This window comes from Capra hircus, chromosome 15 (genome assembly GCF_001704415.2).
Source record: "Capra hircus breed San Clemente chromosome 15, ASM170441v1, whole genome shotgun sequence".
NCBI lineage: Eukaryota > Metazoa > Chordata > Mammalia > Artiodactyla > Bovidae > Capra > Capra hircus.
Genome location: NC_030822.1, coordinates 65,157,355 through 65,279,250, shown reverse-complemented (window position 1 = coordinate 65,279,250; position 121,896 = coordinate 65,157,355). Strand labels below are relative to the sequence as shown.

Genomic DNA, 121,896 nt, shown 5'->3' with positions numbered 1-121,896 from the left:
GTAACCCGAGAGGATTGACGCGACCTCAATTACAAACCGAACTAAAGAACTGGCTGTTTAACTTGACCGGACTGGTCTAGTAATCGGGAAAGGAGGGTACTGCTGAGGCATCCCTGCAGGTGAAGACCCCAGGCTCGGAAAGCAGGTGAGGTGTGAATGTCTGGACTGGAGAGATCTCACTTGGTAAAATAAGCTGAGCTAAAAAACAAACTTGGCGCTCTGAACAATTCTCTGAGAAGGGAGCGAGGAATACACCTTGCCTTCTGATTCCAGGATTCTTTAGGAACCCCATAGACAAGCCTCCTGAGGTTCACCATCTTCCAGCCTGTACTCCTTGCTTTCTGCCCAAGCAGCCAGGTCTGCAGATTTAACCCTTCCGCTCCAGACGCCCGCGCTCCCTCCCCCGCGACTGGGCATGCTCAGTGGCCTCCCGGGTTGTGCTTCCAGGGAAACCTCCGCACGCCCTACCCGGGGCTGCTCTCGGTTGCCTGCTCGCCGCCCGCCGCCCGGGGCCCATTCCAGCTTGCTTAGCTCCTAGCGACCCAAATTCCGGCCCTGCCCCCGCTCCGCCCGCGTCCGCAGCTAGTGCGGCAGCCGCGGCCGCCCTGGTCCAGGCTCCGCGCTGGGACCGACCTCGTCCAGCGCCGGGCGGAGCGCGCAGCCGGAGCGCTTGGGAGAACAGAGATGGAGACCCGACTGCCGCTCGCCGGGACCTGCTGAGCTTCTGCGGCTGCCGAGTTCACGTGAGTAGCGGCGTCCTGGGGCTACCCACCGCGAGCGGAGAGGAGAGGCGCGAATGCCCTTGAAGAGGAACGAGGCGGCGGCGAGGACGCGAGGCATCGCGCGAGCTGTGCAGCGTGTGGGGCACAGCAGGAATGCTGCGGGTGTGGGCAGAGGGTGTTGGAATGAAAAGTGCATAGTACCTCGGTGCAGGGGCTTCGTGTTCATTGAGGACCATCATCTGTCCCCACATCTTGCCACCCCAAATTAGCACCCGGGGGATGCAGGTAGGCAGGAGAGGCTGTTTACATCTTGGCCGGGGCGCTAATCACCTATTGACGGAACGCCGAAGGCTTTTGAGGAGACATGGTCTGCAGAGACCAAAATAGGAGCGGAGACAAGCGCGGCCGGGCCGGGCGAGTGGCCCGTCGGGATCTCGGGGCCCCTTGCCCCACTGCCTGAGGCCCCAGGGGCAGTGCAGGACTTCGGGTTGGCAAGCCGCAGAGCTGGAGGGTCACCAGCGCCCGGAACCCGGGGACCTGTCTTAGGAGCTGACGCGCGGTGCCTCCTACTACCAGGAAACCCCTCACTTATGAGAACATCTCTTTCCTAGGCAGGTAGAATTGAACAGGCGACTGGGGAGCGACGGCTGACAGAGCTATTAAAAGCAAAACAGTTAAGTGTGGTGGTGAGCTGTGCCATTGTGAGTGCCTTTCGCCCCCGTCCCCGCCCCCCAAGTGTGGGTGCTCCTATTCACCGTGTTTCCTCCCGACCTCCAAGTGGCGAGTCTGGTAACACACCTTATAAATATTTCAGGAACGACCTCGTAGGCTCGGTTGCCTCAGATCAAGTTTAATGAATATGTTTGTCAGCCTTTATGCTCTGCACAGGCAGGTAGAAGCCCCGTGCCTCAGTTTGCCAGATCTCATCCCTTTCCTATACCAACTAGGAAAAAGATACTGCCAACCCCCCGGTGAGCTTTAGATTGGTACCGTAAATTTGAGTCTGTCGTTCGGAGAGACCAGTCTTGGGCAGATATCCAAGCGTTGTTCTGCATCTCTGCAGTGTGCGTGTTGAGCCTGGAGCTTGACAAACCGGAGCTTCCAATATGGTGGAAAGCAGGTAATATGCTTATGTTGGAATAAACGTCTTAATTCATTATCATCTTAAAACACCAAGTAGTTATACAGAATTAGTCATTCTCTCCCTAGAAGTTGAATCTGAGATCTAGTTGAAATTTTGAGGAAGGCAAAATTTGTATCCTTCTACAACTGGGAGGCGTTTATCTCTCCTAAATTCTTCCATGGGAATAAGAAATGAAGGTCTTTTTCATAATCACTGTCAAGAATAATGAAAGAACACAGTAATGTAGGAAACTTTCAGGATTGGAACAAGCTGTAGGGCATCTTTCCTTACACTTTGGGTTATAACTTCCACTATAACACACACACCATTAATGCTCTACAGTGGTACTCCTTTGCTGAAGAAACCTGCTTTTTCCTCCCTTAGTGAGACTCTTGGTATATCTCTAAACAACTTGTGAGGAATTCCTCTGTTGACCAAGATTTCAAGCCTCTAAGATTTACATTATGCTGAAAGAGACAAGTCTCTTCTCTTGTAAGACCATGCACATTGAAGCTGAACAATTCGGTGTACAGATATTTTTCATTTAGAGAAGACTTTTCTAGCAAAGACCCACTGCAGTTACATCACAGGCTCCACCTCCGCCTCCCAGGCTGCTTCTCCCCAGCCTGTTAGTGAGGACAGTATGTCTCACTGTGCTTGATGAAGAAAAGGAATCCCCGAATGAAAGACATATATTTCTCATACTGTGTTTTCAAAATTAAAATTTCAAAAAAATTTTTGTTACTAATACATAAATGTAAGGACTTAATTCAGAAATATTGATAATGACTCAATATCAGCTTTCAAAGAAATCTGGGGCAACATTACAATATTCTCTGTCCTGAAATTATTGATAGATGGTATTAGAAGGGAATTCAATGAAATTAATAAAATAAGTAAAAATATTGTATAAGAAACAGCATTTCCTAAAGTATGTTACTGACTTGCTCAGAAAGTAACCCAGTATCATTAACAGACATAAAATATGGCCAGTTGAGAAGTTTGCAGAGCTCAGATACAAGCCTCCAGGTGCTCTAAAGAAGCATTCTTTGAGTCCTGTGAGAATTTTTAAAGAGTCACTGGTAAAGCTTTCAGATTTAGCAAATAAAAATATAAGCTGCTCATGAGTTAAATTTGAATTTCAGATAAACAATGAATAATTGTTTTTAGTACAAGTATATCCCGTCCACAATTTGAGGTATGCTTATACTAAAAATTGTTTTATTTGTTGTTCATTTGAAATTCAGTTTTGACTGAGCTGCCTGTATTTTATCTGGCAACTCTATACTCACTGGAAATGTTTCGGTCCTCTTTTTGGGGTCATGTGTTTTGAAAAATGAAAGTGGAGCAGAAATCATACGCTTTTGTACAGACAATCTGGGACAAGTCCAGTTATGGTTCAGGGCTGTTGAAAATAACTCATGCTTCAAAGTGAGATGCATACACATTCTGATTCACCTTGTTGTACAGCAGAAACTAACACAACATTGTAAAGCAATTATATTCCAATTAAAAAATTTTTTTAATACTTTTAAAAAGTGAACGATTGAATACTTTTAAATCGTTCAACACATCTCTGCTTGCTAGATTTAGTGAGAGGTGCCAAAAGATAACAAAGATGAGAAAGGGAAGTGGAGGTAGAGAAAGAGCTCTGTATCATAAGATATGAGACTTCCAGGGTCCACTCAAGGAGCCTAGGAAAGCCACTGAATTCTGCTTAGCAGCTCTAGTCAAAAATGATGAGCAGTTTGACAGGTCTGACCTTGAATGAGAGAGATCTTACCCTGGGAGGCAAGGAATAAAGAAATTCATGCCTTTATACCTAATGGAGTGGAGCTAGAGGTTGACGCCTCAGTCAGAGGACAAAGAAGCCTGCTGAGAACGAGGAAAATGAAAAGAGAACGCTAAATGACATTACATAGTCGGTGATGGGAATGGAAAAGGGAGCTGAAAAGGGACAAGTCCAAGGATTGGTAAACGGTACTTGGGTGATTGCATCTCACTGCATTAAAAAAAATAGTTCATTTGCCTTTTGACTAATACTTAAAGGGCTTCTTCACAGTTCTGCTAACTTCCTGGTTTCCTCAGGTTAAAAAAAAATCATCATCAAACAAATCTGGTGTATAGCATTTTAAAGTTTTGTTATTTTTATGTAAAAGATGATATTTAAATTTGATATTTGTGATACTGATCAATATTTGGTTGCTTTCGTGCAAATTCCTGAAATAAGCAGATGTTTTGGCTTTCGCAAGTCTATTGCTTCAAATAGGAAAAGATACTAAATTGCAATCATTTTCTGATTTAGTCCAGCTATCTTTTAAGGAAGCAGATTCTGATAATGGAAAAAAATGTAGATTTTACAGAAATAGAACTATATGAAAATGTCTATATGCTTATAGTACTAGAGAATACCTACTCAGAATATTTCAAGTGTAATTAATTCCAAAAACACACTGCTTATATTTGTGTCTTTGAAGACCCAGTGGGTACCTTTCACTATTGATCATTATAGGAATTTTCCAGGGAAGTTGAAATCAAACCACTATGGTCCAAGTAGAGAACAGAAAATCTCCTTTTTCTGAAGGTTCCTGTTTGCCAGTCTCAAGCAAATGATGATAGAGTGCCATTCTAGATTGCACGTCTGTCAACAGATATAGTTATCTCTAGGGACCATCTTCAGAAAAGCTTCATATGATTGAATATCCATGCAGTGCTGTGCTGTGCTTGGTAGCTCAGTCGTGTCCAACAATTTGGGACCCCATGGACTGCAGCCTGCCAGACTCCTCTGTCCATGGGGATTCTCCAGGTAAGAATGCTGGAGTGGGTTGCCATGCCCTCCTCCAGGGGATCTTCCCAGGCCAGGGATCAAACCCAGGTCTCCTGCATTGCAAGCAGATTCTTTACCATCTGAGCCACCAGACCCAGGAATGCTAGAGTGGATAGTCTGCCCCTTCTTCAGGGGATCTTCCTGACCCAGGAATCTAACCGGGGTCTCCTGCATTGCAGGCGGATGCTTTACTAGCTGAGCTACCAGGGAAGCCCTGAGTATCCATAGGTATGGTTAAATTTCTACTTTATATTACAGTAAATCAGCATATAAAATATAAACTTTAAATTACAGTAAGTTTTTTAAATCACAAAATTACTCTATGCTAAAATGCATAGTGAAGCAGTTAATTCAGGTTTTTCTTATCAAATGATTATTCCTTAAAAATAGAACAGAAAACACTCTATTTCAAGTATTTATATTGTTCCTCTTTGTAGTGTCTGGCAAACATATCCTGCCTTATAATTCTGATAGTACATGAGAAAAAGAATGATCAAAGACATATTGAAGTTGCCAAAATCTCAAAGCAATTAGACTACAGTTTCTATTTTCAGCAGGGTTTCACTTATTAAAGTGATATGACTTATTAAAGATAGCCTTACTTCAGTGATCTCTAAAGACAGCTTATGAGAACTGTCACCCAGAAAGAGCTTTAACTGAAATTGTGTGCTCAGTTCACATTCTAAGTCTTCAGTAAATAGTCTGAATTTAGAGAATCTGAAGACAGTATATTTTTGCATCCCAGGAACTTTTAGCCCTCCAGTTCATTTATGCTGACCATGAGCAAGTCTTATTTAACTTCAGTTTCTGTGCTGAAAAATGAAAAATATACACATTTCAAAAGAGAATATTGTGTCAACTCCAATCATCTTTGTCTATAAAATAAACATTAACTGTGTTCTAAGGGATAAATAACTTCAATCTCAATGTAATTAAATAATTTCTATATTGTCTGTGTACAATCTGTAATGTTTTTGATGCCATCAGAATAATTCGGAATTTGCTATGTTTGATCTTTTGCTTTTTTTTGATATAAATCGAGATGATTGTGGTAAATGTTTAAGGAGAGCTCATTAAGCCCCCTTAAAATCTGCTTCAAATAAGCTAATGACTACATATTCAAAATCTTTACATAACTTTTAAATGCAGTTTCCATTTTAATTATTGGGATTGGGACTTTGTTAATTAGAATGTGTGGTATAAGGTCTTATTTCAGCTGATATAACTCTCAGTCCTTTTTTCCCTCGTATACGTAAAGCTGCCATATGTTTAGAAGCTTTCATTCATGATAAAACTCATAACTTATTTGTACCATGGCTGCTTTTTGGTTTAGGAAATGTCATCAATGATAACATAAACTCTGTTCCCTATTTTTACATTACATTATAAATATTTTAACTGTAAATCAGTCTCTGGCATGAATTAACTATACAAGTATATTTCTTCCTTTTGCTTCAGAAGAAGAATCAAGATGCTGTACCCTTCAGTATTTGAAAGCCAGATTTTCTGAAGATTCTGTATTCTAGTAGAGCAGTTACATTTTAATTTCAGATTTTCTGTGGTCTTAGAATCCATTTAGATTAGCAAAAATCTTAAAACAGTTGTTTTTAATTGAGAAGGTTTATCACATATTCTTTAAAATGGTAAACATTTATCAAAGCTATTTTAATTAATACATATTATGCACATCATTAATCATAACAGTTGTAAATATATATTCACCCAACATAGGACCACCTAAATACATAACTTAAAACTTTGAAAGCTTACATTAATATATCTGGCATAGAAATTTGATTTCATATTCTGTCTCATGGATGATCTGTATGTAGCCCAATATGTGAACTAGTACATGAAAATCAAGATATAAAACAGAAAGATTGGATTATAGTTTTTGATGTTTTGTATCAAGTATTTCTTCTATTATGCCTTTAAATTGTAGATAACCTAGAATATTTAAAATAGAGCCAGACTCATCAAATTTTTACATCTGCACCAACCTTCTGGAATACATCTGTCAACTAGACTCTTGAGTAATCTTTGTAGATGAAATGAAAAAATGAGATCTGGGATGAGATCTAATAGCTGGATTCATCAGCTGTAACCAAAGAATGTTTTGAAGTGTGAAAGCCACATAGAAGCTTGTTTCTTTTGGCCTGCTTCAGATCTCTTCCCTTGACCTTGATATTTCTACAATTTTATCAAAGACTCAGATATACTTGGGCTTCCCAGGTGGCTCAATGGTGAAGAACTCCCCTGCCAATGCAGGAGATGCTGGAAAGATGTCTGCTAAATCCCTGGGTCAGGAAGATCCTCTGAAGGAGGAAATGGCAAGCCACTCCAGTATTCTTGCTGGGAAAATCCCATGGACAGAGGAGCCTGGCAGGCTACAGTCCATGGGTTTGCAAAGAGTCAGACGCAACTGAGTGACTGAGCACATACACACAGAGATAGACTATAACATATATCAGGTGTGTTGATAATGCAAACCTCCCAGAACTAGTGAATTTGAATGACAATCAGGGTTACACTTAATATCCCTTAGCTCAGAGCAAGAGCTGAAACAAAATTATGTGCAGAAAGAGTTGGTTTCATTTAGTTGCTAAAATTAGTTGCCTAAGGTCAGGGAGTGGAAGTCCTTCTTTAACAACAGTTTGAGTTGTAAAAGTTAGTTCACTTGAGTATTAACCAACAGTACCGAAGAAATTAATACTTTGTTTGGTTGCATTCATAGAGTCCATATGGAAAAGATAAAAAACAGACACTATGAATGCACTGTACTGAAAGTGATGCATTTTGGGCCATCTATCAGGAAATGAAGGAAGGGAATGCCTGACTCTTGTGAGCCTGGGTAGGATGTTGGCTCATATGACCTTAAAAGCACCTCCTAAATCTGATTATGCATTTTACATTGAGTTCTTAGGCACTTATATATGAATCTGCCAATATAATGGAAGTAAAGGTGTCTGTATTAGACTGGGCTCTATGTTGTCATTTTAAGCATTATTTTTGTCTACGTAACCTCTAAACCCAGTTCTCCAGCCCTTCTGGAGATTCTGCAGATTACCTTCAAATTCCTTTTCTGCTTAAGGCAGAGCTAGTTTCCATTCCTTGTGATAATAAAAAACCCTAACTGGTACAAGGCAAACAAGTCCATACTTACATTGGCATCTTAGTCAGTCACTGGGACCTACTGAGTACAAAGTACTCTGAAAGGCTCAAAAGGAAATATTGATTCATTTTCTGAGTATTTCTGTAACAAGGCATCTTGCTTGGCATTTTGTAGGAGAGGCAAGCAAAACTGGTATTAGTGCTATGAGGACAAGTAGGAGAAGGTAGGGATGCCACTGTCAGACTTTGATAAAGGCAGATATTCTTTGAATTTCTGACTCTCAAGATTGATTTAGTGTAGGGATGAAAGGTTGGGGTGAGAAAGCATGCTTTGGGGGGAAAATACATGTTTCATCAATTCTAAGAGTCAAATTGTTTTCTTCATCTTAACATTTATGAAATTAGAAAAATTAGAAAACAAGTGTGTCATGTTTTAATTGCCACCTTTTTCTCCTCAACCCATCTAACATATTTCACCAAATCTAAGATGTCATTGAATATATACTGCTACATTTTTACTATTAAGAAAAAAGGCTCTGTAAGTAATTACTAAAAAATGATGATACGTAACAGCATACTGGGGGCTCTAGAGTAGATTTAAAGAGAACTTAAGATAATTAGGTCATTACCATCTTTCTAAACTGAGACGACCCAGAGGAATGGTACAGGGAGGGAGGAGGGAGGGGGGTTCAGGATGGGGACATGTGTATACCTGTGGTGGATTCATGTTGATGTATGGCAAAACCAATACAATATTGTAAAGTAATTAACCTCCAATTAAAATAAATAAATTTATATTAAAAAAATAAAAAGTAAATAAAAAGCATTCATTTTTAAATACAAAACAAAAAGATAATTAGGCCAATCATGGAAATGTTATGAGTTAAACACCAAATTCCATTTTATTGTTCTAGTAGTCTCCCAAAGCTGTTAAAGAACAGTAGATTTATGTTATAAACAAATTCAGGCGCTAATCATTTTAGCTTTGTTTGACTATAAAATATGCCTGATTCGCAGTTTGTGATTGCACATTTATTTTTGATGACTTTTCTATTTGTACAGAAGTCAACAAAATAACATAATGGATCCTAGTATTCAACAATTATCAATTCATGATCGATGCTGTTCGATTTTTAGCCCCTACTGTCTATCCACCCAATTTTATTTTGGAGCAAATATAAGACATCATACCATACCATTTGTAAATATTTCAGTGTATATCTCTAAAACACATACTCAAAATATTGTTTCTACTTTCCTCAAAATAAAATTTATAGTTTGTAGCACCTTTTAAAATAAATTGTATGTTTATTTTAATTAGGTTTTAAGCTACCTTTTGGGGGAGGTTTTTAAAAAGGAAACCATATGAAGAATACTTCAGTGTCCACTGATTTCTTTTTAAGACATTTATATGATGCTAGTAGGTCATATCATAATCCTGCAGTAATATCTATCTTGATTTTCCACTTTGTAACTTTCTTTTGAATATGTTCTCTAGTTGAAGATTTGTTTAAAGAATATACTGCTGTTCTTGCCATTTCCAAAGCAACCTTCAGAAATGTCATATCTATTCTGTTATTATTTTTGGCCCCAAGAGGAGGATTCCTAGTTATTATATCAAATGACTTGAACTGTGTCAACATTTGTCAGCTCAAACTCTTCTACTTTCCCATTAAATATTTTCAATACATTTTAATTTGTGTCAGATTCAACAAACAACCTACAGTGTGTGATCTGGTGGCGTACTATTCTAAAGTAACTTGGTCTTTTTTAATCCATCTACTTGATGTAAGCAACTGACTAGTTCCTTGAGTCTTAGTTTCCTCTTTTTTGTTTTTTTAAAGTGTGGGTTCACAGGGTTTAAGGCCATTGGACCTCAGGAGGCTGGAAATACCACCCTATGTATGTCACATTTTTAAAAAAAAAGCTTTTGTCTTTAATCAAAGTAATACATATCATTTAAAACATCACATAATTATACAGTATTATAATGTAAAATAGACCTATTGCCCAGTCCTTCTTCATTCCACAGGTGTTTCTCAAGTATACTCACTTTAATTCTTTTAGCTTATTCTTCTGTTGTATTCCACCTTACTTTTAAATAATATGCTAATATTGCTATTTCTCAATATTTAAAAATATCATATCTACTGATTTTCTACTATGGAAGTGAAGATTTAACTTTAATACCTAACATCTTTCCCTGATATACATTCTTTTCTCTTTCCTCAGTTCTCCCATTATCTCTGTTTTTCCCTAAGAGAGTTTCACATGTATCTTGGTTTGGATGGTTTTCTGAAGGGTAAATCTGAGGACTAGTAATCTGCCTGCCACTGTTCTGGGAGCTGAATGGGAGAAGAAGGCTGGATAAATCTCACCTTTATCATGTAGACTTTCATTTAACTTCCTAATATTCAGTATAGAGCTCAGCCTCATTTCTTGTTTCTAGAAGCTCAGAACCTATTTAGCTCATCCCCTTCAAGAGTTAATCTCTTCTGATGGAATGGAGAAGGGTTATGCCTATTCTCTTTAGGTGGGGAGGAGATCTAGACCCTAACTTATCCTCATGAAAACTTTCAATCAAATTGTGTTGATTCATTCTGCATTCCCATTTTTAGATGAGTTTGGCACCCCTAACTCCTGAACATGACTGAGATTCTGTACTCTGAATTATATTGCCTTTGGGTTACTTCCCTCACTGTAGATTTAGTCAGGTAGGTGAAGTAAATTACCATTTGCTTATCTTTCAGCTTCCAGATTCTGCTGACATCTCATGTGTACTCCTATTGCCCTTAGCCTTGTGGATTTATGCTTTTTGGTTTCTTTATGTTAGTTGGATTCAGTTCAGTCTCTCAGTCGTGTCTGACTCCTTGTGACCCCGTGGACTGCAGCACGCCAGGCTTCCCTGTCCATCACTAACTTGGGAAGCTTACTCAAACTCATGTCCGTTGAGTCGGTGATCCAACCATCTCATCCTCTGTCATTCCCTTCTCCTGCCTTCAATCTTTCCCAGCATCAGGGTCTTTTCAGATAAGTCAGCTCTTCACATCAGGTGGCCACAGTATTAGAGTTTCAGCTTCAGCATCAGTCCTTCCAATGAATATTCAGGACTGATTTCCTTTAGGGCTGACTGGTTTGACCTCCTTGCAGTCCAGGGGACTCTCAAGAGTCTTCTCCAGCACCACAGTTCAAAAACATCAATTCTTCAGTGCTCAGCTTGCTTTATAGTCCAACTCGCACATCAATACATGACTACTGGAAAAACCATAGCTTTGACTACATGAACCTTTGTCGGCAGAGTAATGTCTCTGCTTTTTAATATGCTGTCTAGGTTGGTATTAGTTGGATTATGTGTTGGATTACATGTGTTTTATTTGTCATGTTTAGATGGAAGTCTATAAACATGTTTAGATGGCAAGAATACACAGAACTATACAAAAATGATCTTAATGACCCAGATAACCACAATGGTGTTATCACTCACCTGAAGCCAGACATCCTGAAATGTGAAGTCAAATGGGCCTTAGGAAGCATCACTACAGACAAAACTAGTAGAGGTGATGGATTTCCAGCTGAGCTATTTCAAATCCTAAAAGATGATGCTGTGAAAGTGCTGCACTCAATATGCCAGCAAATTTGGAAAACTCAGCAGTGACCACAGGACTGGAAAAGGTCAGTTTTCATTCCGATCCCAAAGAAAGGCAATGCCAAAGAATGTTCAAACTACCACACAATTGCACACATCTCACACACTAGCAAAGTAATGCTCAAAATTCTCCAAGCCAGGATTCAACAGTATGTGAACCGTGAACTTCCACATGTTCAAGCTGGATTTAGAAAATGCAGAGGAACCAGAGATCTAATTGCCAGCATCCGTTGGGTGATAGAGAAAGCAAGAAAATTCCAGAAAAGCATCTACTTCTGCTTTATTGATTATGCCAAAGCCTTTGACTGTGTGGATCACAACAAACTGGAAAATTCTTGAAGAGATGGGACTACCATATGACCTTACCTGCCTCCTGCGAAATCTGTATGTAGGTCAAGAAGCAACAGTGAGAACTGGACATGGAACAACAGACTGGTTCCAGATTGGCAAAGGAGTACGTCAGGGCTATATATTGTCACTCTGCTTATTTAACTTTTATGCAAAGTACATCATGCAAAATGCCAGGCTGGGTGAAGCTCAAGCTGGAGTCAAGATTGCTGGGAGAAATATCAATAACTTAGGACATGCAATTGATACCACCCTAGTGGCAGAAAGCAAAGAGGAACTAGAATCTCTTGACAAAAGTGAAAGAGGAGAGTGAAAAAGCTCAGAGATTCTATATTGACATCAGAAAGGGCAGTAAATCCCTTATGTGAGATCTGCTAGATTTTGCATTGCTTCTGGGCAGACTGTTTTACTTATTTTGAGTCTCTAGTGAACATAATAAGTGCACAGTGATGTTTATTGACTAGAATTAAGAACTGAGGTCTCTTTCTACCAATTGGCTGTCTGTCCTTGGATAAATCATTTATTGAATTTGTTTGAGGCCACACAAGGTCACTTAGGAAAGGTATAGCAGAAGAATAGGAACATTGGGGAACACCTGTACTTAAAGGGCAGGCAGAGGAAGAGTGTGAGATAGACAGAAAATCAGGAGAACATGGAAACATGGAAGCCAAAAGCAGACCTTTCAAGCAGTAGCATCACATGAAATCATACCAAATGAAGATAAGAAAATAGAGCTTGGATTAGACCATGCTCTGCCTTCAACCAAACATTTCTATACTCACTCAGTCTATGTATAGATAAATGTTTATCATTCCTGAGATGTTTATGGTCAGAGTGATCTTTGTAGTATAAGGAAGTAGTCTTGAACCCTGTGTATAGGTGAGAATGTGAATGGAATGACTGTGATAACTATGACAGGGGAAGGGAGTCAGAGCTCAGAGAGACTATGCAGTATAGAGTTGAGAGGCTGTTTTTGAGGCTAAGAAGGACATGAGTTAATCATATGTGATCACCCTATAACATATTATAGACTTAATTAACCTGATTTACCTGGAGAAGGAAATGGCAACCCGCTTCAGTATTCTTGCCTAGAGAATCCCATGGACAGAGGAGCCTGGTGGGCTACAGTCCATGGGGTCACAAAGAGTTAGACATGACTTAGTGACTATACAACAACCTGGTTTAACCTGAATAAAAATATTTGTGTCAGAGAATATGTTTTATGTTTCATCATACTGCAGATGGTGATTGTAGCCATGAAATTAAAAGATGCTTACTCCTTGTAAGGAAAGTTATGACCAACCTAGACAGCATATTAAAAAGCAGAGACATTACTTTGGCAACAAAGGTCCGTCTCGTCAAGGCTATGGTTTTTCCAGTGGTCATGTATGGATGTGAGAGTTGGACTATAAAGAAAGCTGAGCACCAAAGAATTGATGTTTTTGAACTGTGGTGTTGGAAAAGACTCTTGAGAGTCCCTTGGACTGCAAGGAGATCCAACCAGTCCATCCTAAAGGAGATCAGTCCTGGGTGTTCATTGGAAGGACTGATGTTGAAGCTGAAACTCCAGCACTTTGGCCACCTCATGCGAAGAGCTGACTCATTTGAAAAGACTCTGATGCTGGGAAAGATTGAGGGCAGGAGGAGAAGGGGACGACACAGGATGAGATGGTTGGATGGCATCACCGACTCAATGGACATGGGTTTGGGTGGACTCTGGGAGCTGGTGATGGACAGGGAGGCCTGGCATGCTGCAGTTCATGGGGTCGCAAAGAGTCGGACACGACTGAGCAACTGAACTGAACTGAAGCTTCATCAAGTTAAAGTCAGCAGGCTGGCATGTAAAATACTTGAGAAGTCTATCAAGGCTACTATTTTGCTAGAGTGCTGTGCAAACAAAAAGTAAATTCAAATTTTCTCTGCACTTAGGCCATGCCCAGCCACTTCAGAAATGCTGTTTTGGCTACAAAGGAGTAGATTAACTCAGTGCCACTTATGGAAAAACAATCCAAAGGGCTTTTCTCACCAGCAGTGTCTCAGAGTATGGTACATTGCATACCAATTATGATTTGTTCCTGTCTTTTATATAGATTTTCTAGTTAACAGTAATTAGTATATTAACAGGTATGCCTCCTTTAAAACAAAGCTAGATTTAAAAAACAAAGTAATTCTTTTTGCTTTCTATAGGAAAGATTTAGAGAAGTTATTTAATAAGCACCCAGTGAGCAGGGACTTAAATACCATTTGCAAAATGCTTTCGTCTACCACCCAAAGCCATTTTTGGTGTTTCCTCGTTAGGGGCAGATAATTAGAACTAATTGCTATTTTTGTTTCCTGTTTGGAGAACAAATAATTAAGACTAATTACTATCTTCCTTCCCATCACTTGTCCTACACAACCAGCAAGTCAGTTTGATTCTACCTTTGAATTATTTTTTACTTCTTTTTAAAACATTTTATTATTATTATTATTTTTACTTTACAATATTGTATTGGTTTTGCCATACATCAACATGAATCCACCATGGATGTACACGTGTTCCCCATCCTGGACCCCCCCTCCCACCTCCCTCCCTGTACCATCCCTCTGGGTCATCCCAGTGCACCAGCCCCAAGCATCCTGTATCCTTCATTGAACCTGGACTGGTGATTCATTTCTTATATGATATTATACATGTTTCAGTGCTATTCTCCCGAATCATCCCACCCTCTCTTTCTCCCACTGTTTGCTTCTCTTTATCACCATCTTTGGTGTGCCAGTTCAGGTCACAACCTGCCAGAATTTATCTAAACAGTCTCCTAAGTGATTCTTGACAAAATGAGCTTTTACTACAGGGGAGGATATAATAAGAATGACACAACATTAATAATAATACTAGAAATGAGTAGCAACTCATTGATTACATATTACATTTAACAATGCTATGCTTCAGTTGATTCACTTCTTAGAGCAACCCTTCTAAAGGTAGTTGTGATTTCTCTCCCCATTTAACTGAACCCCAGAGTGATTAAGCAACTTGTCTAAAGCCGTTTGGCTATTGGTGAAACTCAGACATGAATTCTGTCTCCAAAACTTGTGCTCTTAACCACCATGCATATTCTTTGCCATATTTGACAAATTTCCCTTAAATAGTAAGGATCCTTTGTAATATAAAGCTAAGTTGCCTTACCCAGAAAGGGCTTCCCCTGTGGCTCAGTGGTAAAGAATCCACCTGCAGTTCAGCAGCTGCAGGAGATTCAGGTTCAATCCTTGGAGGAGGGCATGGCAACCCACTCCAGTATTCTTGCCCGGGAAGGTCATTGGACAGAGGAACTTGGTGGATTACAGTCCATTGTGTTACATTGGACACAACTGAAGCAACACAATTTAGCACACATGCACATGTTACCCAGAATAGTACTGGCACACAAATATTCAAGAAGTTTTTGTTTTGTTTTAATAGAAAGACTCAGGAACCACTATGTACAGGTCATGAAGCTGAAGTATTATGATACTTCATTTATCCTGCATCGTTATGAATGAGTTTTTTTTTTTTTAGGTAACCCAGTTTTCTAGCTAACTGAAATTAAACCATTAAGTATAATTTTTAATTTAAATTTATTTATTTTAATTGGAGGCTAATTACTTTACAATATTGTATTGGTTTTGCCATACATCAACATGAATCCGCCATGGGTGTACACGTGTTGCCCATCCTGAACCCCAAATTTTTATAAAAATCTTTCTGAAATGTACTCCATTACTTTATTGCCTTAGTCCTATGACAATCCTAGTTTAATATTATCCTGATAACAAAAAGTATTGTTAGGAACACAAATGTTGCATATGCTATTTATTTATCATTTCCTTTGGGCTGTAGTTTTAATTACCATTTACATGCTGAGGAAACCCAAATCTTTGTATACAACTAAGATTTCTCTCCTGACCTTTCTCTCCTGACATGTATATCTACAATCCTTCTTGAGCCTGAAAATTCAAAATGAACCTAATATCCCCAGATACACCCAGACATCCAAATCTTCTTTTCCAAAATTCAGTGTCTTACTGGAAAATTCCACTGTCTACCTAGTTGCTAGCCATAAACATGGGCATAATGTTTGACTCCTCCTTTTCCTTCACTGCTGCTGCTAAGTCCCTTCAGTCATGTCTGACTCTGTGCAACCCCATAGACGGCAGCCCACCAGGCTCCACCGTCCCTGGGATTCTCCAGGCAAGAACACTCAATCAGTCAGTTAACAAAAGTTCTATTGATTTTACCTTCTAAATATCTCTCAGATCCATCACAATTTGTCTCTGTCTTTTGCCTTATCCTACCATTATTATGTTTGCCTAGATGATTGTAACAACCTTAAAAATGATGCACCTACTTATATTTCACCACAATCTATTCTCCATACTACAGTGAGTTTACATCTTTAAGACTACAACTCTGATCATGACACATTCCAGTCTATAACTTTCAGTAGTTCTTCACTGCTCATAGGATAAGTTTCAGAGGTCTTTAATATTACATAAAGTTTTCAATGACCTGATCCTTTCTTGACCATCCATATTTTGCCATCTCAGTTTTTACCTGTTCTCATTGAGCACTGCTGCTGCTGCTAAGTCGCTTCAGTCGTGTCCGACTCTGTGCAACCCCATAGATGGCAGCCCACCAGGCTTCGCCTTCCCTGGAATTCTCCAGGCAAGAACACTGGAGTGGCTTGCCATTTCCTTCCCCAATGCATGGAAGTGAAAAGTGAAAGTGAAGTTGCTCAGTCGTGTCTGACTCTCTGCGACCTCATAGACTGCAGCCTACCAGGCTCTTCTGTCCATGGGACTCTCCAGGCAAGAGTCCTGGAGTGGGTTGCCATTGCCTTTTCTGCTCATTGAGCACTACACTAGGTCATATTGAATGTTTTCCCCTCCATACATTGTGTATAATATATTCTTGCTTCTAGGATTTTGCATGTGCTATTTGGGGGAACCCCCGAACCCTATATCTAAGGTAAGCAGCTCTTACATTCACTGTCACAGCACCCATTTTTACTTATAATATTGTGGTTAAGTACCAATTTGTTTTTGTATTGATACACCATCTTCTCTCTTCCTTAAGACTGTTGGGTCTGGAAGATGGAATTCATACCTCTTGTTCACCCTGTATCCTTAGTGCCTAACTCTGTGTTTAGAGCATAGTAGGCACTAACATAGAGAAGGCAATGGCACCCCACTCTAGTACTCATGCCTAAAAAATCCCATGGACAGAGGAGCCTGGTAGGCTGCAGTCCATGTGGTCGCTAAGAGTCGGACACGACTGAGCGACTTCACTTTGACTTTTCACTTTCATGCATTGGAGAAGGAAATGGCAACCCACTCCAGTGTTCTTGCCTGGAGAATCCCAGGGGCGGCAAAGCCTGGTGGGCTGCTGTCTATGGGGTAGCACAGAGTCGGACATGACTGAAGTGACTTAGCAGCAGCAGGCAGTAACATATTGTAATAATTTTTTAAAATAGCTTTAGATTCAGAGAAGCATTACAAAGATACTATAGAGTTTCCTTGTACTTGTGCCCAGTTTCCTCTGTTGTTAATTGTGTGTGTGTGTGTGTGTGTGTGTGCATATGTGCTCAATTGTGTCCAACTCTTTGTGACCCCATGGACTGTAGGCTGCCATGCTCCTTTGCCCATGGAATTTTTCAGGCAAGAATTCCAGAGCAGGTTGCCATTTCCTTCTCCAGAGGATCTTCCTGACCCAGGGATCTAACCCACATCTCTTGCATCTTCTTCATTGGCAGGCAGATTCTTTCCCAGCTGAGCCATTACTCAGCCACAAAAAGGAACAAATCTGGGCCATTTTTAGTGAGGTGAATGGATCTAGAGTCTGTCATACAGACTAAAGTAAGTCAGAAAAAGATAAATATCATATAATATCATATGTTAACATATATGTGTGAAATCTAGGAAAAAGGGTAGAGATGAACCTATTTGCAAGGCAGGAATAGAGACGCAGATGTAGAGAATGGAGGTGTGGAAACGGGAGGGTGGAACAAATTGGGAGGAGTAGCACTGACAGACATACACTCCCTGTGTAAACAGATAGCGGGGGAGGCTGCTGTAGAGCACAGGGAGCTCAGTTTGGTGCACTCTGATGACCTAGAGGGGTGAGATGGGGGCAGTACAAGGGGGAGGGGATGTATGTGTGCACATAGCTGATTCACTTTGTTGTATAAAACAAAGAAACTAAAACAACATTGTGAAGCAATCATACTCTAATTTTTTAAAATCTTATATTAATATGTTACATTTGTCACAACTAATGGACAGATTCTGATCCCTGTTCACTAAAATCTCTGCTTATTCAGATTTCCCTAGTTTTAACTTAATGTCCTTTTTCTGTCCTAGGATCTGATCCTTGATACCACATTGTATTTAATAATCATAACTCCATAGGCATCTCTTGACTGAGACAGCTCCTCAGACTTTCCTTGTTTTTGATCTTGAGAGTTTTGAGCAATACTGGTTATTTCCTGGTATATCCCTCATTAAGTATTTGTCTGATGTTTTTATCATGATTAATCTGGGTTTAAAGGAGGAAAACCACAGAGGTAAATTGCTGTTATTTTTCTTTTTTTAAAGGATTTAATTTTTGTCCCTCCAAATCTGAAATATACTGATGCTCCAAGAAAGTGCAAAGTTTTATCAGTTTTGTCAAAGATAAACATCACTGGTTAACAACTTTCATATATTCACAGACCTCATCTTCAATACTATGACATACTTTCTGACAATCACACTGCCTCGATTTTATATCTTTGTAGTTTCCTATTCACCCAGCATCCCAAACACTGAGTCTCACATTCAGAGACATCAAGGCCTTCCTAAGCCCAACCCTATTCCAAACACATATTTTAAGTACCTAGCCGAAGCTTTGTACATAGCTCACAGATCTCAGCTGTTCAACCCCCACAACTTCTGCATCCTAACTCCACAGGGTATTGACCACAAGTCACAAGTCCATGGAGAAAGTCCTACGTCATGTATCCTTTTGTCTGAATCTGGACATCTAGAAGCTGGACCAAAACTCTTAGGATTCCTTGAAGGTAGCCAGACAAGGTCAGTATGTCACTCTGGACTGAGCAGACCAGCACCTGAGAGAAGGGATGACCATCTCCCTTGTGGGTCCAGCAAATTTGTGGTTTTGGGCTGCATTTCTTAAAGTACGATTTCATTACATTATATCAAGGGTATATACTGTCAACATGAATTATCACTGTAATATTAATCTTTATCATCCACCCAAGTTAATATTTGTCTGCTTTCTCAATTGTAAACTTACTTACTTCTCCTCTTTCCATAGTGTACTCAGGAAGTCACTACAGGCATACCTCAGAGATTTTGCGGGCCTGTTTCTAAACCAATGCAATTAAGTGAATTGTAAGAATTTTTTGGTTTGCCAGTACATATACACATTATGTTTAAACTATACTGTAGTCTATTAAGTGTACAATGGCATTATGTCTAAAAAATGTACATGCCTAATCATTAATATATTTATTGCTAAAAATGCTGGCTATCATCTGAGCCTTCTGTAAGTCATAATCTTTTTTCTGGTGGACTGTCTTACCTTGATGTTGATGGCTGCCAACTGATCACGGTGGTGGTTACTAAAGATGACGGTATCAATTTCTTAAGACAACAGCAAAGTTTGGTGAATCAATTGACTCTCTCATGAACAATTTCTCGGTAGTGTTTGATGGCATTTTACCCACAGAAGAACTTCTTTCAAAATTGAAGTCAATCTCTCCAACCCTGCTTCTTCTTTATCAACTAAGTTTATGTAATAATCTAAATCCATTGTTGTCATTTCAATAATCTTCGCAGCATCTTCACCAGGAGTTGATTCCTTCCCAAGAAACCACTTTCTTTGCAACTTCTCACCTGGTCAAGTTTTATGAGATTGCAGCAATTCAGTCATAGCCTCAGACTCCACTTCTAATTCTAGTTCTCTTACTGTTCCCACCATATTTGCAGTTACTTCTTCCACTGGAATCTTCAGCCCCTCAAAGTCATCCATGAAAGTTGGAATCAAATTCTTCCAAAACCCTGTTCATCGTGAATGTTCTTAGTAACATCTGGAATGGTGAATCCTTTCCAAAAAATTTTCAATTGACTTTGCCCAGATCCATTAGAGGAATCAGCATCTATGGCGGCTATAGTGTTACTAACATATTTCTTAGATATTAAGACTTAAAAGTTGGAGTGCCTCCTTGACCCATGGGCTACAGGATGGATGTTGTGTTAGCAAGCATGAGAACAGTATAGATCTCATTGTATATCTCCATCAGTGCTCGTGGGTGACCAGGTGTATTGAGTAGTAATATATTTAAAGGAATCCTTTTTTCTAGCAAAAGTTCCCAACAGTGGACTTAAAAGAGTCAGTAAACCGTGTTGTAAGGAGATGTGCTATCATCCAGGCTTTGTTGTCCCACTTGTAGAGCACAGGAATAGTAGATCTAGCCGAATTCATAAGGACCCTAGGATTTTCTGAATGATACATGAGCATTAACTTTAAGGTCACCAGCTGCATTGGCCCTTAACAAGAGAGTCAGCCTGTCTTTTGAAATTTTGAAGTCAGGCAATAACTTCTCCTCTTCATTTCTGAAAGTCCTAGATGGCATCTTCCAATAGAAGACTGTTCTGTCTACATTGAAAAACTGCTTCATGAAGCCACATTCATGAGTTACCTTAAGCTCCATACTTTTAAAAGACACAAAAGTACAAAGAACAGTATACAGTCCCACCACTCAAAATGAACACATTTACCATTTATTTTGCTTTTTAACAAATAAAATATTTAAAAGATTGGAGGCCATTATCTCACTCCCCAATCCTAAAACCCTCCCTCTTCTCAGAAGCAACCGCAATCTTAAGTTGACACATAACATTTTTTTTCATGCATAAAATATTTACAGAAATTGCTGTGTATTAAAATACTGGCAAAACTCCCAACAAACAAAAGTGTAGCCACCAGATGGCTTCAAAAGTTCTACCAGACATTTAGAGAAGACTTAATATCTATCCTTCTTAAACTGCTCCAAAAAATTGCAGAGGAAGAAATTCTTCTGATTCATTTGATTAACTCACCATGATACCAAAACCAGACAAAGATATCACACAAAAAGAAAATTAAAGCCAGTATCACTGATGAACATAGTTTCAAAAAGCTTAAGAAATTAGCAGATTGAATCCAACAATACACTAAAAGGATCATTTACCATACTCAAGTGGGATTTATCTCAGGGATGCAAGTAGCCATAAATCAATCAATGTGATATACCATATTAACAAATTAAAGAATAAAAATTGTACTATTGAGAGGGGCAAGAGACAAGATGGTGGAATCTTAAGAGAGAAAAATGGATTCAGACTATACTACAAAGCTACAGTCATCAAAACAGTGTGGTGCTGTCAGAAAAAACAAATCAGTGGAGCAGGATGGAAAGCCCAGAAATAAATGCACACACCTATGGTCAATTAATCTCTGACTAAGAAGACGTTGAAGGCAGGGAAGAGAAGGGGACAACAGAGGATGGGATGGTTGGATAGCATCACTGACTCAATGGAGATGAGTTTGGGTAAACTCTGGGAGTTGGTGATGTACAGGGAGGCCTGGCATGCTGCAGTAGTTCATGGGGTTGCGGGGAGTCAGACACAACTGAGTGACTGAACTGAACTAAACTGAAAGAGGTGAAAATATATGCTGGAGATAATATTGTCTCTTTAATAAGTGGTGCTGGGAAAACTGGACAACTGCATGCAAAAGAATGCAAGTAGAACATTCTCTAACACCGTATATGAAAATAAACTCTAAATGGATTAAAATCCTAAGTTAAGGCCAGATACTATAAAACTCTTAGACGAAAACATAGGCAAAGCATCCCTTGGCATAAATTGCAGCAAGGTCTTTTTTATCCACCACGTAGAATACTGAAAATAAAAACTAAGCAAATGGGACCTAATTAAATTCAAAAACATTTGGACAACAAAGGTAACCATAAATGAATTGAAGACAGCCCACCAAATGGGAGAAAATATTTGCAAATGAAGTGACAACAAGGGATTAATCTCCAAAATCTACAAACAGCTCATGCAGCTCAATAAAAAAACAAACAAATAGCCCAATCAAAAATGGGCAGATGAGCTAAATAAACATTTCTCCAGAGAAGACATACAGATGGCCAAAAAACACATGAAAAGATGTTCAACATTGCTAGTTATTCATGAAATATAAATCAAAAATACAATGAGGTATCACCTCAAACTGGTCAGAATGGCCATTATCAAAAAGTTTACAAACAGTAAATGCTGGCATGAGTGTGGAGAAAAGGTAAATCTTGTCTACAGTTGATGGAAAAATAAATTGCTATAGCCACTGTGGAAAACAATATGTAGCATTCTTTAAAAACTAAAAATATTACTACCATATGACCCAGCAATTCCACTCCAGAGTATGTTCCCAAAAGATATGAAAGCAATAATTTGTAAAGATATATGCACTCAATATCATAGCAGATTATTTACAGTTGCCAATATATGGAAGCAACCAAAGTGTCCATCAACAGATGAGTGGGTAAAAAAGGATGTGGTGTATATACACAATGGAATACTACTCAGCCATAAAAATGAACAGAATTTTGCTATTTGCAACTTGGAGGGTGTTACGCTAACTGAAATAAGTGAATACCATACTGCATGATATCTCTTATATATGGAACATTAAAAAATAAAACCAACTAGTAAGTAGAACATAAGAGAAACATATTCAGATATAGAGAACATACTAGTAGTTACCTGTAGGGAGAGGGATGAGGGAAGAGCAAGAGAGAAGTAGGGGATTGAGAGAGATTAATATAAACTACTATGTATATAACAAGCTATGAGGATATATTGTATAGAACAGGGAATATATTGAATATTTTACAATAAGTATAAATGGAATATAACTTTTAAAAATTACGAATCACTATGTTGTACATCTGAAACTTATGTAATATTGTAAGTCATCTATACTTCAACTTGAGAAGAGACTGGCTTTTGTTTAGGCTGTTTCCACATTCCTAGGCTGTTGTAGTTGGTAATTGTGTCTCTACTGAAAGCCACTTGTCCACACATTTAGTTTCTTGCCTTGTCTTTGTTGCAAATAATGTTGTTTTTCTCTTTTTCATTGAGGTAACTTCATTCTGCTGTTGCTCTCAGCCCCTCTCTCTTCTCTATATGTTTCTTCATATCTCATCCCAATTTACTGCTTTGTAGGCAGCTGCTAGTGTCCTTCCTTGTTGGAAGAAGACCATTACCTTGATATTGTGGATTTTGTGAAAGTGTGTTGTAAACTGACATGTATGAAAGAAATATATAATTTCACCATTTTATTTAGAGTGCCCTCCAGAGATGGGGTTAGGGACGTATTATTCATTTGTTTGGAGTACTTGCTTTTTATCAGCTTTTTTTTTTTTTTTAGCTTAAAAAAACATCACCAGTTGCTTCTAGTTATTTTTTGAGTTATACTTCTGAAAGGTTGAGGCTACCAGATTTAAGACCATCAGATATCTGGAAATCAGAATAGTTAATTTATTGGTTTTCGTTTTATCTTTCGTATAAATACTGTTCTTCAAGATATAGGAACAGTATCCAAAATAGATGAAAAGTTTACTATTGAAGAGATTGCTCATGAAACTAACAATTTCTCCAGCAAGTGACTTGAAAGACATTGTATAATTATAAAGTGAAAGGCTTTAGCTTTAATCTCCACCCATTGAATTGCATTGCTGTGTGGTCAGTTTGGTTGTTAAAGTTTTGGGTACATAGCACCTTATCTGCTTACTAAGATTAGCAGAAGTTTGGGGTTTGATTTTTCTAGCCCCATTAACAATATATCTAATTTCTTCCCACAGTTTACATTTACTTTGACAAAGGCAAATTTGGAGACAATTACTTAAGAACAGTTTGTATAACATCTGGATAATCAAAATAGTCACAATGAAGCACTTCCTGAGGTGAGTATTTATGGTTTCCTGGATGAGCCCTGTGAAATGGAGAGATTTCCTTAACAATTAGTATAGTATTTCTGTTCAGCATTTGTGATCCTATAAGCAGGTCTCTTTGGATTGCATGAAATAGCATTCTATTTTGGCTAAGAATAATTTGGCCATAGAGTTCCTTCTGCTAACTTTATATGCATACTGATGCTAAGATAGAACACTTGCAAATAGAAAATTACAAGAGATTACAAGAGCACTTGCAAATAGGAGATTACAAGAGAATATAGGCACAAAAGCATGGGGCAGGTATAGTTGGATGCTTTGTGTTTATAAAGCCCAAAGGTTTAGGTTTGAGGAATTAGTAGTCAAGGAATCAGTATAATTTGTATAGAATCATTTTCTTTGAAAAAAGTAATTTTGAATATAGATTTTGGTTGGCCGGCCAATCCATACAAGCATTTTCAAATCTTCATTTTTGGAGAAAAATATATATTCTAAGCTTTTGCTTTTCCTGCTTCAGTGATGCCTCTGAAATCTGCATTAATTTTTGGTTCCCTGAATATTTTGTCGAATAGGGTGCCATATATGTTTGTGTATTTTAGAATGATCTTGTTTTGTTTTGAAAGCCATTTAGTTGGACATATGGTCATAATTATTTTTAAGAGTATTGACTGTCATTCACAGTTCTATAAATAAAATGCTCAGAGAAATTTTACTTTAAATTAAAATATGACAAAGTTAATTTGATCCTGAATGTTACAAAATAAAACACACCTTCTACAATATTGAGTTTCTTTCCTGCAAGATGGTGACCTACCTATATTTCATATTCTCATCCCTTGTTCTGGCTATTTTCTCTAAGAAAATAATTAGTTGGCTTATTTCTTTTAGGAAATGATTTAATTCTTTCAGTAGATGCAATTTAAGATTTTCTTTTTCCCACTGGTTTTCATTGCATTGTTATTTCTGGAGCACCTAAATCATTTGTGTGGAATTCACTATGTTTTGGTGTGGCTACTGGTGTTTATCCAATCTTAGAATTGTGAAAACCTCTCAGAAGGTTAGAATTAAATTATTTACATATATTAGCATTTATTTTGTTGTACAGAATGTTCCTCAACCTGTTTATATTAGATGTGTAAAAAGATAGTATTTGAAAAATCATCGGGACATTTACCATCAAAGGATTTAACTCATACATTTTTGGTTGCCATGGCAATTAACTGATCCGTTTACACATTCATGAAAAATTAGTAACTGTAAATCTCCCTTGAATGTAAATGTGGTATTTTTTAGTTGTAGAATCATATTAACAGAGAGCTTTAGTATTGGTTGAAGATTAGGAGTTCCTTTTGTAGATGGGGGACGGGGGGGGGGAGAGTAGTGGTGAAGCATGTACCAAGCCTTGAACTACTGAATTTCTTCTTCAGTGTTTTATTTGTTTTAAAAAACTTAAGTGGCCTCACAACCAGCCATTTAAAGAGAAATAGCATTTGTTTCTATTAGTTTATGTTAAATTGCATAGGTATAGAGATTATATTTTTAATATTAATTTGTATTTGATGATTTAAAACCGATACAGTGGAAAATCTACCACTCTAATTTCACACAGAGCAGCACCAAGGGTGATGGAACTGGCATATCCCAATCAGTGATGTGTTCTGATACAAATTGTTCTCTTTTAACTTGGCACACTTGTTTTATAAACATGACTTAACATTGAAACTGAAGCTAGGATAATAAGCTACACATCAAGAAAGAAATGAGGATTTTCTCATTAATCCTTGGTTTTGAAATAACAAAAGGAAACTCAATCATTATTTCCTCCTAGTTGATTATTGCTTTTGACTTTAATTTTTGTTTTTAATTCTTTTTATTAAGTTATAACTTGTGTGTATTCATTATATGTTAATGTTTGTGGGATTTGGAGGAATAAGAGGGCAAGAAGCAAGAATCCTACATCACAGGCTCTATCAGATCATTTAGATTCCCTTCTGTTCCCTGTGGTCCGTTCCTACAGATGCTGGACAATTTGGCAATCTTTTCATTGGAACCAAAGAGAAAGTTACATAAATATAACTTGAACAAATCATGTGTTAATTCCTGAGCTCAGCAAATATATTATGCAGAATAAGGTGCTGACTTTCACTGAGGAGAATCAGCGTCATTTAAAAGCCCACAGAGTGATTCATCGACTTCTGAGTTACTCTAGAATGAGCAGTTTCTGAGGTCATGTACAGCCTCAGAAGAAATGAAGTTAATCTTAAAGAAACCAAGTGTGGGGAAAAAATGAATTTTAATCCATATTTAAGGTACATGGAACCCACACTCTTCTCTGTGACTACCTGCTACCATCACGTATGTTAATGGTGTAACTACTCAAAGCTTAAGGGAATAGAAAAACATTACATGAGATATTAGAAATAAATGCTATAGGATTAATACACCCAGCTGAAGGGTGTGTTTTAAATTGACATTAGATATGGGATATTGGATAAGTACCCCATAGTCACTCAATATTACTTTAGCCATGATCTACATTAAAAAACACAGGGAATAAAAGTGAGAAGAAAGTGTGTCTATGTGTGATCAGAAAGAGGGGACACTTGAGTCTGAAATAGAACTGAAGTTTAGAGTTTAGTTTATTTAATATATTTCATTAATTTCAATTCAATTGATGTTTATAATAGAGAGGACCTAACACTTATATTAAGATCTTTTCCTTTACTAGAATTTAGTTATTGAGATTATATATATTTAAGATCACTGGAACATTACTAATTTTGAATTTTTCTAATAAAGGGGATGTTAGAAGTCACCCCATATAGATAATTGCTTCCAACTATTTCAGCCTCAAGATCTCAGTTTCTTGGCATGGACCTTACTGCTTACTTTTCCTTCCTTAGGCAGAAGAGAGGAAAATGAAAACATCTGCCAACCTCAAACCTCCATGGGAGAAACTGAGATATAGAGCAGACTTGTACCCAAATCCTGGCTGTGAAACAGCAGAGGGAAAAACAATATTTCAGTAGTATGATTAGTAGATATAGGCTTCCAGTTCACAAAAATATCTGTAAATGGGGTTTTAGAAGTCATTCACACTTGGTTAATATCTTCATCCACTGATTGAATTAGTAAGCAAGCGTTTAGTACTACTAAAAATTCCAGTACTGTGCCACATTTTAACTTTTATTTTCTCTTCATAACAATTGTAATAAAATAGGGATTAATACTTCATTTTATAGCACAGGGCAAAAAGTTTAGCAGAGTTAAAAACAAACTCGTGCAAAGCACACAGGTATTGAATGCACGCCTATCTGACTTCAAAGTTCTTTTTCTCTTAATTTTTGTATCATGTTACTCCCTTAACTGTATACCTGTTGTGAGGCATTCTGGGTGATACAAAAGTGAATATGAGGTGGCCCCTTCCCTAAACTAACATACCACTTGGTAACGAGATAAAGCCACACTTACAAAATTAAGGTGTAAGAAGGAATGTGATTGGTGACATGCTGCAGCTATTTTGTGACAGGAATATTCAGGGAAGGCTTCACTGAGTTGATGTTGAAGGAAAGAGATAGAGGATGTAATAGATGGAGAGGGTGCTATGAGCAAAGCCTAAGGAAGTCTGACCAGCTGCCACAAGCATCATGTGGTCAAGGTTTATTGGAGGTAAATCCTGTTTAGTGTCAGTACAAGATAAGGTGCAAAGATAAATTTGGGGGCAGTTCTTGGACACCTTTGGAAGTATGGCATAAAACAGCCCAGAAGCATGGTAATACTTTTACCAAGAAATAATATGGACCTTAAAGGAAAAAATGAACCTGAAAGTGAAAGTTAGTCACTCAGTCACGTCCGACTCTTTTGTGACGCCATGGACTGTAGCCCACCAGGCTCCTCTGTCCATGGAATTCTCCAGGCAAGAATGCTAGAGTGAGTTGGTTGCCATTTCCTTCTTCAGGGGATCTTCCCAACCCTAGGATTGAACCTGGGTCTCCTGCATTGCAGGTGGATTCTTTACTGTTTGAGCCACTAGGGAAGCCCTTATAGAAAAATATGTCAGACCAAAAAAAAAATCTTTTTCCCTTGTAACATATGTCTAACTTTATCTTAGAGCCAGATATCTAGTCCATTCCTTCCATTATGAGTAGCTTGTGCACAGTCACACAGCTCATAGTTTTATTGAGGCTGGATTTGAAGTCAGACTTCAGACACTCCTATTTAATTGGGTAGCATTTCCACTGCTTTTGAAGGGCTGAAGGTGCAGGGTCATGTAGTTCTTCCAGAATCTGACTAGCCTCGCTTGAGACTTTAACTGAGCTTATTTTTTGGATGTTTAAGCAAAGTCCTGAAAAAATGGTAGATTTATGGTGCATCTGAATACCTTTCTCATTGTAGACTGGCATTTTTAGCCATAGTTCTCTTTTTTTTAAGGATGCATACATACATACCACATATGTATATACATACATAAATATACATATGTATAATATATATACATCTGTATGTATGTATATATATTATATATAGACCCATACAGAGGTATACATGTTTACACATATATATTTCAAATTATTTTGTTTCCTGTATTAAAACAAAGTATCCATACCCTTGTTGAAATATGTTAACCTGAATAGTTTTCTAGGCAGTTTCCTATAGGTGATCTCACCAGAGCTTGCCATGACATATTTTTTGAACCTGCAATATTTGTTCTCCTGCCCTGTCTGTTTCCTTTCCCAGGTTAGGGAAGTTTTCAACTCTTACGTCTTCAGATATATTCTCTGTCCCTTTCTCTTTTCTCTTCCTGGGACCCATATAATGTGAATGTTAGTATACTTGATGTGGTTGCAGAGATCTCTTAAACTGGCCTCATTTGTTTTTCTTCTCTGTTTAGCTTCAGTGATATCCACTACTGTGTTTCCAGCTCACTGATCTGTTCCTGTGTCTCATCTAAGCTGCTGCTGCTAAGGGTTCTCAGTCGTGTCTGACTCTGTGTGACCCCAGAGACGGCAGCCCACCAGGCTCCCGTCCTGGGATTCTCCAGGCAAGAATACTGGCGTGGGTTGCCATTTCCTTCTCCAGTACATGAAAGTGAAAAGTGAAAGTGAAGTCACTCAGTCGTGTCCAACTCTTTGCGACCCCATGGACTGTAGCCTACCAGGCTCCTCTGTCCATGGGATTTTCCAGGCAAGAGTACTGGAGTGGGTTGCCATTGCCTTCTCCCTCATCTAAGCTGCTGTTGATTCTTTCTAGAGCATTTCTTATTTCAGTTATTGTATTCTTCACCTCTGTCTGCTTCTTCTTAATATTTTCTAAATCTTATTAAAAAATTCTAATTTCTTACTCTGTTCATCCAATCTTCTGCCAAGTTCTTTGAACATCTTTAAAGTCATGAACTTTACCTCTTTATCAGGTAGAATGTCTATCTCTACTTCACCTAGTTCTTCTTCTGGGGTTTTATCTTGTTCCTTGGGAAGATATTTCTCTGTCATCTCGTTTTGCCTGATTTGCTGTTTTAATTTTAATTTTAATTTTTTTAGTATACATTTGTTTTAATTGAAGGCTAATTACTTTACAATATTGTATTGGTTTTGCCATACGTTGACATGAATCCATCACAGGTGTACACATGTTCCCCATCCTGAACCCCCCTCCCAACTCCCTCCCCATCTCATCCCTCTGGGTCATCCCAGTGCACCAGCCCCGAGTACTCTGTCTCATGCATTGAACCTGGACTGGCGATCTGTTTCACATATGATAATATACATGTTTCAATACCATTCTCCCAAATCATCCCTCCCTCACCCTCTCCCACAGAGTCCAAAAGACTGTTCTATACATCTGTGTCTCTTTTGCTGTTTCGCATACAGGGATCGTTACCATCCCTCTAAATTCCATATATATGCGTTAGTATACTGTATTGGTGTTTTTCTTTCTGGCTTACTTCACTCTGTATAATAGGCTCCAGTTTCTGCTGTTTTTATTTGTATGTATTTGGTAGGTTAGTTTTGTTTTCTGACCTTGGAGAAGTGGTCTTTCATAGGCGATGTCTTATGTATCCCAGCAGTACACTCACCTCTTATCACCAGAGCTCTGTGCTCTTGGGGTGGCCCCTATGTGGACTACATGCATCCTTCTACTGTGTGTGTGTTAGTTGCTTAGTCGTGTCTGACTCTTTGCAACGCCATAGACTGTAGCCCACCAGGCCCCTCCGTCCATAGGATTCTCCAGGCAAGAACATCAGAGTGGGCTGCCATTTCCTTCCCCAAAAGGAACTATAGAAAGAAAGAAAGTGAAGTCGCTCAGTCGTGTCCAACTCTTTGTGACCCCATGGACTGCAGCCTACCAGGCTCCTCCATCCATGGAATTTTCCAGGCAAGAGTACTGGAGTGGGTTGCCATTTCCTTCTCCACCTTCTACAGTAGTGGGCTGAATACTGTAGATGGTCTGGTTGGCATGGCTGTTCTTACCCCTCACCCCCACCCCTGCCTTGCTCAGTTGGTTGCAAAGCCTGCTTTGTGCAGAAGCTGCTGGCAGCTGGGGGCAGGGATGGGTCACAAGACAGCTCAGTATAGCACTTTGGGGATTCCAGAGGCTAGTGTTGGCCCTCTTGTGGGTTGACCTGGGATCTAGGACAAGTGTCTGTGGGGCTGGGGGTCTTTGATCAAATGTTGGCCTGTTGATGGGCAGAGCCTGTTCATTACATGGCCCACTGCATGGCCTGGAGTGTCCCCAAATAGTTTCAGCTCATTGGTGATTGGGGCTGGATCCCACAATGACTGGCTGAGGGGTCCAAAATGTCTTAGAACTGGTATCCTATCAGCTTTGGGTAGGCAGAGCCAGGTTCTGGGTGTTCCAGCTGCACAGCCCTGGGCGTCCTGGAGCCGATGTAGGGTGGTGTCTGTGTGTTGCTGGGTGAGGCCAACTCCTGACACAGCTGGCTGCAGGGTCTGGGGTGTCCCAAAGCTTATGTAAGCCCACTAGTGATCTAGGGGCTGAATCCTAGGATGCCTGGCTGAGAGGTCTTAGAACTGGTGTTGGCCTGCTGTTGGGTAGGCTGGGTTGTGACATGTTAGGCTGTGGGGGTACTGCTGTGGTCCTGGAAGTGATATCTGTCTCCTGGTGGGTGAGCCCTGGTCCTAGGGTCTCAGGCTGTAGGACATGGGGTCCTGGAACTGGTTTCAGTGTGCTGGTAGGTAGGGCTGAGGCCCTGGGGTCCTAGGGCTAGTCCCGTTGCCCTGGTGTGTGAGGCCAGGTCCTGGGCCCTCTGGTGGGCAGGGGGTCTTAAGGCAGGAGTCCTGTTGGTAGATGGGACTGTGTTCCTACCCAGCTGGTTGCTTGGCTTAAGGTATCCCAGTACTGGTGCTGACAGGCCGGTGGGTAGGGCCAGGTCCCAGAGCTAATAGGTCCCAGGGAGGATTCTAAAATGGCGCTTGGCGGCACACCTGTCCCTGTGGTAGCACACACTGCTCACAGTGGCTGCTGCCAGTGTCTGTGTCCCCAGGGTGAGCTCCAGTTGCCTCCTGCCTCTCCAAAAGGCTCTCCAAGATCAGCAGGTAGGTCTGACCCAGGCTCCTTTCAAATGACTGCTTCTGCCCTCTAGTTACCAGAGCATGTGAGATTTTGTGTTGTTGTTGAGTCACTGAGTCATGTCTGACTCTTTGGGATTCCATGGACTGTAGCCTACCAGGCTCCTCTGTCCATGGGAATTTCCAGGCAAGAATACTGGACTGATTGCCATTTTCTTCTCAGAGATCTTCCTGACCTAGAAATCAAACTGGCATCTCCTGCATTAGCAGGCAGATTCTTTACCACCGAGCCACCAGGGAAGCCCCGTGAGATTTTGTGTGCACCATTTAACAGTGACATCTTTTTTCCTACAGCTCTCCAGGTCCCCTGACTGGCCTTCAGACCTTAACCTTTTGGTGACTCATCTTCCTGGTGCAGGATCCCCAGACTGGGGAGTCTAATGTTGGGCTTGAACTCTGTTCCTGTGGACACCCTCTGCAGTTGTGATTGTTCTCTCATTTGTGGCTCACCTACCCAGGAGTCTGACTGTGCTTCATCTCCACCCCTCCTACCTGTCTTGTTGTAGTTCCTTCTTTATATCTTTAGTTGTAGAAGATCTTTTCTGAAGATCTTTTCTGCTAGTCTTCTGGTCTTTCTTATCAACTATTGCTCTGTAAATAGTTACAAGTTTGGTGTGCCATGAAGGAGGTGAGCAAACAGTCTTCCTACTCTGCCATCTTGGTCAGTCCCCTTGTCTAAATGCTTCCTAAATGCCAAAGTATAATGTGTTTGCTGATTCCCTTATAAATAGACTAGTAAATATGTTGTCCAAGTAGGAAAAAAAACCTGAATTTTAAAAATAAATCTTATAAAATGTGTGGATTTAACATTGTTTTTAATTGAATAGTGATCTCATTAGTAATTTAAGAGAAGTTAATGTCTCTTTTCTTAGAAAGGAAAAGAATAAACCATTAATTTATTATTTCAGTTGTACCACAGTCAGCTATTGCTCTTTAATCCCTCATATAAAATGTCCCTGGAATTAAAAAATAGTGCTCTTTAATATAGCAATAGCATTTGGAATAATGTCTATTCGTGATAGATTTATACCCACTACTTTTAGAAGGCAGCATGTCTCTTCAGATAAAGAATGATGGAAAAGAGCGGGGGATGGACTTCCTTGCTGGTCCTGTGGCTGGGACGCTGTGCTTCTACTGCAGGGCATGCAGGTTCCATCCCTGGTCAGGGAACTAAGATCCCACATGCCACAAGGCCAAAAAAAAAAAAAACCAAGAATGATGGAATTCCATCCAAGTGGCTGCACACTGCCTCACTGCTGCTCAGTGTAGGGGAAATAATCTTGTTTCTCTCAGTTCAGTTCAGTTCAGTCGCTCAGTCATGTCTGACTCTTTGCGACCCCATGAATCGCAGTACGCCAGGCCCCCCCTGTCCATCACCAACTCCCAGAGTTCACTCAGACTCATGTCTATCAAGTTGGTGATGTCATCCAGCCATCTCATCCTTTGTCGTCCCCTTCTCCTCCTGCCCCCAATCCCTCCCAGCATCAGAGTCTTTTCCAATGAGTCAACTCTTTGCATGAGGTGGCCAAAGTATTGGAGTTTCAGCTTCAACATCAGTCCTTCCAATGAACACCCAGGACTGATCTCCTTTAGGATGGACTGGTTGGACCTCCTTGCAGTCCAAGGGGCTCTCAAGAGTCTTCTCCAACACCACAGTTCAAAAGCATCAATTCTTTGGCGCTCAGCTTTCTTCACAGTCCAAGTCTCACATCCATACATGACCACTGGAAAAACCACAGCCTTGACTAGACGGACCTTTGTTGGCAACGTAATGTCTCTGCTTTTGAATATGCTATCTAGGTTGGTCATAACTTTCCTTCCAAGGAGTAAGCGTCTTTTAATTTCATGGCTGCAGTCACCATCTGCAGTGATTTTGGAGCCCAAAAAAATTAAGTCTGACACTGTTTCCACTGTTTCCCCATCTATTTCCCATGAAGTGATGGGACCAGATGCCATGATCTTCGTTTCTGAATGTTGAGCTTTAAGCCAACTTTTTCACACTCCTCTTTCACTTTCATCAAGAGGCTTTTGAGTTCCTCTTCACTTTCTGCCATAGGGTGGTATCATCTGGATATCTGAGGTTATTGATAGAGGCCCACAAATGGTTTATTTGTATGATTTCACATTTCTAATTCATGTATCAAGTCCTCCAGAGCATCTTTTCCTATAGATTATCATTATTTAGAAGGGCCCATTTACTATGCCAAAAACCTGTTGACAAGTTAATTTCCAGCTGACTGCCAGTGCTCCTTGGGGAAGGAAATGGCAACCCACTCCAGTATTCTTGCCTGGAGAATCCCAGGGATGGGGGAGCCTGGTGGGCTGCCATCTATGGAGTCGCACAGAGTCGGACACGACTGAAGTGACTTAGCAGCAGCAGCAGCAGCCAGTGCTCCTAATTGGGAACTTCAATAGAGCAACTAAAAATGTTTTAAATGTCATTTCAGAAAGTAAATATGATGTTGGAAACATTTAGTAGTCTGCTGTTCTTTATGGCCATTCAGATGAAAAGTATTTTGTTTAATAAAGTTGTTTTGATCCAAGAATTGTGATTATTTTGTATGTGTCTTTCCTCACCAGTAGTGTACTTCTTGTTTATTATAGGACTCCTTCAAGCAAGAATTAACTTTCAGTAGCAAATTCATTGAAACTATTCAAAATAAGCTACTTTTCTCTTCCTGTTTCAAAAGAAGATATCAGAATCACAAATTTAAGATGACAGAGTAGCGTACAGGTACCCACAGCCCCACCCCACAAGCAGACTACCTGGTCCTAGGTACATGTCCTATTTTCAGGCCTTATCACTGCTGAATGGATTCCTCTAACAAAGATGCACAAGACAGGAGCTCACTTTTATTTGGTAGAGATATGATTCATTTTGAATAATTTACATTGGGTGGCTATTCTTGTGCAAACTAGAGGATCAATGTTAAATGATAAAAGTGATCATTTTTGCCTTATGGAAGGACATTGCTGTGAATTCCACCATATACTTCACTCTGCAGTGTATTAGTAAACAACAGTAACAGAAAATGTTGGAAACAGAACATGCGTAAGTAGCTCTTGTTTATGTATTCATTTTTCTCTCCTGGACAGGGACATGAACCCTGGGCCCTGTATAAGTAGCTGTATAAGACTGTATAAGTAGCTCTTATGTTAAATCAGGTTCTTCCAGTGCTTAAGCAAGGCATTCATCTTTGAAACTGCAGTAGCTCCTTTTGGAACATGATCAAAAAGCTGTGATTGAAAAAAGAGAAACAAACACAAAAAACCTGCTATCTGTACATATAGTTGTTAAAAATAGGAGATGGTGGGAATTCCCTGACAGTCCAGTGGTTAGGACTCTGTGCTTTCAGTGTGGGCCTTGGTTCAATCCCTGGGCAGAGAACTATGATCCAGCAAGCTATGCAGCGTGGCAAACAAACAAACACACAGAAAAGCACACACATATAAAAGAACAGGAGATGTGACAGTATTTTCTTTTTTTAGTCTTGAGAATTTGATTGTTAAGTTCCTATAAAATATAGCAGATCTTTACAGTAGTGATTTGAGAATCTTCCATAAGAACTAAGAAAACCTAGGATAGTGTTAAGAAAAATAAAAGCAAACTATTTTCCTAAATAAAACTAAGACTGTTGGTTTGATGATTCAAGTTAGGAGATAACAACACAAGCTGTGCTTTAAACCCTCTGAACATAGGGTTCAGGTGGTAGAGTATATGGCAGTAATTCTTCTAAGAATAGGAACAGAAGGATAGGATTAAAGAAAGCAAATGGGATCTGCCACACAGGTATATATATATATTTTTTAATTTTTATTTTTACTTTATTTTACAATACTGTATTGGTTTTGCCATACATTGACATGAATCCACCACGGGTGTACATGCGTTCCCAAACATGAATCCCCCTCTCTCCTCCCTCCCCATAACATCTCTCTGGGTCATCACCATGCACCAGCCCCAAGCATGCTGTATCCTGCATCGGACATAGACTGGTGATTCGATTCTTACATGATAGTATACATGTTTCAATGCCATTCTCCCAAATCATCCCACCCTCTCCGTCTCCCTCAGAGTCCAAAAGTCCGTTATACACTTGTGTCTTTTTTGCTGTCTTGCTTACGGGGTCATCATTGCCATCTTTCTAAATTCCATATATATGTGTTAGTATACTGTATTGGTGTTTTTCTTTCTGGCTTACTTCACTCTGTATAATCGGCTCCAGTTTCATCCATCTCATCAGAACTGATTCAAATGTATTCTTTTTAACAGTTGAGTAATACTCCATTGTGTCTATGTACCACAGCTTTCTTATCCATTCATCTGCTGATGGACATCTAGGTTGTTTCCATGTCCTGGCTATTATAAACAGTGCTGCGATGAACATTGGGGTACATGTGTCTCTTTCAATTCTGGTTTCCTCGGTGTGTATGCCCAGCAGTGGGACTGCTGGGTCATAAGGTAGTTCTATTTGCAATTTTTTAAGGAATCTCCACACTGTTCTCCATAGTGGCTGTCCCACCAACAGTGTAGGAGGGTTCCCTTTTCTCCACACCCTCTCCAGCATTTCTTGCTTGCAGATTTTTGGATCGCAGCCATTCTGACTGGTGTGAAGTGGTACCTCATTGTGGTTTTGATTTGCATTTCTCTAATAATGAGTGATGTTGAGCATCTTTTCATGTGTTTGTTAGCCATCCGTATGTCTTCTTTGGAGAAATGTCTATTTAGTTCTTTGACCCATTTTTTGATTGGGTCGTTTATTTTTCTGAAATTGAGCTGCAGGAGTTGCTTGTATATTTTTGAGATTAGTTGTTTGTCAGTTGCTTCATTTGCTATTATTTTCTCCCATTCAGAAGGCTGTCTTTTCACCTTGCTTATATTTTCCTTTGTTGTGCAGAAGCTTTTAAGTTTAATTAGATCCCATTTGTTTATTTTTGCTTTTATTTCCAGAATTCTGGGAGGTGGATCATAGAGGATCCTGCTGTGATTTATGTTGGAGAGTGTTTCGCCTATGTTCTCCTCTAGGAGTTTTATAGTTTCTGATCTTACATTTAGATCTTTAATCCATTTTGAGTTTATTTTTGTGTGCGGTGTTAGAAAGTGATCTAGTTTCATTCTTTTACAAGTGGTTGACCAGTTTTCCCAGCACCACTTGTTAAAGAGATTGCCTTTACTCCATTGTATATTCTTGCCTCCTTTGTCAAAGATAAGGTGTGTGGATTTATCTCGGCTTTCTATTTTGTTCCGTTGATCTTGAGATGCCTTCACTCCAAGCAGGCGGTCAGAAAGGAGATAAAAGAAGGAAAAGCACTATAAATCCAAAAGTTCCTATTCCTACACACAGAATGGAAAGGGACACACCTTTCTCCCTTTTTCCTTCCTCCCTTTCTTTCTTTTTTCCTAAACCAACTACTGATTAGCTTAAGAGCATTTAAAGATCCACTTCTTAAATTGCTTCCTTTTCAGGATAAACATGACAAACCACTTTAACATTCTTCCCAAATATTTAATTATTTTTGTTTTTTCTCTGGACCTTAAGCAGTTTTTTCACAAACTTTACAATTAATGCACTTAAATAGATTCAGACATTTAAGGAATGACCTACTGGTAGGTGGCATTTGATGATGAAGAACAGCCATCCTGAGGTGCTCATATGGAGGTTTTGCTGATCTGGTCCTTTCATGAGGAAACAACTTGGGTACTTGTTCTTATCAAAATAAGGCTTCCAAATTAAGAGGTAGCACTGATGTTTCCTTCTCTGACCATGCCTTATGATCTAAATGCAAAATAAATAGTACCTGGCAAAACATAGTTTGATCTGATGATTGACTGGAAAATACCTCGCATAGAAAGAAAGTACAGTGCCTACCATAACAAGCTGGTTGCTTAATGAAATATTTGTAGGCATGTTGGCCAATTAGAAAAACAAGGGGGAAAAATCAAAATATATCCTGAATAGTATTGATAAATAGCATAATTGCACTATCAGCCCAGAAATTATGAAAGGGTAAGGAAGCAGTGTATAAAAGTCAGTGCCTGTAATGCAGCAGACCCAGGTTCAATCTCTGGATCTGGAAGATCCCCTGGAGAAGGGAATGGATACCTACTCCAATACTGTTGCCTGGAGAATTAATGAACAGAGAAGTCTGACTGACTACAGCCCGTGTAGTCACAGAGTCAGACACAACTGAGTGACTAACACTTTCACAACTGAAAGGAGCATTTCTCTTTCATGATTTGTGATATTCTTCCTGTGACTGTGATATACTTTACAGAGCAGTGAGCCCTAAGAAATGAGGGATCAAAAAAAAAAAAAGAAATGAGGGATCATCTTTAACCCCTTATTGTGGGTTTCCACCAGATTTTGTCATCTTTGACAGTGTGAATATCCTCAGGGGAACTGAAAGAAAGAAATGCATAGAACATGATATCTTTTCTCTCCTTTTGTGTAATACTATCTGATGCAAAATAATTCCCCAAGCATTTTCTTCTCATGTGCAAGGAGGCCAGTGAGAGAAATTATAGATGGGCTATAAGTCACTCTACATCTGACTGCTTCCTACCACCTAGAAGGACACCTCTAGGTCTCAAGCCACATCTTTGTATAGATCTGAGTTGGTGGTGGACAGGGAGGCCTGGCGTGCTCTGATTCAAGGGGTCGCAAAGAGTCGGACATGACTGAGCGACTGAACTGAACTGATGAAGAATTTGCATGGGAAAAATTTTCTGCAGTTTAATTTAATTGGCTTGTACTGTACCTAAACAGTAATTAGAACCTTTTCTCTAGGAAGATTTAGTACTACAAGAACCTGATTATTATGCATTCCTAATGTATAGACTTAAAGAGGTTTCATCTGAGTAGCCAGCCCACATGCTAGACAAACTTTACAGGAAGTTGCACATGGGTACCATAAGGGCAGATATCATGGAAAGCTTTATTTTTAACTTAGTAATAGGATTAATACTGTTCATGGGGTTCTCAAGGCAAGAATACTGAAGTGGCTTGCCATTCCCTTCTCCAGTGGACCACATTCTGTCAGGCCTCTCCACCATGACCCGCCCATCTTGGGTTGCACCGTAGGCATGGCTTGGTTTCACTGAGTTAGACAAGGCTGTGGTCCTAGTGTGATAAAATTGACTAGCTTTCTGTGAGTATGGTTTCAGTGTGTCTGCCCTCTGATGCCCTCTTGCAACACTTACCAGCTTACTTGGGTTTCTCTTACCTTGGCGTGGGGTATCTCTTCACGGCTGCTCCAGCAAAGCGCAGACGCTGCTCCTTACCTTGCATGAGGGGTATCTCCTTACCGCCACTGTTCCTAACCTTCAATGTGGGATAGCTCGTCTAGGCCCTCCTGTGCTCTGCAGCCACCACTCCTAGGGTGGCTCCTCCCAGCTGCCACCCCTGGCCTCGGTCTCGGGGTGGCTCCTCAAGGTCACCGCCCCTGGCCTCGGGCGCGAGATGTCTCCTCCCGGCCCCTGCCCCTGACCTCGGACGCAGGGTAGCTCCTCTTGGCCGTTCCTGCGCCGTTGCAGCCTGGCACTCTAGGCTGCTGCCCCTGACCTCGAACATAGGGTAGCTCCTCTGGGCCGTGCTTAGTGAGCCAGCTCGCAGCCTCCTGTGCTTGCCAACATCCGCTGGAGCATGGAAAAAGCAAGAGAGTTTCAGAAAAACATCTATTTCTGCTTTATTGATTATGCCAAAGCCTTTGACTGTGTGGATCACAATAAACTGGAAAATTCTGAAAGAGATGGGAATACCAGACCACCTAACCTGCCTCTTGAGAAATCTATATGCAGGTCAGGAAGCAACAGTTAGAACTGGACATGGAACAACAGACTGGTTCCAAAATAGAAAAAGGAGTACGTCAAGGCTGTATATTGTCACCCTGCTTATTTAACTTCTATGCAGAGTACATCATGAGAAATGCTGGACTAGAAGAAACACAAGCTGGAATCAAGATTACTGGGAGAAATATCAATAACCTCAGATATGCAGATGACACCACCCTTATGGCAGAAAGTCAAGAGGAGCTAAAAAGCCTCTTGATGAAAGTGAAAGAGGAGAGTGAAAAAGTTGGCTTAAAGCTCAACATTCAGAAAACAAAGATCATGGCATCCGGTCTCATCACTTCGTGGGATATAGATGGGGAAACAGTAGAAACAGTGTCAGACTTTACACTGCAGATGGTGACTGCAGCCATGAAATTAAAAGACGCTTACTCCTTAGAAGAAAAGTTATGACCAACCTAGATAGCATATTCAAAAGCAGAGACATTACTTTGCCGACTAAGGTCCGTCTAGTCAAGGCTATGGTTTTTCCTGTGGTCATGTATGGATGTGAGAGTTGGACTGTGAAGAAGGCTGAACGCCGAAGAATTGATGCTTTTGAACTGTGGTGTTGGAGAAGACTCTTGAGAGTCCCTTGGACTGCAAGGAGATCCAACCAGTCCATTCTGAAGGAGATCAACCCTGGGATTTCTTTGGAAGGAATGATGCTAAAGCTGAAGCTCCAGTACTTTGGACACCTCATGCGAAGAGTTGACTCATTGGAAAAGACTCTGATGCTGGGAGGGATTGGGGGCAGGAGGAGAAGGGGACGACCAAGGATGAGATGGCTGGATGGCATCATGGACTCAATGGACATGAGTCTGAGTGAACTCCGGGAGATGGTGGTGGACAGGGAGGCCTGGCGTGCTGCGATTCATGGCGTCGCAAAGAGTCGGACACGACTGAGCGACTGAACTGAACTGAACTGAATAGGATTAATGCCAGCCAGTCATTAATATCATTACCATTTGGCTGATAACCAGTTAATAAGGATATTGCTCAATCTTTTCTTCTGTCATAGCTATCCAATAGTTGGAAAAATAGAAAATTTTTTCAAGAGAGCAAGTTGAAGTTTTGTATAATTTCTCACTCGTAATTAAAATGTTCTGTTAATTATTTTCAGGGTTACGTTTTTTAGAAGCTGGTAATCTAAATATTAACAGATCTTAGAACATATTTAACTAAAACAGTTGAATTGCAGACTTCACAACACAGTAAATCCATTTGTTTTGTCTTCCAGTGGAATCTGATGTCATATAGAAATTTCATATGTACTTGTTTGTAATCATTTTGGTGATCACTGTTATAACTTTCTTTTTTCTTAAAATAATGTGTATTATTTCTTAAAATAATGTATATTAAAAAAGAAAATTACTTAACCAGAAAAGCAAGTAAAAATTACTCATAATTCCATTACCCAGAAAAACCTCTGTTAACCTTTTTGTTGTATATCCTGACAATCTTTTTCTCCTTGTTTGTATATCATCATTAAATTGTTTTTGTTTTATTTATAATAAGAAAAGATATATTATTCCATATATGTTCTTTGGATATTTTATGTTATTAGGTACTCTAGAATCCAATTTTATTATCTACAAGGATTCTCTCATATTTTAGTACAGCAGTTTTGGTTACTTATATGTTTCCTCTGTTCCCTTTGCATATATGATATTAACTGCATGCTTTTGTACAAGTTAGTTTGTTGGAATTGTTGTTTTTAACAGGCTGTTCAGATTATTGGAGCCAGAGCAACTGAACAAAGGAACACAATTAAGGTGTTTGTTCAAATCAGGGATTCATCACATCATTGAGGCTTAACTACACTAATTAATTAATTAGTTAACTACACTAATTCATCTGAATGACCCTGGATCACCTTATGTTAGAATTGGAGAAAATTAGTGAACATGTGAGAAAAATATCTTTTAGAAATGACACCAATAAGAAGTATTATAAATAATTCTGCCTTCTAGGAAAATAACTCTACCTTCTAGGGAAACTCTAGTATTCAGAGAAGATGAGTTGAATACAAGTTCCTGGATAATAAATCTTTACCTCTATAGCCTGAGTCATTTGAGACTCCGAACAGTATCATGAAGTAGTAGACATATTAAAAACTAAATATGTGGACTTACATATTAAGTATGTAGACTCATGTATTAAATATATAGACTCATATTAAAAACTAAAAGTTGGCATAAAACTCAAATTCACATGTGCCAGAGACATTGTGGATAAGTACATGATTGGTGACAATATACTTTATAGTTTGTCCAGTAAAGTATAGTTCCGGTACTTTATTGAAGTGAGATAGGGTGTACAATGAAGAAAACTTTGTTTAGCAGGAGCCAGGAACAAACTTGTCAAGAGGGGGAGATTTTGGAAAGTTTAAATCAGAATGCTGGAGAACCAAAGGTCAACATGCTTGTTCAGTGAGCTGATGAGGAGGCATTCTGGCACATCCGAGAAGTATTCATGTTGATGTATGGCAAAACCAATACAGTATCATAAAGTAAAATTTCAAAAAAAAGAAAGAAGTATTGGATTGGTCAGCAGAAAAGACAGGTGGCCACACGATCAAGCATCAGAGGACAGTAGTACCAAAACAAAAGCAGAGGAAAGGAGAAAAATGGGAGCAAGGGAAGAAATAAACAGCAGCCAAAAAAGGCACCAAGGAAAAGCTGGAAATTTACTAGGGTGAGCTGAGAGGCTGTTCATGGAGGCAGAAGATGAGAGTTGATATAGCATGTTCTTCCCCATGTCTATAGGAGAGACAGCTTCTAAAACAGAAGGATTCTGTATTTGAGGTACTGATTTGTTTTAAAAATATTTTTAGGCAAAGGTAGGAAAAGAAAGGATTCCCATGCTTCACTCTCTGTTGGTGTATAAAATTTACTAGAGTAGGCATTCTGGAGCTTGCTGTCATAGTAGGTATGTCCTTACAGGACACTAAGGCTTCACTCCTGATGATGGATTTTGTAGCTACCTCAAATAAAGTAACAAGGGATTGAAATAATGAAATATGCTTGTGAACCCAAGAAGTCTAATGGTTGATTTTCTTCTGGGCTTGTTGCTTGCTGGTGGTGGCTGCTTTCTATTCTCTTCCAGAGTTCTGTTGGAAGAGTGCTATCTTTTATTTTTGACAGAATGCTGATCCAGGTGTGCCTGTATTTTTATTGTAAATTTTTGTGGCGTTGCCTGAAATTTGTAATGAGAAAACTGACTGGAAGATGTGAACTGCAACGAATCTGTTATAATACCAAGCCTGGAGCTTCTAGAACCATGAAAATTGGTAAGCATGAAACAAAGAAGTAAGCAAAATGTAGGCTTTCTGTAATTGAGGATACAGTGTTATATTTCAGTACAATAATTGTAAACCACTTGTAAAAGATGATATTTGAATAGCTTTTAAAATTATCTCTTTTCCAGAAACATCACTGAGAGATTCAAAAAGTAAGGTAAGTAAAATTGTTTCTGTATTTTTCAGCAACTTCTCACTTGGAAGCTTACCTCCAATCATCCAAAAGTAAAAATTTTAAGAAACAAAATATACCTTTGGCTATGGGCTTCCCATCCAATGATGGCTCAGATGGTAGAGTCTGCCTGCAATGCAGGAGACTCAGGTTCAATCCCTGGGTCAGGAATATTCCCTGGGGAAAGAAATGGCAACCCCCTCCAGTATTCTTGCCTGGGAAATCCCATGGACAGAGAGCCTGGCAGGCTACAGTCCATGCGGTCACAAAGAGTTGGACACAGCTGAGAAGAAAGAATTTTTTCCCATCACAAACCACTGTGCTTTTTATCTAAAAGCAGGCACTCATGAATTTCCAGACAGATTTATGCTGCACATATTACTTCATTGTTGAATTCATCCCTTTTATATCTCATTCCAAATCATAAATATTCTGTGGAAATAAGAGAAGTGTTATCTCTCTGCTAGTTCCTCAATATCCAAATCATTTAACTTTATACTCAAGATTTTCCAAGCCACTATGCTAGATTTATGGCATATAGTTAAGCATCCACATAAGAAAGAAAAATTTGTTTCTTAAGATTCTTGAATATTTAACTTTGACATTCTTAAGACTGTATCTCCCATGTACTTCACACAGTCACAGACATATACTCATTAACAATGGAAACCATGTGTGTTCAGTGAGAAAAAGAAAATATAATATTTCTATGTGAGTAACCTGAAACAGATGAAAGTAGTAAAAAAAACAAGCTTATGTATTTTTGTTTTATGTTTATTACCTTAATCAGAAAAATACCAAATTTACTAGAATTTAAAGACTACATCAGTTTTGGTTTTAAGCTTTAAACAAATATTTGAAGCCCCAATTTAATTAGACCCCACTTAAGATACTAGTGTTCATGACAAGGGAACTAATTTAAACTTGTTTTCTAGCTATTACAGACTTCAGTGAGTGTTCACCCTGATGCTATTGAAAAAACTATAGACGACATCATGGAACTGAAAAAAATTAACCCTGACATAAATCCACAGTAAGAATATGTTCATTATGTTATAAATATAAAACAAGTCATATGCCACATACTTAGTATTTCTAAATATTCTGTTTCTAAATACTTTCTCACACACACTTTCTCTCTCTCTCTCCTTTCTCTGCCCCAGATAATTATCTGCATGTTTTGACTTTCAGGTGAAAAATAAAGAAAAAAGATGCATTTTTCATGTTTGTAAATAGCAGCAACTTTGTAATTCTGTTGTAATTTATGTTTATGCTTTTGAGATGCAATGAATGTAAGAAATTTGATGGACACCCTTGATATCAGAAGATGAAATAAAGGGAGCCCATTCATCAACAGTCACTCCATATGATGCCTATGTTTTACATTAACAGTAAATGTACGAATTGTAAATGTGCCTGAGCTGACTGCTCTATGAAGAATATTTTTTCAGTTCATGACAGGCTGTTAATCTTGGAGACAGTTATTACCTGCTTGTGAAGAAGATAGACATTTGTGGAAGGAGAGATGACTTTTATATGAAGACTTTAGAATTTTGTAATTAGTTGTCTTATCTTGGAAGTATTAAAATGCATTTGGCGATGTACGTGACATTTAAAATTAGCTTTATATTTTCCATTGGGTACAGGAATTTTTCTGTAAAATTTCAGTCTAAGGATATTGGGTAGAATAAATTCTGTATGCAGATACATTCAGATACAGTTTAGGTAGGTAACAGTCAAACTGTCTTTTAGATGTGCATTCTTAAGAACTTCAGATGTTACATTCAGAGTGCACTTAGCATAGGTCTCTATGTTGGAGGGATTCTAGGTACTAGCTAATTGCTCATCACAAAACTCCATTTCCACATGGTATCCATAGCATTCTTCTGCAGATGCTTCAGCTAATTAGCTGCTTTCCCTTCATTCAGCTTTATTAAATGTGATTTAATTATATAGTAAATGTCTTTTTGAAACCTACTGACTTATTTCTCTGAAATTGTGGTAAGAATGCAATTCATTTAAAATTTAAGATTACAATTAGGCATGAGAGATATATTAGACCTATAATCATACTTAGAGATTGGGTTAGATTTAATAGCAAATCTTTTCTGTCTCTTTTATGAAAGTTATAGATTTCATTCAGAAGTGTTTCCTTGTCATCTATTCTTTTGATTTCCTTTAGGAAGAAAAAACTTTTATAGGTAGTATTTAATTGCAGTTTTGGAGCATGAATTTTAAATCATTATAACTGGGCTCAAACACATCTTCATTAATCAAAATAGAAACCATTACAATCAACACATTTTTGTCAATGAAAAATGTTTGTTTATTCCTGTAGCATAAAAACCCATGCTTTGGGATTTGACAAACCCTTGGAAAGCATTTTCTGCCTCCTGCTGATTGTAGAAGCATTTTCCTTGCAAAAAGTGGTTGAGTTGCTTGAAAAAGTAGTAGTTGGATTTTGAGAGGTCAGGTGAACATAGTGGATAAGCAAAACTTCGTAGCCCAGTTTGTTCAACTTTTGAAGTCTTGCTTGTGCAACATGTGGTTGGGCATAGTCATGGAGAATTGGGCCCTTTCTGTTGGACAGTGCTGGTTGCAGGCATTGCAGTTTTCGGTGCAGATCTTCAATTTGCTGAGCATACTTCTCAGGTGTAATGGTTTCGCCAGGATTCAGAAAGCTGTAGTGCATCAGATCAGCAGCGACCACCAAACAGTGATCATGACCTTTTTTTCATGCAAGTTTGCCTGTGAGAAGTACTTTGTAGCTTCTTCTTGGTCCAGCCCCTGAGCTGGTTGTTGCCAGTTGTCATATAAAATCCACTTTCATCACACATCACAATCCAATCAAGAAAAGCTTTGTTGTTGTTACATAGAATAAAACACTTCAAAATGACAATTTTTGATTTTCGGTCAGTTCATGAGATACCCACTTATTGAGCTTATTCACCTTTCCAATTTGCTTCAAATGCTGAATGACCATAAAATGGTTGATGTTGAGTTCTTCGCCAACTTCTTGTGTTAAAAGGATCAGCTTCAACAATTGCTCTCAGTTGGTCATTGTCAGCTTCCAGTGGACTCACCATTGCGCTCCTCACTTCTGAGGCTCTCATCTTCTTTGCAAAACTTATTGAACCACCACTGCACTGTATGTTCATTAGCAGTTCCTGGGCCAAATGCATTGTTGATATTGTGAGTTGTCTCCATTGCTTTACAATCCATTTAAACTCGGATGAGAAAATTGTTCAAATTTGCTTTTTGCCTAAAACATCATTTCCATAGTCTCAAATAAATATAAACAGCATCTAATAAGTCATTAGCAAAAAACATAATGCAAGAAATGTGCATTAAAATAATGTATAGCATGGCCACATTTATGTAAGACTGTATTCCAATATCAAATGGCAAATTTCAATAATGCAGAAATTAGGGTTAGCGTTAGGGTTTAGGGTTAGGGTTAGACCCTGACTCAATAGATTTTATTTTACAGCCGAATATGAATTTCAGTGTTGTTTTTTTTTTCCAGTTTGACATTAACAAGATGTGATCTTTAAAAAATTAAATAATTTTCTGGGAAAAAAATCAAGAAATAGAGCTGGGGGAAAAACCATGTAATCTATCAAGTCATCACTACTATTAACCTTACTTTGTTTTATACATTTTTTCAGGTGCCACTTATGGTGGTGGTAAGAATTACTACTGTAAAATTGAATTGACTCCCTTGTTTTCTTTTTTATTTTTCCCACTCTCCTCTTTCCTCCAAATTAACTTTCTTCTCTGTCCTCTGTTGATTTTCTGGGTGATGAGTACCACTGTGCCTTTTTCCTAAGTTTAAATATCAGATTCAGTTTTTTTTTTTAATTGAACATTCAGTTTTATATAAATTTAGTGTTCTGGGTTATCTGACACTGCCCTCTGTGTTTGAAATAAACATACAGTCCTAAAATAAGATTTTCTGTTGCCCTCAAATTTGAGTTAAACTCTATACATCTCTTCCCTCTCAAAAAGATGGTTATGACACTGTCATTGTGATTATGATGACCCCCCCATTCCAACAAAAAATGTTTAAATTTAGTGAGTGAATTAGAAGTCAGAGTATATTGAACAGTAATTATTGGCTTGAATCATATGAAATTGCTATTGTTGAATCACAAAGTTGAATGACTATAAGGAAACTAGCAGCCATCAAATGAGTACAGGAGGGTAATTTATATAACAGTAATTTATAGAAAAACAGGATCTTGGTGATTATTTAGTCACCTGAACTCGTAATGAACTCATAATGTCATTTGACTGCTTAAGGAGACTCTATTTTACATTTTGTGTTATAGGAGAGAAAAGCAGCATTCAGATCACAGGAAATAATAATCATCTCTATGTCATGCTTGCCAGATTGATTTTTGTTCCAGTGATATGTTTTAAGGGAACTGATAATCAAACAAACTGTACATTCAGAGAAGACTGAGCAAGATCGTAAAACATCTGAAAACCATGTCCCATGAGAAGGAACTGCAGAAAGTGGGGATTTGAGATAAGACCCCTGGAGATGAGACTGGAAGAAAGAATTTGTCTTAAAATTAATAGACGTGGCAGGGAAATGTGAAAATAAATTTTCTCTGAGAACAGCATTTGAACCATTTTGTAATAAAGCACATTTGGTTTCAGCATAAGGAAAAGCATTCAGACAAGTAGAGTGGTTCGAATGGAATGGGAAATGTAGTGAGTTCTTTCTCTTGGCATTGCCTTATCTGTCAGGGGTGCTTGCAAGCAGAAGTGTTTTAATTTTTGTTGTTTTCATTTGTTTTGAAATTTCTCTTACCCCTAAGCCCCTGGGACAATTTCTTTCTCTCACACTAAATAGCTGCCCACACACACCCTTCTAAAGAGTTTCTGATATATCTACCTAAGGGAGTATAATGATCCCTAAGAAACTATGACTACCTGTATTTTCTACATCTTTCAAGTCACCTGCATAAAGAGCTCCCATGTTTTTAAGCCATATTATTGCAATTTGACTTAAGACTGGGATGAGAGGTAAATTTTAACTGACTTCCACAATTGTCCATGTGGAGTTTCAGTTAAAAATTGTGCTTCTATTAGATCCTATTTGAGCAATTTCCTAAATATTATATAAATATGAAAAGCCCTATTGTACGTACATCAAGTGAACAAATGCCAAAGAATATGTTTTGTTTTTCCTCATATGTGTTTCTTCTATTTTTTAACACCTTAGATTGGGAATCTCTCTTCAGGCTTGCCTTCTGCAAATTGTTGGCTACAGAAACCTTATTGCAGATGTGGAAAAACTGCGCAGAGAATCCTACGATTCTGATAATCCCCAACATGAAGAAATGCTTTTGAAGGTTAGTCCTTGAACACATTTCAGTTCTTCACTTAGGTCAGCTGTTTGCCAAGCCCCTGCTGTGTGCTAGGCACTGGTCTGGATGTGAGGGAAACAAAGGTGAATATGACATGAACACTGAAATAATAGGTAAAGCCTACCTTTTCTTGCTAGTTCAGATGTTGAAGGTAAATTTTTCAATAGAAAATTCATGTGAGAAGTTAAAAATAAAGCCAGTTTTCATGTGCAATCTAAAAAGGCATCAGAGGTGATTTATACCTCTCACATTTGGCTCGAGTTTAGATTATTTAGAGCTTCCCTGGTGGCTCAGATGGTAAAGAATATGCCTGCAATGCGCGAGGCCTGGGTTCGATCCCTGGGTTGGGAAGATCCCCTGGAGAAGGGAATGACAACCCCTCCAGTGGGTTCTCGCCTGGAAAATTCCATGGACAGAGGAGCCTGGTAGGCTACAGTCCATGAGGTCGCAAAGAGTCAGACACAGCTGAGCAACTATACTTTCACATTCACTTAGATTGTTTAACTGTGTTGAAAACCAATAGAAATAGCATTTGTCAAAGAGTGACCTAGGATTTCCACTTATGGCTTTTAGTAGATGTCAAAGAAGATGAAGTTGGCTTCTGCTTCCACAATAGCTCCCTGGGGAAATTACCCAAGATCTTAATACTGATTATTTATTCATGTAACTTGGAGGGTATTAAAGAGTAGGTAAAATTTATATATGGTGTATTAAAGCTGTTTGAAGAATAGTATGCAGTTTTAAACACTCCTTCTTGGCTGTCAAAGCAAAATCTTAAAAATCTTATCTGATCTGATACTGTATTATGACACATCAATAAAACTTTAAAAATGAAGACAAATCTTTAGAACTACTCATCTGAAATGTTTTATAAATTCATCTGGAAATAGATGCTCTTTAAGTTGGAGTGCTTCTTTGTCCTTTCCTAGAATTCAAAATGGCAGTAATGAAATTGGAAGAAGAAAACATTTGTTTAGCCACTTTAACTTATTTTATTAAAAAATGTAAATAGAAACTATAATTTAAAAAATGTATCCTTCTGTAATTTTGTGTGTAGTTTTTATTTTTGCGTATGTAAATGCTTAAGCAGATGACTCATTTACTACTGATTAGTGGTAGGTCTGATGTCAGTCATTAAAAGTAACAATAGTTTTATTCTTCACAATCTTTCTTCTTTTTCTCCTCTGCTTACTTTTAGCTACTTAGTGGCTGATCTCCATCTCTTTGGTTATTTTTTTCGTGTGTTCTGCTAGGGATAGTCACCTTTAATTAAATGAACTCAAAGGTGGGAAATAAGAGGTGATGAAAGAGAAAAGAAGTGTTGTAGTTAACGCACTGGCCATATGCTCCTGAACAGTTCACTAAAATGACTAAGATGCCCTCTGAATCAATGACATTTGGGTACCTGATATACATCATCTTAGTTGATCTGTTGTATGTGTCCTGGCACATAGGTTTTCAGCAAATATGAGTGAATGAATGAATTACTGAAGTCATAGATACAGATCAAGAACTTTTATGATACGACCTTTATCTGTGGTCACAATTTGAGTATGTCAGTGTTATTTTTATAGTCACAGCTATAAGAGATAGGCAGGGGGACGATTTTTGTTGTCATTTAGTAGCTAAGGTGTGTCTGACTCTTTTGTGACCATGTGTATTGTAGCCTGCTAGGCTTCTCTATCCATGGGGTTTCCCAGACAAGAATACTGGAGTGGGTTGCCATTTCCTTCTCCAGGGGATCTTCCGAACCCAGGGATCAAAGCTGTGTCTCCTGCATTGGCAGGTGGATTCTTGATGATTGTTATCTTATTTTTTTTCATCATTAACTTTATTTAAAAAAAATTTTTTATAGAGGTACTGTTGATGTACGATATTATGTTTCAGGTTATACACAATGAAAGTGAAAGTGAAAGTGGCTCAGTTGTGTCCAACTCTTTGAGACCCCGTGAACTATACAGTCCATGGAATTCTCCAGGCCAGAATGCTAGAGTGGGTAGCCTTTCCCTTCTCCAGGGGATCTTCCCAACCCAGGGACTGAACCCAAGTCTCCTGCATTACAGGAGGATTCTTTACCAACTGAACTATCAGAGAAGCCCTAAATAATAATTCATAATTTTCAAAGGTTATACTCCATTTACTTATAAAATATTGGATATATTTCCTGTGCTATACAAAATATCCTTATAGCTTATTTCATACATACTAGTTTGTATCTCTTAATCCCCTACCTTTATCTTGCCCGTCCATGCTTCCCTCTCCCAACCTGTAACCACTAGTTCTCTATATCTGTGATACTTGTTTAACGTTTTATTTACTAGTTTATTTTTTTAGGTTCCATATGTAAGTGATATCGTGTAGTATTTTTCTTTCTCTGTTTGATTTATTTCACTTAGCATAATATCATCCAAGTCCACAGGGCTGAATTCCATTGTATGTATAATATATATACCATGTCTTTATCCGTTTATCTGTTGCTGGGCACTTAGTTTGCTTCCATAGCCTGGCAACTGTAAATAATGCTGCTTTGAACGTTGCAGTACCTGTATCTTTTCAAATTAGTGTTTTCAGTTTTTTTGAACATATATCCAGGAGTGGAATTGCAGAGTCATATAGTAGTTCTACTTTTAGTTTTCTGAGAGACTGCCATACTGTTCTCAGTGGATGCACCAATTTATATTACCACCAACAGTATACAAAGGTTATCTTTCCTCTACATCCTCACCAGCACTTTTTCCTTGTGTTTTTTTTGATGATTGCCATTTTGACAGGAATGAGTAGTGAGGAATGAGGTGATATCTCATTGTGGTTTTGATTTGCATTTCTCTGAGGATTAATGATGTTGAGCATCTTTTAATGTATCTGTTGGTGAAATATATGCCTTCTTAGAAAAAAATGTTTATTCAAATCTTCTGCCTCTTTTTTAATCATATATTTTTTAAAAAATTTTATTGCAGTACAGTTGATTTACAATGTTGTGTTAGTTTCTGGGGGCTTCCTAGGTGGCTCAAGTGGTAAAGAATCCCCCTGCCAGTTCAGGATACACAAGAGATGATAGCTTCTGGTGTACAGCAAAGTGATTCAGTTTCACACACACACATATACATATTTTTTTGTATTCCTTTTCATTATGGTTTATTACAGAATACTGAACATAGTTCCCTGTGCTATACAGTAGGAATTGTTGTTTGTCCATTCTATATTTAATAGTTTGCATGTGCTAATCCCAAATTCCCAATCAATCCCTCCTTACCTACCGTCTTGGCAACCACATATCTGTTTTCTATGTTCTCAGTCTGTTTCTGTTTCATAAATAAGTTCATTTGCATCACACTTTAGATTTCACATATAAGTGATCAACAGTTCAGTTCAGTTCAGTCACTCAGTTGTGTCCGACTCTTTGCGACCCCATGAATCAGAGCACACCAGGCCTCCCTGTCCATCATCAACTCCCGGAGGTCACTCAGACTCACATCCATCGAGTCGGTGATGCCATCCAGCCATCTCATCCTCTGTCGTCCCCTTCTCCTCCTGCCCCCAATCCCTCCCAGCATCAGAGTCTTTTCCAGTGAGTCAGCTGTTCACATGAGGTGGCCAAAGTACTGGAGTTTCAGCATCACTCTTGAGTGATACCATATGATATTTGTCTTTCTCACTTACTTCCCTTAGTATGATTATCTCTTTGTTGTTGTTCAGTCAGTCAGTCATCTCTGATTCTCTGTGACCCCACGGACTGCAACATGCGAGGCTTCCCTGTCCTTCACCATCTCCCAGAATTTGCTGAAACTCATGTCCATTGAGTTGGTGATGCCATCCAATCATTTCCTCTGTCTTCCCGTTCTCCTCCGGCCTTCAATCTTTCCCAGAATCAGGGTCTTTTCCAGTGAGTCATTTCTTCCCATCAGGTGGCCAAAGTATTGGAGCTTCAGCTTCAGCATCAGTCCTTCCAATGGATATTCAGGACTGATTTCCTTTAAGATTGACTGGTTTGATCTCCTTGCTGTCCAAGGGACTCTCAACAGTCTTCTCCAACACCACAGTTTCTGCAAATGGTATTATTTCATTCTTTTTTATGGCTGAGTTGTGTTCTAGGTTTTATCCATTCATCTGTCAATGGACAGTTATGTTGCTTCTATATCTGGGCTGTTATAAATATTGCTGCTATGAACATTGAGGTACAGGTATCTTTTCAGATTATGCTTTTGTGCAGATATATGCCCAGGAATGGGATTGCTGGATCAGATGACAGGTCTATTTTTAGTCTGTGAGGAGACGCCACACTGTTTTCCACAGTAGCTATACCAGTTTACATTCCCACCAACTGTGTAGGAGGAGTCCCTTTCCCCCACACCTCTCCAGTATTTGCTATTTGTAGACGTTTTAATGATGGGCCATTCTGACCAGAGTGAAGTGATATCTCATTGTGGATTTAATTGGAACTTCTCTAATAATTAATGATGTTGAGCATTTTTTTCATATGCCTATTGGCCATCTGTATGTTTTCGTTGGAGAAATGTCTGTTTAGATCTTCTGCCCATTTTTTGGCTGGGTCGTTTGTTGTTTTGTTATTGAGTTGCATGAGCCATTTGTATATTTTAGAAACTGAGCCCTTGTTGGTTGCATTGTTTGCAGACATATTCTCCCAGTCCATAGACTGTCTTTTCATTCTGTTTATGGTTTCCTTTGCTAGGCAAAAGCTTGTAAGTTTGGTTATTCCCTGTTTATTTATTTTTGCTTGTATTTCCATTGCCTGAGGAGGTTACTGGTGCTGGACTTTGTTTATTGAGAGGTGGTTTTTTTTTTTTTTTTTTTTTGTATTACTGATTCACTTTCATTACTGGCAATAAAACTGTTTATACTTTCTATTTCTTCCCCAGTCAGCCCTAGGCGATTGCACTTTCTAGGAATTTGTCCATTTCTTCTAGGTTGTTCATTTCATTGGCATACAGTTGTTTATAGTAGTTTCCTACAATCCTTTATGGGCTTTCCTGGTGGCTCAAATGGTAAAGAGTCTGCCTGCAGTGCAGGAGACCTGGGTTTGATCCCTGAGTCAGGAAGTCCCTTGGAGAAAGAAATGGCAACCCACTCCAGTATTCTTGCCTGGGAAATCCCATGGACGGAGGAGCCTGGCTGGCTATAGTCCATGGGGTCACAAAGAGTTGGACACGACTGAGTGACTTCACTTTCTTCACTATCCTTTATATTCTGTGATGTCAGTTGTAATTACTTGTTTTTTTCCTTCTTGAGTCTAGCTAGAGGTTTATCCATTTTATCTTTTCAAAGAACTAGCTTTTAATTTCATTGATCTTTATATTGTTTTGTCTCTATTTCATTTATTTCTGCTCTGATCTTTATAATTTCTTTACTTCTACTAACTTAGGTTTTTGTTTGTTCTTGTCTTAGTTGCTTTAGATGTAAGATTAGGTCTTTATTTGAGATTTTTCTTGTTTCCTGAGGTAAGGTTGTATTAATATAAACTTCCCTCTTGAAACTACTTTTGCTGCATTCCTGGGTTTCAGATCATTGTGCTTTCATTTTGTCTCTAGGCATTTTTTGATTTTCTCTGATTTCTTCAGTGATCCATTGGTTGTTTACTTTTATATTACTTGGCCTCCTGTGTTTGTGTTTATTATAGTTTTTTCTTGTAGTTTATTGCTAATCTCATAGCATTCTGATTAGAAAATATGCTGGATATGACTTCAATTTTCTTAAATCTTTTAAGGCTGACCTTGTGGCCTAGCATGTGGTTAATCCTGAGATTAACGCTCATGAGAGTAATGTATATTTGGCTGCTTTTGAATGGAATGCTCTATAAATATCAATTAAGTTCATCTACTCTAATATGTCATTTAAGGCCTATTTCCTTATGATTTTCTGTCTGGATGATCTGTTTGTTGATGAAAGCAGAGTGTTAAGTCCCCCACTATGATTGTGCTACTGTCAATTTCTCCCTTTATGGTTGTTAGTATTTGCCTTACATATTGAAGTGCCTCCTATATTGGATGCATACATATTTACAATTGTTATATCTCCTTTTTGTATTGATCCCTTGATTATCAGAGAAGCCATTGGCAACCCACTCCAGTATTCTTGCCTGGAGAATCCCAGGGACGGGGGGGCCTGGTGGGCTGCTGTTTATGGGGTCGGACAGAGTCGGACACGACTGAAGTGACTTAGCAGCAGCAGCAGCAGCTTGATCATTATGTAGCATCCTTCTTTGTCTCTTATAACAGTCTTTGTTTTAAAGTCTATTTTGTCTGATAAGAGTGTTGCTACTCTAACTTTCCTTTGATTTTCTTTTGCGTGGAATACCTTCTTCCAACGCATCACTTTCAGTCTGTATATATCCCTACATCTGAGGTGGGTCTCTTTTAGACAGCATTTATAGGGGTCTTGCTTTAGTATCCACCCAGCCAGTCTATGTCTTTTTATTGGCACACTTAACCCATTTACACTTAAGGTAATTATTGATATGTGTATTCCTATATCAGTTTTCTTACTTGTTTTGGGTTTGTTTTTGTAGGTCTCTTTTCTTCCCTTCCTCTTTCATTTTCTTCTCTTCTGAGGACCATCTTTGGTGTAGTGTTTGGGTCACTTTTACTTTTCTGTGTGTATCTATTGTAGTTTGGAGGTTTGCTGTTCCCATAAAGTTGTGATATAAGAGTTCATCTATTTACATGGTTTTTTGTCTGTTTTGTTTTGTAAATTGCTAGTCTCTTTCCCACCTAGAGAAGTTCCTTTTGTTGCATAGCTGATCGGGTGATTCTCTTAGCTTTGCTTGTCTGTAAACCTTTTGATTTCTCTATCATATCTGAATGAGAGCCTTCTGGGTAGAGTATTCTTGGTTGTCGGTTCTTCCCTTTCATCCCTTTAAATATTTTGTGCCACTCCATTCTGTCTTGCAGAGTTTTTCCTGAGAAATCAGCTGATAACTTTATGAGAGTCCCCTTGTATGTTATGTGTAGTTTTTCCCTTTTTGCCTTTAAGATTTTATCTTTGTCTTTAATTTTTGTCAGTTTGATTACTCTGTGTCTCAGTGTGTTTCTCCTTGAGTTTGTCCTGCCTTGGACTCTATTCTATATCCTTGTTAACCATTTCTTACATCTTCTAAATCTTTGCCTCCATTTTCCCCCGACATCCTGTATCATCTTCACTAGCATTATTCTGAATTCTTTTTCTGGAAGCTTGCCTATCTCCACTTCATTTAGTTGTTTTTCTGGGATTTCATCTTTTTCTTTCCTCTGGAACAAATCTTCTACCTTTTCATTTGGTTTAACTTTCTGTGATTGTAGTTTTCTTTCTGGATGCTACAGGATTTCAGTTCTTTATGCTTCTGTCTGCCCTCTGGTTGACAAGGCAATCTAAGAGGCTTGTGCAAGCTTATTGATGGGAAGGACTGGTGGTTAGTAGAACTGTATCTTTCTCTGGTGGGCAGGACTGTGCTAAGTAAAACTATAATCTGCTGATGAGTGGGCCTGGACTCCTTTTCTGTCAGTTGTTTGGACGGAGGCAACCCAGCCCAGGAGCCAGAGGCTCTACGGTGGAGCAAATGGTGGCCTCTAGGAGGCCACTTACACCAATGAGTACTTCCTAGAACTTCGGCTACCAGTGCCCTTGTATTTGCAGTAAACCACAGCCACCCCCACACCTCTGCAGAAGACCCTCCAGCACTAGCAGATAGATCTGGTTCTGTCTCCTTTGTTCACTGCTCCTTTTCCCTGGACTCTGATGCACACAGGACTTTATGTGTGCACTCCAAGAGAAGAGTCTCTGTTTCCCCTCAGTTCAGTTCAGTTCAGTCACTCAGTCGTGTCCGACTGTTTGCGACCCCATGAATCGCAGCACGCCAGGCCTCCCTCTCCATCACCATCTCCCGGAGTTCACTCAGACTCACGTCCATCGAGTCCATGATGCCATCCAGCCATCTCATCCTCGGTTGTCCCCTTCTCCTCCTGCCCCCGATCCCTCCCAGCATCAGAGTCTTTTCCAATGGGCCTAGATCTGATAGATAGAGTGCCTGATGAACTATGGAATGAGGTTCGTGACATTGTACAGGAGACAGGGATCAAGACCATCCTCATGGAAAAGAAATGCAAAAAAGCAAAATGGCTATCTGGGGAGGTCTTACAAATAGCTGTGAAAAGAAGAGAGGTGAAAAGCAAAGGAGAAAAGGAAAGATATAAGCATCTGAATGCAGATTTCCAAAGAATAGCAAGAAAAGATAAGAAAGCCTTCTTCAGTGATCAATGCAAAGAAATAGAGGAAAAGAACAGAATGGAAAAGACTAGAGATCTCTTCAAGAAAATTAGAGATACCAAGGGAACATTTCATGCAAAGATGGGCTCAATAAAGGACAGAAATGGTAGGGACCTAACAGAAGCAGAAGATATTAAGAAGAGATGGCAAGAATACACGGAAGAACTGTATAAAAAAGATCTTCATGACCCAGATAATCATGATTATGTGATCATTAATCTAGAGCCAGACATCTTGGAATGTGAAGTCAAGTGGGCCTTAGAAAGCATCACTACGAACAAAGCTAGTGGAGGTGATGGAATTCCAGTTGAGCTGTTTCAAATCCTGAAAGATCATGCTGTGAAAGTGCTGCATTCAATATGCCAGCAAATTTGGAAAACTCAGCAGTGGCCACAGGACTGGAAAAGGTCAGTTTTCATTCCAATTCCAAAGAAAGGCAATGCCAAAGATTGCTCAAACTACTGCACAATTGCACTCATCTCACATGCTAGTAAAGTAATGCTCACAATTCTCCAAGCCAGGCTTCAGCAATACGTGAACCATGAACTCCCTGATGTTCAAGCTGGTTTTAGAAAAGGCAGAGGAACTAGAGATCAAATTGCCAACTTCCGCTGGATCATGGAAAAAGCAAGAGAGTTCCAGAAAAACATCTATTTCTGCTTTATTGACTATGCCAAGCCTTTGACTGTGTGGATCACAAGAAACTGTTTCCCCTAGTTCTGTACGAGTCCTGCAGTCAAATCCACATTGGCCTTCAAGGTCAGATTTCCTGAGCAGTCCTAGTCCCTTTGCCTAACCCCCAGGTTGGGAAGCCTGAGGTGGGACTCAGAACCTTTGCAACAGTGGGAAAACTTCTATGGTATAATTGTTCTCCAATTTGTGAGTCACCACTACACTAGTATGGAATTTGATTTTATTATAATTGTGCCCCTCCTACCATCTCATTGTGGCTTCTCCTTTGTCTTTATACATAGGGTGCTTTTTTTGGTGGGTTCCAGCATCTTTCTTTTGATGGTTGTTCAGCATTTAGTTGTGATTTTGGTTCTTTTGCAGAAGGAGGTGGGCACACGTTCTTCTACTTAACCATCCAGAAACTATCTCCTGCTTTTTTTTAATTTTTATGATCTAGAAGGTTGATTATATTTCCCAAACTTGGAGTAATGGCTTTTTGCAGGAGATGTCCTGTGTGTCCCAGCAGTAAACTTCCCTCTCTTTACCTAAGCTTTATGTTTTAGGGATTCCCTCTGTGAGAACTGCATGGGTTCTTCTGTTGTGGTGGGCTGATTATGAGGGCAATATGGCAGGCTTGTTAGTCACTGATCCCGTTGGTTTCCAGACCCTCCTTTGTGTGGGGGCTGCTGCCTGCTGGTTGGTAGGACCAGCTCAGGAGGCAGCTGCTGCAGAATCCTGGGTAGCCCTGAGGCTAGTGCTGGCACACTGGTGGGTGGAGTGAAGATCTAGGGGTCTGGCTACAGGACCCAGGAGGTCCCAGAGCTGGTGTCAGATTGCTAGTGGATGGAGTCAGTTCCTGATACAGTTGGGTGTAGGGTCTGGAGCATCCCAAAGCTTGTATTGTTAGCCTGCTAATAGGTGGGGCAGAGCCTAGCTGATCCCAGTGCAGGGCCTGGCCTGCTGGTAGATAGGCCATGTATGTAGGCTTGTGACTGTTATCCGCTCCCTCGTGGGTGAGGTTGCTCTAGAGGCTAGAGAAGGTTCCCTAGAGGGCAGGGCCGGAACCCAGGTAATTCTTAGACTGGTGCCTGCCCAGTAATTGATGGAGCTGGATTCTTGGTTCTCTGATTGGAAGGGCCATAATTCCAGAAGCAACTGTGGGTTTAAAATGTCATAAGGTCACCTAATCTGCTGATGGGTGGGGCTCTGTCCCCATCCAGTTAGTTGCTTGGCCTGAGATGTCCACAGTGTTCTGGGCCAGAGCAGGGCTGGGTCCTGGGTCTACAATGGTGCTTGCCAGTACCATTGTCCATATGGTGGAATGAACTCCTCAAAATGTGTTCTTGGGGTGAGCTGCAGTTGCCTTGTGCCTCCCTGGAAGATTCTGCAAGATCAGCAGGTAGGTCTGACCCAGGTGCCTATCAAATTAATGCTTCTTTCCTCAGTCCCACTGCATATGAGATTTTGTGTGTGCTCTTTAAGGGTGAAGTCTCTATTTCCCCCAGCCCTTTGATAATTCAGAAAGAAAGACCCCACTGACCTTCAAAGTCAGATACTCTGGGGGCTCATCTTCCCAGCACAAGGCCCACAGGCTGGGGAGTCTGATGTGAGACTTAGACCTCTCACTCCTTGGAGAGAACTTCTGCATTTCTAATTATTCTCCCATTTGTGGATCACCCACTTGGAGTGTGGGACATGACTATATTGCAACTCCACCTCGCCTACCTGTCTTCTTATTCTTTCTGTTAGTCTTCAGTTGTAGAACATTTTTTTCTGGTAGATTTTGGTCTTTTTCATTGATGATTATTCTGTAAATAGTTGTGATTTTGATGTGCATGTAGTAGGAAGTGAGCTCAGAGTCTTTCTACTTTGCCATCTTGCCCAATCTTGGTCTTCATTATTTCAGAGATAAGCAAACTAAAGTATGTTAGTCCAGTCTCCGATTCACACAGCTAGTGAATTACAAAGCTATGGCTGTCTCCCTCTATAATAGGCACCTTGAGGAAAGACATATTTTCTACCCTCAAATGGCTTGTAATCTAATTTGGGAGGTACTCTACATCTGCAAAAGACACTAAATCTTATCCATAGAGTGTCCCTAAAATACCTCTCAAATGATTTCTGTTCCCACTGCCTTATTTTAGTCATCATTTCCAGCTTGAGCTATTAGAATAGCCTTTTAATTCTGCCGCTAACCATTAGCCTTCTCCCTTTCATCTTCTGAAGTACACTGGAGGGATAATTTTCATTGTATTCTCAATTACAAACTTCAGGTTTCCAGTATCTAGTAGTAGAACACCAGAATGCATCTTCACGTGCATTTTGGACCCTTTCCAGTTTATTTCTTTAAGCTATTTCTCCTTTATCCTATTATGTACAGCTCCCCCATACTCTGTCATTCACCATGACCCAGATGAAGCCATGCCATCCAACTTGTGGTACCCTGTTACCCATTACTCTCAGAGTAGAATCTGGCTCATTTTTTAAAAATGTTGTTCATTGAGTTTGGAAATCTTCTCTAGAAAATTTAGGCATGGGATCTTTACTGTCTTCAGTTAATTAAAATTCTGTATCTGATAATAATAAAATCAATAATAATAAGATGTTCCTTGAGTGTTTAATATGTGTCAATTGTTAAAGTAAGGGTTTTATAGCATTATTCCATTTAATTGTCACAATAACCAATTTTGGTATTATCCCCATTTTTCATATGAATAAAATTGATATTATTCTCATTTTTCACATAGTTAGAAAGGGCTTTTAATTCCTGCACTAGGCTATCTCTCAAGGGAGAAACTATGTCTTGTTCACATTTGTATTTCTAGTGGCTGGCCTGTGGTTTATGTTTAACTTATTGAGCTTAGGCTTCTTTATCTTTAAGATTGATAATAATATCATTATTATCTACTTCACAAAATTGTTTAGAGCTAAAGTAAACAAACCAAAACTTGTAGGTCAAAATCTGGCCTGCCACCCATTTTTCTAAGTAAGGTTTTATAGGAACACATCATGCTCATTCATTCATGTGTTGTCTGTGGCTGCTTTTGTACGCCATTGAAAAAAGCAAGTAGTTGTGGCAGTGAACTTATGGCCAACAAAGCCTTCAGATATTTGCTATCTAACCCTTTACAGACAAAGTTTGCTGACCCTTGGTTTAGGAGCTTGAGTGATATATTGTCAAATTGTTTAATTGCTTTCATTTATATAAACATAGGAGACCATTATCAGTGTTTCTCCTCATAACCTATGAAAAAGAAATCTGGGGCTTCCCTGGTGGCTCAGCAAAGAATCTCTCTGCCAGTGCAAGTGACACGGGTTCCATCCCTGGCCCAGAAAGATGCCACATGTCACAGATCAACTAAGCCCAGGCTCCACAACTACTGAGCTCATGTGCTGCAGCTGTTGAAGCCCATGTTTCTAGAGCCTCCACTCTGTAACAAGAGAAGTGACTGCAATGAGAAGCCCATGTACTGCAACCAGAGAATGGCCCCTGCTCACTACAACTAGAGAAAAAGCCCAGCAATGAAGTCCCAGAACAGCCAAATAAATAAAATTATTTTAAAAACCCAAAATTATAAAATTATTTTAAAAAGAAAAAAAAAACTCTTGATTTTTATGGTTGTTTAAACATAAGCTGGGATAAAACTGGTTAACATCACTTTACATTGATGTAGCATTGTCCATATGCGTTATTCAAATGAACATTCTTATTAAGTGTTTTCTAACCAAATTAATAGTAAAAGCAAAAATTTAGGTGGATTCATGTACTTAATAGGAAAAATATAACCCAAAATTAAAAGGTATGATCATAGAGCTGCTGCTTCTTCAATGGATAGATAGACAAATGCCCTTGCTCTTTCTTTTCTGCAGCAGACCAGAGACAGGGCAGAAGTGTTCAAATATGCTTGCGATAAAGTCTGAATGCAAAGAGGAGAGAATTAAACAGAGCACAGGATGATGGACTGACTCAGCATGCAGCTTTCACATCTGTAGCTTGTCATCTGCACAAAAATGACCCTTCTAACCCTTGTCTCCTGCAGTTGGCAGGTGGCTTTGTAATAATTCTACTCCCAGTAGTATAGCCTTAGATGGCTAGACTCATCAAAGCCCCTCACCAGAGGCCCACCACCTTAGTTAAGATTTCAGTCAGCTTCCAGGTGCAAGAAATGACCTTACCTTTCAGAGCTACCCTGCTGCCTCCTGTTGCTTTTCTGGGAAGAGCCTATTTATCAGAGGAGAATCCAGTAGGCAGTAACTCAAGCATTCTTACAGGAAATGTACAATTGGTAGCACTAATTGTAAGTGGTTTAGCATAATTGACTTTCATTCTCCATGAAAGTGACACTTTAAGAAATTAAGAGCAGGGTTATCGTTACCATCTTTCTAAATAATATCATATACGAAATGAATCGCTGGTCCAGGTTCAATGCATGATACTGGATGCTTGGGGCTGGTGCACTGAGACGACCCAGAGGGATGGTACGGGGAGGGAGGAGGGAGGGAGGTTCAGGATGGGGAACACATGTATACCTGTGGCAGATTCATGTTGAGGTATAGCAAAACCAATACAATATTGTAAAGTAATTAACCTCCAATTAAAATAAATAAATTTATTTTTTTAAAAAGAAATTAAGAACACGTTTTAGCTGTTAATCTAGTCTGTTGTGATACATTGAATTATTAAAATGGAATTTCTTTTTAAAATTTATTTTAAAAACATTTTATCATTCAAAGCTTTTACTTTCCCAAACCAAGTATTCTCCAAATGAAGGAAATTTATCGTTTAACTATAGAAATGAAATGCTTGCTGTTGACATTTTACTCCACTCACTTGATGAAACCAGGTATTTTTAAGCTGTGTAGGGCCTTGAGATTACTTCCAGATATTGTTCAAGTGAATATGATGAGCTTTACAATCTGTTTTTGTTTGCTTAGTTTTCACTGTGGCAGTAACCAAATCAGTTCCCAGAGGATTTTTTTTTAAAGGAGATCTTTTCTCTCAGTTTTTTGTACTCTTCCAGTGAATTACAACATTTTGTCTTTGGATGAATAAAGAGCACTGGCAAATTCTTATATGGGCAATATAAAAAGAGATTTCTGAGGGCTTCCCTGGTGGCTCAATAGTAAAGAATCCACCTGCCAATGCAGGAGACACTGGTTTGATCCAATTTGTGAAAATCACACATGTGTCAGAACAGCTAAGCCTGTTTGCCACAACTATTGAGCCTGTGCTCTAGAGCCCAGGAGTGGCAACTACTGAGCCCATGTGCTGAAACTACTGAAGCAGTAGAGCCATGCTTCATAAAAAGAGAAGCCACTGCAATGAAAAGCCTATGCATTGCAACTAGAGAGGAGCCCTGCTTGCCACAACTAGAGAAAAGCCTGCCAAGCAACGAAGAACCAGCACAGCCAAAACCAAATAATTTTTTTTTAAAGAGAGATTTCTTATATCAGTTTGATATTTTACTTTCAAGCATGATAGATATACTTTCTTTTTTATGTAATTTTTTTCTCACCCTTCAGATTGAATTTACCTGTTGTGCTAAAATATAAAATATTATATCATTTGAATAATAAGTAATTTTGCATTCGTGCCTAAAAGAACTTTGATGAATTACAACTCTTTTTGTTAGTATTTCCTATCATTGGACTTTGCTTTATACTATGTCAGATGTGACATATACAGTTCTCTTTAAGCTTTAAAATCCATATAACATAGAATTAGCCATTTAAAAGGTGAATTATGTCTTACATAGTAACAAGAAATCTTATATTTCTGTTTATCCTTGTCTATAATGAAGATATAACATGAAATAATAGCCTAAAAAGTAAATTTGTTTACATACCCATCTACATTTACTAGGAAGAACTAATACTTTGAACATTACATGTTTATACAGTTGTGGGTCTCAGTCTTACTCAGTCCCTCAAGTAATAATACATTCTGAGTTTATTTTTCTATAGGAAGTTTAAAACGTACAACCAGTTTCTTCAGTGAAGAGCATAATGTCTAGAATTTATATTTGTCCAGTAAAATGCAATTGATCATAAATTATTTTAGGTAACTCTTAACAATGATAATATCTTTTTGAGGTTTATTCATGAATGTTATTGATCTTTCTTTTTTATTTTTTGTTGTTGCTCAGTTGCTCAGTCATGTCTGACTTTTTATGACCCCATGGACTACAGCATGCCAAGCTTCCCCGTCCTTCACTATCTCCCAGAGTTTGCTCAAATGCATGTCCACTGAGTTGATGATGCCATCCAGCCATCTCATCCTCTGTCACCCTCTTCTCCTGCCCTCAATCTTTCCCAGCATCGAGGTCTTTTTCAATGAATCAGCTCTTGGCATCAGGTGGCCAAACTATTGGAGCTTCAGCTTCAGCATCAGTTCTTCCAGTGAATATTCAGGGTTGATTTCCTTTATGATTGACTGGTTTGATCTCCCTGCTGTCCAAGGGACTCTCAAGAATCTTCTTCAGCACTGCAGTCCAAAAGCATGAATTCTTCGGTGCTCAGCCTTCTTTCTGGTCCAACTGTCACATCTGCACATGACTACTGGAAAAACCACAGCTTTGGCTATATGGACCTTTGTCGACAAAGTGATGTCTCTGTTTTTTAATATGCTGTCTAGGTTTGTCATAGCTTTTCTTCCAAGGAGCAAGCATCTTTTAATTTCATGGCTGCAGTCCCAGTCCACAGTGATTTTGGAGCCCAAGAAAACAGTCTGTCACTATTTTCACTTTTTTCCCCATCTACTTGCCATGAAGTGATGGGAACAGATTCTATGATCTTAGTTTTTTGAATGTTGAGTTAAGCCAGCTTTTTCACTCTCCTCGTTCATCTTCATCAAGAGACACTTTAGTTCTTCTCCACTTTCTGCCATAAAGGTTGTATCATCTGTATATCTGAGGTTATTGATATTTCTCCCAGCTATCTTAATTCCAGCTTGAACTTCATCCAGCCCAGCATTTCTCATGATATTCTCTGCATACAAGTTAAATAAGCAGGGTGACAATATATTTTTATTTTTAATTGAAGTGTAATTGCTTTACAGTGTTGTACAAGAACATGAAATAGCTCTAAGTGTACACATATCCTCTCCCTCTTGAGCTTCCCCACCACCATCTCACCCCTTTACGTCATCACAGAGCACCATGCTGAGCTCCCTTTGTTCTATAGCAACTTCCCACTAGCTATCTGTGTTACACATGGGAGTATATATATTTCAGTGCTTCTGTCTCAATTCATCCAACCCTCTCCTTCCCCAGCTATGTCCACAAGTCCATTCTCTACTTCTGTGTCTCTGTTCTTGCCCTATAAATAGGTTCATCAGTACCATTTTTCTAGATTCCACATATATGTATTAATATATGATATTTATTTTCCACATTCTGACCTACTTCACTTTGTATAACAGGCTCTAGATTCATCCACCTCACTACAACCAACCCAAGTTCATTCTTTTTATGGCTGAGCAATATTCCATTGTATAGATTGTACCATAATTTCTTTATTGATTTTCTGTCCATGGATATCTAAGTTGCTCCATGTCCTACTTACTGTAAATAATGCTGCAGTGAACATTGGGGTACACATGTCTTCTTTAATTATGGTTTTCTCAGGGTATATGCCTAGTAGTGGGATTGCTGGGTCATATGGTAGTTTTATTCCTAGTGTTTTGAGTAATCTCCATACTGTTCTCCATAGTGACTGTATCCATTTACATTCCCACCAACAATGCAAGAGGGTTCCCTTTTCTCTACATTCTCTCTTGCGTTTATTGTTTGTAGACTTTGTGTTGATGACCATTCTAACGGGTGTGAGGTGATACCTCGTGGTTTTGATTTGCATTTCTCTAATAATGAGCGATGTTGAGCATTTTTTCATGTGTTTGTTGACCATTTTGTATGTCTTCTTTGAAGGAATGTCTAAGTATTCTGACCATTTTTTGATTGAGTTGTTTTTCTGATATTGCATTGCATAAACTTGCTTCTATAGTTTGGAGACTGATCTTTTGTCAGTTGTTTCATTTGTAATTATTTTCTCCCATTCTGAGGATTGTCTTTTCATTTGTTTATAGTTTTCTTTGCTTTGCCAAAGCTTTTAAGTTTAATTAGGTCCTGCTAGTTTATTTTTGTTTTTGTTTCCATTACTCTAGGAGGTGGGTCAAAAGGATCTTGCTGTGAATTGTGTCAAAGAGTGTCCTGCCTGTGTTTTACTCTTAAAGAGTTTTGTAGTTTCTGGCCTTATATGTAAGTCTTTAACCCATTTTGGGTTTATTTTTGTGTATGGTGTTAGAAGGTGTTCTAGTTTCATTCTTTTACGTGTAGCTGTCCCATTTTCCGGGCACCACTTATTGAAGAGGCTGTCTTTTCTCCATTGTATATTCTTGCATCATTTGTCAAAGCTAAGGTGCCCATAGGTACGTGGGTTTACCATACGTCCTTGATGACTAGCTTTGTAGTATAGTCTGAATTCAGGAAAGTTGATTTCTCTAGCTCTATTTTTCTTTCTCAGGGTTGCTTTGGTTGTTCAGGATCTTTTGTGTTTCCATACAAATAGTGAAATTTTTTGTTCTAGTTCTGTGAAAAAATGCCATTAGTAATTTGATAGGGATTGCATTGAATCTGTAGATTACTTTGGGTAGTGTAGTCATTTTCACATATTGATTCTTCTAATCCAAGAACATCTTTCTTTATTCAACTATATGATGCTTATTTATTCTCATCCCTGTTATCGATGAGAAATGAAACTCAAGTCTTTTTGTTAACAGTGCTACTAATAGTTTTGCTATGAAGAAGTGAAGAGAAGTCGCTCAGTTGTCCAACTCTTTGCGACCCCATGGACTGTAGCCCACCAGGCTCCTCAGTCCATGGGATTTTCCAGGCATGAATACTGGAGCGGATTGCCATTTCCTTCTCCAGGTGATCTTCCCGACCCAGGGATCGAACCTGGGTCTCCCGCATTGTAGGCAGACACTTTACTGTCCAAGCTACCAGGGAAGCCCAAAGGAATTGGGCTCGTCCAGGACTGAATAATAATGCATGACCTCAAAATTATTCCTTTTATTCCCTTCCCTTTATTCTCTTAAATGTTTTTGAAGATTCAAAAAAACTTTTGTAGAAGATTGTATGTGTACACACATATACACATAAACATATCACTGACTAGGAACTAAAACAGAAAGATTAAAAACACTAAAATATACACAAGTATACATTCCATTGCCTTCAGAGCAATGACATCATCACATGTCATTCAGCCTCTGGAAAATTCCACTGTATTTTTATGAGAAGATGAGAGTGAAAAGACAACTAACCTCTTAGTTCTATTACAAAATAATTTTTACTTCCCAGGCTTCCTGGCAACATCTTAGGCTCCCTCAAGGAGTCTTTCAATCATACTTTGAGAGCTGTTGTCATAAATAATTGAAAGATAATCAGATCTGCAATTGTAATATACTTGCATATATTCAGATTTCCAAAGTTTATCTTAATAGTGTAGTTTACTAAATTTTAGCCAGTAAGAAATAGTATTATATGTGTGTATATTAACAAGCTAATTTTTCCTTGGCTTCAGTTATGGAAATTCTTGAAGCCCAATACTCCACTGGAATCCCGGATTTCTAAGCAATGGTGTGAAATTGGTTTCCAAGGTGATGATCCTAAAACAGATTTCCGAGGAATGGGACTTTTGGGACTGTACAATTTGCAGTAAGTAAAATGAAGAATGGTTGGGTTTTAAAGTGATGTCTGGCCTCCTTATATTGAAATATCAAAGTTGAGTTATTAGTCCTAGCAGCCACTTCCCAGAAGAGTCCAAGTAAACATTCAAGTCCTCTGACTTCAACTCAGGTTCATAAAATTTGAAAAACTACTACCATCTTTTTATGTGGCAAACTTCATGCATTCTTTTAAACAAGTCTCAAATTTATTTTAATTATTTTATTATGAAAAATTTCAGTTGTATACAAAAACAGAGGGAAGATTATAAAGAATCCCCTTTATACTGATCATCCAGATTTAGTATTTATTGACATTTTGAAATACTTGAGGTACTTTTTTTTTGGTAGAATTATGTTAATGAAAATCTTATACTGTTTGTAGTTTCAGTCTCATATGTCAGTATGTAGCTTTAGAAGACATGAGTATTACCTTACATTAACCCCAATGTAATTATTACACCTAACAATATTAACAATGATTCCTTGGTATTATCTATATCCTGACCATATTCAAATTTCCTAGTTCTCTCAAAAATGTCTTTTATAGCTGGTTTGTCATAATCCAGTTCCATGTAAGATCTATACATTGCACTTAATGATTGTCTCTCTGGTCTTTTTTAATTCAAGCAATTTCTCCCCCTCTGTCCTCTCCTTTTGCACCCCCAATCATGTCATTAAACTCATGCAAGAATCTAGGTCAACTTTACCGTACTATAAAATCTCCCACAGTCTATATTTGTCTGTTTGCATTTGTACCCACCCTGGTATTTCTTGAAAATAAGAGATTCGGAAACATTCGAATAGGTTCATGCTGAGAGTGTAGCATCCCCACTCTCAGTTTTATGCTGAGATGAGTCAGAGGAATCACAGCCTGATGGCTCATTGCCATCTAGCCATTTAACCATTTCCAACAGTGATCTTCACTGAACCAATTAATTGCACATAGAGTGCTTCTCTAATTTTTATTCTTCCCACAGTTTTTGGCTGGAATTCTGTAAAGACAGTTTCTTTGATTAAATATGGTTGTTTGGTTTCTCTAAAATACAGGCAGGATAGCTGCTCAAGTAAATAAGTTACCAATTTTCAGAGGGAGGAGTTGGTGCCCTAGTTCCTTTGTTAGTGATCAAACTCTTTTTTTTTTTTTTTTGGCTTTATATTTTTAAATTATCATTTTAACTCCTGGTTTTTGTATGTTTATGTGATTTAATAATTGCCCTCATTATTTTTTTCATGCTTAAATTAGGTCATTTGTAGCCATTCATTTTCAAGAGAAAAGGAGTCAATGTAGATTGTTCTTAGGAAGGGTAATGATATGTTTTTAAAAGAAAAAAATGACATTTTTAATAGCACAGATTTTCCCCCTAGATCTTTGCTTTTATTTTAAATTTAGGAAGTTTAATAATCACCCATGCCTTTTTTTAAGATGGTAAATATTTTATACAATTTTAAAGGTCACATTCAATTTACAGTTATTAGAAAATTTTGCTTCCTTTCCCCATGTTTTAAAATACATCTTTATAGCTCATCTTACACCCAACAGTTTGTATCTCTTACTCCTTTACTCTGATTTTGTCCCTCCTCCCTCTCTTCACTGGTAACCACTAGTTTGTTCTGTATCTGAATAGTCACCCATTCTCTTATGAAGTGTTTTAAATGTTACATTATTATGTAATGTGTGAATGAATAGAAAAGTAAAGGTGGGGTTACAAATAAGTATGAAAAGGATGAGCTTTTGATAAGTACAGCTGGGACAGTTGACATTTCTGTTTGAAAAATAAATATCTACCTTACCTCAGTTTACAAGTTGAATGTCAAAAACAACTATTTACAACTTTTAGGAGAAAAGCTTTGAAATATGTGAGTAAAGAGGGATCTCTTAAAGACAAAAACCAAAAAACACAAGCTGTAAAAGAGCAATCAATGGATCTCAAACATTAAAAGTGAAACTTTCTGTAAGATAAGCCACCATAGATAAAATGAAAACCAAGATTGACATTGATATACATGATAAAGGATCCATCTCCAGTATATTAGGCTCTGAGGGTTTATTTATCTTATTTATTTGAATGCATTTTTAGATATACTGTACCAATAAATAGTAACAGATAGGCTGTAAAAGAAGAAACCTAGATGACCAACAAAAGTATGAAGAGACTCAATTTCATTAATAATCATGGATATGTTTATGAAATTTGCTGACTGTCTTTGAACTTTTTGAAAGAAAATTTAAGAGCTTGTTTTATCCTTTAGATATATTCAGGAAATTATATGCACATCAAATTAAATAATATATGCTATACTTAATTGTATTTTATAATTGTCTTTATGAAGTACCTTTTATGATATATTTTTGAGAGTATGAAAGCTTTTTGTATTTATTAGGAAATTCATTGCCCCTTTTCCCCCAAAACAGAATTTCAACATCTTTATGCTCTGTAAGATATTTTCATCCAAAATTTACCCCAAGAATATTCTCCAAGAAAACACACTGAACCTCATCTAGTCTCATCCTTTCTCTGCTGTTTAGCTGTCAGAGCCTCTCACCATGTTGCCTTCATCCAGGCCCTTTCTGCCTTCTGAGGGGCCTCATCCTGCCTTCCTATTAAGAATCTGTAACCCTCTTCTGTAAAGCAATTATCCTTCAATTAAAAAATAAATAATATTAAAAACAAACAAACAAAAGAATCTATAACCCTCATTAAGAATATCTTTGGCTCTCTGGGGAACGGTAAAGTTCATAATTAAATTTTCGAACCTACTGGAATCATTCCTAAAACTTTGTGGGTTTTACAACTACCCTATTAGATTCTCATTGGATTTGGAAAATTTTGTTATGAAAAGCTGTTCATTCCCTGGAAGAGCTGAAACAAGTGATATCACTTATGTTGGTATCCATCTCTGAATCCAAAATTACCTCAAATTGGATTGAAATGAATGTATTCAAAAGGTCTGGAGTTATGGTTTTCTTTTCCCTCCAACTGCAGGTATTTTGCAGAAAGAGATGCTGCAGCAGCTCAGCAGGTCCTCTCTGATTCTCTTCATCCCAAATGCAGGTAATCATTAAAAATAAAATGTGAATTAGGTTTTGTAGATTAGGTAGAATTAACTTCTGGCTCTATTGAAGAAATTCTCAAGAGAGTCAACTCACCAGAAGTGAGGCTTAAAGCTCTTTCAAACAAGCACTTTTGACAAATGCTGAATAGGAAAGTTAAAATGTCAGACTTGTTACAGGTTTTAGGATGTAAAGTGGCACTGTTCAAGTCAAAGATGTATTTACCTGAAGGGATTAGTAGTATCTCTGGTGTCTGGGAAGATTGAGGAGATGGGCAAAGAAGAAGGAGAAAGCAGAGTATGAAAGAGGTAAACACAAGGGACCACAGAGGGGGAACAGAGGGAAGAATGGAAGTCCTGAAGTCAGAGACCAAGTGAGAAAGTCTGAAATTGCTGAGGCTGTTCTATTTTCTTAATAAAATTCTAGATTGTAAATTGTTTGTGTTTTCATTTAACTTTCTAAATTTTTTTTAACTGATTGCATTAAGGGATATCACTAAAGAGGAAATAAGGTATTTTTCTTTGCTTTTGCTTTTTCTCACTTTTATTTTAGGCTAATATGGGTAATAATTTTTCAAGAAATACAAATTCATGAAAAATTTCTAAAAGCAAACATTTCCCAACATTTTATATAATATAGTTTGTTACATTTGACCTGCATTTTGGTAAAGAAAAAATCAGATTAGACTGACCTGATAGAAAATGTCAGAGTCTTTCTACAGCCGTGTCTATTGGAAAAATATTTTGAAATGTTACCTAAAGGCTGAACACATTACCACACATCTCTGATCCCATCTACTCCAAGAGGTGGATAGTTTATTTGGGAATTTTGTTGCACAAAGCATATTAACTCTTCTATTAATGTATTTCTAATTGTATAATTATGAAGAGTATATACATGCTTTAGTCTTATTATAAGGAGTTCTTCTATTATGTATTCATATTTTTGTATCACTTTTTGCTCCTCAGCATGAACAGTCCTTGTCAGTGTTCATGATTACTAAATAAGTCCCAAATTTTATCATACCACTCTTAGAATCTATGAGAGGTATAGATTGACTTTGAGGCTCCCCTTTTAACTTATATTATACTGACTGTAGCTTCAATGGCTAAGATTCATTAAATTATACTATACTTCCCAAATTTATAATTATAATCTTTTATAAGGTTAAGTTTTCATTTTCTTTACTTTTTATTTACTTTGAGAAAAACACTAAGATCCCTTAACTCTTTCCCCATACATTGCATGGCTAAAATCAAGCTATTTTAATTTTTTAACTACATTGAATTACGTGTTTCTGTTAATGTAGAGATTCTGAACTCTCTATAATTAAAATTGGCTGAGGAGTCTGTGTGCACAGTTATTCTGTGGAGAAGCATTAGGCAGAAGACATGAATCCTTCATGGTCCTTGGGAAGTGGCAATATGCTTAAAATATTTGTTAATAAACTATTGGAGAGGGATTAATTTTGTCTATGAACCATTCTGAAAGAAAAGCTTTATAATTTTATGTCCTGTGTTGGCCATCAGAGAGGAAGTATTAAGGGTTTGTGTGTTTATGCTTATTTAAGAAGAGACTAGAATGTGTGGGGTGGAGGGGCATGCAAATCCTTTGTCCCTCAAGCTACAAATAAAATTGAGTAGATGAAGTTCAACTGTTAACCACTTCAGACTGGTGGTAAATGTCATTGAATACAAATCAGAAATCTTGAAATCACCACTGTCCTTCACCATTGTCTGAAAGAAATATTTATTAACCCATTGTGATATCACCCTATATTCTTTCAGACTCTGAATATTTCAGGTGCTGAACAGGGAGAAGCCAGTAAAGGAGAAGCCAGTAAATACTAAGGAAGGTTTTTCCCTGTCTACCCTTCAGCAAACATTCTACATTGTTGCTCTTGTGAAGATCTATCCTGAAGTAACTTGAGGGATAAAAGCAGATTGGAGTTTAAGAGGAGAATTTTGACAGTTTGTTTTTGTGCTTGTTTGTGGTGTGTATGTTTCCTGAAGAGAGGAATTCCTTCTGTTTGGGCTGGGATATCCTATAGAGTATCATTACTTATAAGTATTGAAATGAGTGGAGGTCATTTGGTCTTTTCTTATAGTTCCAATGCAGATGGATTTAATTTAACAAAATACAGAGACACTATGTATTTATAAAGCTTTGTTGAAAAGAGCTGCTTATAAATTTGTTTATACAAAATTTCTTAAATTTCACACCTAACTCTTTTTAGTTTGGGTATGAGTTGTTTAAGGTAAAAATCTCCTGATGCCTCTTTGGCTGATAATTAGCAGTTACACTTTAAAAAGAAGTGGCTTATTTTAATATGAGTTAAAGACAGTTACTTTGAATTAGAGCCAGTCATTTATAGAATAGAAAGAAGTACTTACAGTAAAACACCAGTTTTGCATCATGTTTTTGTGGGCTTGTGCTGTGTGTAACATGTGTGTCTTTCGATGTAGTGTTTGCATTGTTTTATGAAGAACTCTTTTTCTTACTTAGATGGAAGCTAAATGTTCGTAATAATTCTAACTTTAAAACTGTATTTAGTTCCAAGATGAACGACAGTTTTTAGTGTAGAACACTGAGTGAAGGTCACATTGGCCACAAAGAAGAGTGCAAGGTGGCTCCTGCCCACAAGATGTTGGCAATATGGAAGTGGGTGAGAAGGGGCATAAGAAAGTACACAGAATAATAGAATACAAGTTAGTATTTTCAGAATGCCTTTATTATAGTACCATTTCTTCAGATAGTCTTATTCGGAAGCTCTAACTATAAACAATGTGTTAAAATGTGTCTGCTGTGGGTTAGTTATCTTGGCTTAGCCAGAGGAAGGAACAGAATTTTTAAAGCTTATGTGTCTCTCCTTCCCTTCTCCCCTCCCTCCCTCCTTTTTTTCTTTCCTTCTTTCTTTTTTTCACTATCAGTGAATGTTTATTTGGAATCTGGTGTGTATAAGACATCACAAATAAGGTTAAATACTATAATTACCATGAGGGAAAACCAGATGAAGTGCAGTGTGGGGAAATATGAGAGGGTGAGGTAGCATCTTGCTAGAGGAGAGAGTGATACCAGGCAAGGTTTCATGGAGGAAGTATTGTTTGATAATTAATGGATGATATAAAAGAGTATGTTTGACTTTTAGGTCTGTCTCTCACTACTGTACTATAGTGAATAGGGATAAGTACCATGGCTTTAAATAATTCCATTTCCGAGCTCTGTACAAATTGCATTGTAGCTTTTTAGTTAATAACATTTAAATTGATTAGTGTTTGATAACTGAGTTATAGACATCCCCACATCTAGTCAACAGTTTTAAAAAAAATTAAAAGAGAACAGGTGCTAATTAGAGATCAAATCTTACATATTTATTTATTTGTTCACTCATTTATTCAGCAAATTCAGCAAAGCAGAATGGGAGAAGAAAAGGATGGATAAAGCAATTGGGTGAGTGTGGGACTCCTTATATAATGGGTTGTCAGTCTGAGCCAGAACCAGAACAAAAATGTCCTAAGAGCACTGCAAAGAATGACAAGGATGAAAATCCACTTGTCCTGATGGAAATAGATAATCCAGTTTTGAAAAGGACCTGTTTATGTTTTTTTGGATTTACTTGTATGATTTTATGGTACTGCTTTGCCTGTGTTCTAGTCATAAGGTTTAGAAAGTTATAACTGTATGGAAATGATTTTCAAAAATCATAATCTGGAATAGTATTTGCTAGTTTGCTTTTAAGGATTTCTGTCAAGTGTCTGGCTATTAGTTAAAATTTTACTTTAAAACATTTTTTATAAAAATGCCTCATGTCATCCAAAAATATTTCTGAACAGAGAACTTCTTTTCTATGTGCTGGAATTTTAGTACCAGAGAAGACTTCAGAACTCCATTTGACTTAATTTTGAATAGACATGTGAAAAATGAACTAGAAAATATACCCTGAGTATTAAGATACTAATTTTTCCTCATTTTAAAAGTAATATTTGATTTATTATAGAAAATTTCAAAAATATAGAGAAGTAAACAGAAACACCCTAGTCATGTTACTCTAATATACCCATACTAATATTTTGTAGCATTTGAGTCTTAGAATATTCTTGTTCACATTTGAATGTATATAATAAAACTTGGCTTGTTCCTTGTATATTGTTTTATATCCTGCTTAAATCTTTAGGAATATAGTTTCACTAGCTGTAGTACACTATGAGATTACCATAATTTATTTCTCCAATCATCTTCTTTAGGATATGTGAATAATTTACATATCTTTGCCATATAAATGACTATCATTGCATATAAAGCTTTTTCATTTCCTGGTTTTTTCTCATATATTTGGGAATGGAACTAGTAAGTTAAAGCATATAAACTCTCTATTCTCTTGGCAAACATTATTAAAATTTTCTGTTAATTAATAAGATTCAGAGTTTTGATAAGACTGTGAGGAAGGGAAATCTGACATTCTCATAATTTAATAGTAATGTAAAAATCAAATTACCATTTTTTTGAGATGCTTACTTCCTATATGTGACATACAGTTGGTGTTGTGGCTTGTATTTTTCAGGTACTCGTTTGCAATTGTGGGCATCAATATAACTGATCTGGCATATAATCTACTGGTGAGCGGAGCTCTAAAAACTCATTTCTACAACATCGCTCCAGAAGCTCCAACATTATCACACTTCCAGCAAACATTCTGTAAGTGTCTTGTTGCTTAATTATTGACATAGACTTCTATAGAGAACGCTCTCGGCAAGGGCTGAAGCTGAGAGATCTTTGTGATTTGGTTGCTTTGGAGCCGTGAACTCCTCCTTTAGTTTGTGTTTCGTTTTCTCATTCAAAACCACATACTTTCAGGCATCATGAATCTTTTCTCCTTCCCTCCTCTTGCCTAATATTCAATGTATCAACTTCCCATCTGACTTAAAGACATCATGGATGTCTTTCGCCCTCTGATCCAGCGTGACACTTAACTGTACAGGCTTTGAAAACAGCCTGAGTTGACTCCAGATCTACATTTACTACCCTCCCCTAAACCTCAGCCATCTCATCTATAAAATGGATGCAAAATGAGATGAAGATAAAATGTTTTTTTTAATTAGCTAGTGAACATTAGAAAGTGCTCCGTGAACATTAGAAAGAGGAGGTGGTGGTTTAGTGGGGGATACAGATGGTGGTGGAGTTGTTGGTATTAATTTTACTGCTACTACTACTATTGCTACAGAGGGTAGAGTTTGCAGTTCCTTCTAACTGTAGGTACTAATAGAGGGAATTATTGTTGATCCTGAACGTGAGGTTGCAGTTGTGCTGAGGTTTCAGACGATAAAGATCAAGCCTGTTTAGTAGAGTCCTGGGATGCTATTGTCCAATTTTAAAAGCAGAATCTTAAAATGTAGCTATATGTCATTATTATCTTTGCAGGCCAGACGTTAACTGGTTTGGAGGAACATAGAAAGATAATCTGCCAAATCATCAAGTAACCCTAAGCAATTTATAGAAGAAATGCCTTATAAGTTATTTTGTAGTTTTTGTTGTTCAGTCACCAAGTCGTGTCCAACTCTTTGTGACCCCATGAGCATGCCAGGCTCCTGTCCATTTGAACATTGCTTATTGCACTGAGGGCCTGTACTTAAGCTTTTTTAGCAAGAAAATGTCAAAGTTCTTCTCCTTCCGGTTTTTTTTTAGCTTTTTTTTTTGTTTTCTGCTGTTAAGTTGGCAACCAGATCTGCACTCTTTCTAATTATGGTTAAGACCCCATCATTCCACCCCAAATCTACCGCAGGAAAGTGTTGTTCCTTGGTTCATTTTTAAAATGTGATAAAGTCAAAAGTTAACAGATATTTATTTTATTTAAATTCCTAAATTAATAGTGCTTATATTATCTAGGATTCTATCATCTTTTATATCTACCTAATCAGGACATCCAGTTAAAGATGACATAATTAGTGTATGTATTACACTCCCTTCTGAAATTCCACTCAATAGAAAGTTCTTAGGAAAATCCTAAGGCAGAGGATGAGATGGTTGGATGGCATCATCGACTCAATGGACATGGGTATGAGTAGGCTTCCGGAGTTGGTGATGGGCAGGGAGGGCTGGCGTGCTGCAGTTCATGGGGTTGCAAAAAGTTGGACACAACTGAGCGACTGAAATGAACTGAACTGAACTGAAAGAAAGCATAAACCCACAAGGATAAAAATCAGAAACAAGACAAGAAAATCTCATTTTGAAAGCTGGAAAACAGATTAAGTGGTGAATGAGTTAGTGGCCTTAAGAAAGCAGATCCCTAACAGGTGGCATGGAAAGTAAGAAGCAACCTGATTTATTCCACAAGACTCTTCAAAAGGTTCAAAAATTGGCAGCATTAAATATCTCAGAAATGAGGGTTAACATAAGACCAAAACTGGCAAGTTTGCTTGAAAATATGTTAAGAATCTCTTAGAGGCCTAAATCCCATTTTCCGAGAGACAGCTGCTGTCCTGCCCCCTCCTCAGCAAAGGCTGGTTACTTTCCAGAGAGAGAAAAATAAAGGGTTTCTGGTCTGATGAGAATCAGGTACAGTTAATGGCAAACCATACTGAAAGTGATGATAAAGACTGAGACCCAGGCTCCTTCTCCTACCTGGTTCCTATCACTTTGGCAGCCAGTCAAGAGATTGACAAAGGCCTTCTCTGAGATCTGAACATCCCAAGAGAAAATAGCTGAAAACGCTGACCTCCGGGTCTGCCCCATGAAACAGCCTAGCAATATCACTCTACAGTCATGCTCACTATCAGCAAACCCTACCTAGTGCTTAGAGCTTCCAATTAACTTTTACTCCAGTTGGCTTTTTATTTAGTAAAATACACTACAGAGAGCCAAGTTATTATCAGATATTTGAGTTAGATGCTTAAAAACATGTCCTCAAATTCTTTGATACTTCTTCTGTTAGGAAGTAGGGTTTTTGCATTCCTGTCATCCCAGCCCAACTGAGCTGACCAGTAGAATAAGCAGAATTCATACTATGTGACTTCTAGGGCTACTTTAGGAAAGGCTTTCATTTGTGGGTAAAGAAGATGTGGTACATATATACAATGGAATACAGTACTACTCTGCCATAAAAAAGAATGAAATAATGCCATTTGTAGTGAATGCAACTAGAGATTATCATACTAAGTGAAGTAAGTCAGAAAGAGAAAGACAAATACCATAGGATATCACTTATATGTAGGATCTAAATTATGACACAAATGAACCTATCTATGAAACAAAAACAAACCCGTGGAGGTAGGGAACAGATGTGCGGTTGCCAAGGAACAGGAGATTGGGGAAGGGATGGAATGAGGTTAGAGTTAGCAGATGCAAACTGTTACATATAGAATGATAAACAACAAGGTTTTACTGTATATCCTGGGGAACTATATTCAGTATCCTATGATAAACCATATTAGAAAAGAATATTATAAAGAATGTTCATATATGTATAACTGAGTCACTTTACTGTGCAGAAGAAGTTAACAGAACATTGTAACACAACTATATATCAATAAAATAATTTTTTTAAAGAAACAAAGTTTTGATCTGGAGGTCAGGGATTGAGCTGCCTTTGGAAGCATGAACCACCATTTAAGGGATCTGATTCCTTTGTGTTGTGAGGAAATCCAGGACACACAGAGGAGCCATATGTAGCAATCAAGATTGACAGCCTCAGAGGAGGTCCCAATGGATAGTCAGCATCCACTACTAGACACGTGAGTGAATATGCCTCCAAATGATTCCTGCCACCAGCTGTCAAGTCACCACCCCCAACCTTCAGATCTTCCCATTTGAGACTCCACGCATTGTGGATCCATCCCTCTTATCAATCAGTCAGTGCAGTTGCTCAGTTATGTCCAATTTTTTGTGACCCCATGGACTCTTTAAGAGCCCATGGACTTCCTGGTCCATCACCAACTCCCAGAGCACATTAAACTTATGTCCATTGAATCACTGATGTCATCCAACCATCTCATCCTCTGTCGTCCCCTTCTCCTCCTGCCTTCCATCTTTCCGAGCATCAGAGTCTTTTCCAATGAGTCAGCTCTTCACCTCAGGTGGTGAAAGTATTGGAGTTTCAGCTTCAGCATCAGTCCTTCCAGTGAATATTTAGGACTGATTTCCTTTAGGATTGACTGGTTTGATCTCTTTGCCGTCCAAGGGACTCTCAAAAATCTTCTCCAACACCACAGTTCAAAAACACCAATTCTTTGGCGCTCAGCTTGCTTTCTGATCAAACTCTCACATCCATACATGACTAGTGGAAAAACCAGAGCTTTGACTAGACAGAAATTTGTTGGTAAAGTAATGTCTCTGCTTTTTAATATGCTGTCCAGGTTGGTTATAGCTTTTCTTCCAGGGAGGAAGTGTCATTTAATTTCATGGCTGCAGTCACCATCTGCAGTGATTTTGGAGCCCAAAAAATAAAGTCTGTCACTGCTTCCACTGTTTCCCCATCTATTTGCCATGAAGTGATGGGACCAGATGCCGTGATCTTCGTTTTTTGAATGCTGAGTTTTAAGCCAACTTTTTCACTCTCTTGTTTAACTTTCACCAAGAGACTCTTTAGTTCCTCTTTGCTTTCTGCCATAAAAGGGTGGTGTCATCTGCATATCTGAGGTTAATGTTATTTCTCCCAGCAATCTTGATTCCAGCTTGTGATTCATCCAGCTAAGCATTTCACATGATGTGTTCTGCATATAAGTTAAATAAGCAGGGTGACAATATATAGCCTTAACGTACTCCTTTCCCGATTTGGAACCAGTCTGTTGTCCCATGTCTGGTTCTAACTGTTGCTTCTTGACCTGCATACAGATTTTGCAGGAGGCAGGTCAGGTGGTCTGGTAGTCCCATCTCTTGAAGAATTTTCCACAGTTGTTGTGATCCACACAGTCAATGGCTTTGGTGTAGTCAATAAAGCAGAAGCAGATGTTTTTCTGGAACTCTCTTGCTTTTTTAATGATCCAGTGGATGTTGGCAATTTGATCTCTGGTTCCTCTGCCTTTTCTAAATCCAGCTTGAAATTCTGAAAGTTCACGGTTCACATACTGTTGAAGCCTGGCTTGGAGAATTTTGAGCATTACTTTGCTAGTCTGTGAGATGAGTGCAATTGTACACTTTTTGAAAATTTTTTGGCATTGCCTTTCTTTGGGATTGGAATGAAAACTGACCTTTCCAGTCTTTTGGCCACTGCTTAATTTTCAAATTTGCTGGCATATTGAGTGTAGCCCTAGATAGCAAAAACAGTAAGGAAAGCCTCAAGCATGAAAGAGAGTCTAAAGCACGCAGAAATAAAGCCACTCTAAAGAAATAGAAACAATGCAGAGAGAAAACTTTAGAAATATGTATCATTAATGTCCCCAGAAGATAAAGAGAAGAATTGCTACTGTGAAACATGAACAAGGTGCCATAGAATGAGCACTCAACAGAACAAAAGAGTACTCTTAGAAATTAAAAATCAGATTATATAAATGAAACCTTGAGGGAAAATTAGAAGATAAAGCTAGAAACTCTTCCAGAAAGTAGAAGAAATATAGATGGAAAACAGAAAAGAAAGGTTTGAAAGGACCATTCTTAGACATCTATAACAGAAGGGCCAGAAAAAGAACAATGAAACTAAGGGGAATGAATCAAAGTAATACATCAAGAAAAATATTCACAACTGAAGGATGACTTTTCATATTTCAGCTAGTAAGAACTAGCGTAATAGATTAAAATGGATTTATACTCAGGTCCATATCATTGTGAAATTTTATGACTTAGGGAGGAAATGAGTCTAAATATTTCCAAGTCTGTCACATAAAGAATTGAGAATTAAGATGGCACTGGACTTCTCAACAGCAACATTTTAGTTTAGAAGATGGTAGAATAACGTCTTCAAACATTTGAGAATGTTATTTAAAATCTAAGGGAATATAGTTTCCAATTTAGAATTCTATAACCAGTCTAATTTACTAGTTAAATGTGGGAATAAAATAAACACATTTTTCAAGTGCGAGGTCTTAAACATTTTACTTTTTTGTATCTTTATAAGAAAGTTCTTGAAGGATGTGTTTCCAGGAAACAAGAGAGTAATCCTTACAGGAATAAATGGGGTCCAGAAAGCAGGAGATCTATAAGGAAAGAGAAGAGAATCTTCAAAATGAAGGAAGTAAAAAAATCAAGCAATGGAAAATATGTTATTTAGAGCTATGGAAGTCAGTAATCAAAGAATCAACTGAATGAATTGAAATGTTTATTTAAGGAAGCAAGAATTAGGATAGGCAGGGTTTCTGGGATTTTGTTTGTGTTTTGTAACAAAACTTATTAAACTATTTGACTCTATGTATAGTTTGATGCTCATCATCATTAATTGAGCTTCCCTTGTGGCTCAGGTGGTAAAGTGCAGGAGACCTGGGTTCGATCCCTGGGTTGGGAAGATCCCCTGGAGAAGGGAAAGGCTACCCACTCCAGTATTCTGGCCTGGAGAATTCCATGGACTCTATAGCCCATGGGGTCTCAAAGAGTCAGACACAACTAAGTGACTTTCGCTTTCACTTTTCACTTTCACTTTCATCATTAATTATTGGGGCTTCCCTGGTGGCTCAGTGGCAAAGAATCTGCCTGCAAATGCAGGAGTTGGAAGTTAGCTCCCTGGATTGGGAAGATCCTCTGGAGGAGGAAATGGCAACCCACTCCACTGTTCTTGTCTGGGAAGTCCCATGGACAGAGGATTCTGGCGGGCTAGTCCACATGGTTGAAAAAGAGTTGGACATGACTTAGTGACTAAACAACAGCATCACTAATTATTAGAGAAATATAAATCAAAACTACAATAAGATTTCACCTCACTCTGGTCAGAATGGCCATCATAGAAAAGTCTACAAATAATAAATGCTGGAGAGGGCATGGAGCAAAGGGAACCCTCCTATATTGTTGGTGAGAATGTAAATTGATACAGCTACTATGGAGAACAGTGTAGAGGTTCCTTAAAAAAAAAAAAAAATAGAACGGCAGTGTCATTCTTGGGCATATATCCAGAGAAGACTATAATTCAAAAGGATACATGCATGCCAGTGTTCATTGCAGCATTACCTACAGTAACCAAGGAATGGAAGCAACTTAAATGTCCATCAACAGATAATGGATAAAGAAGATGTGATATAGACAGATAGATAGATATACAATACAGTATACTCAGACATTAAAAAAAGAATGAAATAATGCCAATTATAGCAGTATGGATGGACCTAGAGATTATCCTACTAAATGAAGTAAACCAGGCAAAGACAAATATCATATGATATTGCTTTTATGTGAAATCTGAAAAAAAATACAAATGAACTTAATAACAACAACAACAACAAAAGATAGACTGACCCACATAAATGGAAAACAAACTATGGCTACCAAAGCGGAAAGATGGAGAGGTTAAATTAGGAGTGTGGGATTTACATATACACACTATACATAAAATAGTTAACTAAGAAGGACCTACTGTAGAACACAAAAGTATACTGAATATGTTGTAATAACCAAAAAGGGAAAGAATATGAAAAAGAATAGGTATACATATGTATAACTGAATTATTTTGCTGTACACCTGAAACTAGTACAACGTTGTAAATCAGCTGTACATCAATAAGTTCATTGACTATGCTAAAGCTTTTGACTGTGGATCACAACAAACTGTGGAAAATTCGTCAGAGATTGGAATACCAGACCATCTTACCTGCCTCCTGAAAAACCTGTATGTAGGTCAAGAAGCAACAGTTAAAACTGGACAGGGAACAGTAGACTGGTTCCAGATTGGGAAAGGAGTAGGTCAAGGCTGCATATTGATATTGTCACCCTGCTTATTTAACTTCTGTGCAGAGTACACCGTGCAAAACGCCAGGCTGGAAGACTCACAAGCTGAGATCAAGATTGCCAGGAGAATTATTGACAACCTCAGATATCCAGATGATATTACTCTAATGGCAGAAAGCAAAGAGGAACTAAAAAGTGTCTCTTGATGAGGGTGAAAGAGGAGAGTGAAAAAACTGGCTTCAGACTCAACATTCAAAAAACTAAGATCATGACATCTGGTCCCATGCTTTCATGTAAATAGATGGGGAAAAAGTGGAAACAGGGCAGATTTTATCTTCTTGAGCTGTAGAATCACTGAAGATGGTGACTGTAGCCACAAAATTAAAAGATGCTTGCTCCTTGGAAGAAAAGCAGTGACAAACCTAGACAGTGTATTAAAAAGCAGAGACATCACTTTGCTGACAAAGATCCATAGAGTCAAAGCTGTGATTTTTCCAGTAGACATACAGGGATGTGAGAATTGGACCATAAAGAAGACTGAATGCCAAAAAAATTGATGCTTTTGAATTGTGGTGCTGGAGAAAAAGACTCTTGAGAGTCCATTGGACACCAAGGAGGTGAACCAGTCAATCCTAAAGGAAATCAATTCTGAATATTCGTTGGAAGGACTGATGCTAAAGCTGAAGCTCCAGTACTTTGGCCACCTATGTGAAAAGCGAGTTCACTGGAAAAGACCCTGATACTGGGAAAGATTGAGAGTAGGAGGAGAAGAGCAACAGAGGATGAGATGGTTGGATAGTATCAGAACTCAGTAGACATGAATTTATGCAGACTCTGAGAGGTAGTGAAGGACAGGGAAGCCTGGCATGCTACAGTCCATGGGGTCACAGAGAGTCAAACACAACTTAGCAACTGAACAGCAAAAACATGTATGACACGAATAAAAAAGCAAATTTTAAAATACTAACATTTTAATGACTTATTAATGGAAAGTGGAAGTCCCTTGTATTTGTGATTACAACTCTTACTTTGACAACTACGTGATTATATTTACTCCTATAATAGAGAGACTAGGCCTCTTTAGAAGAAGCTAACTGTGCCCTGGATTTTTTATTCCTCTATCAAATGTAATCAGTTTTACACATCTCCTCTTTAATATTCTTGCAGTTTCCTGTGTCCTTATGTATGTTTCTGTTGTGTACTAATCAAATGCAGTGAAGCAAAACCAGGACACAGTCAGGCAACAACAAATTTGCTGCAGTCCTGGGTTGGAAAGGCATGTTTGTATTCCAAACAGGCATTTCATCTAGGTGAAAGAATATATGAGAGCTCTGTTATTTTGACTTTACAGTATCACTCAGTGAGCAGTGACTGCGCTGCCACGTCAATGTGCTGTAAGAATTACATTTGATCTAAAGCTCCACTGAATGTGCAGCTGCATTGAAATGAAATGAGATTAGGTGTAGTGAGCAGAAGGAAGTACAATGGCCAGAAGAAAAAAAAAGAATTAGCTTTTCTTTGACCTTCAAAAGAAGGAACTATACACAGGAATAATAACCAGAAGAAGCGAGTCCACTGGAAAAGGCAGTTTATTTCATGTCCTAGCTTCCAGCTATAATTGTGTGATTGTACACCATTCAGGTATCTGTTTAAACCCACTGTCCTCATCTGTAAAATGTAGACTTATCTGCATTTCCTATTCTATAAAGCTGTTGTGAGAATTAAATAAGAGACTGTAAGCAATAAAACTATAAGCAATTAAAAGAGACTGGCTTCTCTTTCCTTCCTCTGCTCTCCATGTCATGTTAGCTTCCTTAGCTAACAAATCATTATCTGAAATTTTCTGCCTTGGTCCCTCCAAAAAACTTGAGAGTTGGGGAGCATGGAGCTCTACCATTTCCTTGTATCTGTTACATGTTTGTTAGTTAGCAGATGAGCCAACCAATCAGTAAGCCAAATGGGTTTGTGAACACTCAGTAATGTTATATAAATGAGTGAAGTTTTACGATTATGATATGTACCCTGGAAGCTAAGCCACTATTTTCACATTTTGATTAGAATAATGTCACGGTGTCTAATTATTTTTCTGATGTAATAGAGAAAGGAAGTTCCAGGGAATCAGTTTTCAAGATTTACAGCTTGACTTTTGTAGCCTTGAGAGGAAGGAGAATGGTGTTAGATTATTAACAACCCCTCCACCTTCAACTCTTATTCTAGTCACTTAAACCTTTCAAAATGTTTTCCTATAGTTGCATGTAATGTAGAAAAATTGTGAAACCAATGGATTTGTATTCTTCTAAAACCCTGTGCTGTCTTAGATAACATTTAGAGTGAGTGAAATTCACATTGTGGAAAAGTGAATTCCTCATTAAAGAATTTTTCACAGTGCCTGTTTATTGTCAACAGTGGTAAATAAAGCAAAGCTAGTGGAGGCAATGGTATTCCAGTTGAGCTATTTTAAATCCTGAAAGATGATGCTGTGGAAGTGCTGAACTTAATATGCCAGCAAATTTGGAAAACTCAGCAGTGGCCACAGGACTGGAAAAGGTCAGTCTTCATTCCAATCCCAAAGAAAGGCAATGCCAAAGAGTGTTCAAACTACGCACAATTGCACTCATCTCACAGGCTAGCAAAGAAATGCTCAAAATTCTCCAAGCTAGGCTTCAACAGTATGTGAACCGTGAACTTCCAGATGTTCAAGCTGGATTTAGAAAAGGCAGAGGAACCAGAGATCAAATTGCCAACATCTGTTGGAACATCAAAAAAGCAAGAGAGTTCCAGAAAAACATCTACTTCTGCTTTATTGACTATGCCAAAGCCTTTGACTGTGTGGATCACAACAAACTGGAAAATTTTTCAAGAGATGGGAATACCAGACCACCTGACCTGCCTCCTGCAAAATCTGTATGTAGGTCAAGAAGCAACACTTAGAACTGGACGTGAAAAAACAGGTTCCAAACAGGAAAAGGAGTCCGTCAAGGCTGTATATTGTCACCCTGCTTATTTAACTTATATGCAGAGTACATCAGGCGAAATGCTGGACTAGATGAAGCACAAGATGGAATCAAGATAGCCAGAAGAAATATCAATAACCTCAGATATGCAGATGACACCACCCTTAAGGTAGAAAATAAAGAAGAACTAAAGAGCCTCTTGATGAAAGTGAAAGAGGAAAGTGAAAAAGTTGGCTTAAAGCTCAACATTCAGCAAACGAAGATAATGGCATCTGGTCCCATTACTTAATGGGAAATAGATGGGGAAACAATGGAAGCAGTGACAGACTTTATTTTGGGCTCCAAAATCAGTGCAGATGGTGACTGTAGCCATGAAATTAAAAGACATTTGCTCCTTGGAAGAAAAGCTATGACCAACCTAGACTGCATATTAAAAAACAGAGACATTACTTTGTCAACAAAGGTCTGTTTAGTCAAAGCTCTGGTTTTTCCACTAGTCATGTATGGATGTGAGAGTCGGACCATAAAGAAAGCTGAGCACTGAAGAATTGATGCTTCTGAACTGTGGTGTTAGAGAAGACTGTTGAGAGTCCCTCGGACTGCAATGAGATCAAACCAGTCAGTTCTAAAGGAAATCAGCCCTGAATATTCAATGGAAGGACTAATGCCAAAGCTAAAACTCCAATACTTTGGCCACCTGATATGAAGAACTGACTCATTTGAAAAGACCCTGATGCTGGGAAAGATTGAAGACAGGAGGAAAAGGGAATGACAGAGGATGAGCTGGTTGACTGGCATCACTGACTCAGTGGACATGAGTTTGAGCAAGCTCCAGGAGTTGGTGATGGACAGGGAAGTCTGGCATATGCAGTCCATGGGGTTGCAAAGAGTTGGACACTACTGAGTAACGGAACTGAACTGATTCACCTTTCAGTTTTAAATGTGGTAGAAGGAGGTCACAGTTGGGAAGCAAAATACAGTAAGTAGGTTCTCATATCAAATACTTAGCATTTATTCCAAAATGTCCCCGATCTAGACAGCGTTTTTGAGACAAAAAGATTTGAATATGAAATTATGGTTCAAAGCAAAAGTGTCTTATTAACAATTTCATGTAGTTTAATGACCAGTCTGTATTGTTCAGAGTTGATTTATAGTTTTCATTGTCTCATAATAGTCAAAATGCAATTGCTTGACTTGTCAGGGTAATTTAAAACTTTATTCAAACCAAATTTCAAGAGAAAAAAGGCTGAGTGGAGTACTTTGAAAAATCAGACCATTATGTTAATTTAACTAGGAGGGGAAGAATGAAGTAGTTACTGTCTACCTTTCAGAATATGTTCCAGATGTTATTCATATTCTAGAAATGGCAGAATTGATTTTTCCAATATTTTTGCCTGGAGAATCCCAGGAACAGAGGAGCCTGGTGGGCTGCCGTCTGTGGGGTCACACAGAGTCAGACACGACTGAAGCGACTTAGCAGCAGCTCTAAAAGAGTGAGAATAATTCTGGGACCAAGTGCAAAAATCTTGTAGATTGGTAGCTTCTACTTGCACTAGTTTTAAAGAATAATTTTTTTTTTTTTTTACTTTACAATATTGTATTGGTTTTGCCATACTTCAACATGAATCCGCCACGGGTGTACACGTGTTCCCAATCCTGAACCCCCCTCCCATCTCCCTCCCCATACCATCCCTCTGGGTCATCCCAGTGCACCAGCCCCAAGCATCCTGTATCCTGCATCAAACCTAGACTGGTGATTCGTTTGTTAACAGATGAAACAGTAGTATTTATTGCATTTGCACTCCATAGTTGCCGATACTTGGTTTGACATCTCTTTCAGCATTCAGGGTGATTTTGAATAAGATTAAGGATTTTTTTTTCCTCTTGCATTCTTGTCACTTGTCTTATCTCTAACAGGTTATTTGATGCACGAGTTTCATAAGTTTTGGATTGAAGAGGACCCTATGGACATAATGGAATTTAATCGTGTGCGAGAGAAATTCCGCAAGAGGATCATAAAACAGCTGCAGAATCCAGACATGGCATTGTGCCCGCACTTTGCTGCCTCAGAAGGTTTAATCAACATGTAGTCACCCACGCTTGTTTTAATGGGTAGCCCGGAACACTGCCTCATTATTGTGTTAGATCTCTGCTTAGGTCCCAGCTCATGCACTGAATGCACTCAGTGATTGTATGCATGCCTTTTGTTACAGTGTTTTCATATCTTGGTCATAATTACCAGATCCCCAGATACCACAGTGTCTGGAGTATCTGTCATCCAGTGACTGCTCATATTGTGGCATCATGCAGTGTTACATCTTGCCTTGACACCCAGTATGGAGAGAGTTTTCTATTTTTTTAAATTGTCTTCCTCTCACTCATAATTTAGCATTGAAGAATTGTATTTCTCTAGCTGTATTTTATATGTAAAAGATTTAGCTGAATTTTGTTCTGTGAAAGCCTTTTAATTTATTGATATGTTTTGTGACTACAGCTGCTAGCTCTTCAGACCAGGTTCATGCTTGGACCTCATTCCAATAAAGTATAAGAATTTAAAATGATACAAACAGATACAGGATAAGATAAATCATTATTACAAACACCACTGCACTTCATGAAAATGTAACAAGGCTTACAAGAAGCAAATTTAGGTAGGTGTTGTTTTTGTCTGAAGCACTATGGAATTATACTGTAATTTACCCCTAGTTGTAATTGTGGCATTGTCATCTGGACATCGTATTATTTTATTCTCATAATTTTACTGGCTTGGATGCCTAAATATGTTTATGATGCTTCAGCCTCAGAAAAGAAGTACGCATACTGCAAATGCTGCAAAAGCTTATTCACTGCCTGCCTCTTGCTGAACTCAGAGTTAAACCCAGGCCCTGTTCTGATCCAAGCATCTTTGCTTGGGGCACTGAGTGCTGGCTGGTTTGTTCTCTATGTCAAAAAGTAATATTAAAAAATTTTTTTGCAAGAAACTGTGTGTTGCAAGAGAAGAACCTGACTTATGAAACTAATGGCCCTGTCTTTTATCAGTGGAAGAAGTAAATTGCTTGGCAGGGAAACAAAATTAAATCATTTTGAAACTGCTTAAAGTCATCTAAAAACCATGATTTAGTTCAGAATTATGATTATAGTCTGTTGAATAGTATTTACCATGGCATTTCATCCCCATGGTATTTTATACCTTCTGACTATCAATTTTAGTATTATTAGACGTTTGCATAATCATTTGCTTATTTAAGTGAATTTTGAGTATGGCCTAACTCAGTTATGAATAAATTACATGTCATTCTACTATAATGTATAGTGGATTTCATTTTAATATTTTTGTGTTTGTACACCTTCTGAATATGCAAATATGCGGGTGGGTAGAATGTCAAAGACTGACAACCTGGAGCTAAATATAAATCATGCCATTGTTCCGAGTAACCAGGTATGAATTACAGTGTGTTATGTCTGAGAGATTGCTTTTATTTAACTAACCTTGAGGCCTGATAGTCCTTTAATGAATGAATAAGATCCAGCTTTTTCTTTGCAACTTCCTTTAAAGCCTGATTTCTCTATTGTTAGATGATATAGGAGATATTAAGGTGCCTGTTGTTTCCAAGTCCATTCTAGCTCCTCTAGGATTTTGCTGTCCTTTCCCTTTCAGCTGCGTGCCAGGTGGCAGGATTTTGCATGGCATCTTATATACCTTTGTGCCTTTTCTTAGAATGGGGAAGGGAAGGAGATGATTTAATGCATGACATATACCATGAGTAGTGACAGGAATATATATTCCTCTTCAGAATAAGTGAGAATTTGTAAACCTGGTAAATGACCTGTTTTGGGAGCCCTGAGTTTCCACCATAGTGGACACTGTTATATATAAAGGTGTTATTCTATTTTCACGCCTTTGTAAGCCACATATATACATTGTCTCTTCCTATCCAGTATAGTCATGTGTCACTAACATGGTTTGATAATGTGTGGTATTTAACTAGCTCATGTCCCTTCTCTAAGGCAGAGATCAGTTCAGTTCAGTCAATCAGTCATGTGTGACTCTTTGCAACCACACAGATTGCAGCATGCCAGGCTTCTCTATCCATCACCAATTCCCAGAGCTTGCTGAAACTTATGTCCATCAAGTCAGTGATGCCATCCAACCATCTTATCCTCTGTCATGCCCTTCTCCTCCTGCCTTCAATCATTCCCTGCATCAGGGGTCTTTTCCAATGAGTTAGTTCTTGCACCAGGTGGCCAAAGTATTGGAGTTTCAGCTTCAGCATCAGTCCTTCCAAAGAATACTCAGGACTGATTTCCTTTAGGATTGACTGGTTTGATCTCCTTGCAGTCCAAGGGACTCTCAACAGTCTTCTCCAGCACCACAATTCAGAAGCATCAATTCTTTGGCACTCAGCTTGCTTTATAGTTCAACTCTCACATCCATATATGACTACTGGAAAAACCATAGCTTTGACTAGACAGACCTTTGTCAGTAACGTAATGTCTTTGCTTTTGAATATACTATCTAGGTTGGTCATAACTTTTCTTCCAAGGAGCAAGCATCTTTTAATTTCATGGCTGCAGTCACCATCTGCAGTGATTTTAGAGCCCAAGAAAATAAAGTCTGTCACTGTTTCCATTGTTTCCCCATCTATTTCCCATGAAGTGATGGAACCAGATGCCATGATCTTAGTTTTCTGAATGTTGAGTTTTAAGCCAGCTTTTTCACTCTCCTCTTTCACTTTCATCAAGAGGCTCTTTAGTTCCTCTTTGCTTTCTGCCATAGGGTTGGTATCATCTGCATATCTGAGGTTATTGATACTTCTTCCAGCAATCTTGATTCCAGCTTGTGCTTCATCCAACCTGGCATTTCACGTGATGTACTCTGCATATAAGTTAAATAAGCAGGGTGACAATATACAGCCTCAACGTACTCCTTTCCCTATTTGGAACCAGTCTGTTGTTCCATGTCCAGTTCTAACTGTTGCTTCTTGACCTGCATACAGATTTCTCAGAAGGAAGATAAGGTGGTTTGGTATTCCCATCTCGAAGAATTTTCCAGTTTGTTTTGATCTACACAGTCAAAGGCTTTGGTGTAATCAACAAAGCAGAAGTAGAGGTTTTTCTGGAACTCTCTTGCTTTTTCGATGATCCAGCAGATGTTGGCAATTTGATCTCTGGTTCCTCTACCTTTTCTAAATCTAGCTTGAACATCTGGAAGTTCGCGGTTCATATACTGTTGAAGCCTAGCTTGGAGAATTTTGAGCATTTCTTTGCTAGCCTGTGAGATGAGTGCAATTGTGCGTAGTTTGAACACTCTTTGGCATTGCCTTTCTTTGGGATTGGAATGAAAAACTGACCTTTTCCAGTCCTGTGGCCACTGCTGAGTTTTCCAAATTTGCTGGCATATTAAGTTCAGCACTTCCACAGCATCATCTTTTAGAATTTGAAATAGCTCAACTGGAATTCTATCACTTCCACTAGCTTTGTTCTAAGGCCCACTTGATTTCACACTTCAGGTTGTCTGGCTCTAGGTGAGTGATCACACCATCGTAGTTATCTGGGTCATTAAGTTCTTTTTTGTATAGTTCTTCTATGTATTCTTGCCCCCTCTGCTTAATATCTTGTTTCTGTTAGGTCCATACCATTTCTGTCCTTTATAGTGCCCATCTTTGCATTAAATGTTCTCTTTGTACCTCTAATTTTCTTGAAGAGATCTCTAGTCTTTTCCATTATATTGTTTTCCTCTATTTCTTTGCACTGATCACTGAGGAAGGCTTTCTTATCTCTCCTTGCTATTCTTTGGAACTCTGCATTCAGATGTATATATCTTTCCTTTTCTCCTTTGCCTTTAGCTTCTCTTCTTTTCTCAGCTATTTGTAAGGCTTCCGCAAACAACAGTTTTGCCTTTTTGCATTTCCTTTTCTTGGGGATGGTCTTGATCACTGCCTCCTATACAATGTCATGAACCTCCATTCATAGTTCATCAGGCACTCTGTCTATCAAATCAGGCAGAGATAGCTGATGGTAACAAAGCTAGGAGATTTCCCTCCCAGCTCCTTGGATTTCTCTCTGTTGTTTCTTAACATGACTACACAATTTCAGGATGAACAGACTCTGCCAACTCCTTCTAGTTCTGATTATTATTAGATTTCTTGTTCACACCTCTTTGTGAAAGATGTATTCTATCCTGTCATATGAAGTGAGGTGTGAAAAAAAAAAGAGGAGAAGCTTTCAAAGGCATATTTTAAAGTGTGATGTCGCTGTGTGTTTTTCCCTTGAACATTTTTAGCTTGCTTATAGTTACTCCATTGAACAAGGGTCAACCGCTTAAAATGTAAATTATGTAGCATGCCTCTACCAGGTTTTTCAAAACACTACTTGCTATGATAAAAAACAGTTTACCCAAGAAACAAAACTTTTTGAAGCACCATTTCTGAAAATTGTGACTTCAATCTGATTTTCCTTCTCACAGTCCTTGTTATTGTAGTGAAAAAAAATATTTTTTGCTTGGTCACCCACCATTGTTACTATTTGAATTGAAGCTTAAATATATACTAGACCTGAAAATAGGTCTGGAAGATATATCTTCCAAACCAGGGTACTTCTGAGAATAAAAGAGGATGTTGTTAATTTCTTTAGGACAATAGGGTGAACTGGGACAATTTGAAGAAACTGAGATATTAGGTGACTAAGAGAGACAAAGAGACAGACATAAGTAGGAATCATCCACCCAGTACTCAAGTAGACAAATGCAAACTAATTTGACTTTCTAACCTCTGGCAGGAAAAATTCATCATAAGGACCTAGACATTTTGAAATCTAATATACTACCCCAGAATCTTAAGACACATTAGAGATAAGGGCTTGGTCTGAACTGAAAGGTCAGCTGAACAGGCTGGGCTTATAGGAGGTCAGCAATGGGGAAACAAAGTCCAGCAACTTTGTGGTGACAAACTTATCTTGATCCATAAACATAGAGGGCCAGATCCATACTGAACAGGAATGAGGAGGCGACCAAGATTGGTGGAATGTAGAGCTAGGGAATGGGAGGTGGAGCGAAGTGAAAAGAGGCAGAAAGGAAAAGTGCCAGCCAAGCCCAGAGCCACATCCAGGAAACAGCCATAGTGACACATGCTTCATCAACGCAATGCCTCTGACTTTTCAGGGAGCTTGACAGAACTGACTGCTCTGATCCAGAAACAAAATGGCAAAAAAGCAGGACAAAGTATAATATCAAGTCCTAGAAGATGAAAGAGATTCTGATGTGGATTCCATTTCAAGAATTAACATTTAGTGAGTGTTGCTGCCAAGTGCCAGGACTGCTAGTCCTCCCTTACATTGTTTCATCTCAACAACATGCAAAGTGAGATTATTTGCATGCTCGTTTTTCTAGACAAACAAGCTTAAGGAATTTAAAAATATTACCAGAAGTCTCAAGAGAAAGAAAATCACAAGGAAGTATTATCTCACACCTGTTGGTATGGTTATTATCAAAAAGGAAAGAAATAGCAAGTGTTGGTGAGGATATGAAGAAAAGGGAATCCCTTGTGTGCTATTGATGGGAATGTAAATTGGCATAACCACTGTGGGAAACAGTACAGAGATTCCTAAAAATAGAACTACCCTAAGATCCAGAAATTCCACTTTTGGATATTTATCCAGAGGAAATGAAAACACTAATTCAAAAAGATACATGCACTTCCAGGTTCATTGCAGCATTATTTATAATAACCACATCATGAGATTAACCTAAATGTCCTTCGATGGATGGATAGGTAAAGAAAATGATATATTTATATACACAATGGAATATTATTCAACCATGAGGAAGAGGGAAGTCCTTTCATTACTAACAACATAGATGGATCTTAAGTCAGACAGTTCAGTTCAGTTCAGTTCAGTGACTCAGTCGTGTCCGACTCTTTGTGACCCCATGAGTCGCAGCACGCCAGGCCTCCCTGTCCATCACCATCTCCCGGAGTTCACCCAGACTCATCCATCGAGTCCGTGATGCCATCCAGCCATCTCATCCTCGGTCGTCCCCTTCTCCTGCCCCCAATCCCTCCCAGCATCAGAGTCTTTTCCAATGCGTCAACTCTTCGCATGAGGTGGCCAAAGTACTGGAGCTTCAGCTTTAGCATCATTCCTTCCAAAGAAATCCCAGGGCTGATCTCCTTCAGAATGGACTGGTTGGATCTCCTTGCAGTCCAACGGACTCTCAAGAGTCTTCTCCAACACCACAGTTCAAAAGCATCAATTCTTCGGTGCTCAGCCTTCTTCACAGTCCAACTCTCACATCCATACATGACCACAGGAAAAACCATAGCCTTGAAGACAGACCTTAGTCGGCAAAGTAATGTCTCTGCTTTTGAATATACTATCTAGGTTGGTCGTAACTTTCCTTCCAAGGAGTAAGTGTCTTTTAATTTCATGGCTGCAGTCACCATCTGCAGTGATTCTGGAGCCCAAAAAAATAAAGTCTGACACTGTTTCCACTGTTTCCCCATCGATTTCCCATGAAGTGATGGGACCAGATGCCATGATCTTCGTTTTCTGAATGTTGAGCTTTAAGCCAACTTTTTCACTCTCCTCTTTCACTTTCATCAAGAGGCTTTTTAGCTCCTCTTGACTTTCTGCCATAAGGGTGGTGTCATCTGCATATCTGAGGTTATTGATATTTCTCCCAGCAATCTTGATTCCAGCTTGTGTTTCTTCCAGTCCAGCTTTTCTCATGATGTACTCTTCATATAAGTTAAATAAGTAGGGTGACAATATACAGCCTTGATGTACTCCTTTTCCTATTTGGAACCAGTCTGTTGTTCCATGTCCAGTTCTAACTGTTGCTTCCTGACCTGCATACAGATTTCTCAAGAGGCAGGTTAGGTGGTCTGGTATTCCCATCTCTTTCAGAATTTTTCACAGTTGATTGTGATCCACACAGTCAAAGCCTTTAGCATAGTCAATAAAGCAGAAATAGATGTTTTTCTGGAACTCTCTTGCTTTTTCCATGATCCAGCGGATGTTGGCAATTTGATCTCTGGTTCCTCTGCCTTTTCTAAAACCAGCTTGAACATCAGGGAGTTCACGGTTCACATATTGCTGAAGCCTGGGTGGGAGAATTTTGAGCATTACTTTACTAGCATGTGAGATGAGTGCAATTGTGCAGTAGTTTGAGCATTCTTTGGCATTGCCTTTCTTTGGAATTGGAATGAAAACTGACCTTTTCCAGTCCTGTGGCCACTGCTGAGTTTTCCAAATTTGCTGGCATACTGAGTGCAGCACTTTCACAGCATCATCTTTCAGGATTTGAAACAGCTCAACTGGAATTCCGTCACCTCCACTAGCTTTGTTCGTAGTGATGCTTTTTAAGGCCCACTTGACTTCACATTCCAAGATGTCTGGCTCTAGATTAGTGATCACATCATCATGATTATCTGTGTCGTGATCTTTTTTGTACAGTTCTTCTGTGTATTCTTGCCACCTCTTCTTGATATCTTCTGCTTCTGTTAGGTCCAGACCATTTCTGTCCTTTATCGAGCCCATCTTTGCATGAAATGTTCCCTTGGTATCTCTAATTTTCTTGAAGAGATCTCTAGTCTTTCCTGTTCTGTTCTTTTCCTCTATTTCTTTGCATTGATCACTGAAAAAGGCTTTCTTATCTCTTCTTGCTATTCTTTGGAGCTCTGCATTCAGATGCTTATATCTTTCCTTTTCTCCTTTGCTTTTCACCTCTCTTCTTTTCACAGCTATTTGTAAAGCCTCCCCAGACAGCCATTTTGCTGTTTTGCATTTCTTTTCCATGGGGATGTTCTTAATCCCTGTCTCCTGTACAATGTCACAAATCTCATTCCATAGTTCATCAGACACTCTATCTATCAGGTCTAGACCTTAAATCTATTTCTCACTTCCACTGTATAATCATAAGGGATTTGATTTAGGTCATACCTGAATGGTCTAGCGGTTTTCCCTACTTTCTTCAATTTAAGTCTGAATTTGGCAACAAGGAGTTCATTATCTGAGCCAGTCAGCTCCTGGTCTTAAGAAAAACAAATACCATATGATCTCACTTATATGTGAAACCTTTTTTTTTTTTTTTTAAAGCAACTTTGAGATACAAAGAATAGATTGGTAGTTGCCAGAGGCATGAGGTATGGGCTGGGCCAAATGTGTGAATATAGTGAAAAGGTGATACATGAATAAACAAATAAGTAGCATCACATAGTGAAGGTAGTCAAAAGACAATAAGTAGATCATAGATACATAGATGATAGATACAGCATAGCAAGATCTTGAACCCAGAGCCTTAAGCACTGACTTAATCATTATGCTATCTACCTAGTTGGAATAATTTTCTACTGTCAAGGGTAGATTATAAACACGTAGATTATATACCCCTCCCAAGTTATAATACACTATACATAAATAACATCTCTTGCTCAGATGTCCGTGGGATGAATTCATCCTTACCATACTATCCCTCAGAACTTGCTATATTTTTGGTCAGAATTTCTTCCTTGATACAGAAAGAACTATTCCAACAGGATTGTGAGCCCCATCTCCAGATACTTGCCTCCTCCAAGAGCAATAGAAGCCTGCATACCTCCTGGCCCCGTAGTGGAAAACCTCAGCAAAGTGCCCTTACAGAGCCTGACTGCAAAATATTCAGGCTAGCAGCTATAGGGCATTTCTGTGGAAAAAGAAATTTATAGAACTTCAAAGATGTGAATTCTTTATAAATAAAACATTCCTTTTACTTCAGAGATTCTTGTGTCCCATTACCTGACATAGCCTCCAGAATGCTGCTACTCATAGGCACCTTAACATGTGTGATGTCATCTGTTAACAACCCTGGGATACTTCACAGAAACCAGGGGGTAGGGTTGCAAAAATAAAATGTTGACTTAGTCCCTTTCTATTATTTTATCTATTATGTACGTAGCATTGTGGTCTGTCTTGCAAAAAAGACTATAGAGGAAAGTTGATGGCAACTAGAAAAGTGTGGCAAAGAAAAGGGAAAGCTGAGATTAAATTTGTAAAACAACAGTTAAACCTCCTCTGTCATGCAAGATGAATCAAGACAAGGTTGGGGATGAGGGGAACCTCTTCATTGTAGATCACTGCCCACCATACAAGAGCTTGAGTGAATTCCACAGCATCCCAAGACATGAGTTTGGAATAGGCTTTCCTAGGGAAATTTCAAAGCAAGTATTAGTAAGAGAAAAAAAGGTGTGAGTGCTTCCCATTGTCCCAAGGCTACCAGGGCCTGTGTGTTATGCCAGACACACTGTCAGTCTGGGTTCAGGTGAAGAGCTCCTGCACTCCTCCTCTTCTCTTTGGGGGCAAACCTAAAGCACACCTCGGCAGAGGGAATGAACTGATAGGTGCACTTTGTGGCCAGGCAATCTGGATCTGGCTACCAGCTACTCTATCCCTGCAGACTTTGGGGTCTATGGAATGTTACCGTAAGGAAGGAAATCTCCAGTCCTCAGGGAGGCTGAGCTTGCATGTAGGTCCTTCTGCTGGGAGAAAGAAGAGCAGCTGGTTTGTTCCAGAAGCCCAGAGAGAGCTTGAGTTATTTTTTGCCAAATCTCATATCACACCCATACACTTATATTCTCGATGTATTAGCTCTTCTGTGCAAATCGTGTAGCAATTACTGAGGAATAGGAACATCAACAGCCTGAAGCAGTATGATACCAAGAGTTTTGTAATCCACGTTTGGTCAACTTTTTACTATTTCTGCAGGGTACACTGGGAAAAATCTGTAGGCAGAAGACCCATATTCCAGCTTATATGCTGCTAGCCTCCTTAGGCTAATGACACCCTCTCAAACTTGGCTTACCATCTGTAACAGAAAAGTAATAATGGCAGCTCCCTTTCAGAAGATTACTGTAAGAGTAAAAATCAAATAAACTATCATTAATTAAAGTGCTTGGGAAGCTCTAAAGTACCAATTAAACACATTGGTAGTAATTATGGTACTAATTATATCTAATTATGGTTGGCTTTTATCCATTTGGTGTTTGGCTGTGAGCTAACAGAAAATTAAGCTATAAAATTTGTCCTTGTAGCCAGTGTCCCCATTAATTTTATTCAGCAAGCATTTATTGAGAACTTATTTTTGTATCAGAGATTTGCCAACTCTGCGGATCAAATGGAAAAGCATATTGATCTTATGGAACTCATAGTCTAAATCTACTGCCTTGCTTCTTGCTCTAAAAAATATTGATCTGGTCATTCTCCACTGAAAGCTTACATGGTTTAGTCTCAACTGTTAATAATTTAGAAGTAAATCAAACACTTCCTTTGCTTTTCTTCAACTTACTTTGTCAATATAACTTGACACTGTACCCACCTCTAACAAAGGACTACATGTTTTGTTGTCATTACCCAGAGGCACAAACAGGAGTTAGTATAGAGAAAGTGGAAAGTTGTTATGGACTGGATATTTGTGTCCTCCCAAATTCCTGTGCTGAAATCCTAACCCTCAAGGTGATGGTATTAGGAAGTGGGATCTTTCATCACCTTTGGTGGTAAAACTCATAAATAGGACTATAGCCCTTATAAGAAAAGACAGGAGAGAGCTTCCTTTCTCTCTCTCTCTCTCCATACCCTCTCCCTTTCTCTGCCCTTTGAGGATACAGTGAAAAGATGGCCATCCACAAACCTAGAGGACAGTCCTCACCAGACACTAATGTTTCACCCTGATCTTGACTTTTCAGCTTCCAGAGTTGTGAAAAACAAAAGTTTCCTGTTTAAGCCACTCATTCCATAGTATTGTTATAGCAACTCCCCCAAATTAAGACATCAGTGTGGATACAGGTCCTAGGTGAATCGCCAGCCCTCCCACCCCAAATGCTTCTTGAGAAGTTTGCCACAGTAGCCAAAGCTGCTTCTGCCCCAGATGCACACACCCACAGATGGCCATTCTCAAAGAGTTTCCTTCTTTCAAGGTGTCAGTCAGGGTGGCTAGCTTCTTACATGCTGGAGAAAACGAAGTCTTCACTTACTAGTCAAACTCTTCACTTCACTGAAGAGAAACCACCTAATTGCAACTTGGCAGGTAGCTCAGTGGTAAAGAATCTGCCTGCAAATGCAGGAGATGCAAATTTGATCCATGGGTTGGGAAGATCCCCTGGAGAAGTAAATGGCAACCCACTCCAGTATTCTTGCCTGGGAAATCCCATGCACAAAGAAGCCTGGTGGGCTAAGAGTTGGACACAACTTAGCGACTGAGTATGCACAACTATCAGAGAAGTTATTTGAAGTCTGAACCTAGAATGAACCCAGGAGCTTGAAAACACCAAGAGAATAACAATCAAAATAATGCAACTCTGCTGTCCAAATGTTCTGACACTATTTAAGAGCAAACCAAAACAGAATAGAGCCATTCTTAAATAAACCAAAGACTCACACGGATTTACAACAATCTGAATCTTTTTTCATGATTTAGAATAAAGATAGTAAATGCAATTTAGAATATTAGCCAGTTCAAAGAAAGCTATTAAAATTCTTATGAAATAACTAGACTTGGAGTTACATTTACACATAACTAATTTCCTGGCTTTTAGGGCCTAACTTGTACTTGTGTTCCCGCTGCTGCTAAGTCGCTTCAGTTGTGTCCAACTCTGTGCAACCCTATAGACGGCAGCCCACCAGGCTCACCCATCCCTGGGATTCTCCAGGCAAAAACACTGGAGTGGGTTGCCATTTCCTTCCCCAATGCATGAAAGTGAAAAGTGAAAGTGAAGTCGCTCAGCCATGTCCAACTCTTCACGACCCCTTGGACTGCAGCCTACCAGGCTCCTCCGTCTGTGGGATTTTCCAGGCAAGAGTACTGGAGTGGGTTGTCATTTCCTCCTCCAACTTGTGTTCTCACCTCTATTTAAATATGAAATGAATTAACATGCATGAATGTGCTACACAAATGTGAAGATCCATCTAAAATGCTATTAACTTGCTGTGGATTTTTAATGGATTAATATGTTTAATTTGATTATTTGTTTTATTTTTGTTTTGCTTTTCATCATTTAAGTTGTGAAGTTTAAGAGAGATATAAGAAATGTAGCAAAAATGAAATATAAATTATTTACACCACTCAGGTCAAGGAAGAAAATATTATCAGCATCTCAGAAGCACTCCCTTCATGCCCACTCCTTTGAAATCATAACTCTTCATTTGGATGGTAGTATCTGTTTTAGTTTACCATATAGTTTTACCACCCGAATGTGTGTTTTATATGTATGTATTGCCATCCCTGTTTCCTTCTTTTAAACTTCATCTAAATGCAGTTATACTGTATATAACCTATTGGGTCCAAATTTCTCCCTCAAAATTTGAATTTCATCTATATTATTGTATATACTAGAGTTGTTTTATTTTCATTGCTGAATGTTTTCTATGGTGTGAACATATCATAGTTTATTCTCTCCATCTGACAACTCTTGCCTTTTATTGGACTCTTAGTTCCACAAATATTTAATGTGATTATTGATATGGTTGGATTTAGTTCTATAATTTTATGATTTGTTATTTATCTCATCTGTTTTTAAACTTTATTTTCAATAGACTTTATTTTTTGAGCACCTTTAGGTTCACAGGAAAATTGAGCGGAAGTTTCAGAGTTTTCTCATCTGTTCCCTGTTCTCACGCATGCTGTCATTAACAATATCTCCCACCAGAATAGTACAGTGGTTCTAACTGCTGACTCTACACTGGCACATCGTAATCACCCCAAATCCATAATTTACAGTAGGGCTCACTTTTGATGTTGTACATTACATGGATTTGAACAAATATATAATGGCATGTTCTTTGATCTTTTTTCCTGTCTAGCCTTCTTTTAGCTTAATTGATTACTTATAAAATTTCCAATTAACTTTAGCTTTTTAGCAAAGTTTTCCTTACTTTTAAAAAATTTATTTATTTTAATTGGATTATAATTGCTTTATAATGTTGTGGTGGTTTTTGCCACACATTGACATGAATCAGCCATGGGTGCACATGTGTCCCCGCTATCCTGAACCCCTTCCCACCTTCCTCCACATCCCAACCCTCTGGGTTGTCTCAGAGCACCGGCTTTGAGTGCCCTGCTTCATGCTTCAAACTGGCACTTGTCATCTACTTTACATATGGTAATATACATGTTTCAGTGCTAGTCTCTCAAATCACCCCACTATTGCCTTCTCCCACATAGTGCTGAAGTCTGTTCTTTACATCTGTCTCTCTTTTGCTGTCTTGCATATAGTGTCATCATTACCATCTTTCTAAATTCCATATAAATGCATTAATATACTGTATTGGTGTCTCTCTTTCTGACTGACTTAGGTTCCAGTTTCATCCACCTCATTAGAACTAACTCCAATGCATTCCTTTTTATAACTGTGTAATATTCTATTGTGTATATGTACCACAACTTCCTTATCCATGCATCTGCCAATAGACTCCTAGGTTGCTTCCGTGTCCTAGCTACTGTAAAGAGTACTGCAATGAACATTGGGGAACATGTGTCTCTTTCAATTCTGGTTTCCTTAGTGTGTATGCCCAGAAGTGGGATTGCTGAGTTTTATGGCAGTTCTATTTCCAGTTTTTTAAGAAATCTTCACACTGTTCTCCATAGTGGCTGTACCAGTTTGCATTCCCACCAACAGTGTAAGAGGGAGGGTTCCCTTCTTTCCACACCCTCTCCAGCATTTACTGTCTGTAGACTTTTTAATGTCAGCCATTCTGACCAGCATGAGATGGTACCTCATCGTGGTTTTGATTTGCATTTCTCTGATAACGACTGATGTTGAGCATCTTTTCATGTGCTTATTAGCCATCTGTATGTCTTCTTTGGAGAAATGTCTGTTTAGTTGTTTGGCCCACTTTTTGATTGGGTTGTTCATTTTTTTGGTATTGAGCTGTATGAGCTACTTGTATATTTTGGAGGTTAATTCTTTGTCAGTTGTTTCATTTGCTACTATTCTCTCCCATTCTGAAAGCTGCCTTTTCACCTTAATTATAGTTTCCTTCATTATGCAAAAGCTTTTAAATTTAATTAGGTTCCATTTGTTTATTTTTGTTTTTATTTCCATTTTGCTCTGGGAGGTGGGACATAGAGGATCTTGCTGTGATTATAGCTTCTGGTCTTACATTCAGATCTTTAATCCATTTTGATTTATTTTTGTGTATGGTGTTAGAAAGTATTGTAGTTTCAGTCTTTTATACATGGTTGACCAGTTTCCCCAGCACCACTTGTTAAAGAGACTGTCTTTTCTCCATTGTATGTTTTTGCCTACTGTGTCAAAAATAAAGTGTCCATAGGTGTGTGGATTTATCTCTGGGCTTTCTATTTTGTTCCATTGATCTGTATTTCTGTCTTTGTGCCAGTACCATACTGTCTTGATGACTGTAGCTCTGTAGCATAGTCTGAAGTCAGGCAGGTTGACTCCTCCAATTCCACTTTTCTTTCTCAAAATTGCTTTGGCTCTTTGAGCTTTCTTATGTTTCCATACAAATTGTGAAATTATTTGTTCTAGTTCTTTGAAAAATACCATTGGTAACTGGAAAGGGGTTGTGTTGAATCTATAGGTTGCTTTGGGTAGTATATTCATTTTCACTATATTGATTCTTCCAATCCACAAACATGGTATATTTCTCCATCTATTAGTGCCATCTTTGATATCTTTCATCAGTTTTATAGTTTTCTATATATAGGTCTTTTGTTTCTTTAGGTAAATTTATTCCTAAGTATTTTATTCTTTTCATCACAATGGTGAATGGGATTGTTTCCTTAATTTCTTTCTGTTTTTTCATTGTTAGTGTATAGGAATGCAAAGGATTTCTGTGTATAAAATTAATACACAGAATATAAAATTAATATCCTGAAACTTTACTATATTCATTGATTAGCTCTAGTAAGTTTCTGGTGGGATCTTTATGGTTTTCAATGTAGAGGATCATGTCAATTGCAAACAATGAGAGTTTTCTTCTTTTCCAATCTGGATTCCTTTTATTTCTTTTTCTTCTCTGATTGCTGTGGCTAGGACTTCCAAAACTATATTGAATAGTAGAGGTGAGAGTGGGCACCTTTGTCTTGTTCCTGGTTTTAGAGGAAATGCTTGACTCATCTTTATTTCTTCTAGGTCCTTTCTAAACATTTCTTGCATCATCTCAATCCTTGTCTCTAGTCTATTTATTTGTAACTACATTTTGTTTTCTAGATTTGGGATCATCTTTACTATTATTATTCTGAATTATTTTTCAGGTAGAATGCCTATCTCCTCCTCTTTTGTTTGGTTTGGTAGATTTTTATCATGTTCCTTCACCTGCTGGACATTTCTCTGTCTTTTATTTTGTTTAGCTTGCTGTGTTTGGGGTGCCTTTTCTGCAGGCTGGAAGTACATGGCTCCTCTTAATTGTGGAGTCCACTCCCTGTGGGTGAGGTTGGACCAGTAGTTTCTCAAGGTTTTCTCTTGGAGGAGCTTGCATCTGTATTCTGGTGAGTGGAGCTGGATCTCTTATCTCTAGAGTGCAATGCAAGTGTCCAGTAGTGAGTTTTGAGGTGTCTGTGGGTTTGGCATAGCTTTGGGCAGCCTGTCTTTTAATGTTCTGGGCTGTGTTCCAGTTTTGCTGGAGAATTAGCATGGTGTGTCTTGCACTGGAACTTGCTGGCTCTTGTGTGGAGCTTGGTTTCAGCATAGGTATGGAGACTTTTGGGTGAGCTCTTGTCTATTAATGTTTCCTGGAGTCAGGAGTTTTCTGATGGTCTAAAGTTCTGGAATTAAGCCTCCTGCCTCTGGCTTTCAGGCCTTCTTTTACAATAGCTCCAAGACTTCTCTGTCCATACAGCACAGAAGATAAAGCCCCTACACTAATGGTGAAACAATTCTCCACAGCCAGGAACACCCAGAGAAATTTTCAGTTATATAGAGAAGAGAAGATGGAGGAAGGAGATAGAGGTGACCTGGAGGAGAAAAGGTAGAGAGCAATCAAGCCAGTAATCAAATCCCTAAGTGAAAATGGATATTGAAGATTAGATTCCTAAAGGTACAAAATTGATAACAAATATCAAAAAGCAATGATTAAAAACCTAGAACAGAAGTTAGACTCCCAAAAATACAATATAAAAAATACAAAAGAAAATCTATCACAAAAATTTTGAAAAAATATATGGAATTTGTTTTTTTTTTTAATAGAAGTTTTTAAAATGGTAATAATAGGCTACATAAATGAAAGTTAAAGGAATAATAACAAATTTTTTAAAACTTAAAAAATGATAATAGTAAAAATTTATCTGGGAATTTCTCTAGAGCTGCTGTGAGCAGTATGGGGTCAGTTCATTGTCAAATAGTCCCTCATTCCAACTTGTTTTTGTTCTCAAGGTCTATGGTTGCCCCTCAAATGCACAGTCTCATCATTAACTGCAGGGTTTTAATCTGTTACACCTGTCACTTCCAGAGCATTTTCCCCTTCTTTATTTCTGTCTCCTCTGTTTGCAAGTCTTTTCAGTGTCTAACTTTCCCTGACACAAGGGAGCAAAGGAGGCCACTCATTTAGGCTCACTTGTTCAGTTGTGCTGTGGGGAGGGAGGGACACTGCAAACAAATACCATTGGCATGTGTGGGCAGCGCTCACAATGGATGGACAACACTGGGTTTGCCAGAGCCCAAGCCGGTGTCACTTCCCGAGTCCACACTGCTAAGGCTTCAGGATGCTTTGCAAGGGCACTGTCCCAGGTGGGCGCTGAGTGTTGTGCACTTCCCAGGTCTAAGCCACTCAGGTTCTCAGGTCCTCCACAAGGGCACAGACCCAGATGGACTGTGTGTTTTGTGCCCTTCCCAGGTTGAGCAGCCAAAGTGACCGGGTGCTTGGCGAGTGCACTGTCCTAGGTGGGCCATGCGTCTTATGCACCTCCCTAGTCCCGGCCTCTCAGTGTCCTAGGTGTGCCTTTAGGGCACAGTCTCAGGTGTGCCATGTGTCTCCTCTGGGGAGCTGATCTCAGGCTGTGACACTCCTGACAGATATCAACCTCCAGGATCCCAGAAAGACGTGGTTATCAATGGGGAGCCTGCTCATGGTTTGGTGGAAGATGCAGTCTCTGGGGCCAAGATTCCAGCAGCCCCTTGCCTTGCAATTCTGGCTGTTGCACAACTGCCTCTCTGCCTCTGCAGAGGAAGGGCCCTCTGTGGCAGCTGTCTTTCTCTCCTCTGCTATTTGCTCAATCTTTTGTTCTGTGAGCATGCCAGGGGTCACCGTATGGAGTTAGAACCTCTTGTGGGAAAGGATTTGGTGTTGTGTTGTTTTTTTGTTTTTGTTTTTGTTTTTGTTTGGTTTCTCTGGCACGGTTTGGGTTGCTATCTCACATTAGCTCCCTCAGATTGTCCTCAGGGAATTCAGGACCAGTCTTTACCCTAAGGACCAGTGATGAAGCTTGTGCCTTCCCTGCCAGCCCCCACTCGCTGCTGGTGGATGCAAGCATCGGTGTCACTTCTCTTGTAGTAGTTGTAGTTAGGTGCGTATTCTGTGGGTTGTTTTTGTTTTTGTTTTTTTTTCCCGGTCATGTTGCCCTCTGAGATTCCAAAGTTCCCCACAGACACGCCTGTAAGAGGGTTTCCTACTGTGTGGAAAGTTCTCCTCCTTCATGACTCCCTCCCCAGGATGAGTCTCCATCCCTAAATCTTTTGTCTTTGTTTTCATCATTTATATTTTGTCCTACTTCCTTTCAAAGAGACTGGGCTGCCATTCTGTGTGCCCGGTGTCCTCTGCCAGCATTCAGAAGTTGTTTTGTGAAAGTTGCTCAACATTCAAATGATCTTTTGATGAATCTGTTGGGGAGAAAGTAGTCTCTCCACCCTATTCCTTTGCCATCTTGGGACCACCTCTAATTATGTTATTTTTTTAATTTTTCTCCTCAGCTTCTGAAAGCATTTTTTATTAAACTTCTTAATTTAACTGTATTTCATACCACAGGGATCCCATATACCCTTCATGCATTTACCCCCAATGATAATATCTTGTGTAGCTGTGCTATAATGCCACAAACAGGAAATTAACATTGATATAATCCACCCAAGCTCGATTTCACCAGTTATGTTAAAATAACTTTTCATATCTCTAGGATAAATGCCTAAGTGTGCAATTGCTAAATCATATGGTAATTCATGTTTAGTTTTCCATGAATCAGTCAAATTGTTTTCCAGAGGGGCTATACCATTTTACATAAAAGATAATTTCTTGGTACAACAAATAATGCTAATCATTCCCCAGTATTTTCTTGACTCATCTCTCATAGTAACTGAAATCCCTAGTAATAAGCTGAAGTGCATGGCTACCCAAGACGAAAGACTTACATTTCCTGCCTTCTCTTCCAGCTAGGTGTGATCATTTGACAAATTTTATTAAGTAGAATGTAAGTGGGAGTATTGTGAGAAGCTTCTAAGAATGTTCCATTAAAGAAACGCCCTCTGTCCCTTTACTTGTTTCTAGTTCCCTCTGCTACTACAAACTGGATGTGATATTTGCCATCTTGGACCATAAATACAAAAGCTACATTGTAAGGATGTTAGTGATGAGTTAAATGTAGCCTGGGTCCCTGAAGGCCTCAGCTGATCTACCAGCCCTAGACTGTCTTCTCCAGACTTTCATGTGAAAGTGAAACACATTATCTTTCAGTTTCAGTTGGTTTAGTCTGTTCTTTATTTAAGTCTTTATAGGTGGACAGAATTTTGACAGAATATACCAGGTGCCAAAGCATGGAGTCATACATGATCCATCCAGGGAACACCATTAGCTCAGCACACCTTTGGACAGAGTATTTATTGACACCTAACTAAAAATGAGGCAGAAGCCAAGGATGAAGGCAGAGGCCTGATCATGAAGGGTGTGGTATACCACACCTGCTAACATTCAGGAACACAGAACTTTGATTAAAAATTTTCCCTAACAAGTCAAAAAATACCCACATGCCCAGATGTGCTCTCTCACAAACGACTGAAAGGGAGCCTTGACCTTGACACTATGCTGGAGCTTTCCCTGAATCTACTGCCTTCTGCAGGTCTGCCAGGCCGCTCAGCCCTCCTGGCTTCATTGCTGATTTGGCACTGACACTGCAGCTGTGGGTCATATAGACATTATATGAGATAATCTAGAGTCACCCATCCCCATCACCTGGTCCCTCTAGCAGAAAGTTTGTAGCTACAGTCTCACTAATGATGTTTCAGAAGACCACTAGTTTGTTTTCTTTTCTTTTTAAATTTTATCAGTAATAATTTGCGTCACTGAAGCAAAAATTCCAGACAGTATATCTTCTGTCAACACTTTACAACTGTTTGAATAATGGGACCATGAATATATATGTCTTATTATCACTGATGCAAGGAATGACAGTTTTTATTTCCATCTCACTGATCAACCCTGAATATCCTGTTTTTGTTTCCTACCACCCAGCAGCTCCATGTACCTGATGCAGATTTGTTTACGGTCCTGTTATATAAGTAGAATATCCCTGGAATATGTTCTTTTTTCTTTCCTTCACAATCAGATGGCTAGGGAACTGTGCATTCATTCATCCATTCATCAGCAAATATTCACTGGGCGCCTGTTATATGTCAGGCATCGTGCTAATCTCAAGGGTACAAAGAGGAATAAGGCGAGCTCATTGCCTGCAAGTCCAGTTGGAAGATAGACACACAATCCATTACACTACAGTGAGGTGAGTGAAATAGTTGGACTGTATTAGGTGCTATGGGAGACAACACCATGGGGACAGTATGGACAAAGGCACCAAGGTGAACAAAGCACAATCTGGGCAGAGTATTATAAGCAGTTCAGCCTTGTCAGAGATCTGGAAACACAGAATAAGAATGGCTTTTAAAGTTTTCTTAAAGAGTTGGCACTTGAGGGTGAATTTAAGAGGTCAAAAGTAAGACAGCAAGATTGTTGGGAGATTGGTAGTGCACTTCAGGTAACAAATTATTGGGGATCAAACTGGAATTGTAGGGGTGGATATGTAGAAGAGGAAAAAGATTCAAAAACTGTTTGAAAGATTATATCAGAAGGAATTAGTAACTGAGGAGGAGAGTATGCATTTGGAAAGATTGTGATAGAAGTATCAAGGTATGATAGAGGAAAAAGAAGGAATAGAAAAATTTGTAGATTATTTTATGAAATTTTCATCTATTTTAAATAGATGAAGTCTGAATCTTCCAAACTAGATTCTTGTCTCTTTTCAAATATTCAAATCTGATTCGTCAGTAAAGTTTTGTCATTTCCTTCATATATGTCTCACTTCTTACTGGCTTTGTACCTATGGATTTGTTTTCTTTCCCTGTTGCTATTGTAAATGGGCTGTCACTAAAAAAAGTCCCAGATAGTAATAAAATACTCTGAGAAGTAAGGAAGATGGCAGGAAAGAGTTGGACACAGGTCTGCAGCCTAAATAGGTTGCTATAGCAGGCCCTGGAACAGCCAGAGGTCTTGGAAGAACAGGGCCAGGAAGTGCTAAAATATAAAAGTAAGTTGCAAAAACAAGTAGTTGGCAAATCAACCTACAAGTTTCCATTCACACATTTATTGAAATATTATTAGGTAACACAGTGGCCTAGGCCCTGGGGCAAAATAAGCTGAGGAGAGAAGATTCATATTCATGAAATGAACAGAGCATAATGATACTTGCTGAGAGAGCTAATTCTTAGGTAGGTTGATAAGGAGTCTGGGGTCCCTCGAGAAGGAGGAGGAGGAGAAAGGAACAGCTTTTTTTCCCCCTACATTCCTTCCTCTTAATCACATAATATACTTTTTTTTTTCCTTAAGCTCTGGGTTGTTATGGCAACGATCTATTTCACCTAAGACTAATTTTCTTTAAGTCCAGAGCTAATTATTACACAACAAAACAACTCATCTTGCTCTAGGGTATGTTTTTCCTTAAGTTCTGTGCTAATGATTATATAACAACAAAGTATCTTCCTTGAAAACAAGTTTCTCCTTCTTAAGAACCTTCTGACTAATCCTGTTATCCTAAAATGTATGTTGTGGGAGTGGGTCTGGTAAGACATTTATAACCTTGAGACATTCTTTTGATCTATTGTTAGTAACCAATTGAAAAAGTATATAAGGCCTCCATAAGACTAGTGAGTGAGGCACTCTCTACCTGATGTCTATGCCAGAAGCGTTTCCCTTTTTTCACTGTGATAAAACTTTTGCCACATGAAACTCTGAGTGCCTGAAGCCATGTATCTGGTCCCGAAGCTAAATTCTCTCCCTCCGAGATCCAAATCCAACATCGTTCACCATAAGCTATCATCTTTGGGGGCTTATCCAGGATCTTCAAGACAAAGTAAGGACAAGGTAAGCAGAAAGCTTTAGTCTCTCTGCTTTCTCATTGTACAAATTTTCTGCCTTTTTTTTTTTTTTTAACTAACTCTACAGTGTGCCTGTGTGTGTGATTAATTGAAAGTCTGAGACGTACAAAACAAGTACAAAGGAAATGTTGAGCCCAGCTTTGTGGTTCAGTGGCGCCTTGTAATGACTGAAGGCAGCCCTGAAAGGGGAGCCTGTCGGGGGTTTATACAGACCCTGCCAATGCCAAGAGATAGCCAACATCCCTGCAAAGGGGAGCGGCAAGAAATGGGCAAAGTGTGTGGACTGAACTTTCCTTTCTCGGTCATCTTTCTCTGGTCTCTTTGACCATTTCTTAACTGCCTGGGGAATTAGAGCTACTAACCTGATCTGTTGGATCATAGACTTTCAAGGGACTTGTGATCCGCGCTATTACTATGTACTTTTATTTAGACCCCAAGCTTGGATTGATAGTCATGAGGCACCCAGCCTTGCTAGGATCCAAAAGTTACATCTTGGTTGTTTTTCTCATGCACTCCTGATGGGAGCTAGGTGGAGCTCTAGCTCCAGGAGTGTCTCTCTCTTGGCTGCTTCCATATAGGGCCAGAGCCCTAAAAGCGAGTCCTTTCCAATGGCTGTACCTCCGGACTATATGGATGGAAGTGCTGCTAATGAACATGAGGTTTCTACGAACATAGGATGGGAACCCCAGAACCTGGCCAGATTGGGAATACAGCGGGATTCTTTCCTTGGTAATGCTAGCTCTTAGCAGACCAGATAAAGTTCTCCAGTGGCTTCTGTCTTAACTCCCTAGATATTCCTTTTGTGGAATCTATGACAATGAACTGGACGCATTGGCCCTTGTAGATGGAGGACAAAAATCACTTTTTCCTTGCTGGCCAACCCTCTACCACCTCTTTTGCTGTCACATATAGTGGTGTCTCTTAGAAGAGACATCTTGGCTTTTTCTGTTCATCCCTTTATGAGTCACTGCTTCTACTGAGGTCAGGAATATGCTCAAGAACGTGCACAGGCACACAGAGCACAGATGCTTCCCCTCGTGCTCCTAGCTTGGGAAACACTCCTGAAGACTACTCTGCCCCGCCCCAGGTGGCACCAGAGGAAAAGGGGAAAGTAAGCCAAGGCCTTAATGGTAAGGAACTCTAAATCAATTTCAGATGCCCATCAGGTCTACCCCTGGTACATCTCCACCCCACCTCGATCGTAGCGCAGGGAGGGCTGACAAGAATGAGTAAGCTGACTCTGTTGGTAAGGGACAGACTAAGTTCAACCAGGGAAGCAAAGCTTTGGTGGAAAGTCTGACTCTATCCCCATCTAGAGCAAGGAGGGATGACTCCAGCAGAAAAAAGCCACAGTGCTGGATGCCACTTTTTTCCTTCTTACAGATGGGAGCTAGCAGTTCCAGAACCACCCTTTTGAAACGTATTTTAAACTGGGATAAATTCAATCCCTGAGCTAAACATTACTTGGAGAGATGTAGTGTATATCTTAGAACACAGGCTGACGCCTGACTCAAAAACTCGAGTTTTGGAAAAAAGCTACTGCTTTTGGAGATGAATGGCTTGAACATGGGTCAATAGGAAAGAGGGAACAAGAGATAGCAGCCCTCCCTATGGGGGAGTCAGACAGTCCCCACAATAGAGTCAGACTGGGACTATAACATGGCTAAAGGAAGATGGGATCAGTCACTTTGTCAGATGTATTCCTAAAGGACTCAAGTGGGCATACGCTAAGACTAAATTGGCAAGCATAGAATAGGGAGAGAAGGAAGCTCCTGGTAAATTCCTAGATAGACTATGGGAAAACCTTCTCAGATTCACTGAGATTGATCCTGAAAGTACAAAGGGAGGAGTGACCTTAAAAGATAGATTTCTCACTCAGTTGGCTGCAGATATCCACTAGAAGATATTAAAACAGGTGTTTAGATTAAATCAGTCCTTAGATAAACTGCTGCTGCTGCTGCTGCTGCTAAGTTGCTTCAGTCGTATCCAACTCTTCGCGACCCCATGGACTGCAGTCTACCAGGCTCCTCCGTCCATGGGATTTTCCAGGCAAGAGTACTGGAGTGGAGTGCCATTGCCTTCTCCGAGATAAACTGCTGCAGCTGGCTCAAATGGTCTTCTATGGCAGAGAGTATGAGGAGAAGAGACAGAAAAACACTGGGGAAAGACTGAAACCCTAGCGATGGCTGTCAGATCTGCTCTGAAACAGTCTGAGGAAAAATGCCCAGAGGGACCCAGGTGAAAAGGGATGGACTTACTATTACACTGGAAAAGGGGGACACAAAGCAGGGTTGTCATCAGGCATTTAAGCCACCTCCAGCTCCATGTCCAGTCTGCACAGGACCACACTGGGGACTGCTCTCAGAAGCATAAGCCCCAGGGCTCTGACTCTCAAGACAATCAGGAGTGAAGGTGCCTGGGAATCCCCCACACAATCTCCCATCCTAATTATATCTGAGGAACCCGGGTATTAAAAACTGTGGGGTGCCAATCAGTTGATTCCCTTTTGGGCACTGAGGCAACATTCTCTGTGTTCACTGAAGCTCCTGACCCACTTTGCTCCTGATCCACTACCATAATGGGGCTCTCTGGTTGAGCCAAATGCTATTATTTCAGTCATCCTTTAAGCTGCAACTGGGCCTTTATGCTGTTTTCTCAAGAGTTCTAATTGTGCCAGAGTCTCCCTCACCTTTTCTGGGGAAGAATATACTGAGCAAGGTCCAGGCTTCTGTTTTCATGTATATGAAATTCACTCTTTCTCTCCCATTAATTGAACAAAATGTAAGTCCTAGAGTGTCAGCTGATGGAAAAACTGTGTCAAGCACAAATCCTGTTCCTGTCATTATCAAGCTCACCTATTTCTGCATCAAAAGCAGTATCCATTAAAACAAGGTTTTTTGAGGCTCCAAAATCATTGCAGATGGTGATTGCAGCCATGAAATTAAAAAACACTCCTTGGAAGAAAAGTTATGACCAATCTAGATAGCATATTCAAAAGCAGAGACATTACTTTGCCAACAAAGGTCTGTCTAGTCAAGGCTATGGTTTTTCCAGTGGCCATGTATGAATGCGAGAGTTGGACTATGAAGAAAGCTGAGCACGGAAGAATTGATGCGTTTGAACTGTGGTGTTGGAGAAGACTCTTGAGAGTCCCTTGGTCTGCAAGGAGATCCAACCAGCCCATTCTGAAGGAGATCAACCCTGGGATTTCTTTGGGAGGAATGATGCTAAAGCTGAAACTCCAGTTCTTTGGCCACCTCATGCAAAGAGTTGACTCACTGGAAAAGACTCTGATGCTGGGAGGGATTGGGGGCAGGAGGAGAAGGGGATGACAGAGGATGAGATGTCTGGATGGCATCACCAACTTGATGGACATCTATTTGAGTGAACTCCAGGAGTTGGTGATGGACAGGGAGGCCTGGGGTGCTACAATTCATGGGGGTCACAAAGAGTCAGACATGACTGAGGGACTGAACTGAACTGAACTGAAGGAGGGATCAAAACCCATCACTGAAAATTTAAAGGAACTGGGGCTATTAATTCGCTGTGACAGTCCATGAAACACTCCTATATGGGTGTAAAAAAGTCAAATGATAAATGGAGATTAGATCAAGATTTATAAATAATAAATGAGGCTGTGATTTGTTTACACCCTATGGTACCTAGTCATTATACCTTATTGTCTGAAATTTCTGAACAAGCCAAATATTTTTCAGTCATTGACTTAAAGGGTGGTTTCTAGAATTAAACCTATCTAGATATAAACCTAAAATCTTCCTCAATTATCAATGCAAAGAACTGGAGGAAAACAATAGAATGGGAAAGACTAGTGATCTCTTCAAGAAAATTAGAGATACCTAGGCAATATTTCATGAAAAGATGGGCACAATAAAGGATAGAAACGGCATGGACCTAACAGAAGCAGAAGATATTAAGAAGAGGTGGCAAGAATACACAGAACTATACAAAAAACATCTTCATGACCCAGATAACCACAATGGTGTGATCACTCACCTAGAGCCAGACATTCTGGAGTGTGAAGTCAAGAGCGCCTTAGGAAGTGTCACTACCAGCAAAGCTAGTGGAGGTGATGGACTTCCAGTTGAGCTCTTTCAATCCTAAAAGATGATGCTGTGAAAGTGCCACACTCAATATATCAGCAAATTTGGAAAACTCAGCAGTGACCACAGGAAGGGAAAAGGTCAGTTTTCATTCCAATCCCAAAGAAAGGCAATGCCAAAAATGTTCAAACTACCACACAATTGCACTTATCTCACACACTAGCAAAGTAATGCTCAAAATTCTCTAAGCCTGGCTTCAACAGTACGTGAACCATGAAATTCCTGATGCTCAAGCTGGACTTAGAAAAGTCAGAGGAACCAGAGATCAAATTGCCAACATCGGCTGGATCATGGAAAAAGCAAGAGAGTTCCAGAAAAACATCTACTTCTGCTTTTTTGATTATGCCAAAGCCTTTGACTGTGTGGATCACAGCAAACTGGAAAATCTTCAAGAGATGGGAATACCAGACCACCTGACCTGTGTCCTGAGAAATCTGTATGCAGGTCAAGAAGGAACAGTTAGAACAAGACATGGGACAACAGACTGGTTCCAAATTGGGAAAGGAGTACGTCAAGGCTGTATATTGTCACCCTGTTTATTTAACTTCTGTGCAGAATACATCATGAGAAATGCTGGGCTGGATGAAGCACAAGCTAGAATCAAGATTGCTGGGAGAAATAGAAATAACTTCAGATATGCAGAGGACACCACCTTTAAGGCAGAAAGTGAAAAATTAAAGAGCTTCTTGATGAAAGTGAAAGAGGAGAGTGAAAAAGCTGGGTTAAAACTCAACATTCAGAAAACTAAGATCATGGCATCTGGTCCCATCACTTTATGGCAAACAGATGGGGAAACACTGGAAACAGTGACAGACTTTATTTGGGGGGCTCCAAAATCATTGCAGATGGTGGCTGAAGACATGAAATTAAAAGATGCTTGCTCCTTGGAAGAAAAGTTATGATCAAACTAGAAAGCATATTAAAAAGCAGAGACATTTTTTTACTGACAAAGATCTGTCTAGTTAAGGCTATGATTTTTTCAGTAGTCATATATGGATGTGAGAGTTGGACTACAAAGAAAGCTGAGCACTGAAGAACTGATGCTTTTGAACTGTCATGTTGGAGAAGACTGTTGAGAGTCCCTTGGACTGCAAGGAGATCAAATGAGTCAATTCTAAAGGAAATCAGTCCTGAGTATTCATTGGAAGAACTGATGCTGAAGCTGAAACTCCAGTATTTTGGCCACCTTATGCAAAGAACTGACTCACTGGAAAAGACCCTGATGGACAGGGAAGCCTCTGCAGTCCGTGAGGTCTCAAAGAGTCGGACATGACTGAGCAACTGAACTGATACTAAACCATCCTCTACCTACCATGACTTTAAGACAGTTGAGAGGATTGTTGGGCATTACAGGCTATTGTTGCATTTGGATTCCGGGTTATGGGGAACTTGCCCAGCCTTAATATAAACTTATAACTGAAACTCAACAGTCCAAGACTGGTAAGTTTATCTGGTCATCAGAGACTCAAAAGGCTTTTAAGGCTCTTCAGACTGCTCTCCTGCAGGCTCCTGCTTTAAGCTTGCCCACAGGGTCAAGGTTTAATCTGTTTGTTACTGAAAGAAAAGGTATGGCCTTGGGAGTGATGACACAACCCAGAGGGTCTCAACAACCTGTAGCTTATATAAATGAAGAATTCAGTTCAGTTCAGTCAGTCACTAAGTCGTGTCCAACTCTTTGTGACCCCATGGACCCCAGCGTGTCAGGAATCCCTGTCCATCACCAACTCCCAGAGTTTACTCAAATTCATTTCCATTGAGTCAGTGATGCCATCCAACTATCTCATGCTCTGTCTTCCCCTTCTCCTCCCACCTTCAATCTTTCCCTGCATCGGGGTCTTTTCCAGTAAGTCAGTTCTTCACATCAGGTGGCCAAAGTATTGGAGTTTCAGCTTCAACATCAGTCCTTCTATTGAATATTCAGGACTGATTTCCTTTAGGATGGACTGATCAGAACTCCTTGTAGTCCAAGGGACTCTCAAGAGTCTTCTTCAACACCGCAGTTCAAAAGCATCAATTCTTCAGCACTCAGCTTTCTTTATGGTCCAACTCTCACATCCGTACATGACTACTGGGAAAACCATAGCCTTGACTAGACAGACCTTTGTTGGCAAAGTAATGTCTCTGCTTATTAATATGCTGTCTAGGTTAGTCATAACTTTTCTTCCAAGGAGTAAGAGTCTTTTAATTTCACGGTCACAGTCAACATCTACAGTGATTTTGGACTCCCTCAAAATAAAGTCTGTTACTGTTTCCACTGTTTCCCCATCTATTTGCCATGAAGGATGAGACCACATGCCATGATCTTAGTTTTCTGAATGTTGAGTTTTAATTCAACTTTTTCACTCTCCTCTTTCACTTTCATCAAGAGGCTCTTTAGTTCTTCTTTGCTTTCTGCCACAAGGGTGGTGTTATCTGCATGTGAGGTTATTGATATTTATCCCGGCAATCTTGATTCCAGTTTGTGCTTCATCCAGCCAGGCATTTCCCATGACATACTCTGCATATAAGTTAAATAAGCAGGGTGACAGTATACAACCTTGATGTACTCCTTTCCCAATTTGGAACTAGTCTATTGTTCCATAGCTGGTTCTGACTATTGCTTCTTGACCTGCATATAGATTTCTCAGGAGGCAGGTCAGGTGGTTTGGTGTTCCCATCCCTTGAAGAATTTTCTGCAGTTTGTTGTGATCCACACAGTCAAAGGACTTGGTGTAGTCAATAAAGCAGAAGTAGATGTTTTTCTGGAACTCTCTTGCTTTTAAGATGATACAATGGAAGTTGGCAATTTGATCTCTGATTCCTCTGCCTTTTCTAAATCTAGCTTGAACAGCTGGAAGTTCTCAGTTCACATACTGATGAAGCCTGGCTTGGAGAACTTTGAGCATTACTTTTTAGCATGTGAGATGAGTGCTATTGTGAGGTTGTTTGAACTTTTTTTTTTTTTTTTTGCATTCTTTTCCTTTGGGATTGGAATTAATCTGCCATTTTATATTAGAAAACTGTGGGTTAAGGAATTAATTTACTTGTCATAGAACAAATTGCTAGTAAGTGTCTGAGTCAGGATTAAAACTTAAGTCTAATTGTTGTCAAAGCCCATGTTTTCCCACTATGTTCTCTTCTGAGGAAGAAACTGTGGAAAGAATTCCTTTGGCATATCTCAAGGAAAAGGATATTGTGTCACTAGGAAGATTGTCTAGCCAAGATCCTATGATGATTCATATTTAGATCATGTTCCTTGAGAGTAGGGAAAGAGATCTGTAAGCAACTGGTTTTAGCATCTGAGAGTTGTAAAGAAAGTTCTCAGGGAAACCATCCAATGATATTGTTGGAAATCTCAGAGGTCATAGGGCTATTTATTCCTCTGCACAGCTAAAATTTCAACCCTTGCTAAAATTTTTGTTCTATTTCCAGCCATAATGAAGGTTAAAGTGTTTATTATTAAGCAACCATAAAAAAGAGTAAGAGATTCAACAAACTTCTAATTCAAGCACCTCTGAGCCCACTCTTTTCAGATAATTGTTCAGTTATAAAGCTGAATATTAAATAGAGAGTCCTGGGCATCCAGTTAGGATGATGTGCCAACATACTTTCCAGTCCATGGTAAGAGAAACATGGTCATAAATATCCTCACAATTGCACAGTTTCGACTGTATAAATGTGGAATATTCAGAAAAACGTTTGCCAATGTAATTAAATTGCAAATAAAAAGCAATACTTATAAAAATATATGCCCTATAGAAAAAAGTAAAGGTCAGATACTATGGCATGATTTCTCTCAGAAGAGGTAAGCTTTCATGTTCCTCTCCATATATGAGTGATAATGTGGCTTTTACAGCTAGGAGTGAAGCATTAGGCTTGCTTTATCTTTTCACTGTAGATAGAAGGAATATCTTATTATTGGGGGGATTGGTTTGCAGATTTACTGCAACCTGAGCTAAAAGTTCATATTAATTATCATGTTATCAGAATAAGCATATTTGGGACACAGAAAATAGCAGGAAAAGATGGAAAAGGGAGATAGAACCAACTACAGAGATCTATAAGGAAAATATATTTTGTTATACACAACTTTCTCAGGAAGAGAATGCTTTATGACTCAGGAGCTAACCATCAGTAATGTTAAATATCAAAGATATGATTTTTCATGAGACATTCAAAATGGACTGGTCCAAAACCATCACTAAATTCAATGACATACGGTATAATGTACAATGTGTTTCACAGTTGGTGATCTCTCAAATTACAAATGGTTCATTTCCAAAATCAAGGTGTGATTGTTTCATCACATGTATCAAAAATCAAATCTTACAAGTTTAGCTTTCCACTTTTTAGGTTAGTCAGCCACAATCATTCTGACAGAGTAGAGATGGAATCCATGACTGACTGGGCCTGAAAGAGGAGGGAGATCAAGATGGTAGAGTAAGATGGTACAGAGATCACCTCCCTCTAAAAACACATCAAAAATACATCTACACATGAAACAATACTCACAGAAAACTAATAGGAAACAGGCAGAAGGACTCCTACAAGGTGGTGAGAAAGATATACACATAATCAGGTAGAGTGGGAAGCAAAGCACTAGGTTGGGACATGTGCCCCTGGGAAGGGCCTCAGAAGAAAAGGGAAATCACACGGTAGACACTCACTCTGGGGAGTGAGTTAGTCAAGCCACAGACTGAGCATCCCAGCCCTGGGATCCCATGCAGGGGAGGCAAGCTTCCTGAGCTAATCAGGGAACCACTGGGGCAGATAGGCTGAAGAAGCCTAGACTCCACTCAGGAGGGGGAAGGTGCTGGATTTCCCATAGATAGGGTAGAGAGAGGCTTGCCTTAGATGTTACTGCTTCCACCACACTCCCAGTCTGTGTGACATGAACATCCCAGTCCCACTCACTCCATGCCACAGCTTGGCACTGGATCTATGATGGTCAGGACCAGGGAAAACACTGGACCTAGGGACACAGAAGCAATGCAGGTGTGATCCAGGTAGGGTGACAATGGCCTTTATTGGCACTTAAATACACCACAGAAGCAGCCCACACTTCTGACAGAAGTGCAGCCAATTGAACTCCCACAACCTCCACACCATACTTTTCTCAGGTTTAGCCAAGTGAATGCTTCAGCACCACCCACTCCATGACACAACCTAGCACTAGATCTCAGGTGGATGGAATGAAGGAAAAGATACAACCACGAGCTGCATTTGAGCAGAGCCAAAGACACTTAACAGGCAGTACTTCTGTAAGTGCACAAACCCTTTACATAAGCACCATTCCTTTGGGGCAAAGTCCCAGTGAAGGAAGAAGGGAAAACATACACTTAAAGGGAACAGAGCCAGCTCAAGCTCAACCCTCAGGGCTTTCAATTAAGCAACTTGGGAACAATTTGGGAGCCAGTGATGATGGCCACTTATCAGAGATATCCCATGTCACACCCTGAGAAGTCTCTAGCTCCTCCAAAACCAGCCGCACTCCATACCAAGGTGATAGCAAGTCAGCAGACATGAAAGACATGACTGGCATCCACATCAAATCCAGCCCTCCCCCTCAAAGGCACTGGAGACACACAGTCTACACAAGGACACTCCTACATAAGAACACTCCTTCAAAAGCATAATCGGTGGCTGTCTCATCTAAATTCATAGAGACAAAGTTAAATAAAATGAAAAGGCAGAGGAACTGCTCTCAATTGAAAGAGTAAGAGAAAGAAATAAACAATGAAAGAGACTCTATTAGAAAATGAATTCAAAGTGTGGGTAATAAAAATACTAACTGAATTAGGAAAGATACTTAATCTAAGGACTGAATCATTTTAAAAAACACCTAGAAAATATCAAGAAGATCGAGAAAAAAATAGATAACAATATTTGAGATGAAAAGCACTCTAGAAGCAATGAACAGCAGACTAAATGACACAAAGAATGCATAAGTGATCTGGAAGACAGACTAATAGAAATCACTCAATCACAAGAGCAGATAGAAAGACAGATTTAAAAAAATGAAAGCAACATACAGATCTTAAACCTTTCATATTCCCATTATAAAGATTTCAGAAGGAGAAAAGAAAGAGAAAAATAAAAATTTTATTTAAAGAAATTATGGTTGAAAACTTCCTAAATCTAAAGAAGAAAACAGATAATCAGATACAAAAAGCACAGAAGAAGGTCCCAAACAATATGAACCTAAATGGACCCAAACCAAGATGTATCACAATTAAAATGGCAAAAGTTAGAGAATTCTAAAGGTATCAAGAGAAAGGCAGTCATATACAAGGGAGTCTCAATAAAAGTATTATCTGATTGCTCTGTATAAACTTTACAGACCCAGAGAGAGTGGCATGATATAGTCAAAGTGCTGAAAGGTTAAAAACCTGCAACTAGGATACTCTGCTTAGTACTTCAGTCGTGTCTGACTCCTTGGGACCCTATGGACTGTAGCCCTCCAGGCTCCTCTGTCCATGGGATTCTTCTGACAAGAATACTGGAGTGGGTTGCCATGCCCTCCAGGAGGACACTCTACCTAGTAAGATTATAATTTAGTATAGAGATAAAGAGCTTCTCAGACAAGCAAAAAAACTAAAAGAATTCATCAACATTAAACCTACCCTAAAAGAAACATTGGAGGTTTTTCTCTAAATATGAAAGGAGAATCTATAGGAAAGGAAAAATCCCAATAGGAAAGAAAAATATATAGTGAGGATACTGAAGATCACTCAAATAAGAAAAATGTAAAAGCAACTATAGCTACAATAGATGGTAAAGGAATAAGCATAATGATGTAAAATATGACATCAAAAACAAAATGAGGGTGAAGGGACTAAAAATAAAGATCTTTTAGAATGTATTTGAACTTAAAAGACTATCAGCATAAATCAAGTACTATAATTACAGTTTGTCATATATGAACCCCATAGTAACCACAAATAAAAAATCTACAATAGAGGAACAAGATGGAGAAGTAGGTGGATGTGGAGTACATCTCTCTCCACAGATACACCAGGAATATGCCTTCAGACACAGAAGTGCATGCAGAAAACCAGCTGAGAGTGGACAGGAGTACCTGACCAGCAGAAAAGAATACATTGAACCATGCAAAACTCAGTAGGAAGAAGGAACTAGGGGGGAAAACAAGAGTGTTAGTAAGAGTGAACCTGCCCTCCGTGGGTGGGGAAGGGAAGCAGGGATCTGATCCCCACGTCATGGCAATTGTCTCAGTCAGAGGAGAAACATTTAATGCTGACAGTGATAGAGCTGATCTGTGGCAGCCTAAATGGAATGAGAATCAGACAGTCCTTGCTGCAGCCATACATAACCCCTGGTCCCCTGGAAGGTGCAGCAGCTGGGAGCTGGAGTTTAGAGACTGTGGAGCAATCCCAGGGAGAGAGCTGCTGTTGACTGCAGAGAGATGGATCCAGGGGATGTGAAGGAGGAGATCATGGTGGGAAATGTCGATGGAGGAAAACCAGGCAGCCATGGAAACAAGGCGACACTGCTGAGTCATGCGTAGAGGGTAGAGCCATCACCATAGACTCTCTCTCCCCACATGCCAGCAACAGGTAGCTAAACAATAGAGAGGCTGGCCCATCAAATGCCTGACATACTGAACTATGGAGTAGGACCCCACCTAGGATGCCCCTTTAAATACCTGATGAACCAATCTACAGAGTAGGGCCCCAACCAGGGGGGGCCCTCTATGTGCCTGATGTGCCAAACAGAGAAGGACCCCTGGCAAGGGAGCCCTCTAAGTGCCTAAATGGGTGGAGCTATGGAGAAAGACTGGCCAAAGAGGCCTTCTGATCGTCAGCTACTAGGGGCTCGAAAAAAGACCCTGATAGGCCATAACCTGAAGCAGAGGCAGTCTGTGTCTTGCACACTAGGAGCCACCAGGGTCCCCACAAGCCAAGCAGCTGCTCTACCTTCACGCTCAACTCTCATTGAGGCAGAGCTGCCACAGACAAAAAAGTCTTGCGTCTATGCACACAAGATTGCTTCAGTTGTGTCCAGCTCTGCGGCCCTGTAGACTGTGGCCTGCCAGGCTTCTCTGCCAGGGAGGGAGAGTCTTCAGGCAAGAATACTGGTTGCCATACCCTTCTAGAGCACTATATTTCCTCCTGCTGTAGCTGCGAACTCCCCTGAGTACCTGGTGCTGCCAGAATCCCTGTGACCCAAGTAGCTGCACCACCTCCACACCTGGCCCTCACAGAGGCAAACCCAGGTCCTCCAGGGCAGACTCAGGAGCTAACCCCAGTGGATGACCCACATGTAGAGGTGGAAATAAAATCACAATTGAAACCCAGGGCTAAGGATGAAGACCCAAAACCTTCCCATCAGCTATACAAGCTGCAGATTAAATCCACGCAGTCAACTAGGCAGGCTCTATGTCTATGGAATATATAAAAGGACACTGAGAGCTCCCACAAAAGAAAACACACTAGTTCTGATAGCTGTGGACATTGGAGGCAAGAACACACATGTGTAGGACCAGACTAGAATCTGAGCTACCCCTACAGCAGGTCCAGAGATCAGTGCAGTGTTAGAAGGCATCCTAGGGAGGTAAGGTGGACTGTGACTCCCAGCGAGGGAAGGGACTCTGACAGTAGTGACTCAAAAAAAACATGTATTATTTTTATGTTTTGACCTGTTCTGCAGATTCTTTTGGAATTTTGTTTTCTTTTTCTTTTTCCTTCCCCCTCCCGCTCCCCTCTACGTACTTGTCAATTTTATTGGCACTATGTAATCCAATTAAGCTTTTAGCATTTTTTCTCCTCAGTCAAATTTTTTATTGTTGTTATAAACCTCTGCTTCTACTTTGGGCTTTTCTACAGTTCTATAGTTGTATGGAGTTTTCCTTTTCTCTCTCTCTCTCTCTTTTTAATTTTATTTTTTTTAACCTACTATTATTTTTGTGACATTTTTCCTTTGTTTCCTTTTCCTACTGTTCTTTCCCCTTTGCAGTTAATCTTTAATGTATGTAAGTCTTCTTTATCTACCTCTATTTAACTTTATGTATCTCTTGTTTCTTTTCTTTCTCTCCTTTCCTCTCAACATATTTCTTAGTTTTATTTTCATTGCTTTATTCCCCAATTGGCACCTTTCTTTAGTTTTGTTTTCAAGTTTGTGCTTTAGTTAGTTTTGTTCTTAAATGGTAAATATAATTTTTGATTCCCTTTGTTTGCTGGGTCGGTCTATCCTACTTTATTTTTGTTGGGCTGTTTTGACTTTATTCAAGGGTGTATATGTATATGTGTATATTCCATTATTTTAATTATGATTTGCCCAATTTTTTAATTGCCATTTGTTTGGGGTTCATCTTTGGTTTCTTGTTTTTGGATATTTGTTTTAATCTCACTTAATGCCATAACAAAGCATTTGTGAAATCTTTGTTCCTGACCAGAAATCAAGCCCTGAGCCTTTGGAGTGGGAGCATTGACTCCAAGACCCTGGACTACCAGAGAACTAACCATAGGGAGTATCAAATAATGAGAATTCCCACAAATTGAACCACTTGAATACAAGACCCAGCATCACCCAACCACCAGTAGTACCCTGTGCAAGATGCCTCATCTAAACAACAGTGACAACAAAAATACAAACCCAATGATCAGCAGACAGGATTACCACTTCACTCAAACTTGTCCATCAGAGGAAAAACAAGCAAACAAACAAACAAAAACTCAGCACAAATGTCACTATATATGAAGCTTACACAAGCCACTGGATCAACCTTAGAAGGGCAGAAACCAAAAGGAAGAAAGAATTCAACCTTCTTCAAGGAAAGAATTCCACTTTCCCTGAAGCCTAGGAAAAGGAGACCTCAAACACAATAAATTTAAAAAAATACTGAAAAGGCAGAAAAATACTACACAAATAAAGGAATAAACTAGAAACACAGAAGTCTAAATAAATGAAGAGGAAATAGGCAA

At 39.0% G+C, this 121,896-nt stretch overlaps 1 protein-coding gene across 3 annotated transcripts; it reads left to right on the top strand.

The window, feature by feature from the left end:
• ELMOD1 (ELMO domain containing 1) lies at window positions 436–87,938 on the top strand. 3 transcript variants are annotated; one of them, XM_018059845.1, is made up of 12 exons: window positions 436–743; window positions 18,745–18,866; window positions 23,705–23,806; window positions 42,355–42,500; window positions 42,638–42,666; window positions 43,617–43,714; window positions 47,915–48,044; window positions 66,570–66,703; window positions 69,699–69,767; window positions 73,166–73,216; window positions 74,328–74,461; window positions 86,437–87,825. In XM_018059845.1, the coding sequence occupies exons 3-12, from the start codon at window positions 23,790–23,792 to the stop codon at window positions 86,607–86,609; spliced, it is 981 nt and encodes a 326-aa protein (XP_017915334.1). In that variant the 5' UTR covers window positions 436–743; window positions 18,745–18,866; window positions 23,705–23,789; the 3' UTR covers window positions 86,610–87,825. The 3 variants fall into 3 exon arrangements, with proteins under 3 accessions (XP_017915334.1, XP_017915335.1, XP_017915333.1); XM_018059846.1 differs by lacking the exon at window positions 18,745–18,866 and having other exon boundaries at window positions 42,317–42,500; window positions 86,437–87,938; XM_018059844.1 differs by lacking the exon at window positions 18,745–18,866.

Coding starts and splice junctions, on each gene's coding strand:
- ELMOD1 (XM_018059844.1), top strand. Junction 66,704..69,698: donor TTGGGACTGTACAATTTGCA/GTAAGTAAAATG, acceptor CTCCAACTGCAG/GTATTTTGCAGAAAGAGATG. Junction 73,217..74,327: donor AGGATGGATAAAGCAATTGG/GTGAGTGTGGGA, acceptor TGTATTTTTCAG/GTACTCGTTTGCAATTGTGG.